The sequence below is a fragment of the Salminus brasiliensis genome, chromosome 1 (assembly GCF_030463535.1).
Source record: "Salminus brasiliensis chromosome 1, fSalBra1.hap2, whole genome shotgun sequence".
In the NCBI taxonomy this organism is placed as follows: domain Eukaryota; kingdom Metazoa; phylum Chordata; class Actinopteri; order Characiformes; family Bryconidae; genus Salminus; species Salminus brasiliensis.
The window spans coordinates 62,251,630-62,364,804 of record NC_132878.1 but is presented as its reverse complement, the minus strand read 5'-3'; the positions used below and the strand labels follow the sequence as shown (position 1 = coordinate 62,364,804).

The following is a 113,175-nucleotide window of genomic DNA, read 5'->3' as shown; positions in this document are numbered from 1 at the left end:
AATGAATTAATTAGAAGGAGTGTCCACATACATTTGGACATATATTACATATCAATCTTAAAGGCGCAGTATCCATTTAGAATGAAGCAGACTGTTTTTGTTAGTTACAGTAGTCCTGTAAAAATGATTCATGACCGTATTTGGTACATGAACCCACACAAATTGCATAAGAGGAATCTGTATCTTGCTGTCTTGCAAAGTTACTGCCCTATCAAGTGATGATAAATGATGTAGCAAAGAAGGACCGTCTGAGTGACCACCAGATTCATTGTGAGGTATTGAGTACTGATGTTTTCAAGTGTCTTGTTCAAAAGGAGCATAAAATCAATTAGCTTTAACAAATTGCAGAGCATTAACAAGAATAATGGCCACTGATCTAAAATCAGCATAAAAGGGCAATCAGCCTGCAGCCGTTATTTTTTTTTCTAACTAGAATAGTATCGCGTATCACTGATGTTTGGGAATATGGAAATATTAGTTACTTTTCAACAGGGGAAATGGGACTGAAATGAGCGCTTATCTACATTTGAGCTAATGGAAGCGGATGTGTGAAGCTTGAGTGCACAGATTGAGACTGAACTGGAATGCTCTCAGCACCTGGACACAGCATGACCATTACACAGTGAGCTGCCAGGCACTCAAAACCACTATGTAGTCCTAGCACTTCAGGAATGGCTGAAGGTCTGCCAGTGGTCCAGTTGAATCCCTAAAGACCAGAAGCAGTTCTGAAATGTGCAGTGGAAAAAAAAGACGGGCTGAGCTAAGACTGTAGAGGCAGCTGAGAGTAGAAGATATAGTTTGTCATATTACTGCAGAAAATAAGTCTAGCTCTAGATATTAGTACAGAAGACCTAACTAACTCCATGACCGCTGCCTACATAGCAGGGCTGTGCAAAATTCAGAATTTAATTTAATTCAGTGAATATATTTGATTGGAATCCACCCTACAGCATGCTGAACTGAATTGGAGTTGGAATTACAGGGAGTGGAATTGAGTTCATTGCAATTTAGAGAAATGCATTCCTCTCACAGATCAGTGAGAATGTAATAGTTTTAACTTACATGTTCTGTGGTTTCCATGTTTTGTGGTAATTGGCTCAACAAAAGGAACGAGAGCACAGATATCTTTTTATGTGTTATCAAATTTGCATATTGCTGCAGTTACAAAAATCAAAAGTACAAACCAGCTCTGGCCCTCGATTAGCTTATTAGAGTGTACTCAAAAATGGTTGTCCAAACACTTTGTGGACATTTTGTTGGAAGACTTGGATAAAGCAAAGTATTTGGGGAGATGAAGTGCTGTCTTATCATTTTCCACAGCTTTGAATGTAATACAATTTAAATGATCTGTTTTACAGTGCATGTGTTCATTTCTGGTAAAAAAAAAAAAAAAAAAAAAAGAAATATATATATATATATATTTTTTAAATAATAATAATATAATAAATAAAAAATATATAAATATATAATAAAAAAGTATTGTGTACATAAAGTTCATACAACAATATATGTATGAAATTGTAATCATATGTAATATATACTGTAAAACTTCATTGTTAAATACAGCTTAATTATGAATTGCATGTATTTTTGTATTTTCTGCACCCTGCTATTTGAATTGGAATTGTAATTCCGCTTCCTGTTTGCGAGCTTACTTTAAATTCAAGAATTGATTTGGAATTTAGAAATCATTCTCATTTCAGTTCTGAATTTTGTTCAAACCTGCAACATAGGGACTTTATAAAACATGCATACTCCCTGAATAGTGTTTTAGAAACAATACTTGCATTAACGTGTGTAGCATGTGTGGCATTTAACACCTATGAAGTGATGAAATGGACAGACGCATCTTTTGTACACATTTCCTCCATACAGTGTATACTTTTAAGATCAGCTACATGAGAATGTTACTACTTATGTTATAAAAAGCACTTCTGGTGTAAACAGATGTCACCTGCCTGAACAAATACAACTGAATATCTACCCTACCTCCTTCGTACCAACTGAATATCTACCCCGCCTCCTTCGTACTAACTGAATATCTACCCCGCCTCCTTCGTACTAACTGAATATCTACCCCGCCTCCTTCGTACTAACTGAATATCTACCCCGCCCCCTTCGTATTTGCTGAATATCTACCCCGCCCCCTTCGTATTTACTGAATATCTACCCCGCCTCCTTCGTATTTGCTGAATATCTACCCCGCCTCCTTCGTTCTTACTGAATATCTACCCCGCCTCCTTCGTATTTGCTGAATATCTACCCCGCCTCCTTCGTATTTGCTGAATATCTACCCCGCCTCCTTCGTACTTACTGAATATCTACCCCACCTCCTTTATGTTAATTGCCCTTATTTTAAGTCTTTGGGGAAAGTTTAATAAAAATTGTTCATCTATGTTGGATCATAAAGTGAAATCAGCTGAAGTTCATTAAAAGTTAATCTGATATGATGAACCCCCTTGAATAACATGTGGCCTACACGTTTGTGTAAGAATTATCAGTTGGCAGGTTTTAGCTTTAGCATGCTGCTCTGCAATATGTCTGTTTTTTCCTTTTTTTTAAGAAATCTTCCTCACTAAAAAGACAGGGTGGGATCACATGGGAGGTGTTGAGACCAAATATAAAGTTCTTTTGAGTTTCTTCAAGCTTTTACTGTTGGATCAGTGGCTGCAAAGCTTGTGAATTCATGAGCTTAACATTTTCAGAGAAGCATCTAATGAGAGTTTAGCTTAAAAGAAGGATTCTGTGACATGAAATATGAATAGAGCTCTCTAAAGGTCATGATCAGTCTTATGAAGATATTAAATTATGTAACAGAAAATGATGCCAATTTTTTATTTTGCTATTTTGAAACTAACCTTTTTGTAAAAGTATGGCTGCAAATGTATAGGGAAGGGACCACAGCTCATCTGCTTTGTCCTTGAATATGTTTGGCTTTGTTTGGATCGCTATGGCAAGCTGGTCGTGTGGGATTCATGCTAGACTACATGTCCAAAAGAATCTACATTTGTAGTTGGTGCATGCAGCTACCTTTTATAATCTCCACAGAAATGCACTGCCAATGAAACAGGGCACACATGAGCCTAATGAGGCGGAGGATGCTTGGTCTGGCACCTTCAGAATGACGTAGGAGTGTTCATCAAACATCAGTACCTGACCTCACTAATGCTTTTGTGGCTAAATGCAATCAAATCCTCCCAGCAATGTGCCAACATCTATTGTCCTACCTTCTCAGCCCAGACTATATTATTTCTGTTGGAGCACTGAGGACATTAGGCTGGTGCGTTACAGCTCTTGGATGAGCTGGAGTATGGTTTCCTGTGTTAAATGGGGTGGTGGTGGTGGTGTGAAGGGGGGGGGGTGATCCATATGTAAGTGCACACATTAGGCGACTGCAGCTGTGGAAGCTTTGTAGATGGACATGGACGTTATGAATTATTAACGCGACCTGGGTTTGGGTTTGGCTTCAGCTACTGTCCATTTGTGCTGAGGGCAGCAGCTGGTCAGGGGTGTGTACGATCCTGTCAGTGTGCAAGAGTGGCTGTCTGTATGAGTCATTTGGAACAGAAATATGATGAGCTATGGCGACAGCATTGTAGTCAATAAACAGAATCCTGTTGAGATCAGCGTCTTAACACTCACCGTCAAACCTGATAACTTCTAAACAGTGCTCCCTGCTGGAGGTATTATCAATGCATCCTGTCTTCATTAATAAAGACAGCATTACAGACTGTTATTCAATTCTCAGCTCTGTGTTGACTTGACAACAGGTACTAAGCTACTGCAGCCCTGGTTTAAGGACGTGGTTGTGTATGTGGTTGTCAACCTAAAATACTGAAGGCACTTTAGGAAGCACTATAGAATTCCCTTGGGGGATGAGTTGGAGAGGTGTCAGACATTGGTGTCAGACATTGTCAGATTGGACTGATATTTTACTAATATTTGATGACATACTGTGGGGTCCAAAAGTCTGAGACCACTAGTGAGAATGCTTATAATTAAATGTAAAAGTAAGTTATGTAAAAGTACACAACTACTAGAAGTACATAATTCATGTAAAAGCAGCCGCAATGACTCCACCATGCTTCATAATTGGTGATGTGCATTCCACTTTTGTTCCATCGGTCCATGCAACCTTCATCCAGAAGCATTGTGGAACATCTAGGAGATGGAATCCAATGTGGTGTTGATGATGATGATGACCTTCCTTATAGGTCTTTCGCTGTTACCCTTGGGTTCTTTCTCACCTCTTTCAGGGTTGCCAGTTGTGCTCCTGAAGTGGTCTTGACACGATGCCCACTCCAAGGGAGATTACCTTTTCTAGACAATTTGTCTAACTGTGGATGACCGTACAGCCAGTGCTCTTGTAGCCTTATCCAGGTTCACTTACTTTTTCTAGCCTGCACTGTGGATGTTTACTTAATGTGCTCAATAACTGTCATGCACAGTATCACTGTTTTTATGTGTGTTTGTCTATAATTTGGACTTTTATACTGTGGTCTGATCATTATCTTGTAACTCCAAAATGAGTGCCTACTTGTTATTGTGGCTAATGCAAAAAACTATTGAACTAGGAACACCCAACATGGCTTATATCTGCATGTGTAAAGTTAAACTCTACATAGATATAGTCTCCATAACTCTGGTAAGTTTGCCATCATCTTTCAAATCATGGCATAGGACCTGTGCTTTCAAATCAAAGCATGGGACCTGTTGAAGCTCTTCTATGGTTAGTTTAGAATCGCAAATACTTCTCTTAATTTGGCTATATTTCCATGTTTGGAATCTAACCCAACTTGTTTCTGTAAAGGTTTATGAATCAGCATTAGCAGATATGTAAAATAGCTTGGTTACAAATAAAACATCATTATCTGATGAGATCTTTTCATATCTTGTTAAATATTTATTTTTATCCAGATGGGCACAACCAGGGCCTAATCTGGAAACCAAGCAAAGAAGTGGATATTAATGCATCCACATTTACTAATGTCCTTGTAGCTGCAATCAGAACAGCACCAAAGAGGGGCCAACCTTCCCATTATTACCCTTGATATCTGGAGAAATGGCTGAGAAAGTGTCTACCAACCTTTTGACACAGTGCATGTAGTTTTGCCAGTGTAATAGCTCATGTTTACGATCAGTCGCCAGAGCGCGGAAAGGACTGAATTTGTTTATGCACTCATAGAAGCTCTATTGCTTTCTGATGATTGACATTCTCTTTAAACAAGCTCTGGGGTTGATGTGGTAAACCCTGTTAATGCAGTGTCTGTAATCTGAACCCCGGTGAAACCAGGTTCGCTTGGGGTGGCTTGGAAACCAGCAACTTCTGCTTGACGAAAGGCAGAATGTTTTTTAGAGATTAGTGCAAAGGCAGCTGCTCTCAGTGTCTGTTCACTCATTAGCTCCAGAAAGAAAATGCAGGATTATAGGTAGACATGCTCTTTCCCCCCCCTCTCTCCCCCTTCCTTCCTCTCTTCTCTCTCTCCCCTCCCTAAAGTGGAGGACTCTCATAACCAAAAAACTAATCTCCATCCTAAAAGGCTCCACCTAGCATTTAATTCACTCCTGAGACATAGCCACCAACTGCTATGTCAGCACACTGATCAGCCATAACATTAATACCACTGACAGGTGAATAACCTTGTTTATCTGGTTCCAATGGCATCTAGCAATGGAGCAGCAAGTGACCAATCAGTTTTTAAAGTTGAAGTGTTGGAAGCAGGAAAACTGGCTAGGTAGAAGGATCTGTGCAAGGCTCATTTAATGCTCAGGGAGGACCAAATTAACAACTTACTAGACTTAAAGGATCTGCTGCTAACGCCTTGGTGCCTGATACCACAGGAGACCTTTTGAGGTCTTGTGAAGTCAAAGCCTTGATGGTTCCAGGCTGTTCTGGTTGGACAAGGGGGTCTTAGACCATATTGGGCTTTTTTATTTTTTATAGTGTTAATGTTGAGCTGGTTTATCGTGTGCACTGGCAGCTTGATTGTGAATCCATGACAGCTTGGTTACAAATAAAACATCATTATCTGGTGAGATCTTTTCATATCTTGTTAAATATTTATCTTTATCCAGATGGGCACATCCAGGGCTTAATCTGGAAACCAAGCCAAGAAGTGGAAAATGTTTTTTTTTCTGTGATGAACCCACTTCACATCTGAGCTGAGCTCCAACAATGCGGCGATAAGAAGCTGTTCTTCAGTCCAAAGCTTATGCAGATTGATTAGGCTTTGTTCAGACAGGCAGCTCAAATCCGATCTGATTTGAGCAGGATGCAGTCTGAACGGCAAGAAGCAACATGAAATCAGCTTTTTTACAATCATATTCAAACCCAGTGTGCTGGACATTTCTGGACATGTCTCAGTTTGACAACTTGGATCAGATTTCATTTTTTTTTTCATTGTGTGTTTATGTGCAACAAATTCGGTGGAGTGTCAATAAGCCTGTGTGTGAATAGCACTGGAAGAGCCTGAAAGCCTATTAGCTAATGTTATCTGCTGTCCAGGTCACTTTTATGAGCCTACATGTTTTTACAGGTTCCTTGTAACCTGAGCTTGTTTACATTTTACGCTGTATGTCTGGATCTTATCTGGATATACATCAGATTCCATTTACACGTTTCGCTAAAATGTGTCCTCAGTGTTACCAGATGAGATCTCATTTTCTGTCCTGAAAAAAAAAAGCAGCCTTGGATCCCTCCATTTCACTTTGTCTGGATCCTTGTTTTTTCCCCCCACAGTATCCAAGTCCTGCTTGGGCTGGGTCCAACAGTTTTCTAACCGAATATGTGGCAAACCAGCTTGTGCAGCAGCTTCAAATATCAGTGTGTTTGTTTGATGAATGAACAGATGCTACAGATAAAAAGCGGGATGAAACGCTCATGCTGTGTTGGAGTTTTATTTATTTAGTTTAGGGGGAAAAAGCAACAACATGAGTTTAAGGGGGGTGGGGTGGGTAAAATGTCATAGACTGTACTATATGTCCAAAAGTATCCAGCCAAAAAGCACTGCCAATAGAGTTGCCTAGCGTCAGTTAGAAGAATATAAAAAAAGCCCCCAGCACTGGTCTCCATCTAATACCTATGGGATGAGTTGGAGTGGCGTTTTGTGATCCAGGACTAACTGACTACAGTGAGGCATTACAGTATACCTGTTTTCGCCTGGTGGAGTGGATGACCAGAATAAAAAAAGAGGAGGAGAAAGGTATGTGAGCACATGCTGTAGAGCTCTAAGACAGCACTGCCTACAGTGTGCGATAAGAAATGCTTTCTGTAGTTGATAAATAGGCCTCTTATGGATGCTCTTCTCTCAGAACCACTCTCCTGAGTATTTGCTTCTTGAGCAAGTGTTGATAACAAAGCACTTCTCCCCAAAGCGGTGGATGTGGAGTGGATCAGGCTCTAAAAACAGCCTGATCTCTTTGTCGCCTGCATTAGGTAATGTAAAGCGCTTACCGCTGCTGCTTCTTCTGAGCAGATGTTGCCTTCCAAAGCCTTTTGCTCAGTAGAATCGAAAGTTGAAATTCTTTCATTTCCTTCAGACTGAGTGAAGAAAAATACAATCACTGAGCACTTCATTAGGAAGACCTGTACCTTTACTTATTCATGCAATTATCTAATCAGGCAATCATGTGGCAGCAGTGCAATGTAAAAAAACATGCAAATACAAGCCATGTTCACATCAACCAGCAAAATTGGGGGGTGGCGGGGAATGTGATCTCTGTGATTTTGTGTGTTTCTAGAACTGCTGGTCTGAGATTTTCAGCACAAGCATTTCTTGAGTTTACCCAGACCATACATTTAGCTTTGAGGAACCTTCATTAAGGAACCTTCATTTGAGGAACCTCCATTAAGGTTCCTCCACAGTTTCAAACTGAAGAACCTCCAAATGTTCCTCAAGGATCTTTTAATACTTTAAACAGGTTTACAGGCTACCAGGCTACCAGGTCAGCCTGTAGCACCAATATAAAGAGAAACCGTTAACTGTGGTCTTTGAATAGCTTCTGCCATTCAGAGCATTCCACTGGTTCAACAAATGGAGTCCGATGGTCTTGAAGCCAGTGTTGTGGTTAAGTAGTGTTATTTGATGTGAATATTCATATAGCACTGTAACCAGCTGTTTGTAGAAAAATGCAGAAGTTAATGAAAATGTTGAGTCAGCAGCTGTATTTCTATTCATAGCGTGTCTTCTGTGGTAAACAGTTTCCATGATTTGAAATATTTCTATAATTGAGTTTTAAAGGTTGAATGACTGACTTGATTGCACTGAGTTTTAGGAATAAATATTATGATATTATTCCATTAACGAAAATGGAATTGCATGGCCTGCCTCCGTAATTGAAGTACTAAGCAATTAAAATGCACATCAGCAACATCATACTAACTCTGCTCTGCAAACCTCTACCGCTTGATTTGAACTCCTCAGTCTCAGAGAAACCGATTACCTCAATGACTTTGAGCTCCTCTAACCAACACCAGTTTACAGTGTGAGTAACGTAAGTACATACCCCAACTTCAGCAAAAGCAATCACCCCAATAGACCAAATGAAGAAACAAGCATATGTGCTCTCATAATACCATGCCATGGTATTATCAGAGCTGAGCAGCTGGTGTGTGAGATGTGAAGTAAGTTTGCTCCTCTAGGTCAAGGGCAGTGTTTTCCAGTCTAGTTCTCAAGGACCCCCAGGCGTTATATAGACATAGTGTGTCTAGCTTCAGTGAGCTCTCATAAACACAGGCTGCAGGAATGATCATTCTGTGTTTGATAGCTTCAAATCTTATTGTTATTGTTTAGATTTCATTGTAGAGGTAGCGGTTTCATACAGAACCATGATGACCCAGAGAACCATCTTAATGCATAAAATACAAGCCAGGTTATATCTAGTGTAGAACAGCGTTGTTTTTACCTGTGTATTACTTTACATTTAGCCTGAAAGATGGACAGATAGTATCTCCATTCTTGCAGTTTTTCACTTTTCCACATAATTAGAATCTGGCAGGTCTTTACAGTGTGTCAGAAATGTATAGGACTTCCAAAGGACTTGGAATAAAGTCTTATTATTTTGACTTGGGAAGATTAAGAAAGTTGTTCCTCTTTCTGTAAAGATGTTGTTTTGGACATACAAGTTTTTTTGTGTGAAGGTGTGTTGTGTAAGGGGTTATTGTTGTGATGAATACATGAATTACACGGGCAAGTATAGTTGACCTTATCTGAGATACTTACTTAGCAGCCCTTATCTACACACTCACACTCAGACTGGCTTGGCCCTTCAGTCTCTGCACTCAGAGCTCGATTACCTGGCCCTCTGATGCTTTACAGCCACGTTTGCATTTATGAGTCACATCAGACTGGGCTGGACTGCTGGGGGGCAGCACAGATGTGGTTTCTCCTCCACAACTCTCCACAGCCCTCTCTCTTTCTCTGCATCCCTTCTTCTTGCATCATTTCCTTTCATCTAGAGTTGAGGAGAGGAAGAAAAAAAAAATGCTCTTAATGCCCAGACACCATGAGGCCTCACTGTGGGTGTGCATGAGCATAGTGGTGCTACTAGCCCTCTCGCAGCTAATTGAGAGAGAGAGAGAGAGATCAGGCTGCCTTTAACATTTGGTTGTGAGAGATGTTATCATCCTTAAACTGCAGGATTATTGGTTGCAATTCTCACAGCTGAGAAAGAGAATCAGTACCAAATGTATCAGTGTCACATATGTCGCACCTGGTCCCAAGCCCGCTTCTATGAATTTTAGGCCATAGCTACCACTATTGATCTATATTGAGGATTATGTCTATGATAACATTGTTTAAATGTGTGTAATGACTGCATTGTAAGCTGGATGTGAGAGATATGGAAAAGCTAGATTGTTTGTTTGTTTTTGTGGTCTTTTCCCATGTGCTGTAATAATATAGGTGAGGGATATGACAATGAAATGTAGCATCAATACTGGGACATTTCCACTGTGTGTGTTTCAGTGGTGTGTATGTGTGTGTTCACTGCATGGATGGGATAAAAACAAAAGCATGTGTCTAACACAAATGGTAAATATGCTTGTCTTGTCTTGTCTTATTTCCAGGCATTTTACCAAACAAAGCTGAGTTACCTGTATTTGCTGGTTTGACTATGAATGGCATAAAGTCAACCAACAGCAATGTGAAAGACTGCCAAGCCTGCCAAGACAGGAAAGCTGTGATTGACCGTTAAGGGTTCAAGAGTTCAAATATTAGTACTGTGTTGTTTAAATCTGATTAATGATTTCTTTGCATTATAATTATTATAGTAATGTATTTGTATTACTTGAGCAGTTGTTTTTGAGCAGTTGTCCTTTCTGTAAATAAATAAATGCCCTAAATAGCAAATATTATTATTTGGAATTTGGGGGAAATATTGTCCATGGTTTTTGAAATACAATGCAAATGTTAATTTCTTGTAACACATACATTTATTGTAACATGCCTATAAATAGTACAACCAGAGAAACAAGCTGATAATTAGCTGTATATGTATGTAAATGTAAATGTATGTCAGAATGGAGAGAACATACCAGCAAAAGAACTAAAACTACAGTGATCGGCTGCTTGTTGTAAAACTGCAATATAAAAAGTAAAGAAATTCCAGTGTTACATGAATTTCTTACCAGCTTCATGTTTTGTTTATATCAGTCTTAAGTAGTATTAGACTCGGGCTACATCTGAAGTCCGCTCTCTGCAGTCTGCATTCAGTTTGAATGATGAAATGCACCCAAATGGCCTATATATTCATGAGGGATTTGTGGAACACATGGCTGAATCTCATGTGGCTCTTTGTTAAACATATGCCCCAGTTGGATGCCAGTATTTTAAGGCCTGACGTACTATGAAGGTGATTTCCTCCATCGGAATTCTGAATTTGTGCTGATTTTAAACATTTAATGACGTTACGTCCTAATGTCAGCTCATCTGTCTGAGCTGAAGCTGAAGCGCAGTTGGGTCATTTAGGTCCAAAAGCACACAAGCAAATCGATGCTTTGTGACATTTTTTGACTGTTCTTGACATCGTATCACAATTTCATGATGAATAGACCAATAGAAATGCTATTTTAATTTTAAAGTTGACATTTTGGAAATACGTTTTTTTTGCTTGACGTTGCTGAAATATATTTTGCCATGGATTAAAAAAATAAGAAATCTAGACTGATATAGTGGTGTAGTCAAAGTCCCTATTAAAATGCTGTGGCTGGACCTGAAACACACAGTTCCCACTTAAAAGCCTACAAATATCACTGACACTGGGTCAAAATCCCCCCTCGCCATTGTAAGACACTTGAAACCAAAGCAGTTTTTGATTTTCAAATAGTTGAACATTTATTTATAACTTTAATATATTATTATATAATAGATATAAGAAGTTATGAATTAATTTAGTTTAGTTTGTGCCATTTATTGTCATATTTTATGTTGTGGACATTTTATAAAAGCAAAAAGCCACGCATGCTGTGCGTTACTGGGTTTTATAACAGGTAAATGTGCAGTAACGCTTGGATCTATGTGACTAATTGCTTTATTTTTAAATTAAATAAATTTCCTTAATAAAATGTTGTTGTTTTGTTGGTTATTGTCTATAATATTCTATGAAGTCTCTTTGATGTCACTTTAACATTGAAAACTAAAAACCTTTTAATCAACACAAGACATTTCTGATTTGTTAGACAAGCTTATAGGATATAAGTAGCAGATATTAGGAAAAATGGGGTCCTTGGCGTTATTGTTACATATTAATGTATTAGCTTCTTTAATACACATCATCCGATACGGTTGTCTATTTGGAAAATATTGTTATGTAAAATTTTATCAGCACCACCTGGAAGTGTGGTTTATTTCTTAGTAATCATTATGAAAGATTCAGTAAGCAACATAAAACTTATATTAGTTCATTCATGTCTTCTTGGTAATAATACTTGCGTCTGGATGGCTATAAAATCACAGAGAAGCTCCTGTGAAAGAGAAAATCAGCCCAGAACCCCATGTATATCTAATTCCCTCTGATCCTGTGCGGGTTTATGTACGTTACGCAGTTAAGAGTGTGTGTTAAGGGGTTACGGGATTAATGTAGAGTTGTGGTTCTGCTTGCTGACTTCATTCCCAAATGTGCAATGACACAAGATGTTGCTTCAAAATCTGTGCTGTTTATTGTTGGGGTTTGTGAAAGCTTTCTTTTCCTGAGGCTTGTTTGGCTTGGTCATTTGTAGTAATAGCTTGCACCAGTGCAATAAGCCTTCTGCTCCTCATCATTTTTCTTACTATACCAGGACCAATCAGCAGATCAGCATACAGTGCATGTTTTGGTGGGTAAGCTGGCTTCTGAGCTTGCGCTAAGGATGAAATATCTAATGCCAGCTTTTCGTACAGTCATAGTCAAAAACATTGGCACATCTGCACATAAGGAAAATGCATCAGTTCTCCCAGAAATGTTGCATTTACAAATGTTTTGGTATTCACAGTTTTTTTTCCTCATTTGTTTTCATGGAAACACAAAACAGACAAAGTCCATTCTGGTCTTATTCCACACAGAACTACAGAAATAGACTGGATTACTGGCATCTTTCCTAAAATGTAAGCACTAATTGGATGAGATAATGGATAATGTGATGAGTCTTTCATTTGTATTTGTGGCAAGTAAAAGGCTGGCAATATAGAAATCGCACCAGTTCAACCAGTTTACATGGAGAAACGCTGACTCTTGGTCTTTTTTCTAAGATGCGATTGCCACAACTGTGGAAGCTTGGGGACAATCTCAAGGCCTAATGTTCCTCTGTGCACTGTACACAACGTCATTAGGATGTTTACAGCCAATGGCATTGTAGCTAATCACCCTGGACGTGGACGGAAGAGAAAAACAGCAGGAGAAGACAATCTGAAAGACATGGAGCAGTTGGCAAAAGAAGAGTGGTCCAAAATTCCAGCAGAGATGGGTAAGAAACTCATTCATGGTTACAGAAAGTGATTGATTTGAGGGTACGCTACCAGAAATGAAGTTGAGGTCCAGTCCATTTCTGGTGTTCAGTGTGGAGTGGTCAGATTTGACTTTTCTCTCATTTTTGTGTGGCGTTCCAGTGCAATCAAAAAAAAAATAAATAAAAAAAATACCCATGTGACTGTGTATGACTGTGTAATCTGTATCGCTATCTGTTATATGCTGTGGTAACCCTGTATGAACTCCACTGTATTTGGGCTTTCATTAAATGCACTTAAATGTAGTACATGCTAATGTACTGTCACACACAGCTGGAACAGTAGTTAACTCTGTACAATGTTTAGGTCAGCGTGCAAATGTTCACCACAATGTGAATGAAGCTTTGGACCCACCTGATATTGTGTTTACACTATATTGAATGAATGTAGCCCACAAGTTTACTTTCAAGTGCAAGTCTGGTTGCTTTCTCTGCAGAGGACCTCTATTGTCTGACATGCATTTATCTGACGAGCATATATCTGATATTTGCTTCTCAACCAAAAGGAAATCGAATTGTCTTCTAAATTAAAACAAGAGCCAGTGCCTGTGTGCCTTTTTGTTTGATGTAGATTTTGTACTTGTGATCATGTGAAGCATGCAGTACTGGAAACTCATTCCACCGGTGCTGATTGTGAACTGCAGAACTTATATATATATACTCAAACATATTTGTGTAAAATCCTGTAAAATCACTCTTCCTTGACAGCATGATCAGCGTGGTTCTATTATGGCCACTTGTCAGCAAATTCACATATACGGCTGTCCATAAAGGGGAGCTTAAAGCATGAATTGTATTTACTACAGTGGAGTAAAAGTTCATTACACTGCTCAACTGTAGGGGGAGCGCAGCAGCAAAAAAATACTTTAAAGCAGTATTACATGAGAATATGCATTTCTGGGCTCCCCCTAGAGTCAGAAAGTGGTACTTGCACTTTGAGACATCCATCAAGAAGGACATGCTTATATGCATTTCTGAGCGATACAGAAGTCATTGAAAGTGAAAGAAGCATATTGTCTGACACAGTAGAGTAGAATTATGGGTTATACACAAATATAATGCGGCATATGTTTACACAGCAACAATATTTACATGTTTACACACATTACGTTATGCAGTTTTTGCGAGTGCAGTTTTTGTCCTACCCGCTTCACCAGAGTTACAGAGTGCAGTAAGCTGTAATTTTAAGGTAAATAATTACCTAGCTCTAGTTCAGTTTAAGACTATAGCTATTCAGACTATATATGCCAGCAAATCGGTAGATCCTCATTTTAAAAGGCTATGAAAAATGGGTGCCATTATTGTAATATTATATATTTAATAGTATTAGTAGTATATAGTTACTAGTATATAAAGAAGACACTGGATATGAGGATGTGTGAGGAGATATGAGGAGATTTTTTCATGTAGAACTCTGTTGATGCTGATATGTAAGCATTTTTAAGTGTATAGAAAAAGGAAATGTTTTTTTTTTTTGAGGTTTGCAGTAAAATATATTATTAATAACATGTTTTAGCACAGATTCCCACTGCAATCTGCTAATAGTGATATAATCATACATCACACACAGCACAGCTACATGTTACTGCACAGCGGTTACTGTACCACAGGTTGCTGTTAATGCAAACGTGGCTTTTTTTTAATGGCACGTGTGGTATAGTCATGAAGACACGTTTAGAAGACAAGTTAATCTAATTTGATCTAATGTAATCTAGTAAAGTTATTTGTGAAATAGAGATAATAAAAATCTAAATAAAAATGATCAAATATAGGCAGGCAACACACTGTTATTGGTAATGTGGCTTATTGTGCTAAACTGTTTAGGTCATATGATGGATAATTGTCAGCACACTGAAGTGTTTCGTCCTGTTTAACTGGATGTAGTGCAGCAGATCGAGTTAACCACCAGTGCATTTTGTCACAATGTGTGTCACAATGTCGTGATGTACAGTACGTCGCATAATATGGTGATTTAACAGTTTTTCCCATATCGACCACCTATCACCTTAAATTTGTGCATCAGATTTTGCCTGAGCTGCTTTTTTTTGCTGTATCTCTGAATGTAACCCACTGCTTGCAGTGCTTAATTTAATGCACTTAGCTAATGCACTGTACTGTGCTCAGATTATGATTAAATATTTGCAAAAGAAAAGCCTGAAATGCTGTAACACCGTGCATTAAGAAGGTCGGAGGACAGAGGAAAAGGCTGTCCTCCCTCTCTTTTTGTCCTCTTTCTCTCTGTCTAATAATAAATATGTTTCCAAATTGCTTGCTGGATAAATACAGTGAGGGAGGCTCCACCCCAACTCTCCCTCTCTCTCTCCCTCTCTCTCTCTCTCTCATATACTCTCACTCTCACATGCGCCCAGCTGCTCACATGCCAGGATCTTCACACTGTACCTGACCACTCCGCAGAGCGCAGTGACCACCCACGCTAAACATCCAGAGAGAGAGAGAGAGAGAGGGAGAGAGAGAGAGAGAGAGAGAGAGAGAGGGAGAGAGAGAGAGAGGGAGAGACGGAGGAAGGAAGAGTGCTGCTGCTCTCCTCTCATCCTCCCGCCTGCTCTTCATCAGCTGAAGCTCTGCTCCTGTCCTCCTGTTCCGCCCTCGACCTCCAGTCCGAGCATGCAGCTGCTGTTAGCCGGTTGCTAAGGCGCTGAAGCCCCGGCGTGGAGGAGAAGTGGAGGAGTGGACGAAGGCAGGACTTTGTTGCTAAGGTAATGAACGCTTCCAGCGGAGCCGAGCGAGCCGAGCGTGCGGGAAATCACAGTGATATGGAGGAGGGGAGGAGGGGAGGGGGTCGTGTATATTGCTACAGTAAAGTTATAGTAAAAAAAAATGATCTGCTCATGCTGCTGATGAGCACTTTTTGCCAGATCTTTATTGATTTTTAGTGTTTCTCTCTCTCTCTCTCTCTCTCTATATATATATATATATATATATATATATATATATATATATATATATCCATCACTCTGCCGCCCACTCCCAGTTCCCCCTTTTTTCATTCTTTCATCCCCCCACCTGTCTCTTTGTCTCTCCTTCTTTACCATCCTCATCCCTCTCTCCCTCTATCACTTTCTCTGTCTTGCTGTCTTGTCCGTCTCCTCTCTCTCTCTCTCTCTCTCTCTCTCTCTCTCTCTCTCTCTCTCTACCTGTGTGTGTGTGTGTGTGTGTAGAGTGACAGGCTGTAGTCTGGCTGCAGTGGTGTGTTGGTTCTGGGGTTCTGAATTGGTGAGTTGTGAATTGAGAGCAGCCCTCCTGTGGGGATAGGGCTGTGAGCACAGCTGCTCTTCCTCTCCCCCTCAATAACTGCACGTCTCCGTAGGTGATCTCCGGCATCAGGCTCTAGTCGAGCTTTCACACCTCACTGATTGCATTACCTTCCTTTTCATTTGGGTTTCATCTTAAAGTTGAGCACGTCCGATGTGTGTGTAATTAGCCTGAGCAGAAGCGACGTGTGCAATGCAAATCAGAAAGTCAATACCCTGTGTTGGATGGAGACTATATGCAGCAGCAGTGAAGCACAGGGATAGCTGATTTACTGTCGTGTCAAGTAGGTGATGACACACACACGCACACACACACACACAGACTCTCGAGCAGACAGCAGATGCTCAGGACCCCAGTGGGGGGAAGAGTCTGATCTGGGAGTTAAAGTGTCGCTACAATCAGCGGTTCTCTATGTGACTCTCTCTTTCTCTATCTCTCTCACACTCTCTCACTCTCTCTCTGTTCCAATTTGAAACAGCTGTTCCTCTTAAAGAAACAGCTTGACTATGACGAACACATAGAAAGCTGTAACTACAATGTGAACAGGTACAATAGGAGACTCTTTCTTAGATCTTTATCTATTTAAATTACAGTGCTCTGTTTATTTACTCACTATTCACTGGTAAAGGTGAGCGGTAGAGCAGTGTGTATATATATATATATACTGTGGCAAGCTACCTGTAGATCCTGTGGTGATCCACCTTGCCATCTGTGAAGCATGGGGGTAAATCTTTCATGCTTTAGGGTTGTTGTTGCTGCTTGTGACAATGTCAATATTGCACAAGTGAAGGAAATAATGAATTACCCGCAAACCCTGGATGCAACTTCAAATCATCTGTGAAAAGGCTGAGTGTGGAAATAAAGATGGCTTCTACAACAGCATAATGATCCAAAACAAACCTCAAAACCACAGTGGACTACCTGAAGAGACACAAACTGAAGCTTTTGGAATGGACCCCATTGTCATCTGGCCTAAACCTCATAGAGAATTTGTGGATAGACTTTAAACAAGTTGTGCGAGATGGCTCTAGGTCATCTCACAACTAGAAATCTTTTGCAACAAAGAGTGGGGAGAAACTGGTGCATTAGGATTTGCTGAAATTGACTGGGGAAAAGTCTTTCCTACACATTCACCTCCACCATTGGTGGATTTACTGCAATGTTTTGGGTCATTGTCATGCCTGATCCAATGTGAGTTCATTGTATTCTTTTTTAATAATGGTGAGCTTGCCAGACCCTGCTGAGCAAAGCAGCCCTAACCCTGCACACCAGTAGGTATGGGTTCTAGTTCTTAAATGCTGATTTTGGTTTGTGCCAAACATGTGCTGTTACTGTGTTCAACTTTGGAATCGTCTGTCCAAAGTACATTTTTTTCAGATGTTCTGGTCTTTTAAAATCCATTCCCAGACTCCTAGATATGCATCTACAGAGAGCTCTTTGGGTCTTACCATGGTGAAACCACTTCCTTCAACAATCAAGAGCAAACCAAACTAAATATCTGAGTCTGAAGTTTATGTAAGACAGGCTCCTCCAAAATCTGCTTTAACCATACCATGTTCTGATCATCTGCTGCTGATGTGCTGTGTCGTCTCGGTTCGTCTTCCTCTGGAGATGGACTTCTTATTTAAAAAGGAGAGTCTGTAACCACCGTCTTTAGTTGTAACAATGAAATATTTTATTCCAATCAAAAGTACAGTGTGGAGAGAGTCTGCCAATTCTGAGTGCCCCTCAATCTCTCTCCCCAACATAGGAATACCTTGAGTTTTTATAACCTACTACACGTCATATTCTGTTGGATTGTTCCCATATGCAGAATGTTTGCATTTCATCCATAAGGAACACTCCTTAGCCCCCACCATTACATACGTACAGGGCCCCCTTTCTTTTCCACATCTACCCCGTGTGGCTTACCATATCATTCCTCAACTCCATACCATTCCTTCAGGCCTATGAACATCTGCATAGCCAATATATACACTACATTTGTACCTGACAATAATAATAAGCATAATTAATAGTAATAAGTGTAATGCTGTCCTAACATCATTGCATCAACAATGAGTGAGGTTGATTGGAGATGAAGAGATGTTAAGTACATAAGGCTACACAAACATCAGAAGTGGACCACAAGGAACCACTACAAAAATGTGTAAGTAAAAATGGCATGCATACCAGCATATGTTCCAGACCACATCTACAACTGACGAGACTTTCACTTTTCTCCTTTTTGTTTGATATGCTCACTTATTCCTCTTTATGAAAGGTTGTATGATGTGACACAGGCTGCGTACGTCTCGTCCATCATGGCCTGTGACAGACCTGTCTCCCACTTGTGTTTGAGGCAGTTGAGCCTTCACAGAGCAATGCTACTGCTGAAGCTGTTCTTCGTAGCTGGGCTACGGTTCAGACTTAATTTCCTAATTACAATTTAATTTCTCTTTTCTTTCCCTACGCTCGGTCTCCAAATGTATCAGATGTTGCAGCGTCTTTGTCTGTATGAACTAATAAAGCTCTGCTCGCTCTCTGCCACATTGTATTGAGCTTATGAAATGTTAATCTGTTGGCATTCACGGGGATCAAACGGGTGTAGACAGTTAATTCATTGTCTTCAAAGCAGTTCATTGTTGGGAGAGTCTCTGGGAGCCGTTCCATGTGATTGATCTCTCCTCTGTCCTTCCCTCTGCTTGCAGCCGGAGTGCGTGGAGGGAAAGCAGGAGGGAGCAATGGCGCAGGCCTCTCAGGAGCAGGGGGCAGTGGGGACCGCCGACCCGGAGGAAGACTCCCCGAACATGATCGTCTACAGGAAGGTAAGGTCGCTTTGGCCCTCTGTTCAGTGTGCGGCCTCGGAGTGTGGCCTTGAGCGTGTGCGGCATGATTTAGGAAATGCTTTTAATGTAACATGAAACCTTGCATTATTCCAAATATTCCAAAATCTGCACTTCAAGATACATCAATGTTATTTTATCTCTCTAGTGTTGGGAATGTGTGCTTTCTGAGTGTGTATAGACTGCCTTCTGAGTAGGGCTGTAACAAATGATTATTTCTGGAACTAATCAATGAATCTGTTTGCTATCAGTGATTTAACTGAACTGTTATACCCTCTGCTATTTTCCCTAACGCTTCCTGTTACATCATTCAAACATTTCCATACAGAAATCTGATGTGTGGCCATATATGCACATTATATCTTACAGGATTGGGTATATATTGAACAAATGTACAAATATATTATTGTATACATTTATGCAAGTTTCATATTAGCATGACAAATGGAACATACATATATTTCTGATTGGTAGATAAATACAATTATGAACATGTATGTGATATTTGTAATATATAAGTAATGTTATTTATAGTACATACATGCATCTTAATCATTGCAGTCTGCCTTCACACACATTTGTAAAATAATGAGTCACTTTAAAGAGCTTACTGAATTCCAGCATGGTACAATAGTAGGATGCCACTATTGCAACAAGTCAGTTGGTGAAATTTATTCCCTCCTAGAAATTTCACCATCAACTTTAAGTCATATTATTGAAATGTGGAAGCGTTTAGGAACCACAGCAACTCGCAGAGGTGCATAGTGTATAAAAGTCCCCAATGCTCTGCTGACTTGATAACCAATTCCAAATCTGTTGTTAGAGCTGCAAAGGGGGACCAATTCTGTATTAATGCCTATGGATTTAGAACGGGATGTCGTAAAAGCTCCTGTAGGGGTCATGTGAAGATGTCCCAATACTTTTGTCCATATCTTGTATGTAATATGTTCAATGTATGTATCATATGTCTTTGCTGTCCCACATTTCACTTTTTTGACATTTTGTGAATCTGGCAGTTGTTCTTTACAAAGTGTCAAAATTCCAAAATGAATGAGTTTTGAATGAGAATTGAAATTCTCCAAAATTACATGGAATAAAAATATTTTTACATTGACGTCCACTGAAGGTTATTTTATCTTCTACTGTAAAGTAAATATTTGAGTGGTTTTTATTATATATTGTTAAAAATTTGTGTTGCACACATTTATTTGTATATGTTCATATATTACTGAAATATATATAATATATTTATAAATGGCCAATTTAAAAAAAAAAAAATATATATATATATATATATATATATATATATATATATACAGTGCCCTCCATAATTATTGGCACCCCTGGTTAAGATGTGTTCTTTAGCTTCTAATAAATTGAGTTTTCTTCTAAATAATATAGGACCACGATGGGACTTTTTTTCAATGTGTCAAATCAATGTAAAAATGTAAAATTTCCATATGGTCAAATGTGTCCATCACTTAAACGTGTTACCTTATTTATCCCTTCTTAACATCCAAAGCTTAACATCCAACCAACATGGCATGCTTTACACTGGGTTACTGAAGCCAAGAACAGGATTTTACTATTTTGGTTTGTTCCCAAGGTTGATTTACAGACATTCTAGATTCTTACACTTGTGGGCAATGTATGACTGCAAGGCTGAACCAAACTCAATTTAAGACCAAACAGGCTTTTATTTACAGCAGATGTAACTGGTTAAAATGTACATGCAGACAAAACAATAAACAATAGATCCCTACCTTCAAATAGAAGAAATTAATTGGTTAGACAATGATGGTCCTGTCTGATGAGCAGGTTTGCCTGGTGTTACAGGTGCTCTCCCATTGGCTGAAATCACCTCACATATTTACCTGCATGGCAACAAAAATATAAAAAGGAGAAACTGACTGAAGAACTATTTTTTTAAACCATTACTAAGAAATGCTTTGCTCAGCAAAAGTGCTGCTATTTATAAAATATTGCGAAACCTACATAAGCTTGCTATTAGACTGCTTTGCAGTGTTGGGCAGGCCACAGTTGGGGTAGATGTTATACATACTTCATACATACTTCAGGTCATTTCAGAAAAGAATTACTTTAATGTGAGAACCATTTGGAAAAGGCATATTTGGTGCAAAGGCACAAAGCTTGAGTCTAAAGTTCCTGTACGCAGTGATATTCCCCATCCCTGCTGACCATTAGGACCATTAAGATGAAAGCCTGAAGGTTTTGCTTTCTAGTGGGAATTATGGGCTTAATGGATACCATTAGCCCATACCACTTCTAAGACAACATTAGATGTCTGTTAAACCATTAGGGTCCTTTACACTGTGATATCAATCCACCGGGGAAAAAAACAAAATACCATTGCTGACCAATGGACAGCACTACAAAAGTTTCAGTGCTTCTTATCGGCAGGGATGCTGCTGCCATCCCTTCTATTAAATACCATGCCAAACCTTAATGTGAAGAGCTGTCATGGAAGTACTTCAGATAAACACAAAAGCTACAGTATGCTAGTTTGTTATTGTACTGCTATTACTCTATACAGAGAGCCACTAGGCTAAGGTGCTCACACTGCAGTTGTGAAACAGTATTTAATGAAAATACTAGATAATGGCACCATTATCTAACCCCTATCTGTGACCACATCCAGATCCTTTTTGGTGAGGAAAATTGACACTTAAAGGCATGTTATCACCAAGTATATTCTCTCCATTTTTTACTCATTCAGAACTGTAAAATATGTAGAACATAAGATCATTATTTTAGATATGGCCAGAGCATGTATAAATTAGTTGCTGTTTGAAAAACAGGGAGTGCCAGAGTCCAAAACTTGACTGTATTTACACTGATCTCCAGTCAGTCTGTATTGCTAATGCACATTGAGAAAGCCAGTCAATGCCCCAAAAACTTAATGCCAAGAAATATGAAATATGGTTGGACAGTGGTGGCTCAGCAGTTAGAGCTCCGGGCTATTGATGACAGGGTTGTGGGTTCGATACCCGGGCTCGGCAAGCTGCCACTGTTGGGCCCTTGAGCAAGGCCCTTCACTTTTACTGCTCCCCAGGCACTGGAGTTGGCTGCTCTGGGTGGGTATTTGCACACTGCCCCTAGTTCACTAGTGTGTGTGTGTGTGTGTGTGTGTGTGTGTGTTCACTACCACAGATGGGTAAAATGCGGAAGACACCTTTTGCTGTACGTAGTACAGTGACAAATATTTGCACCTTTACTTTTTCTTTTTACCATTTAAAAAAGATTTATTACATGCAAATGAGATGACGTGTGTCTTAGAATTAACACTAGCACTGTAAATCTATATAATGCACTATTTCAGTGACAGACTTACTGAATTACTCAACGGATGGAGTAGATCAATCTTTCGCTCAGAGAACTGAATAAAGTAAAGCTTTTGGGTGAAACTCTGTAGTTAACATTAATACTGGCTAACTGCAGCTAATGATTCTACGCCCCTGGGGGGTCATTACAAAGAAATATTGGACAGTAAATACACTTTTTCTAATCTTTACAATATAAGTGTTTATAGGTTTATACTTACTCTGTCGAGAAGCTAAATGTCGTGGTGGGCAGCACCACATATCAGGGTAAAATGCTAACACCATCCCCTCAGACATGGGAGTTTAACGCCACTCTGACTAAATGCTGTCTCTTTACCGTAAAGAATTTATTTTAAGAGTTTGTGGTGAGCATGATTAGATGATGAGTCTCTGTGTGCTGTGTGTTCGTGGACGGGGATAAAAGGTGGAACTAAAGGGGAAAAAATGGCTCGGGTGTTGTTGTGTTCATCGCCTCTTGAGTGCTAAAGTTGTCTTGAATCTTGACTAATGCTCCTTTTATGTCTTACGAGCTGAACAGATGCTAGTGGACGCTCCTGGGAGTCTAAATGAATGGGTTTAAGCTTGTGTAAAATCCAGGTTTGTAAATGTTTAATCATTTTAGACAGAAAGATGCTTCAACCAGGGCTGTCAGCATTTACAAGAGGATTTGTGGAGATTAAGTGTATATTTCTGATTGTTTTTTGAGAGTATTACTACAGTAAAAATACTGCAAACAGTGAAATCCTGAGTCTACGCTTATACATGCTCCCCTCTGTGCGTTTGATTACTAGTGTGTATGTGTGCGTTTCCTACACAGATGGTGGGTGGATGTGGTTGTCTCTGTCTTGTCCAAGAGGTCCTAGTCCTGTTATAGTCCTGTTAATGCACTTCCAGAACCAAGAGAAGATTCTAATCAGGGTTTGGGTGCATCATACAAACGTAATAGACTACTACAGGGGGCTTTACGTAAATGACCTGCTTATCCGTGACCTTTTTCCAGCATTGATGTTGTCTACCTACCTCCAGGCGTGTCCGAGGTTTGCACTCTATGAGCATGCTGATGACCCTCTGTTAGGCCACTGTTTGGTCCTTGGGTCTCATTACAATGGGCATGCAGTCCTCCAGAATCCTTTTTTTTTTTGCTGGTCAGCATCTTTTGGAGCTAAAGCGGGCGACGTGCGTGAATGTTGTCAGCAAATGCACACAGTGCAAGTAAATGCACACACAGTGAAAGCAGAGGCACGACTCCCTGAACCCTGCTTGTTTGATTATGGCTCACGCATTAGAATGGAACCCTCATCTTCCTCTGCCCGCTCATCTACTGTGGGCAAACAGAAAGAATGAGCCGTGGGGAATTTGCTGGGGCTGTGTTAGTCAGTTTGCGTGTCAGCATATTGAGAGCCTTCTGCTGTGCGTGTGTGTTTTTGATGTGAACGGGATACACACTGATGCAGATGCTCACATTTTTTTTTATGTATTTTATCTGTAGGGGAAGCTCATGGTTACCCATTACCGCAATGGTTGCTTGATCGTTGTGGAATTTATTGTGTAGTGTACCTAAATGTAAAGACTGAAGAGAGAGAGAGAGCGCGAGAGAGAGATGGGAAAAGATCAGGAGAGAGAAAGGGACATGTCAGGCGGCTGTCTGTGTGGTTATTTTGGGTGTTGAGATGAGTCCTCTTCTGCGTGCTGTCAGTGAGACACTGGAGGAGAGATTCATTTCCTGGGCAATGAGGCTTGAACACAGAAGAAGAGCAAACAATGCTCCAGTCGAAATCCAGCTTCCCTCTTGGTCCGCACCTCAATAAAGAACCTTCCGTGGGATCTCCTATGTGCTCAGAGCTGTCCCTCAGCTCAGTTAGCCTGTTTAAAACCTGCTTAATCTTCTAAAGAACACCAGAGGAAGCATGCCAAATTAAATGCCGGCATCTGGGTTAAGAGAACAGGCTTAGGTCAGCTCAGAGAAGTTGGCTCAGAACACCTAAGCTGGTGCCACATCACGAGGAGAAGTCGATTGGAGGTGTCTATAGGATGACTCAAACTCAGTGTTGGAAACAGCATGCTGTGTACTGTTTACTGCATACTGCAACAGTGCACACTGTGTACCAGATGCTAGTCCCTGTATGAGTGTGCAGTGTAGTAATCAGAACAGCACAGATACCATCATGTACGGTGTATCATACTACAGGGCAGGGCTATGACTAGACCAACTGAGCAATCAGGGGCCAAGCCGATCAGACGGATCCCAAGACCTGTTGTTTTTCCTAGCCCTTCGATTACTGTTGCAACCATTTCTAGCCACTGCCTTTTGCTGGGTTATTGGAGTACATTGTGAAGATGGCCTCTGCTGCATTGTATTTAGTATAGTGTAGTATAGTGTCATCCAGGTATCTGGAATGACAAAAGGTAATGTACAGGTACATTGCGTGGAGTGCTTGTCTGACCAGGAAATCAAACCGTTGTCTGAAAAACAGTTTCCAAAGGAACCAACAGTACAAATGTACCTTTATTCTGATTCCGAGTCTAATTCTGATTCGATCCAATCTTTGAGTTTGTATAAATAATACAGCCACACAGTTTGGATAAGATGAACTGCTGATTAATGCTGAAGTAAAATCACATTATTTCTATTGCTATACTGAGACATGCTGGACTGACTGATTTAGTTTAGTAGAGACTTTTCTTAGAACTGTTTTATAGTGTGTTTAACATCTTATAATCCAGTCTGACTCTCCTCCCTCACCATTCAAACACTGCAATCACATACACTTATTGTGTATGTGTAGTGGTAGACACTCTGAATTAATCTGTTGCTGTTTGTCGACTACTGATGTAAAGTAACTGGTTTACAGTGGGTGAAGGTGCTATGGTTTTGGTTTCTATAGTGTGGGTCTTAGCATTAACATTAGCCCCCCACTCTGGTTCTGAATGCCCTCTTCAATGCTGGTTCTTTTTTTAAAAACAAAGAAAACAGTGTTTTATTAATGGTCTTATAATGTTTTAGATGTTATGTCATGTTTTCATGTTCTACTGTAAGTTGCTCTCACACTGCAGACTCTAAACTCTTTTATTTACCTTCTGAGTTCTCACTGCTGACGACTGGGCAATGATGTCCGTTAATGGTGAATCTTCAGGACACCAGATGGCACTCTGAACACCATGGTTAAAACAAAGTGTCAGATCTAGATTATCATGTAAAATAGCAGATAGTAATAAGAACTTAGAAACTGAGTACCCCCCCCCCATCTAATGAACATAATAAGTTCATTTTGCAACCTTAAATCCATCTCTCTGACTGGCTATTAGAGTGGAAAATGTATTAGAAGTAATGTAAAAGGGGTATTCAACAGGGGTGTAAAATACTTGAGTAATTGTACTTGATTACAGAAATTTGTATTACTTTAAATTGAATACTTGAATGTATACTTACATTTTACTTCTTACGTTTTCATTTAGAGCTTCAAAACACTCAAATCTCAAAGGCCATGAAATGTTTTTCTTTTTTTTTCCCTCCTTGCTGATCGATTGAGTTCTCATGAATTTATTACTTTTATTAAATCATCCAATTCATATCAGCATAAAATGAAACTGACCACAAGCCCTTGTGTGCAAGGACTAGCAGCACTGAACAGTTGCTGCATTGCATGCCACCATACCACACTGCATCAAAAAAAGAAAGCTTGTTCCTTAAGCACTTTTTCCTGTACCTGGTGGTAGAGCTTTGCGTGGAACATATCTGGAACCTCCAACAGTAAGGCAGTATTATGTATTTATGAAGACCTCATTTAATGCTGTAAGATCTCCTCACCATATTGACTTCAGTCATCCTTCATGTAAAGTTCTGGTGGTGCTCCACAAGCAAAGGAAGAGGTTGATTAATCCATATCTGTCTTCAGTTATATTTATATCTCCATGACCGCCCTGTAGTCATGCTCTTGTGTTTAGAAGGTAAAATCTTTGTTCTGATAAGCACAGTCAGTTCCTTGTACATTATCGTTGATGAATTCAGTGTCCAGATATGAGGCTTATTGGTTATGATAATCCCTGTCCAGAGCCCTGACAATCACATTAAACTGCTTCCATGTTTTGAGATAAGCTGACAGTGTAAGTACCCATGATCCTAATAATCCACAGGACCCAGTTGTGAGCATAGACCATATTCAGCACCTTTCTTTATGTTTATTCCAGTAGACGATTAAAGCTGGAACACAACTACAGCTGTGTACTGTTGTATAGTACACCGCGCCTGTTGTGTTGCGGTGGTCAGGACTCTGAAAGACTAGCACACCTAATTTAACTTAACAAAGCACTGATTAGCCAAACCAGTTATTGAAAGATTGCCACACTCTTCAAATAAGTGCTCTTCAAAGGTTGTATAGTAAATATAATGGTTCTATATAGAATTTTATTATTATTTGATCTCATTTGGAAGCTAGTTAAGGATAATGTGGTGTTGGCTGTTTAGCTGAGCTGTTAAGTAGAGGTGAGCAGGATAGCAAAGTTAACAAATGTTGAGCGCCATTTACCAGGCTGCAGAAGTATTCACAGTCATTACTCAGATAGAAGTGTAGATACTAGGGTTTAGACTTAGACTTTTATAGAAGTTGAAGTATCAACTTTTTACTCAAGTAAATGTGTAAAAGTCCTATTTTCAAAACTACTTTAATTACTCTTACTTTTATACTTTTACACAGAGGCCAAAAGCTTAGGCCACGCCACAGGGGCCTATAGTGCACTACCCCACCTCCCCAAAAAACATATTTCTAAAAGCCATGATTACGATAATGTTCTATTAAAATGTTAATGTTGAAAAATGTTGGGATGCACCTTTGGCTACCTGTTACAGTTGCATATCTGCCCACTGAAAATAAATGTAGTGTAGTAATATCAAATATTTTAAAGGAGCATCTATGTGCACTACTGAGCATTAACATGTGTTTCATGGAGGGACAATATGATGAGTAGTTGCCTGTAAGTATTGTAATGGTGCAAACATGGTCAAACTTCAGAGTCATGTTATCAATAAGCTTTATTGGAATGGAAATGTTGAGCTTAGTTGGGACATTTCACTCAGGTTCTCTTAAGTCTCTGCCATGGACATCTTCATACTAGGCTACATAGGTCTGCTGTGTCCTTGCTGGAGTGTGACGTGACATGTGCAGGTGCGATGGGTTGCTTACAAACCAATAGGGTGTCAATAGAATGGTGTATGTTTATACTCCTTATTCAACCACAATCACAATTTCTTTTAAACAACGACAAGCCGGAATGAAAACAATAAGAAACGAGATAGGAGTAACAAGGCTATTTTTAAAATGTAAGGAGTAGAAAGTTAAAAATCGGCTGAAAAATAATAACTCCAGTAAAGTATAGATTAGAAAATAAAATAGTTCCAATGTGTGTCAGACTCCTGTTATTGCAGCAAACCTAACAGCCAAGGTAGATGTCAGAGAGCTACACTGGCACACCACATCTCTTGGCAGGTGGATGAGCATTTTCTATGCTGGAGGTTCCCCTCTTGCTTTGCATCCCATGACTAAGCAAAAATATATTCGGTGGTGAAGATGTTTTTGCAAAGACCTTGATCAGTCAGATTAGAGCCATGCTGATAGACGGAGGCACAGTCAGTAGAGCAAGTGGGAGAGGGAGAAATGCAAGTGGTTGAAAGGCTTTATAACTTTGACTTCTCTGCAACATGCGGTAGGACAGGATACTGTGTATAAGACTGCATTTATCAAATGAATTAGATTCCCTTATTTTTGTCCTCATTAAATCAATAAGGAAATGCTGTGTCTAATCAGTAATGCATTAGCTATGTGCTAGGTTTGCTGGACAACCAATCAAAATGTTTGAAGGCCAGACCAATTAAACTGAGGTTATGAATTTGAATCAGTTGCTCTGCTGGGCTTTTCAAGGATTTGGAGTTTAAATTGTTGCACACTAATGATACAGGCTTGTTGCATTTCCTGGGGTTAGGTGCAGAAGAAGGGATATCTTGTCTGCTTGAAGTTGGTTCTGTTTTAAATGGATTAAAGTGTGGCCAATAACTACATATAAGTACATGACAACATGTCAATATCAGAAAATATTGTATTATTCATATTTATTAGCATTAATTAAGGTATTAAACCTATGCTGCTACAATAATTAACATTATACAAAATTAACATTATGAGTCTAAATGTTTGTGGACACCCATTCTAATGAATGCACCTAGTGAGTGAGCAAGAAGGAATGAAAGCAATTAATGTCTTCAAGTTGCACCCATTGCTGACACAAATATGCAAATCCACACACACAGCTTGTCTAGTCGCTGTAGAGATGTACTGCCAATAGAATAGGACTCTCTGGAGCATTGTTTTCTAGCACTCTTTTCTACTGATGCTATGCTTATGCTAGGCATGGGCTAGAGGGGTATAAAGCCCCCCCCCCCAGCATAGAGCTGTGCTAATTCATGCATTGCGCTGCAATGTTGTTTGGTTTGGTTGTACTGGGAGGGGTTTTAGTTGTGGAATGTATCTTAGAGAGATAAATGTGTTCACACTGCTATATCTTGTGGCTCAAATGTGTCTCAGACCCCTTTGACTTGGACTGAACAGCATGTTGTCAAATAATATTCATAACAGATATTTGAGAAGTCACCAAAGCAGCTGCATTTATTATTATTTTTTATTATTCATATTCATATATATAATTTTTTATATTATAATGTATTTTTATGTAGTAATGGTGGAAAATATTTGGTGCTATATTTATTCTTTATTCATTTATTCTATAAAATGTTTTCAAAGGTTTCAAAAAGATTTTTTTTGAGATTTTGAGATACATTTTTGAGACACATTTGTTGTCATTTATATTGTTTAGACGGAACGGTGGCCAGACAGCTACTTGTTACTATGCAGATTTAGAGTTGGTTACAGGCTCTCCAGCTGTATCTCTCTCAGTCTTTATGATGCATGCAGTCCTTCAGTGTTTTAGAAAGATTGAGCATGCCTATGATGCTCAGGAAATTATTCAGAGATGTGATTTAACACAATAATGATAACATATCATCATATTGCCCACCCCAACTCCATTATTTACAGCAATATAGTCTGCTTCTGTGCAATTAGTGTCTGTTCACTCCTTATTAGCCGCCTTCTCATCATCCTCTTATTTTGCTTGAACGTTTCTTTAAGCTTCCTGGGGTTGTGTATGGGATGCACCGTTGCAAATCCGTGTCTGTAACGACTATATAGCTGTATCAGTGCTGCTATAGAAGGGGAACTCAGTAGAAAAGAGAATAAGCAGAATAAAGACAGTTGGATCTGTCTTGGTGAGTAATAGTTGGCCGTCCCTGGACTGGTCTTGCCTCTCACTACCGTACAGTGACTGAAGATGGGCACCAGATGGTGTACAATATGCCTGATGCCCTTAGGAGAAACGTGCAGCCTCCTGAGGGCTGGAGAGTGAGCTTTCAAAGCAAATTGTACTATTCTGTGTGACTACACACACCTAGTCAAGAGTGATGGCAAGAGGCTCTGCCCATATTGTACGGCTACACCTATACTGTTCACCCCCCCCTCCAATCTCTCTGACATTCTCTGTCTGTCTGTCTCTCTCTTTCTCGCTGTCTCTCTCTTTTTTTGGCCTGTGGCAAGGGCAAGACCTCACTTCACAGTACACAGTTATAGTGAGTGTACAGTCATTCGCACCCCTGCAGTCTTGGCAGGCCTCTCAAATGTTTGCTTTGTGGGGAGGAAAAATAAGAAAGAGGGAAGGAGGAGGACCATGAGTACATGTGTGAAGAAACACAATTAACCTGAATGAGCAGTGAGACAGGACTGACTTTGATGAATTTGCCCATTAAAAAGAGCATGCAAAGCCCCGAGGAGAGAGAGAGAGAGATAGAAAACGAGAAAGAGCGAGTAAGAGAGAGGGAGAAAGAATACCTGTAAGTGTGCACGGAGCTGTGCAGTCAGGCATCCCCTAGCAATGACAGGATTGATAATGCACATTCAATACGTGCTACTTTGTTAAACCTCAACAGAGGCATTGCTTCCTGTGAGGCATTTAAAGATCTACAGCCAGCAGCTTTCTGCCACAAAGAACATCGAGCAGTGCAAAAGCTATTGTTCTGATTGAGAGCTGAGAGCTCCGCCTGCTAATCAGATACTTTCCCTGATAAATGAACCAGTGAGGTTTGCCCTATTCCTTTGACCACGATCTCCTACCACCAACAGTAAAGACTAAGTCCTTTGTGTCCAAGGCAGCTTCCTCAAGACTTGTTATTTCCCTGTAGCCACCTCCAAGGCTCTCATTTAAGACAAAAAGTTCTTTAATGGTCCTCTGATGTTGTTGTTTACACAGTCCACTCCACCCCCACCCCGTGCAAAAAAAGAGCAATTAGGCTGTGAGGTGGTGGCAGGAGACTGGAGAAGTATCCATTAAGCCCCTGGATGGAGAGAGGAATGCCAGTAGCTGCTGGTTCGGTATGTACGCCTCACATTTCTTGCCTCGAGCACACTAGAACTTGTTGCAGAAGGACAGACGCACAACTCAAAACGCCCACGGCCAATCACAATTCTTATTTTTTTTCATGCTGTCAATTTTCCACTTTGTCCCCCATCCTCTTCCGTGTTTTCTTTCAGTGGCCATGGTACAGCACAAAGCTTCACTCATTAATGGCTGAGATGGTGAAACTGTGAAAGGAGACTAAAAAGCTGGGCTAGATGTAACTTTCAGGTGTGGAAAATATTTAAGCAGTTGTAGTTTTTTTGATTTGAGCCTTTTTAAGGTGCCATTATTTCTGGATGTATGTGACTTTGGTTGAGGCGGAAAAAAGCTTAGAAGCGATTTGACAAGCCTGTTTACCACCCTGTTATTTTTTAGAATGAAACACACTGATTTTTTGTTTCATGGTGGACTTGTTTGGGGAAAAAAACAAAAAACGTAATAATTGAATTATAGTTTGAATGGCTTTTATAGCTATGACTATAGCTAGTCAGATGGTGTAGCTTTTTGCCTAGCGCCTGCTGGCCTCACCAGCTTATTTTATATTTGTTGAGACATTTACTCTTTACGTTCCTATACTTGAGCATGGTCACATGTTGCCACTTCATTACTTTCACTAAAGCATATTTTTGGCTTTTTTTTTTACACAAGTATTTTTTTTGACCCAGGTGTGCTCACTCTGATAGTTCGGTACATTTGGTTAAAGCTGTTTTCGATCCCAGGAGCAATCCAGAGACCTGATCTCTGTACCTTCTGAAATCGGTGGTCTTCAAGTGGTCTTTGGTTTGGTCTGCTGCAGGTGTGGAAGCTAACTGCTCCCGGTGTTTTGGAGTGGTTATATCCAAGGATAATAATTAAAACCAATATATGGATGAACCTAGGTCCTACCGTTTTGCCAAAAATGTGCTCAATAAAGTGATGTTAGCAATCGATCCACCGTTAGCACGCACAGACAGAGACTGAGGGATACTGAGGGACACAGTATAAGAGAAGGCTGAATTAACAAGGCAGGAGGACAGGAAAAGGTGGATGTTTATTTCTCCTGTCACATCCCCTCAAGTGTCACCAGCTCAGCCTTGGCCCGAGATGCCTTTTCCATCACTGTCAACCTCTGTTCTCTCTGTGTGTGTGTGTGTGTGTGTGTGTGTGTGTGTGTGTATTTGTGTGAGTTTGTCTTTGAGCTGATGTGTACAGTAACGTCTCACTGAATCATACCCAGTAGGCTGAATCTGCCTAACTAAAACCATGCTCTGAAGTTTCTAGAGGGTGTCTACCAAGGGCATTCACTCTGCCTTGTATTAATCATACACCATACAGCTACACTGATTTAGATGTCTTCTGTGTTTGGCCTCTTAAACCCTGAGGGTCCTGCATGTGGGCCTACACTTCGGTTAACAATATAACTTAAGTTTTAAATTGATAACTGAATTATAACTGAGTTACTGAATTCTAGGCCTGCAGTGGAACCTGCTTGTGTCAGTGGGATTTGTGATGCACATGTCCCAAAAGCCAGTGATATTGATAGAAAATTGTATGTAACTATGCTAGAAACGTAGAGAATGTATGTGTTAATATACAAGAATACAAGAAGGCTACATTGTTGTAGTTCATAAACTGGATGTTTAGGCTTATGAATCAGTTTTGCACATAACACCTAGAATGTCTGAAAACCTAAGGGGGGGGTGTGGAAACTTGGATGTATCACAGACTCCTGACGTCTGAAGTTATTTGAGATCTTTATTTGAAATCGACCCAGCATTTTAATGTAACTACTGAGCTTCCACTTTATTTCCAAACATGGGTTTTGTTGTGGTACCATTTAAACAAATGTCTGCCACTACATGTTGGTTAGATTGCATGTCAGTCAAAAAACTGTGACTGAGCTGAAATGCTTGCTGTATTTTACACTCTGTAGTTTTCTGATTGTCATTTTTAAGCCTATGGACCAACCAAGAAATGTGGATCTAGCACTAAAGTGATTGATGATTAAAAACTTGAGAGGAACAAAACACAATCATTTTAATTTGAGGTAAAAAATACAATCTTTTACCTCCAGTTGTGTGTTTGATTACGATGCACTGAAAGAGAGCAGTGACTGGTCTAGCTTCTGTTAGCCATAGCTTTCTAGCAGCCTGGCCCACAAGTCATCTATCAGAGCTGGAGTGCTGGGCCAGCTGCAGCACTGTAGGGATTCGTCTGTCTGCCCTGGTCTGGCTCTGCCACAATCAGCCCAGACCTCCGAGAGATGTGGCATAAATTAAGCAGCTGCTGACTGAGTCTGGCATTCTGGGGCACCAGCATTGAGCAGAGATCCCAGAAGATGAGCTCCTGACGTCTGTTTTGCATGTGATTTATGTTTCGCCTCCGCTCGTACCCCCCAAAGGCCCCGGCACCTTCCCTGAATGCTCATCTCGTGTACGCTGAGTGGGCAGAGCTTGGGCTGAACATTATGATTCATTTAGTGCTATGGGAGCAGAGCCAATGGCTTTGAGAAGGAGGAGTGAAGCACTTAAGCGGCCGTTGAACATTTACCTTCAGCTCTTTAATCAAACTTGCAAGGGGCCCAGGACGGAACCTTTCCAGAATCTGTAACATGGTCTGGATTCTGGAAATTATAGGTTCTTTAAAGGCCAAAGATCTGCTGAATAGGAACTGGGTGATTTAATTTGTTCTATGCAGCTCGCTCATGCAGTGATACCTGAAAAGCTGGAGAGATAAAAGTCCCACATATGGCACATATTTGTTCAGCTTCCCCTCTAACTAGCAGATCTACTAGCTAAATGGCTGCTCAATTACACTGTGTTCTGCCTCCGAAGTGTGGCACATCAACACTAATGGATAGGTAACGGCCTGACTGAACTTATCATATAAGGTAGCTGGCGTTAAGATTTTCAGGAAGGGCCAGAGAGACAAAATGAGCTCAGCTAGAACACTGCGGGCATGGTTCCTAACAATAGTGCATGGCTGTACAAGTGTGCAGCAGTGGTCTGTGGTACTGTAGTGCAGCTTGTTTCATTGGTAGCGCTCTGAAGTCACCCAAGCGAATAGTGACTCTGGGTATGTGGGAAAACTGGGCCTTTTGTCCGCTACGCCTTCTCCGGTTAAACCTTTCTCCAATTGCCAGTACAACCAGGCTCATCAGATAATCCATTTGAGAATCCATTTGAATACAGTGTAATTACGTTAACTTACTTACTACTAAACAACTAAGCTATATACTATATAGCTGTATATGTAACAGCAGCACTCTCAAACCACAAGTTACTCCACTGTTGTGGAGTGTGAGTCGGACTCCGTACATGCACAAATGAGTACACATGCAGTGGTGGCAGGGTCATGAGGCAGGTATACCATCCAAACATAGTTTTTGCAGTCCTGTGGCCTCATTAAGAAAAGTAGTTCTCGGGATGGAAAGAATATTTCAAGAAATATAAGAGTAACTGTTTCAGACAAATCACTTACTCCACCTTTAAGAAGGTAAATAGCTATTCTGCCCTATCCCCTGCTAACTGGCAGGTCTTCTATTCTAGCATTTTCATTTGTAGATGCATATCGTTGCTGTCAGAGAAAAAACCCTGTATCTCAAAATGGTAAGTTTCCAGGGGAAGGTAAATAAAATTGCAAAAAATGGCCATACTAGGCTTTTGCCCCACAGCAGTAATATACTAGTGTACTGCCTAGAGTAAAATTAATTAGTTTTAAAGTTAATGGCTGTAATTCAAAAATAATAATACAAATGATATGCCTTGATGAATATACAAAAAATAATACTTTAAAAGACATTAAAACATTCAAACTGGCAATGCAGCAACTATCGGCAAACCTGTTGTTTATCCATTTCCAACACCCTTCCTGCAGTGAAAAACGATCAATACAGAAACATCCGGAGCTGCTTTTCATCTTATAGCTGCAGAGACTTTGTGAGAGCTTATGAGAAAATTCAGGCCTGCACTCCAGCGTTCATTACTGAAGAGCATTGTTATCAAAAAGTCTTTTGTTTAATTATAGGTTTTAATGATGAACCAGGTGGGCAGGAATATACATCAGAGACTCTTGTGCGTAATTATTCCAGCCAGCCCTGTTATCACACCATTTTCAGCTCTAATTAATGACTGACTGCCCACTGTGGCCCGCTGCAGTGGCCATTTTTGGCACAGAGCTCTTAAAGACTAGGCAAGGCGAAGAAAAATTAGTCTCTCCGAACTTTATTTGATATGAAAATGAAATGAGGAGGATAATAGGGAGCACTGCTCTTGCTGGGAGAAGTGGCTGGGTGGAGGAAAAGCTCCGGCACCTCCTGCCAACATTGTCTTGTACTTCAGGCGGATCGATGCGAAGAGAAGAGCTTGTTAGAAAGCTACTCTGCAGTTATGATGGCCTTGTAGGATTGTAATTAACTCCTGATGCAAGCTGACAGAAGGGGCTGGGAGGGCACAGCTTTACTGTGACACCTTAAATGGGTGTGTGCACATGCTTTCTTTGATTTTCAGGGCTTTGTAGGAAAACCAGGTTCTCATTACAGATAGATAATAATAATACATAATATGGGACATTTTCATCAAACAGGTATACACACAGACACACACAGTATGTATAAAGGGCATATATATGTATGTATATGTATATATACATACATGTGTGTGTATGGGATATATTACTATTACTATTATCAAAGGCATTAACTCAAGGACATTAAGAGTTACAGTTGGAGTTGGAGATTCTACTGTCCTGGAAAGGCTTTCTACTAGATTCCGAGCTCTGTGAAAATCTGTAGTGAGGCTGGACATTAGATGTTGGGTGATCACCGCCCACACATGATCCCCAACTCAAAAGTATTGAATCATCCCCAACCGAAAAGTATTGGATGTAGGGCTGTCTTTTCTCAAGAACCTGTGATACAATCCCGATACCAGTTACAATTTAATATATTGTGAATATATTTTGCCTCGTTGTGACCAAGGTAAGATATTGCATTTTTAAAACCAAAATTTTAGGAAGACTGTCATAGTATAAACACGTCACCATGAACATAACATGTTGAGTAAACTAAAACCACCACTGCCTACTAGTGGCTAGGGTTTAAACACAACACAGAATGAACTACTACTATCTGTCACCAATCTTTGCATTAACTATTAATTCAACTTAATCTTAACTATTATTTAAAATCAAGAAACAATACAATATTGCAAAACATGTGATACTTTATTTATTTATGCATTTGAATAATTTCTTACACCCCTATTGAAGAGCACCATTATTCCTTGCCATGCTGCCAGTAGGTTCATGTTTGCCTGATCCATAGCCAATAGCAATGGGTGCGACTTAAAGTAGCTGAATGCATTCGTCATAAGGGGTGTCTACAAACATTTGGACATATTGTGTACTCACATGTATTAATATGTAGAGACGTTATCACATAGACATTTACACACATACATTTCATAAAATATACACGCTCAAACTTGCATGCTTCTCAGTGGGTTTAAGTGTTTACTCTTTGTCTTATTATCATCTCTTTACTGTTGCTTGACACTTACACTGAAAACAAGCTAAAGCACAAGAACATGAGCAGTCGTTTTGGAGTTGAGTGCCCTACTGCTTTTAAACCACTTCAAAAACACCGCCTACCCTGCACTGTTTGGGTATCGAACAAGGGGGTCGCAGTGCTGGGGCTAATTATACAGTCTGATTTGAGGGCAAAGGAAGGCCTCCCTTGGCCAATTAGCGAGCTGTGTTTTATCTGCACTGTTTTTGGAACTGTTTGGTCCTGTCATTATACTGTCCCCCATGGCTGCTGCGTTTTAGTGGACCTGCTGTTCTTCTCTATTTCTGACTTTCTGAGACTGTGCTGACCCTCTTTTGATCCCCTGTGTATGTATAAAAAAGGGATTTACTCGCTGATTAGGTTGGTCTGTGGTGCCGGCTTTGTGGCGTGACAAAAGTGTCCTTGTGATACAGAAGGATTTGACAACAGAGAGACGAGTGAAGAAATCTGCCTGTGGGTGTGTCAGTGATCCACGTCTCCGCTTCACCTCTCTAAGACCCACTCGGAGGACCCCCAAGGACGCCCGGAAATGTCAGCCATTCTGCTTAATTTACCACTGAGAGGACCAGAAATCATGCTGAACCTCTCTAACAAACAAACACTCTAACTGAACTACTAATTTAATGATGCCATGCATAGCTACTTAAATGCTCTTAGAGTACTTAGAGAATATTTAGCCCAAGAGTGAGGTTTCTAGACCCTTTTTGGTCTCCTATAGAGACATTATTAAAAAGTTGTATAACAAACCATCTAAGCTGAAGAACCATTTAACCAGACTAAGAACCACTTAAGCATCCAAATGGTTCTTTGAGATTTGAGGTTCTATATAGAGCTCTTGCCCTTACCAAAGAACTATTAAAGTAAGGGTTGGGAAAAATAGGATATTTGATTGTATCATGCTACATTTTATTACTGCGATACACAGTATGCTTTTCTGAGCATCTCAAGGATGTAATCAGTGCTTGAACACTGATCAACTGCACGTTTCATTGCAAACAGTGTAGTTAGTCTGGTTTAATTGGATGAATCAATACACTATAAATAAGCATGGGGGAGTATTGGAATAGTAGTTTGTAACAATCTGTCCCTACTGGTGCATTTTGGCAGCAATCTTGTGTATCAAAATAAATAATATATAATTAATCTTTAAATATCAAAATATAATATTTTTTGCTTTAATCACCCGACCCTAATTTAAAGTAGCCTTTTTCTAAGACTGTAGATGCTGGTAAATGGTATTTGTTACATGCTATTTAGATGCAGTCTTTGGGTACTTCCTCAGAATGCAATCCATCACAAATAACTCATTTCTAAGGTACCCTCAGAAACCTACACACATCTGTAAAAACCTTTATAATGTAAGAAGAAACTGAACCTAGATTTCCTAGACTGAAAGTAGAAAAATATTGTTTCCCTACTTCATGGTAAACATAATTTAGGCCTGCCACTCCCCCTGCTTTCCAATAAGACACAATTAGCTGTGCTTGATTCAAATTATGAACCTACAAAGTACAAAGTAGAAACTGCTCAAAAACAGAGGCCTCCACATGTAGGGCCTTTATGAATAAATTATGGGTTAAATGTGCAAAAATGTTCCTGAATGAAAATGTAGTGTTTTCTGGTAAGGTGAGATTGCATCTCTCTCTTCTTTAGCACGGGTGTCTTTATCCATCAGTATCATATTAGTATTATTAGATGCTTTGACAGATCACTTACTGAGTGTACCGTGCTTCCTGCTCTCCTGCTGTGCTATACATATTCCTAATTAAGGTCAAGAATTACAAATAATTAATATTCTCTAAGAGACATACGAGTACTGCAAATACCATAAGTCAGTAACTCTTATGTGATTATGAGAATCAACCATGCAGGTTAAGCACTTTATTTGGATAGTGGTCTAAATGAAATGACCACACCATTTAAAAAAAAACTAAGCCAAACTACAGACAGCACACTCTAAATACCCTTTATTGGCAAAAGTACTAGATGGAGCACCATTATTCCAGAGGGTCTTTATACCCCTCTAGCCCATATCTGGCATTAGGCATGGGGCCAATCGCTTCATTTTTATCTGCTCTAGAGAGTCCTATTCAATTGACAATACCATTCTATAGTCATCAATGGCTGCAACTTAAACAGCTGGATGCATTCTGCATTAGAATGGGCATCCACAAACATGTGTACATATAGTGTATAAGCTAGCTTAAACAAACATTTTCTCTCAATTTTAGTCAAATCTAACTCTCGACCATTAGCTAGGACACCCAATCACACATTAATTGCCAGTTCTGCAGACACCTGTGCTAACCTGAGCTATGCTAGCATCATGCTCAGTGGTGGGCACGATGGAGGGTCATCCTGCACACCCAGAGAAAGTGAGTCCAGTTGTGCTCTCTGGGACTTCTAACTACGGATGGATCTGGAATCACCAAGGATCGTTATAGGGTCAGAACTTAGACTGCTGTGCCACTTGGGAGCTTTTAATATCAAGCTTGCATTGGTAATATTCTCTGGAGCAATATTTTGGAGCTACAAAATACAGTATTGATATCTTATACTAGCTGAGCTGTAAGTTATTATTTACAGTAAACATTAGCTGAGCTTAACTGTTAAGGGCTTTAAATGTTATAAGCTATACCATAACAATTTGAAACTTAACAGGACGTAAGTGTAACTTTAATAGGACCTGAGTAAGTATTCTCAAAAATGAGATCACTAATTAATAATTAATTACTGATTAATTTCAATCAAGGTAGGTTTTAACAACATCAGTATCAGAAAATTAGAGGGGGGAATGATATGAAAGATTAACTTGGGTCATGGTAAATTTGATCATCAGTCTGTGGTGTTTTTAAAGGATCTTGTTGATGTAGCTGAGTTACAAATAATCATCTGTGTTATTCATTATTCAGGTGCGCTTGGCCCGTGTTACTGTGCTGCTGTACAAGTGGAACAATGAGACTGTTTGTGCTTAAGGAGCATTAAAGCTCCTCATTTGCCTGCCGTTTTAGTAATGTCTAAGCTTAGAGGTATCTTTTGAATTATTAGTCTATTCTAACTAGCTAAGGTTTTTCTTGGGTAAATAGCAAAGCACTTTGTAAGTCGCTCTGGATAAGAGCGTCTGCTAAATGCCGTAAATGTAAATGTAAAATGTAAATGTTTTGGCAGGCGGTATGACAGCGGCCATTTCAAAGGAGGCCATTTGATGCCATGAATAGACATATTTACACCTCTGACCTGCTGTTCGCCAAGCCCCCTTGTGAATTAGCAATGAGCCAGGCCCTGTGTGTAGGCCGCAAGGATTTGGATTGGAGGCACCTTAGGACAATAGAGCAACACACCTGCAGAATGAGCTTGAGATGATTTCGACAATGCACTTACATAACAAAAGAACTCTGGTCTTTCTCTCTGCAGCAGAATATGAATTATTATTTAAATAATAATCATACATGCTCATTTCATTAGCCATTATAATGGATTGTGCTCTCAGCTAGCTACAGATGACCCAAAATGACATATATCAACAATTTAGATCAAATCATCAGGTGAGTACTGCTGGGACTACCGGCAGGAGAAAATACATGATGGTTGGAACTGGCAAAAACCTGTAAAACAGTAGTGTGTCATACATGCTAAGCTGAATGGTCCAATTCAGATTAGTTTTAAACCTATTTAGTTAATGTCTTTATTGTGAAACACATCAGCATTTCACCCATTAAAGCCTGAACCATCAAATAGTTGACAGAAAATCTGATTTCTTTTTTATACTTATAGTTCAGTTCCCTTGCTCCAGACAAGCCAGAAAATAATGCATTGCTACACTATAGTCAAAATAAGGGAAGGGGGGGTTATGACACATGTCTGACAGAAGGCCACAAGTAAATGTCTGCACAAGGCAAGTGTGTCCACGGGTCTCTGGCTGCTTGTGGAAGCGTGCATTTGTTCATTGCCACAGAACGACATATGTTAAAGCTGTAAAATTTAACCTTACTGTGGCTGCTTCCCAATTCTCACACGTCTTTACTGAGCCACCTACACTAATGAGTGCAATTGTCATGGTGACTAATTTGAATTAACATGTTAATGCCCCTCATTTCTAGATCTATTTTTTTTTCCAAGCAGGCTTTTTAGCTGGTAGGCAGTGGGTATAGTTAGCGGTCGTCCAGCAGAACCGTGCAGTGATGGAACAGGTTTGGTATTTCAGGTCAAGGCAGTGGATTCACACCCACACGAGGTTGAGGTGCTATTTGTGAGGCCATGATTAATGAATGTGAACTTTACCCAGACACACACATACACACACACACAGTGACCAGAAAGCTGCTGCCACCACCACTAACACACACCAGCAGGAGCCCAAAGTCCCCAAAGGGTGAACTCCACTGATGGATACAACAGGAATAAACACTCTCTCTTGATTTCTCATTCACCCAGTGTGGTTTCACCCCGCACACTTTATATGGGCACTCAGTAATGCTCTTATTACTTAATTTATTTGGAATGAGTTGCATTGTTTCAGTCTTATCTTTGGACTGCCAGCTTTGCCTTCATGTCTTTGTGTGTATCAAACGCATTTCTGTTGTAATGCATTAGAGTTCTCAGCTCTTTTCTCAGGCAGATGGTGGGCTGGGTAGTTACTGGAAGTCAGAGCAATTTTTATGTTGCAAATAAGCAAAATGGTCTTCCATTTAGACAATAGCTCAATGACATGAACTTCTTGAGGAGTGTTTTATTACCCAGCACGTCAGATGTAATCCTGTTTTTTATTGTATCTCTATGCAGTTTTACATATTTGAGATGATCTTATTAAGTAAAGTTGTTTTACTCCACTGGCGGAAACTCAAGGAACCCTGTGACAGTTTTCCTAAAATTTGATATATAATACCGTCTTGCTTACAGTATTGCAATATATCACAGTATATTGAATGGCGACTCCTGCATCATATGTATAATATTGCAATATAGTTTTCAAGAAATACCAATTGTTTTTGTAATGGAGTTTTAGAAAAGGAAATAAATAGACATCATGTTGGGAAGTGAGTTTCAAAATTTGGGAGCTTAATGCTAAAAGGTCTGCCAAACTGAGCCGTAGGTCACGGGCAGCCCTTTAGATCTTTAGGGTACTATCAGTGGAGCAGTTCTGGCAAATATTGAGATTGGAGACCCAGGAGTGCTTTATATGTAATAAAATTCTTTAAAAAAAATATTAAATATGAGTCTGGTCTAGTAGTGTGTGTGAGTATCCTGGCAGACACATTGTGGACATGCTGTAATCTGGTGATTTGGCAGGGATTCCATTAAGCAAGGCATTGCAGTAATCTAACTGGGATGTGATAAAGGCATGAATGAGTGCTTTGGCATCCTTTTTTGTGTGTAAGGGTTTTCAGCTTTCTTGGAGGGTTTATTTCTCAGTTTTATCCTCCACTTAGTAGCTGCCAGTTTCCACTGACTAGTTAGGACTTCTGCCCATCACACAGTACCAGAGATGTTCACTAGTCACAAAATCCAAATCCAAGTCAAAATTACATACACAAATACAGTACTCAGTATTAAAAAGGACAACACTAAGTGCCAGGTCTGTTACACCAGCTAACAAACACACCAGCGTTTGCACTGAAGGATCTATGCTTTTTTAAATTCCTCCCCATGGATGGCTTGTGGAATCACCAGGGACTGAACTCACAATCTCCATGTCTCAATGTGAAGTCATGGGTGAAGAGCAGTGAGTTCAGTGTGATGCCTGTTGGACAAATTAAGAATCAAGCTAAGATGCTTTCAGGAAACCCAGCCCTAAATAATACTGAGCAATAATGTTGAAGGAATGAGTGAAATGCAAAACTCCAAATGTATATATTTATATGCAATTAAAGGCTCAGTTGCGTATTGAAAGAGCAGTCGGACAAATGTGCATTGATTTGCCAGAAGTTATGAGTAAACAAAACAGCACATCTTATTTTGCATGGAAAAAAAACAACAACAAACAAACAGAAAATGGTTCTCAGCATGGATTCTCCTTCAGCCATGATCACTCCTCTGCTCTGCTCTGTTCTAGCTATCATGAGCTGCTGCGGTGTGTGGTCGTGGTGCAGTTTCTGTGTGGAACAGAGTGGAGCGAGTGTAATTGGTTGCGCACACCATGTGTGATTGAAGAAGGCTTAACTCACAGCAGTAAGGCTCATCACTTCTCTGCAGTTATTTGATTTGGCAGAAGGATATGACTGACTTGTGTTTGAACTGCGCTAACTCTTGCCTGGCGTAACAGAGCTGATGCCAGTTTGGTAAAATAGCAAATCCAGGAGATACTGTAGCATGTGGATGGAGTGTAGACATCTTTAGAAATGGAACTCAGACGTGAACGTAGCAGTATACTCTTCTGACCAATCAGAAAACATTGTCTTATTGTCTCAATAAATGAAGTCTCAGAATTTCCTGCATGGAATGAAAGCCTTCCTGGGGGACTTTTTGGGGGACTTTTCTTTACGTCATTATAAATTACACTCTTAGAGTTTCTTTCCCTTGCATTTATTAGATCATACTTGACTACAAGAAACCATGTCAAATGTAAAATAAATACATCACATTAATAATGTACATTAATAAAAAAGTGTGTTCAGATTGTAGTAAGTCTCTCAGAAATGCATTGCTTAATTGCAGTTTTCAGAATTTCAGTTTTCTGGCATTTGTACAAATATAGTTCCAAATGTATGGGCCAGAATCTGATCTGATCAAATTTGAACTCTTCTCAATTATTTCCATAACTTGTTTTTAGGAACAGTTTTAAGCACAAGTAGCATTTTTAAAAAGTGTAGCTATTTATTAACCTCATTATAGCCTCACTCTTGTATTAGACTAAAAGAGTAAAATAGTGAGCTTCTAAGACTGTAATGTCTTTAGTTCATTGATATTTCAGAGATCACTCTACCCTCTACTCTCTAGAGCAGCCTCTATACACCTCCTTATCATGTATATAACAGACATTTTAACAATTGCTAGAAAGACAACAAACAAAAATATGTAATTACATTATTCTACTATGATTTTTTGTTATAAAATATATAATATGATTTAAAAATCGTGATAACACTGAGATTTAAGATGTAAGATGTAAGATACCCTACACTGTGAATCCAGATAAACTCAACTAAATGAAAACATAGGAGACATTAGGAAAAGTTAAGTATTGTTAAAAAGTATAAAAGGGAACGTACTTTAAGCTCTAAACAATGCATGTTAGAATAACTGTATTAGGTTGGAAGAACTTTACTTTATATTGTATACTTTCAGTGAAGGTTTGAGCTTGCCAACTAAGCTTCTAATGAAGTAATATTAAACATTGTCAGTATTAAGCATTGCCTCAAGAGAGGTGACTGTACAATCCAGACAACGTAGAACCACACTAGTAGCAAGAAAAATCACTCTTACAGCCTATACAACAGGCCAGGTGGTTAACGCACATAGGTGTACACCCAAGGGAAGGTAAGCTGGAGGACTGAAACACACTGATGGTAAATTAAGAGAGGAAAAGACATCCGATATGCAAACAGATGGTGCCAGGAGCTAAAAGAAAAGATGTCAGTTGTACTTAATGAAGGTGCATTTCCCAAACATTAAGTCAATCCCACAGAGCAATCATTGCATTTCATTGAAACAACATGGCTGATTCAGGTTCCCTCGGGTACATGCACTTGTTGAGAAACATCCGTGAGAGAGATTTATTTATTTAATGCAGCTGGTTTCAAACTCTTATGTGCTTTAGTTGTCGATGGCAAAGTTGATTTCATCTCAAAAATCTAATTTGAATATATAGATTCATTAAACAACATCTCCTAAACTCAAAAGAGTTCAGTGGTGTGTGGAATATGTTCAGTTTAATGTACAATAGGCATTTTTTTTATGTCTATTAGATGTTAATAACTGTAATTAGAACTGTTAATAGTCCCGGTTTTATATAGAACCATCACCTTTACTGAACACTTGAGGATATGTGGCTGAGCTTCCAAGAGAGCATAATTGGCTTTGTTAGGTAGGATGTTCCTGTCTCACCCAATTCTCTACGAGTTGCTAACCAATACAGGTGCCTATTAATTGATACAGAACTGGCCGTCAGGTGTTGTCCTCCATGTGTAGCTTGAAAAGATGTGATTGGATGGCTCTTGAAGAACCCTTTTGCGGAGTGTAAGAAAACAATTAGGAACTTTGAGAGAGAATATCATAAGAGCTTCACAGTATTCTGAAGATTCCTCCAATGTTTTTTAGGAAAGCTTGATGGCTTGATGATTTACACATAATTATTTAAAGCCGAGTGTATCATACATGTATTATTTGATGTATATTTGAGACCTCTTCAACATCAGTGTGAGGATTAAATAATGAATGACCTAAAATAATCATTCAATGCTATCTAAATTATAACAACAATGTTTAATGAATTAAATAAATAATAATGCATTACATAAATAAGTAAATTAAAGCAGATGTGAAATGCACCAGACAAATACATACAGATTTCTAAGTTTGAAATTACCTGAGCAAAATGGCAACTAAATATAATACATAATAAAAGTCATATATGCAAAAGTGTATTTTTGTAATAGTTGGTCAGAAGATAAAATAAACACAAGTTTTAAAGAATTAGAATTATTTGATGTTCCAGGCTTAGAGTTAATATGAGGATGAGATGAAATATTGGTTTGGTTCTCTGAATACTAAAAGGAAATGCCCATGTAGGTGAATTCACTCACTTCAATTTCAAGTTTAACATGGACAGTAAAGCACAAACCATCATCACACCATTAAAATACACCATGATTCATTAAACCATGCCAGTGATAAAAATCTAAATGGCATTTTTTGGGGGCATTTATTTCATCGGAGAAGAAGATGAAAGCAAGTTTAACATGAATGCATCTGCAGAAAAGTAAAGGTGGAGGATATGCAGGCGTGGAGAATTTAATCAGTAGACCAGGTCAGAGATCAGATAATGTGTTTAATTTTGAAATTTCCGTGAGTTTCACTCACCCCTGACCTTAAGCCCCCTGTTCGAGATGAGACATGGTGCTGCATTTGCACTGAGAATTTGTCCATGTTATGCAAATCTCTCACCCAAGACCTCTCTTACTGCTTGTTCAAAAACATAGCAGAAATACTGTGTCGCTAATGAGGCAACATATTTAATGGCAGTCTTTTCCAGCTCTTGCTTTATGTCCTGTGCGCTGTGTTTTTCCCTCAGGCAGCTGGTCACGTTTAGGGCCGTTTTAGCCTGCAGGGTCTAATGGTGTATTTAATCGAGGCAGGTTGAGAAGTAGCAGGGCATGAGTGTCAGAGGCCTCTCTCTCTCTGTCTCTGTCTCTGTCTGTCTCTCTCTCTCTCTCTGAGAGCAGGTCAGGGTACAGTAATCACAGCGAAAGTGCCAGGAAGCCTGGCAGGGTGATGCATGAATAATTGAAGTGCAGATGGAGGGATTAGAGACTGGCGTGAGGGTGTGTGTGTATGTGTGTTTTGATGAGGATGTGGGACAGTTTGAGAGCTCATTAGGAAGGTCCCTTCCAGGAGCGAGACTTGCCCATTGTCAGGAGAGGGCAGGCGAGACAGAAGTGTGGCTGACAGGGGAGTTTGATTAGTCTTTAGTTTCTGAATTCATTCATTTTGAACAGCAGAGCTGGATGTGTGGAGCTTTGCTGCAGTATTAGAGTGTGGCTTAGTACACAGTCAGTAATGGTGTTGTGGGTGTCTTCTTCTCTACAGTGCCCTCCAGAAGTATGGGCACTTTTATCATTGGTTAAAGTGAGCAAAAAAAGCCTATGGAAGAAAATGTCTTTATTGTTTATCCCTTTCCTGATCTAAACCCCACTGAAAGCCTGTATTTCACTGCAGTTTTACTGGATGTGTTTGGTGTAACTAATAGGTTACATTTATTGTGAATACTTTATCATTAATATGTGTATATGGGTGTTTTCATTATATATTTATTACTATGTGTAGTATTACATATTTGTTTATTATTTGTTATAATTGTTCATTATTTTATATTACATTTTATTATTATGATATAATTGATAACAGATTTCCATCATAGAACTCTTAAACTACACAAAATACCCTTTAAAAATATAAAGTGTACTTTAAATTGTCAAGGTCCTTCAGTTTACAGAACTGCTCCCTTTACTAAAGAACCTTTAAAGAACAACGATGTAAGTGTTTATCCCAGTTTGCTAAAAACATCAACATATTTAATACACTGTATAAAATTGGACAGGGCAGATTGTGTGTTGAAAGTACATTTCAGCTCTGTATTGATATACTGAACCAGTTGAGCCTTCTGCCTAGACTACAGTCTTCATAGTGTTTTCGTAATTTGACTTTACTGCAAGGCTTGAGTTCTGTCATATTTACATTGTAGGGCAGGGGTAATCTTTTCCTGTCCTTTAATGCATTAGCCCAGTACAGTTTGTTTTCCCTTCCCGAATAAACCTGATTTAGCTAATCAGCTCATTGGTCAGTTTTGCATTGAGCTGATGAATTGCAGTCATTTCTTTCAGAGCGCTTGTTTCCCAATCTTTAACTGTTTCCAGCAATTCATGAGGGTACTGTAAGTGAGTCTGCTCCAAATCAAATTGTTCTGCGTGGAAAAGCTCTTCTGTTATTTGCCTTGGCTGTGAATGATGTTGCACTGAGACTGCCAGTTGGGTTTAGATGTGGTCTGTAAGAGGAACAGTTGTGTAAACTACAGGGTCCAAAAGCATCCAGGCACATCTTCTATTTAGTCAGTTCAGCTATCAATAAGTGACCACACATCAACCTAAGGCCTTAATGCCCAGTACCTGGTAGCGCTGGCTACTGGGTTATAAAGCCCCCCAGCACTGGGATGTGGAGCTGTAGAACTGCATTCTCTGTGCTTGGGATCTATCCAGCATTCTTGGGATGAACTGAACTGATCATCCAACATGTAGTGAAAAGCCTTTCCAAAGAAAAAAACCCTCACTCTCTATTAATACCCTTAATTTCCATGTATATGACATGTATGTCTTTGCTCTAGGCTATGTGCTGAAGGTCTTCAATGTGTCATCTCCAACCAGAGCGAATGATCTAAAGATGGATTGTTTTTTTTTTTCTTTTTCTTTTTTCCTCCATCTGTAGATGTAGTGGTTCATTAGCTCATCGGACTGAAATAAGCGACAAGTCTGTTCATAGTCTTCTGCTGTTCTCTCTGCTTTTAGCCTTTTTCTCTCTCTCTCTTGCTTTTTCACTTTTGCTCGCTTGCTTGCTTGCTTGCTTGCTTGCATGCATGCATGCGTGCACATGCACACACTCTCCGGCTGCTGCCTGTGTTGTGCTTCCTTAGGGATAAGAAGGGTTCCCTCACTCTTTGCGAACAACCCACAGTCACGGTCACACTTTAAAATTTAAATAGGAGTCACAAACTGCCCATGCGTTTGTCACTGCCACTGCTGCTTAGCTGATGGTGGAAGAGATATGGCTGACCTGCTATATTCCTTCTGTAAGAAAAGGGCTTCTTTTCTCTCCTTAGTGCACAGCAGTGCTAATAAAAGGTAATTTCACAGTGTCTCCATATTATCATAGATATCCCTGTATGATGATATCTAGGTTTGCATTAGTAAAGATAAAGAGCTCGTGTTTCTTGAGCACTTCTATACTAAAAGAAAGCCAGAACCAAAAACAGAGCAGGGCATGCCTTTTTGTTATAGCTAATTAGGTGGCTGCAAAAATAAATAAATAAATAAAACACATAACAGCTTACACTTAAAATTAATGAACCAGTGGGGTTGTTTGACTTAGAAACTGAAAGTAAGCCTATATTAAATAGACAAATTGTGATGTATAAGTAACCGGTACATGTAAACTGGGCAAGAAATAATAATAATAAAAAATATAAATTATTTTAAAATGAGGACAGTATCTCAAAATTCACAGATGTCTGGATTGATCAGACTACTAAATGTGCCTGAAAACAATCGAAAGGACTCCTCAGAGCATGTGTGATTTGAGCCTCAGTTATCTGAAACACTGGTCTGTGCTGTGGTGTTTAGCGTGCTAGCTAACTTCCAAACATAGCAGAACCTTGCGTTATGCCTTTCTGTTACTCTCAACACCATGACTTGACTTTTCGAGTTTTTATCTGTATGTAACTTTGGGTGCGGTGGAAAATGCTCAGATGCAGATTTAGATCTTCTTATTTACCTCAGAATGAAACACACTGATTTCCATTCTAGAACAACTTTTAAATAATGATTTTTTTTAATCCGTTGTCTGTAGGCTGTTTACACCTTGAATCAGCATGTGTTTTCAGTCATTAGATTTCATCTGATCACATTAAAGCACTTTAGTTTAGCTGTCAGTCTATTACATACATACATCCCATCCAGATGTTCTCTCACTCTTCTTTCTCTGTACTGCACTTTATTGATCTGATAGTGTCTCAGAACAATCTGTACTACCGTCTCAACCAGTGACTCCTCTGTTCTCCATATTTATATCTATTTAATCCAGTCTGCACTGTTCTTTACTGCTGCACTTAGCACTTTACTTTAAATATACAACTCTGCACATGTTAAGTTTACAGGTGTGTCTGTGCACATATGTCACTGTGTGTGTGTGTGTGTGTGTGTGTGTGTGTGTGTAGGTTGGGTGTGTTTGTTACTTCTGTAATGTCAGTTATTGTGCACTGTGAGCTGCTGTAACCAAAAACAAATTCCTTGTATGTGTAAGCATACTTGGCCAATAAAGTCAGATTCTGATTCTGATAAACTTACATGCCAGTTTGTTTCCTGTCGGTGTAGTTTTGCTGTTGTGCCATTTTGTCAGTTTTTTGTTTGTTTGATTGTTTTTTTTTTGCTATCGGTCAGTTCCTTCGCATCAAGCTGAAACAACTGTCTGTTTGCATGCAAGTCAAAGGGCCTTTTCCTGGCGAGAAGTAGGAGGTAATGGTAGCAATGGTAACTCTGAACTCTAAAACTGCCACCCCATATATTTCTTCCTCTCTCATCACTGACAATGGACATTAGAAATCAACAGTGTTTTACTAGTCGACTAGGTAGTAACATAATGAGCACCCATGTTGGCTCCACTCATGCAGAGTTCACACCTCGCGTCTTTCTTTTCTTTTTGAACCAGACCTGCAGGTTTCTTTTTCTGCCATAACTACCAATTATTTACTGTTTTGTCCTCCAGCCCATGAATATGTTTGTCTGCCATCTGTGTGCCACCCACACACAAGCTACGCTTCACCCCACTGCCTAAACTGAAATAAAACACCGCGCTGTTACTAATGAAACCAGGACTTCTCCGTGACATTGAGTGAGCTATTGCTGGCCACAGAAAAGGACTGGACTCTTTCTGAATTTTTTATTTTGTAGAAAATGGTTACAAAATTCAATGCCCCAGCTCATTGCATTAGATGACCAATGCAGGGGTATTTTTTTAGCTTCATTACTGAGCAGTGAAGCTTACGTTCACATAAAAAGGAAACAATAACAATAAAAAAACAGTGTGTATGTCAACAATGGGTACAACTTAGTTATGAAAGTAGTTATGAAGTAGATGAAAGCATTCATTAGCGGGGTTGTCCATAAACATTTGGACATATAGTGTATATATGATATATGATTTCTCTTTGTTTCAAATCCTTAATCAGCTCAGAAATTCAGTAGCAGTGGATCCATCCAGTTCACTGATTACTACATTGACAAGTATTGACTCATACTTGTATTAAACTACAGGATGAGTAAAGTACGAACATCAGTGTAACAGTAAAAAAATTCTTTTGAATGCAGTTTTTAATACTCTTGAAATTGAAAAAGTTGAAAGGTTGAAAAAACACTGAGCTCTGGCTCTACTGTATTATGGTGGGACCAGGCGGGGCTGTTGCTGACAGGACTCTGCAGCTCTATTTACATTCTGTTTAGTGTGTGATGTTGGATGTGTCTTTTTGTGGCTCCTCTCCTGGTCCAGAATAATCATCATAATGCCTTCAGCGTCTCAACAGAAAATCTCCACAGAGCCTGACTCAGCTCATTCCTGCAGCTCCTGGATGTGTATGTGTGTAATGTCAAATCAAGCCCTCAGCTGCAAACTTCTGCCTCCCAGCACACACAGGGAAAGGCCTAAACACTCATTTTAACAGTGGAAAAACAGCTTCTCTACCAGTTTCATCATCAATTATGAATAAGCCGCTGATATTTCAGAGTGCTTTGGGTCTGGAAGTACTACCTGGAGGTGCTGAATCTATAAAGAGCTTTTTCCTGTTTGGAGGCTGAAAACATAAAAAAAAATAAAAGGAGACTAGTGATACCCTGCTAGGAGAACAAACAGGAGTGTGTTTGATATGTACATTAAAAAGAGTTCAGCATTACCGGAGTGCTTTGAATGGTAAGTTGTTCGCTGATTGAGGCGACCATGCGCGTGGGAATTTTGATACATGCCTCTTAGAGATCAGAACCACACACTGTTGGACTGAGGGTGGAAGAGATGAAAAAGCCCAGCTCCTGGTTTATCAGTCAGTTACTGCAATACTCCATCATTTTTAACCTAATCTCTATTTACAGAAACTGCAGCATGTGCTTGATTACCATGGATAGTAGCTTCTGCTCATTTCCCTGTACTTCATGAAAGAACAGGACATTTGTTGAAAGGGGTGGGTTCAAGGGGATGGTCTGATATGTTGTTTTTTTCAATTTGAGTTTACTGGTCAAACACAGCTGATATTCTGCCCACATGTACACGGCCTGTCAGAAGTCGTCCTTCAGTAGAAATAGCCAAGGCAGTTAACTGTTCAAACTCACCATGTTGAAGATCCTCATGGTAAGTATTAAAATCAGGTCTAGTTAGCTTGATTATGCTATGTTCTATTTTTCCCCTTTACTTAAATTATTATCTTTAATCAACAGTGCATTGGATTCATATGTTTATAGAATCTGGTGATTCATTTAATAAATGTCCTTTTAACCCTTAATTAGCTATTTATTATTTTTCAAATACCTCATGTTTAAAAAGATAAATGTTGTAGTACATGAAGTAGATATTTTAATTTCAATAACTCCTGCCTTGACAGGAAATAGAAAATGTCTATTATTAAATTGGATTAATGGTTTATTAATGACATTCATTAAGTCTGTCTCTGTCATAGCAAACCCACACTAACTTTGTGCCCCACATTGGCCACCATAGATCTGCCACTGCCTGCTGACTCAAAACACTTGCTAATGGTCAGTCATGTGTATTTACTGTCTGTGACATCAACAAAGCAAATTGAGAGGCTGCCATACCTGAGATACCAAATTGATCCCAACGACCCAAATGTATGCAGTTAAAATGCTACCATTGCTGCCTCCAACTCATATTAGGATATTTCCAATTATCCAATGAAGGTCAAAGACTTTTATTAGATGCAGGATTTGTTGATATTTTGACAGAAGGACTGTGACAACACAGTCCTAAAAGCAAATGTAAGCTGACTGTAAACAAGGACTCTTGAGCTTAGCATAGCAGCCTTTCCTCTTATAAGTAAAGATATCACAAGTGTAGTATACATTAAGGCTGTAACAGTAATGAGATATACAACATTATTCAACCCATATGCATAAATAAACAAGAGCCAGTCATCGTCATGAAACAACCCAACATCTGACATAGTTCTAAAGTAAATCAGAAAGTGGAATGCAGCACAGTTTACAGTTTACAACCAAACATGGGATATAATGTTAACATGAGCTACTTTAGAATGCAGTTAACCAGCACAACACACGACACAGTCATGCCATTTTACCTGAAAGCAAATGAAACTACAGAACAGCCTTGACCACAGCATGCCTCTAAAATGGGAATTAATGTGCATCAGTTTAATGTCACCTGTTTAAAGGCTGATAGAAGCCCCAGTGGGTATGTGCTGAAGTGTTTGCCATGTTTTCCATTAATATAGTTTTTGGTCAATATAGGAAAATTTGTCAATGGTAACAGCACTGGAGTATCCCATTAATATGTAATTCAGACACGAACAGAATATCCCTATAACTGACGAAGAGCAAAGCTGCTAAAGTGAGAAACACAGTGCACTAGCAGTTTACTGCAGCACCTTTGCTTCCAAACAACAAATCCTCATATCAGCGCTGTATTTTCCTCATTCCTGAGAGCCGAGGTACAGCTTAGGTACCTGTGCTGATGGTAAATAGAACTGTCATCTCCTCTTAAGTGCTAGCATGACACTCGGGGGGAGCAGCGGTAATAAGCCTGTCCACCAAGCCGGGCCCAGCAGACCTCTCGGTGAGCCCAAACCTAATGAAAGTGCTTGTTTCATTTTGCCGACTGCACCGAGACCCCCCCACCCCCTTCGAGGAAACTCTTGCTCCAGAGTCATGCCCGTCCAGTCATTCTTAGCCACGGGAAACACCCTGCCATTTTCAACAGCGTTATCTGTGGGGGAAAATGATTAAGAGGGAGTGTCCTAGCCTAATCATCATCAGCCTTAAACTCGGCGTTACTGTAGGCCTGCTAGGATTTCAGCATATCAGTCTTTTTGGCCCTTGAATTCTGGGAGTTGTAGGAAGGGAGTGATCGCCTTCTCATCCACCTCACCAAGCCTGTGATTAATTGGAGTGATAACAGCAGCTGACACAGGATTTTTCTCTTTCTTAATAACCACAATAGAATCGCTGGAGGTGATAAACAATGGCTGGAGTTTCCCTCGCTTTCCTTTGAAAAGCACGGCGATTGCTGCTGCGTCTCAAGTGTCAGTCATTTCCCAGGACGTTTTCGTATCTCCTGTGAAGGGAAGGGAGGGCTGTTTCTAAGGCTTGTTATCAACCAGAACCTTCTGGTATGATTGCATTATTTGAGCACAATGAAATCATGTCAACGGCAATGCACTGAAAGCATCACAAATGCCTCATCTCAACAAACGCACCCATGTTTTGACTTTCTTTATTGAAAGCTGACGGTCACGTTTTATGTCCTGCCTGTATGGCGGCATTTTATAATGCTTTGCCCTCAAAAAAAGAGTTTGTTGAGGGTTTGTGATTGGCTAAAACAACATTAAGTTCCAAAGAGTTTTTTCTTTCTTTCTGCTGAGTTTCAAAAAAGCCTATTTTTTTTGCCAAAAGGACAGTTTTGTTTTTGTGTTATTTATTTATTTAAATATTTATTTACTTATATACTTACTTATTTATTATCCCATCACAGCCTCAACATACTTTCTGTTCTTTCTTTTGTGTAAATCCGCTCTCACAAAGCAGCGCCCGCGTCTTTTGTTTTGCTCTTCTTTTCCTCTGCTCATTGTCTTACTGTAAACAGCGTGATCTTCAGGGGCACTATATTGAATACATTTACAAAAAAGAACAAGATGAACAATGGCTCCTGCTTAAGGGCTGTACTGGGGGCCAGAGGCATACGTACAGTGGATTTTTAGGGACAAAAAGCTTCTTTTTGGTGCTTTTCTCAAATGGAAAGTTCACAGACCATTAAGTTGAATTATCTTGGACTCTAATAATAAGTAAAAAAAATTAGATTTGCAGTGGAGCCGGCCTGTGCCTGCGGAGAATACAGCAGGTTGACCTCTCTCCTGGGGCAGTCTCCTCCCTGGAATAAAGGTCTTAAATTGGATAGTTGAAGTGAAAGGCTTGTGAAAAAATAGAATAGAGAATAGAAGAGTGTGTGTGTAATAGGAAGTCGGTCCGAGGCCCCATCCAAGTCTTGTGAGCGATTTAGATTTATTCACAGATTTATAGGTGGACAGAACAGCTATCAATCATCCTGCTTCAGCCTATCCAGGCTATGCGCAGCCAAACAAGGCAGTGGAGGACTTGAAATGAAATAGAAATGGGAATCAGTGTGCGGTGGAATTGAGTGCTATTGTCCCCATAAGGACCTGCATCTAAAACTCTTGTGTGCTGGCTCGTTGCTTTAACCACTACTTGAAGAAATGGTATTAGACTGAGACTTCTCAACATCTTATAAGGTCTATTTATAAGCTGTTATAAGCATTACTGCTTGGCTAAGCAATAGTTAGCTGCTGGATTGTGGCTCTAGGTTTCAGAATGTATTGTTCACTCCTTTCGGTACAGTCTATATAAAATATAGAAAGTCTAGGCATTGCTTTAGTGATGTCGCAGAAGCTAGCAGTTTTGCCCCGCCCATTCATATTAGCGAAATGCAGTGTAGCTAACATATATTTCAGTCAAGTGAAGTGAAGATACAGTCGTTTGTAAGTTGTTTGTATGCTTTCCAAAGATATGACAGATTAATATAGTAGGCTTAATAACACATTAAGTACCTTTGTTTAAACTTGCTAATTTCTTAAATAAGGTCTAATTGGCATACCTATCAGTAGGATGGTACAATGGCTCACATACAGAGCCATTTCATACCAAAATCATGATTCACTGTTTTAATCCGTGTTTCCTGGCCTATAAAGAATGTCTGTGATTAATTAGTAATGCCAGATTCCACTGTGGTGAATCAATGAATTCATAGAATACGAGCCTAATTGGAGAATTGGCTAATACAGGGTTACCAACTCTCACAGACTGGCCATGAGACTCACAGTTTGGAGTTTGGTCTAATCTTACGCTTACAGTAAACTTTTGTCACATTTTTAACGCATCCCCTTTTACATGATTTTCTCCTTTAAAGGACCTCCTCATGAATTAACTACTGATAAAGTTTCTTACAGCTGCCGCTCCGGCTCTCGCTGATTGAACACTCCCTGGATTTTTTTTATAAGTATTTGCATTTTTCTAGATTTTGAGAAGTTAGTGATTTGTTTGTGGATGAAACTGGACTAGGTGATTTCTGTTGTAATGCGCACAAACCTGGCAATCCACCAGAACATGGTCTTAGACCACAATGTACAAAAGAAGCTTGTATCATGGAAATGGCTCTTCCAAAATGAATGAAGTTTGGAATCAAGAATTATGCTGTCAAAGATAGCAGTAAAAAGAGACCAGGTGGCGTTTCTGCTGTATGATGAACAGTATGCCAGTTTACTAGTTGACTGTGGGAGATTATAGAGGCTCGAAATCAATCTGGAATTCCAGAAATCTGTGCAAGCACTGTCCAAAGCACACTGTTCCGAAAGTACTGGTCCTCGTCTAGATGTTCTTTGATAAGTTTTAGTCTTGCTCTGATGTTGTGTTTCTCTGAGTAAGGGTTTTCTTGTGTTAATTTGTGAAAGGATTTGTTTGGCTGTGCATTTGTGCTGGTTTGACTTTGTGTTAGTGTGAGTATGAAGGTGTACTAATCTGACTAGAGACGTGTGTTAGTATTAGTATGAATGGGATCTGCTTTGAGTATGGAAATATGCTAGTTTGTAGAGATTGGTACTACTAAAGTATGCTAGTTTGATTATAGAGTGGGTGCTAGTGTGAGTATGGCCGGTGTGGCAGTTGAACATGCCTAGCGTAGCAGTTTCTGCTAAAAATGACATGGTGTTGTCATTTTCTCAGCACTCTGTGTCACCCTGCTCCGTCCTTATTCCTCTAATGGGCTTTTAATTGCACTAAATTACAAGACTGATGCTTTACAACATGCCATGGAGCCAGTCATTGGTGGGTGAGAGTGGGTGTGTGTCCAAAGCCGTTTCTTTATGTAATGCACCTTCCTCAGGAGCACATCACTCTGCACTGCTCTCTAGCCTGTTTCCCGCTGAGTGGAGGGCGACAGGGGAACGTTCACAGCTTCTCTCAGACTTGCATGCTGCTCACAAAGAGCCACCCAGCAGGGGAGCCTTAAAATCAGCCTGTCAAAAAACACTCTCTCCCTCCATGCTATTATGCTCTCTATTCACCCTATTGTCATCGAATGCCAAATGCAATTTAGCAATTTAAAACTTGTGGATGTACTGAGGAAACATCCTGCTCATAATTCACATCGTGTTCTGGCAGTTTAGACGGAATTACAGTGTTCATCATGGGTCTCATGACGAGTTCATGCCTTCAACACAAGGCGTCCTATATTATATATAATATGCCCAGCCTCTAACTGAAACAATCTTTTACTCATTGTTTAGCTTCACTGCTGACGTTTGACAGGTGACTATAATTAAGTACCAACAGGCCGTATGTAGGCCGCACCAAAGCACTGTAATGTGTCACATCAGCGGCTACATGTATGGTTAATGGAGCTTCTTTCTCACCAGTGAAGCTGTCTGCGCTGGCCGTGGGAGGAGGTTTTGCATTATTGAGCACTCATATGGGCCCTCGTGATCCAGTATCCTGCCTCTGGAATTCTAACTGGATCATGGAATGTTCCATTTTCACAGTGACCCAGATCTGTAGGAGGTTTATGTGTTTTCTGTATGTGCTAAGAAAGCTGTGTACACATGGCTCTGTGCCGCAGGTTGTTGGCTTCTGTGTGGTTGTGGGTGCAAGCACCGAAATGTCAGTAGGACGGTTGACGGCAGACTACTTCTCTCCTACTTTACTGAAAGTGCCCATGCTCAACATTTTTGTATTATATGTAAAAGATGTAAATGTGTATAATCCCTTTGGCTGGCCTGTTTTGAGTCTCATGCAAGAAGCAAACCAGGCTTAAACATTCCTTATTACTTCAGCGTGGTTGAGCAGGGATGACAGGAATAGGGGGAAATATGCAAATGCTTTGGTTTTTGTGACATCACAAACAATACTTTTTTATAAATTGATTTATACCTTTGCACCTTAGTTGGACATGTTCTGGACTGGGGAGTGAATGTCATGTTTTCAAACTTCAACAGTGTTTACCAAAGAAAAATCTGAAAACTCTGATTTCTGGGATATAGACTCCTGCATAAAGGCCTACTCTGCTGCGTCTTCCAGGCTCAGAGTGTTGGCAGGTAGTGGAAATGGGGATGAAACTATATTAGTAATGGCAGAATACTCAACTGTAACTTCTTTCACTGTTCTGTTGTGTGTTTCGTTCCCTTCTTATAATCCATTCATTATGTTGTCTGCCCTTCCATAGGTAGCAATTCAGTGTGTCATACAAAATTAATTATCACCATTGTTTTATTCAGGTATTTGATTTTAGTACAAATGATAGTAGTAGTAAGGATTTTGCAAAGGCACGTGTCTAAAGGAACTATCAGTAGTTTTAGTAGAATTATAAGTAATGAGTAAGAGTACGAGAGGTGAACTTACTTGTTAAGAATGATTATTTTAAGTCTTAATCAAGTATTATGCCCCCTGATCTAAGCAGAGTACCCTAATGCTGATGGTCAGCCGATTCCGAGCTGTTAATAAAGACTTGCAAAATCATTGTATGTATTGTATGTTGACAATCGAAAACCCATTTATTTAGTTTGGTAGCAACTTCTTTAAAACGACTGTGTTCAACTGTATAGTATGTTTTTATAATCCGACTTCCCTCCCTGACCGTTAGCTCCCAGTTCCTTTAAAACAATGGAATGAAATCACTTAGTGTATAAAGGTAAAGGTGCACATATTTGTCACTGTACACTGTACAGCAAAATGTGTCCTCCGCATTTAACACATCTGTGGTAGTGAACACACACATACTAGTGAACTAGGGCAAGTAACTACACACACACCCAGAGCGGTGGGCAGCCAACTCCAGTGCCCGGTGAGCAGAGAGGGTAAAGGGCCTTGCTCAAGGGCCCAACAGTGGCAGCTTGCCAAGCCCGGGAATCGAACCCACAACCCTGTGTGTGTGTGTGTGTGTGTGTATGTATAGTGGTACACACTTTGAACTTGTTACTGTTTGTCAATTACTGACGTGTAATAACTGTTTTATAGTGTGGTGATTTATTTAACCAGGGTCACACTGAGATTAAAAATCTCACACTGAGATAATGCAATGCCTTGCAAATGAGTCCTGGCCAAGTCTGAATGAGTTGTGATTTGCTTTTTAGTGAGTGTGTGTGCATTAAATGGCAATCACTGCAGAAAAAAGCTAATGTTTTACAGAAAGGTGGTTTAAATCATCCTTTTCTGACATGTTAACTAACAGATGTAACTGCTGTTCTGTGTGCTGTCTGTTATTAATGCATCAAGTTTACAATAATGCTCTGAGCTAAGCCACGCTAAGGGAAGCTGAAGTCTTACCCACACTTTTCTGTTCCATCTTTCCGCCTGCTGTGAGGATTTTTCTTTTCTTCAAATGGGAACTCTGCTACAACAGAACCAAGGATCCAAAGTGGATTGGGCTTCAAAAGCCAATACGTATTTTCTATACTAAGTTTGTTTTTATACATATCTATAGTTCACTCCCCAACATTTCCCTCTTTTTACTTCACTTCTTCTTGCACAAATCTAACAGTACCCATTACCCCATTGTACACTAATCATTGCGCACCTTTCACCTTATCAATCCCATAAAATGCAAGTTACATAGCTATAGGCGTTGTAATTAGGCCCAGGCACCAAACCTGTACATTTGAATACTATAGCATAACATTGCTATGGTATAACTATAGTACTGCAATAGCAAGACTAAATTACCTTGTTTTCTATACTTGGCTACATTTACTTTACATGTCAATTAACTCAAGTTAGGGACAAATAAATAGAAGGCCTCTGCTTTCACTCAAGTAGAGAATTTGAGTATTTAACACCACTGTGTTAAGGTTCGGTGCTGCATGGTTAGCAGTTAACTTGACTGCAGTCAATGAGAGAAATTGTTGCTGTATTTCAAAACTGTGAAAACTCTAAATGCTCTTTTTCAGCTTCAGTAAATTTAGGTTAATTTGAAACTTACTAGCAGCAAAAAAAGAAATGAAAGGCATGTGGCTGCAGAGAAATTATACAGTACGTTTGGAGAGCACTGAGACTTTGCACATGCTAGTGGAATTACAGGTATGATAACCATCTCGTAGCTGGCTCAATGAGGATTGAACAGTGTAATTAATGAGTTCACAGTTGTCTGTTTGACAGAGAACAAGCATTTGCATGTTGTAAAATGGGTAATGCATCACAGGGCGGCAGAAAGATTTGGTGTTAATGAAATGAAAGCAGCGTAGAGGAATATTTGGGCTGGAGTGCCTCTGGGGTAGATGCTGGACTTTTAAATATGTTATTGCAAACAGATTAAATTGTCAAATTGAATGCTCATTTATGTCTGTGGGGCAATCGAGAAGGCTCAGCAGAGAGGGCGCTAACCATGTGCTGCAGCAGAGTTTTTTGCCGGCAAGTTGGATTACAATTTGTGAAATCACAGTGCATGACAACAACTGATTATCCTGGTCACACACTGCTAATACATTAGTCTGAGGCCTCTCTAAAAGCAGTTGCATTCTTCGCATTGTTATTGCTGCTTGTGGTGCCACAGACCAAATGCAAGACTCTTTGCTTAGGAAAGGACCTGACTTATTATTAACCTGTAAGAAATGACCATAGCTTTGTCCTGCTCTTGAGTGTGGACACATTCTGTAAGTGAGCTGTTTGGCATAGGATTTAAGGCTATGCTGAATTATTTTGAGTATATCAGCCAAAATGTCTTACAGTGTTCATGTGGACAATTTATTAAATGTGTTTTGATTTTGTACAACTTAAAAGAATGCTCTTCAGCCTGATTCCTAGGGGTGTAATGATACAGTGGTTGGATACAGTGGAGTTGTGTCTCTACTATATGGCTTATTTTAATTTGAGCTATGTTGCCATTTTCAATTGAGTTAAGCAATCAACATTTCTAAAAGAATATTACTGTATAACAATGCCATAGTCACTAAACTAATACACAGTATAAGGACAAAAGTATTGGGACACCTGCTTATTCATTATTTCTTTTGAAATCAAGGACATAAAAAGAGTTTATCCTGCTTTTGTTGGATTAACTGTCCCTACTGTCCAAAGAAGGCTTTCTACTAGATTTTGGAGCATTGCTGTGAGGATTTGATTGCATCCGGTGACAAGCGTTAGTGAAGTCATAATTCTGGATGATCGCCACCCCACATCATCTTCTTCTTCCCATCCTTTTCCCAAAAGTACTGGATGGAGCACTATCATTACATTGAACACAGTTCTACTCCTATATATATATATATATATATATATATATATATATATATATAGGTAAGGTAAGGGCATAATGTAAGGGCAACATATCATGAGGCTGCTGGCCTGCACCAATGACTCACAGAGATCACTGATCTGTGAGACAGTAAGTCAATCAGTAGAAACATTTCCTGTGCATTTTACAACTCGTTTAGCCCTCTCTGTGGCGTCTTGATGCATAGCTTTCCTAATGACGGCTAAGGTTGGCTCTAATTGGCTTTCTGTCACCTTGGCCCTCGTGCTGGGCACATTAATCTGAGGAGACAGTTTCAGTTAGCCCTAAGTGGCAGTGTGGTGAAGGCAGGACCCAGGGGGTCTTCATTGGAGTAGCCAGGGAGCTGGGCTGTGTTGTGATTAACCCTAACCCCTTCAAACACATACATCACAGAGATGTCACTGAAACGTCAGCCAAACGGCACACTGATGCTCTTTGGGCTATGTCTAATTGGCCTAAACTTAGGATTATTGCCTGGAGTGACTGGCTACAGCTTTAGAAAATAAAGGTTCTCAAATGATTTTTGGACTGCATGTGTAGTTCTGGGAAAACCCTTTATTAGCACAAAATCTTTGCATTATGTGGAGGCTCATGAGGCACTGAAGATGTTCACACTCACAAAATGATTCTTTAAAGAATCATCCCTTTAAAGATCCTTTAGGGAACCAAAAGTAGTTTTTCTATTCTATTCTTTAAAAGAATGTTTTTTTAGCAGCTTCATTTTTTGGAGTGTGGGTAAGTAGAGTGTAAATGCAAAAAAGTCAAATTAAGGAATGATAAGTAAAGAGAAGACTTCTTTGTATCCTCTTTAGACTGTAGATGGGTTGTAGATGCTCAGAAAAGAAAAGAGCCTTCTATGTTTAACAGATGTTTTGAAACATAGTGGTGTTTATTAAAAGTTGCCTAAGGTGTGTGCAGTCTATGTGCACATAGTTTAGGTTGTGTAGGCCTGGATCTTTCTCCCATCCTTGGGTTTTTCATCTTTCACTCCATGAAGTCCTTCAAAACCTAGAAAAAGAAAAGTAGAAACTGCAGTTGCACATTGATGTGTCATATCGGTGCAGGTTTTGACCCTTTGATGCTGCGAACATGATGTTCTGCATAGAGTCTGGGTTCTGTGAGTGCAGACAGGAAGGAACACGCAGCTAATGTGAGATAAATCTGAAACAGATCTGCAGTAGAAGCCACTTTTAATGCTGTTTCAGTGTGGAAGAGCACAAATGGTCAAGCCTGAGTCCAAACCATGGAGTCATGGTGGCCTTGAGTCTGAAGTGACCTGGAGCTCTGCACTGAAGAGAAGTGAGACCCTCAGGTCCAGTGCTGTAAATAAGATAAATAATCCTGGGATTTTCTCTATTGGCTGCTGTGCAGTGGAGAAAAGGCAGAGGTCTTGTGAATACTGCCATGCTGTTATTATTATGCTCTGCATCTGACAGAAAATCCATGTGCTCCTTCGTAGATAACGACGAAAAAAGGCTCAGTGCTTTAGTTCATATCGATTCTTTTATCATGAGAATGAATACAGCCCAGTTGACTTATCCTGTACGGTTTTTACACATGGTTTGGAATGGTGTATGAGTTAAAGTCTAGCATGGCTCTGTACTTTAGTACACTTTAGTTTCAGTTGTGCCAGATTGACCATAAAGATTGCGCTGTCATTTTTTTTATATCTTCCAATAAAGTGCAGGGGAAGCTTTTGTAAAGGGCTGATATCCTTCAGTTTTCTTGTAGTCCACTTATGAAGTTAAGATGGTTTATGTCTCGAACACAGTCATTCTGTTTGCCTTACAGTGAAATTTTTACATTGATTTTTAGTAGAACCAGGGCGTTTTTGGGGCCGATACTGATTGTCAATACTGATCAAGGGCGCATTAATCTTTCCAATTAGTCTTGGTACTTCATCATTGTGCAGGACGTCTGTAATGTTCTTACAGTGTCTCTTGAGATGAAATGTACTTTGCTTTTTGGAATCAGCCACATTAAAAAAGACACTGTGGAACCCAGAAGTGCACGGTGGAGCTCACAACAGTGGAGTGGAAACACAACAGAAAAGGGCCGCTTATCCATCGCTTATAACTCATCAGTTTGGACACAATTCCTTTAGCTTTCCGACTGCTGCTGCTGTACTTTCCATCATGGTTAAATGTGGTCTGCACTGTTTGCTGTTTTGTGTGGTTAGTGATGTTTATTAGCTCTGCTGTGTTCTGATACTCACTGTACTGGGCTAAGTGATGTACTACAGAGGTGTATCTGCACGTTCTACAAATATTTGAGTCAGATGCTGTTAAATAAGAAACACTGAGCCAGAGTACAACACTGTCTGTAATGGGCTTCTGCAGCCGTATTTGAGCACCTTTGTACACCTTTGAACAAAGAACTGCAGCGTCCTTTAATCGAGGAGCCTCACACAGAGCTCCCGTATTCCTTAACTTGCACATATGATCTGATCAGTTTTCAGGATTGTCTAAGTTTTAGAAATATAGGCCAATCACCAATCGCATTTGGGTTGAAAATTGGCTGATATTGAGATGGCCAATCAATTATCAAACAATCAAATCCTACAATCAAATATATCCCATTCAAAAACAGTGCTGAAACTCTCCTTATAAATTCATTGTGTGTGTGGTGCTGAATTGCTGTGGCCTGAATAAGTGGAAATATGTACATGCACTAGTTTTTGTGACATCACAAACTTACTGAACTTTACATAAGCAAATTTTATTTTAAAATAACAAGGAGAATTTTTAGGATTATAAGCCTTTTAAACATCTAGACTTGTTTGCTTTGGGAACTAGCTTTGGCTTTTGCCACAGGGGACCTAGGTAACTTCTACCGTATGTGAGCAAAGATGAATCGCAGTAAAGAGAATATTACCATGAGAAGATATCTTTTACCAGGAAAATGCTTGACTAAATGCTTCTGTCAGATACACCATCTCTATCCTCCCTCTCTCTCTCTCTCTCTCTCTCTCTCTCTCTCTCTCTCTCTCTCTCTCTCATTCTCATTCGTCTTTTTCTTTTGCCCCTTGTCTCTTTCCGTGTCTTTGTCTCTTTCATTTGCTGTCTCATCCTGTAGCACATCAGTGCCAGGCAGTAGCTGTGTTATGGCCTGTCACTATCTCTAGCTGCAGCGCACCGAGGAGAAATTACTTTTTGATGACTCTGCCCTGCAATGGCTGCTCGTCTTAATTCAGTTTTAATGAATATAGACTTGTCCTCTGCGACTCGGAGATGACTTGTCAAAGTTAAGCTTTTCACCTCACCGCTTGACTTTTCCAGGCCTGTACACCTGTTACTGTACGGCTGTTGTTGTCTCTCTCTCTCTCTCTCTCTCTCTCTCTCTCTCTCTCTCTTTCTCTTTCTCTCTACCTCTCTCTCTCTTTTCAGCACCTACTATTAACTGCTCTCTCAGCCTCTGGGGAGAATCACCAATAGAGCTCTATAAAGACAAAGCAAAGGAATGGGAATATGTTTGGATATAGCTGTGACAGCATCTTAACATGAATACTGACAGATCAGCAGACACTTCTGAAAAGTTAGCAGTTCCTCCTGTTATTGGTGTCGCAAGTTCATGACTTCAGTACTTCAGCTCCTTGGTAATGCAGTGCATTTTCTGATCATCCACAAGGCGGTAGAAGAAAATGCTCCAAAGATTTTATCTTAAGGCCTTTTCAGGTCAGAAGAGATGCAAATAAGGAGTTCTGTACTGTGTACACTGAACTGTAAAAAAAAAAAAAAAACATACTTAATGGAAATGCACTGAATTTATGTTCATTCAAATGTTTACACCCCTTCCACATAAAAGAAACATTATGTACACAGTCACTGTCAACAATAAATGAATTCATACAATGAAACTAGTGCGCACATTTCAGACAATGTAAGTTTACTGCATCACTTTTTCTAGTGTAGCAAATAGTAACAAAACCAGTGTCTGATCTTCTTAAACTAGGTCCTTTCACTCTTTGAAACCCAACAGTCAGTGGCTGGCTGGGCAAATCTTGGTTTTTCACTGTAACTTGGTGATTTATTGCTTGTATTATCAAGCTTGTGCAGAAACTTAAACCTCAAAACTCACCTGCAGAGTAGCATCACCTTCGTTGTCACTCTGGACACCTAAGTGTAGAGCATCTGTATCTTTTGTGAAATGTTTTTGTGACAGTATTTGTGAAAACTGCGTAATGCTGCGAAATCCAAGTCATGTTTATGTAAAATCCTGTAATATTACTGTACCACATCAGTCCATATGCTCCGGTCACTTTCAGTGGCGGTTCTGTATGTCCCAGCTTGTCCAGAAATGCATGGTTGTAAAGCATGTCCTTTCAACTGTAGGTGGAGCCCAGGAGCAAGAAATGCCCATTCTCGCTTAATGCTGCTTTAAAGGGGATTAATTGGGCATGAATGGAGGTTACTGTAGAACCTATCAGGGTCAGGTTTAGAGGGCAGTGGACAAGAACATGAGGAACTGCAGGTAAAAACAGAACGTCAATGGAATGACAGAATACTAGGCAGTAGAGTCCAGAGTATTAGGCAGAGAGCATGCTGCATTCTGCTCTGTCAAGATCTGGTTAATTTCAGTTGTTATTTTAATAACACTGGATCATTTTTATAATAGGGACAAATATCAGACAGTTGAGAGTACCTGTGTGTGTGTTCATGTGCATGTGTTTACGTAGGAGTGTATGAACTTTCCTGGATATGTACTCATGTCTAGTGCTTTTCACTCAGCCTGCTGGATGAGATGACCATTGAGCTTTAATGCTCTAGCTCTCTTTTGTCTACCAGCGCTCCCTCTATTTCCCAGCTGTCCTGTTATTTTGACAAGCATTTCCTCCTCCATCCTCTCTCCCAAGTATTCTGCTGGAGATACGAAGGCCCTGACTCTATTTCCTCTTGACTGTACAAATCAATAGACATGTACATTCCAGGAATGAACATGAAGAAAAAGCTGCTGTTGCTTGTAAATGCCCTGAATTAGTAACCACTTCACAGACCAGGTAATGGAAGGCAGGTCAAGGATGAAATGTGGTGACTTTAATAAAATCATTTGTTTTATTCTATAGCATCACTTACACAGATGACCTTAACTCTTCTTCCTGCTGCTGGATGATGGAACAAGCCGGTTTCTTCTTGAACCTGGAAATGGCGAGGATAATGTTCCTCTGTCTATTATTTCATGAGCTTTCAGTCCTGTTTGTTCTGTGCATTTGAAATGCTCTGAAACCTTGGGTCCTGCGGTGAACCAGACGCTCCCTTGGCATTTGTCTAATGGTAGCAATTTCCGCGCGCTCAGTCGGACAAATTTGATCAAATCCAAGTCAAACTAAAACAGAGCCATTAAGATAATGTGGAAAAGCCATGTTGTGTTGGCTAGGAAATCAAAAAGTAGTTGCAAAGAGTCCAAATACGGCAGGCCTCGATTTAATTGTCAGTTATACAGGAAAAACATTTATTTTCATTAAAATCTTTTGTAGCCTGAACGGAACAGTAAAAATGCTTTAATTAGCAATTTTTCAAAGTACGAATTTCACGGAAATGCTTTCTTTTATTATATGCACTAAAGAGAATTGCAGAATGATCTACTTAAGCCTTTCACCAGTGCTTAAATGATGATCCCCTGACTATTTTAGCAACTTCTAGTTCCATGTCCGGCCATTTTTCAGTTGAGTATATGTCAGACCAAATGTGACAAGGGCTATTAAAAGGACCACAGGGACCACATTTAGTTTGCTTGTAAGAAAGCACTTGGAGGGAGGTGATAAATCCAGACAAACACATCCATCACACACAATTGCAGCGATCCATTTCCAACCCACATGCTCCCCTTTCTGCAATGAAGGGAAGCACAGGTTTTGCTGACCCAGCTGTCTTTCAGAGGAGGTGTACATCAATAATACTTCCTCCTTCTCTAATTTACCCACCACCAGGCCCGTCGCCTTCAGCTCTGTATCCCTCTTTGGTGTCTTGTCCTGGACTCATAGTGCAGAAGAATCATCGAGAAGAAGCTAGCTCTTAAAGCAACTGGGTGTCTACAGAGCCAAGCAAAGTCTGGGGGCTGTAATGAGGGACTTCATTAGGAGCATGGCTAACTCTTTCTTCTACAGCATCTGTAGGTGTTGTAGCAGTTAGCAGTACCTGGCTGTTGTGAGATCAGGAGGACGGCTGGCTCGCCAGGTATGTGGGTGAGCAGAGAATGAGTTATAATTGGGTCTCGAAGGAAAGAGGGGTTAGCAAGTGCGTCTTGTAGAAGTATCATGTTTTCACTAGCATCCAAATGTGGCCTTTGACCACTGTAGACATAGGCTTTAAATAAAAACAGCTCAGGATGGTCATCATACATGATGCAAACAGATGTATTTGCTTACACTGCAGGTCGGAGAAATCAGAAACTGCAGCTCTGAAGTCTTTTAAAGAGGCTATTAAAAGTATTATCTCTGAGGGTCATGACTTGACCATCCACCAGCCATTAACATCCATGATTCAAATACAACAGGACTGCTATGGTAACAACAACAACCCCTCAGTACTAAACAGTTATCTTTTCCACTCTTTAGGCACTTTTCTAAATTGTGCCACTTTTTTAACCCTTTAAATCTGTGTTAAATATTAAATTATGGAGGTAGATTGAACAAGCAAACAAGTGTTTGCAGCATGCCGTTATTGCCTTTTTTCTGGAGTACAATATTGTCACAATATTCACAATATTGTTTATGTGGTACTTCACATTAAATATTTGACTATTTATTGAACTAGAGGGCAATAACATAAACATGCTCATGTTAACCTTTTCAAGTTTGTGCGTTCTGGTGTGGAGCACTGTTGGTGTGGACAAAGTTGCATTCGCAAAAGTGGAAAATAAGGTATGCTTTTCAGAAATATCCATATATTTGTGGGTGTGGCCTAAGTGTAGTCATGGTTGCATGTACACTGCACAAAGACTGATATGTATTAGTTAAGAAAAGATTAAATGGATGGCTATGGTAAGTGTATGTTAGAAAGCAATTATTATGTGAGGCAAGTAAGTCCACTGCACTTTAACAGAAAAAAGTCAGTCAAAGATTAAATAAGGGCAAATTCTGATTAGTGAGCAGTGTCCTAAACACAGTATGCCATTTAGGTCATCTTGTTGCAAAACCCACGCTAAGTATATGCTTGGTTTAAAGATCCTCTTGGGGACTCTCAATTGGAGGTAATGAGGGTGAGTGTCATTCTCTGTAGGTGAAATTTCAGCACATGCCACCTACAGCCACCCCTCCAACAGAGGCATGAAGGATGCAAGAGCCACTGCGTCGCCTTCCTTTGCACTGATATGCAGTCCACTAAACGGCTCTGAGCTCCCTTTGAGTGATACGCAGCCAAGTGCTATTGCCTTTGTATCCCCTCTCGTGTCTGACAGAGGTTGATCAATGAGAATGTGGGATCAGATGGCTCTGATTTGAACGCTGTCCAAGTCGAACAGGGAGCAGAAAGAAAGCCATCCCGACTGACAGCTGTTCTCCTCTCCGTTATAAACCAGCTGCCTCATTTCATCCTGCAGCGGTACAGGCCTTCAGAAATCGGGTATGGTGGATATCAAAGGGCTTTTTTTACTCTTTTGCCCCCACTGCCCGTCTTTCTCTTGCTTCTGTTTCTTCGGATCTAGATAAAAGTCGACCGCCTGGTATTGTCTCTTGAAATGAGAGCTATAACTTTGGAGAGGCCTGATGCATCGAGACAAATTCAATTCCAGCCCACGGTGAGCTTTTTTCTACTGATATACTACCCCCTCATAACTCCCACAAGATATATTCCATTCCAAACTATTCTATTCATTTGGCGCATACTTTGTGTAAGGCTTCATATTAGAAACTCTGAGAATATATGAGACACAAAGCCCTAGCATGGGCAGGGTAATTAAGAAATATGAAGGAAGGCAAATGAACAAGCTTTCATTTTGCCATGAACATTCATACAAATTAATGTGCTTGAATGTTTCTTGGCTTGGACGTATGGTTCTAGGAGAAACTTTTCATTGTTTTTAATTAAAGATGGCACTAGAGATGGCATATTCATATTGATGGTTATCAGTATGTCCGCAGAAAATGTTGGATTTGATATCAGAGGTAAAAAAAAGAATGAACTCAACCTCGTCCTGAAACAAATCCAGCCTGAAACAGCACACACTCACACTGCTCTGAGATTTAGGATGTGGGCTAGACTCTTTCACTCAGATGTAAGAAAATCTTAAAAATGGCATTAAAATATTACTAACTGTATTTAACCCTATATGATCTCTTAAAAGTGGCGACCAAGGCTCCCCTTTAATCATTATCAATTTTTGGAGATAGCTCCATCTCCATGGCAACATCTTTACACACTGACACGCTGGCATTAGTCGTGTAATGTCAGATTTAAACCAGCACTGGAGTAAAGCACAAGACGTCAATGTTTTCATCTAATGTTAAACACAACCCATCACCCTGATCCACTGGTTCTGTGGGATCCTAGCTGAGCTGTGCTGGTTCCTAGCATAGGCTCTAGCTATGCTAGGCTAGGCTAAGAAAAGAAAATTAAAAACTGTTGAAAGATAGATAGGCAGTTAGTTACAGTGAAGTAGGCTAGTTGCTTGGTCAACCTTACTATGGTGATGTTTTTGATGAAGAATCTTTTTCTTGCCAGGTTCACACTACATAACTTTCAGAGTTGTCAGATCGTTATACTCCTCTCAGAGTACACGACTTGTTGTCTTGTAATTGGGAATTGCCACCGGCTGCTTTCTCCTTATCCAATGTCTTGCACTCTCATTGGCTGTAGCTAGTCGCTTCACTAACTTCCAGTTGCATCCTTTTTCACGCTACCAGATTTAGAGATGCTGACAGGTTAAGATATTAAACCTGCTAGATGTGTGTGTGTGTGTGTGTATATATATATATATATATATATACATATATATATATATATATATATATATATATATATATATATAGGCCTTCAAGCCCTTAGATTGTGTCTTTCAGCATTCCACACACAGCGACCTAGCCGATTTGCTTTGGACCTGAGGCTTTTATCACCAATCTCCAAAAACCGTAGTGACTCTGACATTAGTTGGGCCCAGACCTGTAATCAGCCAACCCCCAAAAAAATCTACAAGATTTAGTGAAAGAGCCGTGAATCCTAAAGCTGAGTCCATTCCATATTGCATCTTTGGGTTAAAGTCCACGTCTTCCTTTTTTATTTTCTATACAGATATAGCTTTGACAAAGGGAACATGACCTATTCCTCAACATCACTGTGTTCGTCAGTCTGTACATCAGCTAAAATCAATTCAGTTTTAAGTACAATTGTAACTACATCAAGTTTGGTTTTAGTAACAACACTGATAGTGAACCAAAGTGTCTCAGAGTTCTAGCAAACAAGTTAATGAAGCTAGCTAGCTAAGCGGCATCTGGATATACCCGTGAAACCTGGCACTCTGATTATACCAGCAAAACTAGTAGCTGAGTGGATTGTTAAAAGCCAAAGGCCTCTGATGAAGATCTCTTGCTACCGTCAAATAAATATGTTGGAACATACTGTATTTACCGAATGCAGCATCTTTCCTGTTGGACCCCTTTTTTTTTTACCACAGTTCCAGAGAACCCTTTTTATTATTAAGAGAAATAAATGTAATTGGATGCATCAGCTGTGGCATTGTAGACCTGCCCATGTACTGGTGATTTTCCTTCACAATCTGTTACAGTTTGTTAGAAAAGGCAGAGACAAAACACTAGTTGGAGTTTCAGCGTAAGTCAGTGATTTTCAATGGTGTCTGCTCAATAGATCAAGACTGACACTCTAAACAACTCTATGACTTCTCTAATGTGCCTCTCGTCTAATGCAAGACCTCACGTCTGCGTCTCCTCTGCAAACTCTCGAGCGGGATGAATATGACTCGGCCTGTGATCCTGTCTTTTAAAAGAGTTCTGCGTGACATTGTTTTTCAGAGACCTCACACAAGGCAGTAAGCAAAGGCACTTCTTGACTTTAGATAATGCGAAGAAGGGTTTCACCAGCAGCTTAGAAAGTTTTCGCTGTCTCTGTCCATCTGTCAGCACTAGTGCTCCAAAAATAAGACAGTCTTTAATGAACCTACGTTCACACCCTCCCACATGCTCGTCCCTTTGATTCCCACTGCCGTTCGCACAAGGCAGCCTGAAGACTGTTTTTTTCCCACAATGTAAAAGAAAAGACCTGCTTGCAATCCTTTAGGAGTGACGTCCTGTAACCTACGTAGATGTGGTTTTGGAAATGTCAGTGGCTAATCAGGCAGCCACAGCCTTAGAGCACAGTCTAGGGAGGCTAATGCTGACTGCCGTGCACTGCTCATGTATGTTAGCATGAGGTTAAATGTTAAGAATGGAACAAGATTAGACAAGACAAGAGTACAGGAATAGCTTCAACAAAACTTTACCTTTGCTTTACCTAACAATCGGTCACTGACAGATGGCGTAAAAGTAGGGTGACCAAACGACATATCCTCTTTTTTTTAGGATCTTAAAAGTTCGTCTGGCCGGGAATTTGCTTTAATGTTTACGGCAGTGTTTGCTTCTACATCATCAAAATCCTATTACTGTATAAAAAACAACCACCAGATTAAAATGAAATACAAGGACAGCGACAGAATACACAAATCAGTCATGAAAGCAAGTGGAACAAATATTATGCAGTGTCCAAATTAATAATTAGATACATGTCACACACATAGCCTATATGTCACACACAATATAGCCTATTTGCTGACACCAAATATGACTGAAAAGGGTCCAGTGAAATAGTGCTTAGCTGACTTTATTTTATTTTTTGAATAGTGTCATGAAAAAAAAAATGAAAGGAGTTTATTTGACCATATCGGTTTTTAAGCTTATTTACTGGTCTTGGTAAATGAGTATATGTAAATGTAGTAATGTAATTGTGTGATTTAAAGGTATTAAAGTCCTTCCCACCCTCACATATATACATCGCTATGGTCCTACAATTTAGGCCTACTTGAAAACAGTCACTCTGACAAGGCAGCAGAAACGGGTTAATCGGGTCTTGTTAAGACAAAAAATTTCCTTTAGTCCCCATTCTGCTTTACTTTAGAACTATGTCAGACATTGGTTTGTTTTATGATGATGTTCTCTTTTTGGTAATTTATTTGAATTAAACAGTTTATTGATTATTTTCGGACTTAGCACTAGATCAATACATTATTGCAATATCATTACAGCCCAAAGTTGTAATATCTTGCTTCATTAGACATTGAATGCAAACGAAGAATGCTATGCTAAGCACAAATTTCATTGAATACAGTCAGTGTTTGCTGTTAGGTCTATGTTATTGCATACTTTGGTCTGGCCTAGTTTTAGAACTGTTGGAGAAAGGTTGAGAGAGCAATGGTAGCATTTCAACTGTTTGCGGACAGGTCGTTTGGATCTACAGGGAATAGACAAGCTGTGTGTGTGTGTTTATTTGCACATCTGTGTCAGCAATTAGTGCAACTTAAAGTAGCTGAATACATTTATTGGAAGGGGTGTCCACAAACATTTGGACATATGGTCTATACAATGCTAAAAATGTATTTAATGTATGATATACATTAAAAAGTGCATCCTAGTATATAGTTTAGCTTTTAGATTAGATTTAGCTTTTTAGATTTAAATTATTTTGATGTGGTAATTAGCTCTTAAAGAGTTTTATTCTTTTAATTGTGAAACCCAGTAAAGCTGGTTATGTGCTCTAGACAGTCAAAGTGTTATATGACTGACAGTAGAAACTCAAATAAGTCTGCTCCCTGAGCTGCGTTCATGTACTTAAATTGGACACATTGGAAATGGTGTGTTTTAAAAACATCTCATTTAAAAGTTTAAAAGCACAGCCTACGGGTAGAAAACAATAGACTTTTATTGTTTACTCTTAAAAGCAATTTTTTTTGGTTATAGGGAACCCTGACTGTTTGGACTGCTAGTGTTAAGGTCCAATTTCAGGAATTGTTAGCCTTTGATTTTAATACCTTAACCTGTTAGCAACATGAGCATTTTATAGCAATTGTTATTTATACCTTTTAAAAATAACTTTAACATTAACATTTTCAGAAATCTACACCTTTTAAATAACTGTTAGCAACATTAGCTTTCTACATAAATTATTGTTACCTTTTATTAAAAACTTAGCAACATTGGCTTTTTTAATGAATTCTTTTCTGTGCCTTTATAAAATAACTATAACCATTTCCATTTTCATTAAATGACTGAATGATTATTAACTTTTTCAGAAAATAATTGTTGGCAACATTAGCTTTTATCAGATTACATTTATTCTGTTGTCACTGAATGCTTTCATTAAAAGCCCTCTGCCAAGTGAAAGATTGAAGTGTCCTTGTGACAGAACAGAGAGGGCTCGTCTGTTTGAGAATGGAGTTCGATTGATCGGACCTCATCTTCTCACAGCCGTGTACACAGAGCTAATCCTTAGAGGAGGACCATTTTGCCATCCTTTCATGGAAACAATTCAGATAAACTTTTTTTCATTATTTTTATTTGATTTGTTCTCTCGCCCTGGCACGTTGCCATGGAGACATGTGAGCCATGAAAGCTTTTTTCCTCTCCATTGCTAGCTTGCCATGCTCTTAACCATAATCACACATTCAAGATAAAAGCCTGTAGCCTGTAATAATGATCAGATGTTGTGGTGGTAGTTCAGCAGATCATCAGGAAGCCTTTTAAACTGCCTCTTGATCTCTCGAAACAGTAGATATTCTAGCAAGAACGTAGCTTGAAAACATCTCAGACTCCTAATGAAAGACTAATGCATGTTATTTGATCAGTGGTTAATGCACTGTAGAAATGAGAGGCATTATTGTATAATGATATTACTCAACATGTTGAAATCCCAGGTAATGCACAATGTTGTCCATATGTAATTGAGCATTAATTTGTTATTTGTAAATCCTCTGTGCTCATTTTCACTTCCTCCTCTTCAGATGAAAATGCATGTTGCATACAGTTTAGGTGGTGTTGCTGCAGTCAAAAATATTCCACTTTTTTGGCACCGGAAACTTCCTTAAAAGCACACTTTCAAACATATTTGCTCTGCAAGTGAAATCATCTTAAAAACAATGTCTACAATGTCTAATATGTCTTATATTTTACAATAGATGATTGTTTTAATAATCTCTTTTGTGAATGGTCGAATTTACTGTAAAATGTCTTTCTCTAGACATTTTACTTGTTTTAAGTAAAAGTAGCATTGAAAAATGTCAACCAATTAGTGGTGTCAATCGATTAAAAAGTTAATTAAACAATACTATGTGATTAATCATGGTTTATCACAAGTTAAAATACTAGCTAGCATGTTGAATGCTAGCTAGCAGACCAAATAAATGCCTAATTAACTGGCTAGAGGAATCTGTTTTTATTCTCCGCTCAGTATAGTTTTGAGAACTCTAGCCTTGAACATGATGAAGCTCAGACACAGAAGCTTTAGCAGAGGAAATGCTTCAATAATTTAAAAAAAATGGATGATCAGTCATTGGGCTGGATTACGCTTTATTGGATTAAGAGCTAAGAGAAGAGAAGCTGTCAGCAAAGAATCCTTATTTTAGCATAAATATAGTGTAATCTACCCTCTCAGCTCAATTAGCAGTTTTTCTTGTTCACATCAAGTAGAACTGTTAATACGTCACTAGGCTCTGTAAAGAGGGCGACCTACGGGAGAAAGTTGGGGCCTGACTTGGTAAAATAATTCATTTGCATTAAAAAAAGGTGTTAAAGTTTGCAGATGATTCATGTGCTTTTATGTGTTAATGTTGACAGCAATACTACCAATGTATTAAGATCATTTAAACAAATAAAAATACTTCAATAATCTTATGTTCTTATACCAGTCTTATAACCTGAAAATTAAAAAAAAACATTATAGATATTAACTAGATTTCACTTGCTAATATATTCTATTTTTGTCAGGGCACTCTCCAATAGTAGTGTAAGACTTTTTATGTACTTTAAACCCTTTGCTAGGTACTTTAAAGCCTATCCCTGCCGATTTTTAATAGCTGGATTTTAATATAGGGATATGTGAGTATTGTGGATTGAGGTGTGCTAGTTGGCTGCATATTGAGATAAAGCAGTAATTCTTAGTTATTTTATATTGCCGATTTCCCATAGTGGAAAAAGAAACTGTACACTTTGGAGTCATGAGGCAGCCTCTCCAAGGGCTCAGGTGTGTTTATATTTCAAAAGGGATCTACAGACTACCTGTACGATTCATGGCCATCACCGTGATATTAGACCCATCAACAAGTTTTTCAATCATTGGTAACACACACAACTATGTTGCTGGATGACTAGAAGTCTGTTCTGCCATGGGGGAGGTCTGACATGCTAGTTACTTTTGAAATGTACACCAATCTCCACATAGAATTGTTCCAAAGCTCTTAATCAGTGTGTAAAGCATGTTTTGTCCTGTTGCTGGCGGCATGGCTGACGGAGAGTTGACCTTAATGTTTGTTAAAAGGTATCAGTGTCCAGATATATACAGACACCAGTTGACACTGATTTGTTCAGACTTTCATATTCTTGATATCAGACATTACATTAAAACAAATTCAAATCAAGCACTTACTTCACTTTCATATTAAATATTCCTTTTTAAAAACTGGCTCATGGCTTTTCCATTAGAATTTCTAGTTCTTCAGCAGGCATACACACAGTGTGTCCTTGGACAAAGCATTTGCATTTGTAAGAACGTAGCAAAGCCAGGATCTCAAGTCTCAGTTCCTAAGTGTCTTTCTGGATTTGACTCGACCTCTATAAGTGTGTTGCAGTCTAGTCATGAGGTCAATTTAAATGATGTTTCATATGTGATAGACTCTAAACTGCATTTCTTGTCTATTGCATATGAATGAATAACATAAGCAGGCATTATTCGAGTTATTATATTTGATTCAGCAGGCATGAAAATGATGCTCAGCACAATGTCAGATATGAAATATTAAGTTATATGTGATCCATTCACTCACTGCTCTGGAAAAGAGGAATAAATGATGTTTCTCATAGTGGACTTAATGTCTATATTTCATGTTGCTGTTGAAATGAATTTAAGACCTCAATAAAGAAAAGACACTGAGATTCCTTTCACTAATGAACTGTTAATGTCGGCTTTGGCTTTGGGTGAGTGCTTGGCTTCCAGTCTCTCAATTCTGTTGATGTATTTGTGTTGTGTCAGCTCTGGGTGGTAATGCTGTGGGCTTCGCATGTGGATGACCGCTGCTGGCTTTCAGCTCCACTGGACCGAGTCATGAGAAATACCAAGATTAGAGGCCAGACATTTGTTTAAAGGAGTTTCACACATGTTCACAGGAGCCAGCGGGGAGCCGGTTAAGGGCTAGCACTGCCCTTTTCTAGCAGAAGATGTGTGTGACTGCTAGCATTAATAGTGGTAAAAATGATGTATAAGCCTCTGTACTTAAGAAAGACTGCAAAAACTCCTTTCCCACAGATTGTACTGAGATATTTTCCAACATGCCAGTTCACACAGGCTTAATATAACCTGAAGACAGGGTTGTGGGTTCGATACCCGGGCTTGGCAAGCTGCCACTGTTGGGCTCTTGTGCTCAAGTGTTGTGCTTCACCCTCTCTGCTCCCCGGGCGGCCCTGTGTGTATGTCCTTGCACAGATGGGATAAAGGTGGAAGCCAAATTCCATCTGTGTCTGACACAAATGGTGTCTTGTCTCTTCTTGTCTTGTAAAAGGCACCATTATCTTTACTGATGCGAGAGTGTGGAGTCCCTAAAAAAGACAAGACAGATATGGACGGAATTGAAATAACTGACATACACCAGTAATAACCACACCACCCCATCTCTTCTTCATCTTAATGCTGAGTATCAGCTGATACAGAGCCGATCTTTACGTTTTTATGAACTGTTTAGTACCAGTTTCTATAATGAGACATTCTGAACTGGATCAGGATCAGGACATCCCTACCAATAGGGCTTTATACACATAACATTGTAACACATATGATGAACATAGTTATGATGTAACAATGTTTTAACTTGTGTACGCTTGTGCCATGGTGCTCTCTCATGCTATTTTTTGGGCAACTCTGGCAAAGGTTAAGTATACAAACAAATGAATGTGGGTGTTCAGTTTAGGCAACCTAGAAGACCTGCAGCTTTATTGCCATAGTGTGCGTTTGGACGGTAAAAAATCTGCTCTGGACGCTGCACGGTTCTCCAACTCCTCTTCGGCGGCCCTGTCATTACATTTCCATTAAGAAATACATCTCCCAGCTGTCGAATGCCATCAGCGGCGCATGCTAAGACCCTCCACTGAGCAAATCAGATAGCAGCTCAAACATCGTTTCTGACCTTCAGGCATTCTGAAGGCGGCCATCCACCACTGCCTTTCATTTTTTTCCAGCTTTAATCACGAACTACGCCACTAACCCAGAGTGAGAGGCAATTTATTTTGGCTGACGATTAACACGCGTGCTTTGTTATGATTGAATAGATTTGATTATAATGATTTTTTGGAAGACAACCTCAGGGACATGGATTATCCTCTAAGCAGGGCCTGTGTGAAATCTTTTAAGCTAGACTAGAACCCATTTGATTATACACTGTAGCCTGAGCAAAATCAGACTGCTTTTTTACATACACTGGAGTGTGATCAGCCCAGCAAACCTAGATGTAGTAATGGTTCCTGGCTTTGACTGTTAATGAATGGATTTTAGAAAAATAGCTTTTACGTCAATCATGAAACAGTGCTCTATATGCCATCAAGCCCTGGCAACTGATTCAGATCCTTAGTTCTGCTAATGTAACTCCTATACTGTGTTCCCTACGCTGTCTTCTAAACTTTAGCTGCCCGTATCAGATTCAAAATCCTGATGCTGGCTTACAAAGCCAAAAATCCTCCCCACCTGAAGTTCAAAACCTGATTCGTGCCAAGAGCCCGTCAAACTTTGAGTCACCATCCCTTTCAAAATGCATGAAAGAAAAACATCAGCACTTCTCTCTTCTCTCTGTCATGGCACCATGACAGCACACAGGTTGTAGGACGAACCTCCTTTAGGGTGTCCCTAATTGTGCAGTTATTAAAGGCTCATGTTTTACATTGATTCTTTAACATTCAGGCCTAGTGTCGTTTGTAGCTAGCTGTTGTGTAATGTGCTTCTTTTGTATTTAGGTATTCATACTGACTTCTGTATTTGACAGTATCTAAGCTCTAATGTATCTTTGGACTCTAGTCTATTCACACTGGCTACTTTAGATGACTCTAGATATGAGCATCAGCTAAATGCCATAAATGTAAAAGTCTCTGGTGTCAGGAAACATATTTGTAGACATGACATAGAATGACTTCCAGTGATCTCACTTTTAGAAGCATTAAACTCTTCAGACGTCTGTTTTTATAAGTTCTCTTAACGACTTTGTTTACATATTAACTTTTTGTTTAGGAAGATTTTTTTAAATTAGGCAATTAGTGCTTGTATTGAAGCGTGAATAGTGCAAGAGCTTGAGAGCTTGAGAGAGGCCTGAGTGATTTGCAAGGATCAGGAGGTTATGAGGTTTATGTGCAGGGATTGTGGGTAATCTGCCTTCATTCCAACCATCGCACGGAACGCTTCATTTCATTTTCACGCTCTGAAACATTTTTTGAGGTATTTCAAGTTCCGAAGATGAAACTGAATGTGGGAGCTGGTGCCATACCCCAAAGCCAGACATTTGCGTGGAAGTAATCTCATTTCTCTGTGAAAGAGTATGTCTTCCTTGCCTCGCCGTCAGAATGAGGACTATCTGGAATGAAAAGGCGACGTGGCAAAGGCACGGTGCAAGAGCCCATGACTATTGTCCCTGTTTCCAACAATGCAAGTGGAGAATGTGATGAACTACAAAGACTTCCTTTGGCGGCACATTTCCGTTATACAGTACAAAGCCCACAGTTTATTTCTGTGATGCAGTATTGCATGAAATATTTCTACAAAATGGCGGAAATATACATTTTAAAAGAGTGATATTTATTCATCAGTCACATAAAAAGTTTTCATTTTGTCCTCAAATCAAATATTTGCATTCTGTGGTTTAATGAGATTTCATAGCGCAATAATGGCACTGCAAAAAAACTGCATTTTAAAAGGGACCAACTTTCTTTTTTATTTTCCCCCTGAAGGCCTTTAATGATATCTGTGTAGGTTTATATATTATCAACAGTCATAATTCATTGGCTGCCCTGTATTAGCATTAAACTCTTCAGATGTCTGTTTTTTTTTTGTTTTTTTTACCACTGTAAACAGTTGTGACTGGACACACTCCTCAATTTACACCAAATCACTCCAACTACTTTGTTTACATATAAACCATTTAATTATCACAGTAACTTTGTGGTTAACTTGTTAGCCTTGCAGCACTAGGGTAATTCCCTATCTTGGTGGAATCAGAGTACATATATATGCATATTCTATCATGCACATATCAGTCTCAAAAGCCCTGTGACAGAAACAGCCTGTTTAATCGTGAGATATATAGAGAGGTTCTATATTTGGGACAGGGGAAGAGAGTGAGTAATTGAGTGAGAGAGGCAGTTAGAAACTCTCCCTGTCTGTGTGCTGAGAGCTCTCTCGGACGGCTTGCTCTATGCTAGGCTTTGAAATCTGCTGGCCTTGAAGTCTCAGGTGGAGAGTTAGTGCTGGGACAGCTGCTTCTGACATGTACATTAGCAGAGGTGCTCTTTGATGAGGGTTGAGTTCAGTCGAGCTCATCCCTCACCTGCAACCTGACTCATTTTACGTCCCAGCTGCAGTTCCAGGTGTCTGTGAAAAGAGCCCACAGAGGAGGCTTGGACGCCCCTCACAGAAAACCAGCATTCTGCTGCAGGACATTGTTGCTTTATGTTGCTCATATCCTACTTTTGCTTGTATTTTATTTTACTTCCCTGAGGACATTTTATAATATTTGCAGCAGTTTATGTCCAAAAACCAATCAGTATTCACGATACAGACAACACAGTTTGGTGCACACAGTCACATCGAATGTACACAGTATGCTGTAATAGGTGGATGAAGATGATTGAACCTAAGGCAGAACCAAATTTTACAAGCACCAGTTCTACCCAGAAACCTTAACCCCTTAAAAAGCCGGCAGGGCGAAAGTGTCATTACCAACTACTGTTACCAAAGAATAGCCCCAACAGTTTGTACAGAAGACCCTAATTTTAGTGATTAATAGGTCTTAGTGCGTAATATGCCTTGCTGCAGCAAAGGGTAAAACTGTAAGCCATGAATAAGTATCGTTTGGATTTGCATGGTATTGTGGGAAATGTGCAGAACCCGTACCAAACCAAACCCATACTAATTTCTTACCTCTTTTATCTTATTATATTCTTTTATTATCTTTATTATTGGAATGAAACATGTGTTTTTACTGTGTATTTAAGATTGATATATGTAAATTAACTATGCTTTGATTGGCTACTCTGTCTGTACTGTGCCACATTTTAAAAAGCAGCTGAGGCTAAACAGTCCTTACAACTGTAGATTAAATGGATGGGGATAAACGGCTGTAGGTTGAGGTAGTGGACATATGTAAAGGCATTGTTTTTGTGTTGTCACAAAAACAGTTTATTTTGTAAGGGCTGTTTTAGCACATCTTACATGTTTACATGTCTTATCAAGTTTTATGATTTCAGAAAAAGATAGGAACTGAGTTTTGCCTGATGTGGACCCTTTAAACACTGGATATTAGACACTAGATGTAAGGTTTGGAAACAATTTAATTTAATGTAATGCCTGGGTTCACCTTTCTGCCTGAGAACAGTTAATGCAGTATATTCATAGCCGTTTTATTTAATATATTTTAAAATATATACTATAATTTAACTGCTATAAAGTCCAAAATCATTTTTTTGTATCAGTTCTCTCTGTATTAATTGGATTTAGAGTAGAGAATGTAACACTACAGACAATACAAACAAACAGTAATTATCATTTCGTGTAGACTCCTGTTTCATTCCAGCAGCACAGCTTGTTTTTTTTTTTTCGCATTATTGGCTCATTGTTTTCCGGCTGTGGCGATGCTGCTGTCAGATGAAGAAATGCAGGTCACGTCGGTGTATGATTGGGGAGGTGAACTTGAGAGTCATTCATCAGTGGCTGGCTGGGGAAAATCAACAGCATCGATTGGGCCATGGTTCCTGCAAGACCAGAAAAGCCACAAGACAATGAATGACCAGCTATGGAACTGCCATGAGGTTATCAAAACTGGGGGGTCTTTTCATTACATGCACTCACTGTACGTTCCAGTGGGCCATACGGCAAATGACGATTGTGACGTCTCTAGCAACAGTTACTGTTCAATTGATTGTAATTTAGAATGGGCAAAACGAGTGACTTTAGTGACTTTAAACGTGGCATGATTGTTGGAGCTAGACATGCTAGCTTCTGTATCTTTCAAATGGCTGTAGTCTTTAGCTTTTCACATGTGCGAGGATATTAGTGATCTCTAGTGGCTTCAACAACATCAGACCTGAACTGTTGAGGAGTGAGACAAAAAGTGTGCAGACAAATTCAGATTCTGATGGATGAGTCTGAATTTGGTTCCAGCTGTGGAGTAATGGAGCTATCCTGTTCACTGTCAAAAGCAGAGGCCAGGGATTCGTAATGTAATGGTGTGAAACATTGGGGCCCCAATATCCTTTGAAGAACATTTGAAAAGCACAGCTTATCTAAATACTGTCGCAGACCAAGTTCTGCCCTATTCATGGCTTTATATATAGTGGGATAGACACGTTCCACAGGATAATACACCATGTCACAGGGCATCCTAAGGCATGCATTGACAACAAATGAAACTTTAGGATGAAGCTGAAATGGCTGTGACTATGTAACACTCTCTCAGTCATTTGTGAAAGCAGCAGCATTTCTGCACTTAATCCCGTGAGGTGCAAAAACCTATTAGATAGGTGTACTTTACATAATAAACCGGTAACTAGTGCAGTAAATGGTAGCACTAACTCTTCCTGCAGTGACCAGCTTCTTTGTGCTATTTTAACGTTGCTTCACAGAAAGGACTTGGCCCAATAGGCCTCAACTGTGACACGCTTTCATTTCAGAGTTTCATTTGCGGAGTCACTCAGCAATGATGAGCAAGTGTGCTTATTGTTACTTTTTCGTCCCTCTACATTCCTTACAAATGACCTTGCCACTTAACCCCCGCTTAAGTAGCGCTGGAAAGCTCTCTTCACTTTCTTTCTTCCTCTCAGTAAGTGGCAGTTTCAGGCCATTGTGACGTGTTGTAATCAAGTTTGCGAGGGTGGGCTTGATTGAGAAGGAGCTCTTTAGGGTGTATTTGCTGTCTAACCACCCACATCTGCTGCTGTCTCTTCTTCAAAATCCTCCAAGACGGAGAAAGAGAGGACTCATCACGCTCTCATCACTGTATGGCTCAAACTTGTACCTTTAATTGGTCATTTTATGTAACGGAAAACTTACTTACAGCGATATGAGGCATATTTGGCCTGCATGTTCAAATGCACAAATATGAATGATTGTGTAAGCATTCTTCAGAGGAACTGTATGCACACTGCTTAAAGTACAGATGAAGGACAATACTGTCACTCGGAAATACATTGCTGAAGTGCTGAATGCAGAGGTCGTGATTTACAGCGAGGATTAAGATGACAATGAAATGTCAGAGCTGTCTGGGGAGCTATTTTCCACGCCACATTTTCTAGCATCTGATGAGTGTTTCTTAACTTTCAGAGAGGAGAAATCACATGACCTGAATACAGTCCTCCATGTAGTCCTCAGTCAGCATCTGTGAGGTTGATCAAATCCATCTGACTGTTTGAATAGCAGTATTTTGTTCCATAGCAGTGCTTTGGGAATTTTCATGCAGTTTTCAGGCACGTTTCATACAGTTTAAGGAGTCATTTGTATTTGTGTGGCATGTTTTCATTATTTTTTTACATCCAACATCATCACAAACAACAAGGGTGGCTTTGGTTCATGCTCAGATAGGTCATATGCCCACCCAATAAAAATTCCAATAATAGCTTTCATTGATTAAATGAATTGTGTTAACTGGTAGACTGGTAGACAGTATGATGCTTGGTGGTCTGTTTAAGAATCACCTAATATACTTAGAAACCCAGCCCAGGACAGTTAGCGTCAAATCGATAACTGATGTGTTGGAAACAAATTGTCAGGGACATGTTTTTTCTTACCCAGGAGTTTCTGTATTTGTAGTCCACTTTAGTGGTCAGTTTTTAGCTTGCTGGGTTGTGATATACCATCACTAGCCTATTTTCAACAGTTTTGCTTCTGCATTTTGCTCCTCGGGAGACAATGGCTTTACCTGAGATAATCCAAGTAATTAGCATCAGACAGCAAGTTACTATCAACCCCTTTTCATGTGGAATGCAGTCGCACACCCTACATGTCCAAATCCAGACCCAAAGATTGGATCCTGGTAACACCACTGCTCACTACTGCTTTTTTAGAAATTCAGGTCCAGAGCTCTTCAGCAAAACAAATGCCAATGGGCAAAAAATGAACTTTTTAAAAAAGTATTTGTCCTTTTGCTGTTCTTCAGCTCCTTTCCACACTCAGATGTTTCTCTCCTTAAGTGCCTTTTTAAAGCGCAGCCACGTAATGCTTCCACACTAATCATCACGTATGGGGAGAGGTCAACAAATTCCTTGTTCGCAAATTACAGACCATCTTGCCAAGGTTCTTTGCAAGTGACCAAAGTGCTAATTGCTTTAGTTAACATTTGGCCTGGTGTTCTTTGAGTAAGGCCTTCAGATAAGCTCATGGAGACAGGCCTACCACTGGGCTGTGGCCTATCGGGAAGGGTGGAAGTGCTCTGTGGAATGGCGCCAGTGAAATGTCTCATTCTGAAAGGAGACATGTAGCCGTGCAGTGCTGATAATGCTGCTGTAGAGTGACTCTCCGGCACGAGGCTAAGTGGAGCGCTGCTCCTTAAAAGATCTAAAACGATTCTGGATCATGTTCATTAAAAGGCATTCATCCACCAGGTGGAAAGGAGGATATGTAACCCACCGACATTGATGCACAAAAGGAAATTGGTGCCAGGAGTCATAGTTTCAGAGAAGACCCCCTACAAGGGTCTCATCCACGCTTCTTTATCCACTCGCTCCTTCCAATTACAGTTCTCTGAATCATACTTTTTGCTGCCTCCTCTGGCTATAATCAACAATTTGTATGCTTGTGCTTCCAGAAGTCACAGCAGCTATGCCAACTGAGATCGCTTGTAGTGGCTAAAGGCATGAAGACAGCATCAAACAGCACGTGCCGCTTCCCCTCTTGCCTGGTCCCTACTCAGTGGGCTAAGCTGAGGCTTTGAGATAGGAGATGCCATTCATGTCTCTGTCCATCCCCGGTGGCGTTGTGTGCATTTTATCACTATTGATTTGGATGTTAAGCTGCCGGTGGCCGGCTCTGTTTTCCCCCGCAGTCGCCACGAGGCCGGGACCAGGGCATGTAATCAGGCGCTGGATGAAGAGGAACACAGCTTTCTTCAACAGCGCTTGGGGGTGGCAGACACGCTCATCGACCCGTTTGGAGTAGTACGTGTTGTAGTGTTTTCTCCACCGGGCTAGAGAGCAATAACAGGACCTGGAGTGCTTTCATGGTTGGACAGGCAAAATATATACATTACTGTTCCAAAGTCTAAGGTAGTTGCAGCAACTGTTTAAAGTTGCTATAGAAAAGACTTACTGAGGATTTTAGGTTGTTTTCTTTTCTAAATTGTAAGTCATAGTATGTGACTTTGGTTAGGGTGAGAAATGTTCAGATGCAGTTTAACAAACATGTTTACATGTTTATGCAAAATGTTCTGCTTTAATTGTCTGGTTTATGGCACTGGCAGACCATATTATAGCACAGTTTTAACACTGGAATAAAACACTGTAATTATTCCAGAGTCTTACCGAATAATGTTGCTGTCCTCTCCTTGTGTCCTCTCAGTGTTGTTAGCAAGCTGAAGAGATTGTAGATGGTTAGCTTTAAGTGCTGCTTTCACACACTTTCCCAGTTTCATCTTTCTTGAGTCCTAGCAGGTGACAAGTCGCTTACGTCGCCCCAAGTTTGTCTCTTGTGTGTGTGTTCGAGGCCATTCGCATTGTTGCGTGGGGGGGGTGGGGGGTTTTCTTGTCAAGCTCCTGACAAGAAAATGTAGCCAGTATATTTTTTATTTTATAACTGAATTTAGAATTAATAAAATACAATAACAGCGGATATGAGCCTATCTCCCATATCTCCACACAGTTGAGAGTAGAAACGAAATGCCAGTAGGTACAGAACATTCAGCCAGGACCTCGGACATCATTCGTGCCAGCGCTAAATCCACAAAGAATGATGGGTATTTCCACTTGTTTCTGTTGGTAAGTCACTGAGTCAACTGATGCATCCTAGGTTTTTAGGGAGGTGAAAGAACACAGCTGGCAACTTTAACCATTCTTTGAAATTGCGTTCTTGAATAATAGAGTTCAGTTTGGGCAGTGGAAGATGACATCAGGTGAGAACACAAGGATGTAAGAACACAGAAGAATGCATATGGGAAACGGCCCTCAACTCAATTTCGCTTGTCACTCTGTCGCCTTCTGTAGAAAAGGCTGTAACACACTCAAATACATCAGATAACAATGTTCTGTTTATTTATTTATTTGTATTTATTTTTATTTATTATGTGTTTCAGATCAATTAAACACTTTCTGCACAGGTTAGCACATTTCTGTATAATTTCTGCACAGTGCTGTATGTTCAAATAGACCAAGACACTTGATTTGGCAGTAAATTACAGAATGGTGTAGCTTTGTTTTCCCCTGTACTTTTATCCATTTTTATGAACGCAATAGCTGGATTTCCACAGCGCTTATATACACTTTGCAAATGCTTTCGTCCAACAAAGTGTCAGAAGCTGTAGGTACACTGAACATGCGGTCCTGCGGTATTTGTTTGTTGGTGTTTGTTCTGCACCACATGTATGACTGAGTATGTGCATACAGAGAGATGGCCTGAATGAGAGGCACCGTATTCGGCTGTGTTGTTTAACATGCTTGATGGTGTGTGTACTGTTGCTACACTCAGATAACATGAAGAGGCCTCGCTTTGTTCCAGCTCCATTGTGTTTGCCCAGCACCTCGCCCAGGCTTGCGGCGGATAGAGGCTTGCTCTGATTGGGTTTATATATAGATATGCATTAAGCGTCTCCAAAGCGACTGGGGTCTCGCCGCCCACACACACAAACACGCAAAAAGAGCGTCAAGCACCCAAGAGTGGTGATGACAACACGCATTCTCAACAGCAGAAAGTGCTACCTAATCTGATTACTCTCTCTGTCTCTCCTGTCGAGCGCAAGCCATTTTTCACCAGTGCGGAGATTATTTATAGACCGCAGTTAGCTATCAGCCTGTTCTGTATCTCTGCTCTGCACCACAGCTAGAGTTTTTCTTTAATAACTGTATTTTTTGAAGTCATATTATTTATAATGTATTTAGATAATAATATATTTGGATAATGCATTCACATGTCAGTGCTGACCAGTGCCTCTCATATAAAGTTTAAGATAGGATCTGAACAGTTGCATAATACCAGCGAGATGAGGATCAGCAGCTACTTGGGCTGTGTACTGGCAAGAATCTGCAGATAGGATACGTATCACAATACAGGAGTAACGATTCAATATAATTCCATATATTGCGATATTGTAAGATATAAGTAAAATGATATATTGCATTTTCATAGAATAAAAACTGCATTTGCATGAAAGTTTCTTTTTTATGCAGTCAGAACAGTGGAATCTGAGGACAGAATACTGTATAGCCATCTGGTTAAACACTGGCACAACACTAAATGAGCCACTGTCTGAACCACCAATCTTTGCATGTAAACCACACTGTTAAAAGTCCTTGAGGAACTTTTAGGGGTATGAACTTGAAACTGTGGAGGAGTGATCTGAGGAACCTTCAAGGAACCTATTTGTTCTAAAAATGTTTTTTGAAAGTTCATTAAAGCACCTTTAGAGGTTCCTCCACAGTTTCAAATTGAAGAACCTACAACAATTGCAAAAAAAAAAGTATTGCAGAACAACAATACCCCAATATTTTGATATTCTTCTTCCCTGTTGGCAGATTGAGGATATAGTGACCCGAATCCAGGATGAAACTGAAGGAGTGCCCATCAGAACGGTCAAGAGCTTCATGTCTAAGATCCCTAGTGTGGTCACTGGTGAGCAGAATGTATTGTAGTTTTTTTTTTTTTTACTTATTTTTAATCTTCTTAAACACTTTTATCTCACAGCTACATCAACTGGATGTTGGTGGTGGTGGGGTAGTAGAAATTGTCTCATTGGTTTGATTTCTTTGTAGCATGAGCAATTTAGGCCTGTTTGCAGTGCCAGTAGGTATCCCCACTGAGGTACATTGTCTGATATATATTGCTCACTGAAGACTGACACAACGTTTGGATTCTTGTCAACCCCAGCAGTTTAAATTTCTTCATCTATTCAAACTTCCAGTTACACTCTCATTGGCTCTATACACTTCTGTGTATAGGCTCTTCCATCCACCAGTTTTTATCAGTCCTTTGAGAAGCAACCCTTGTTCATGCTAAATGCTGACCAGTCACTATGAGCAAGCTGTTGCCTTTCTTAGGCTTAGGTGGAACATCTAGAATGATTTAACTTAGAGGAACAAGAAGACCCATAACCAGATTTCTACATAAGAGTGAAGGTGCAGGCTGAAACGCATCTCAGTTCTGCCATAATTTGTGCTCACAGTGTTTCCGGAATGAACATTCAGTTTGCTATGGTTTATTATCACAAGCAACCACCTGCTAAAATTAGTGTTCAGTAATGAAAAGATACCAGATTAATAATAATAACTTAAGTACTACCATGAATTTCTGCCTGGAGAACAACAATCTGTGTAAATCCAGCAAGTTGCTTAAACGTTAATAATCCAAGCAGAATTAGCCATAATTCCGATATCTACCCATTTTCTGAGTAATCCTCCCTTGAATCGTTCTCCCTGAGGGTGGGAAGCACTATGTGAACAGCTGTGTAAAACTAGGTAGTTTAAGCAATTAGGCAGGCAAAATCCTCTGGTTTGCACCTAAAACATAACATCAGGCTCTAAGTTCATTTACCTTGGCAACTGGGGGATCCCATAGTTTATTAAATGCAGGTGTTAATTATTATGACGCTCATTCATATTTTCCATTTTTCATCCATTTTCAAGCTGCTACAACAAAGATCAATTTCAGAGTTATGTGCTGTACATTATACTTATTAAAAGCCACAGAAATTAATCTAAAACTTTGCAAACTTTGTGTATGTTGCCACTATGTATGTGAAATGTTGTTTTAGGTGAGAAAAGAATGCCCTATATTAGAAGTAAATCCTGCTGAACTTTGTGATTCTAGGATGAGGAATGATTGCTCATGCTGTCAGATCATATTTTTTCAGTAGTGTTATTAGGTACTTTGACCTCTGAGGTCAGATCTGCTCATATGACTCAGTTTGCATTGTTGTGCCATGTAAATCATGGATATTTTTATTTCTTTGATAAACACCAGGGACTGACATTGTTCAGTGGCTGATGAAGAACCTCTCCATTGAAGATCCAGGTAAGTGAACTTTAGAACAAACCACAGAAGCCTCATGCAGTTCTCTGCCCCAGTCTAAAATTCACGGTCATTAATATGTCTGATACATTTAAAAGCATTTCCATCCATTGCTGACACAGATGTGCAAATTCACATACCCACACATCTTGTCTAGCCCCTATAGAGAAGTATTCCCAGTAAAACAGGACTCACTGGAGCAGATACACAAGAACCTATTGGCACCATGCCAGACATGAGCTGTGGAGCAGTGGAACTGTGTTCTCTGGAATGAAGGATGGTGCCTCCTTAATCCAATACTTTTGGTATGAGGAGTTGGGGATGAGTTGGGGTGGTGAACATCTAACATCCTGACCTCACTAACGCTCTTGTTGCTGAATGCAATCAGATCCTCACAGCAATGCTCCAAAATAGAGTCTTTCAGGGACAACAAAAGCAATGTTGTCCCAGACAATTGTTAATATCCATGAGTTCAGAGAATACAATGAATGAACAAATACTTTTGTCCATACAGTGTAAATCATTGCATATGTTAACTGATGGCTGCTGTTACAGCGGAGGCCTTACACATTGGAAGCCTGATTGCTGCTCAGGGCTACATCTTCCCCATCTCTGACCATGTTCTCACCCTGAAGGATGATGGGACGTTCTACCGCTTTCAGGTGAGCTTCTGTGTCACAGAGCAAATATTATAATGCTGTACTTTCTAATTCCTGCCTTTTAACCTACTCATCACTAAATCACTAAGATACAAATCTTTCTCCATTCCACTGGTTCATATGAACTTAACCTGAAGCTGCTGACCCGTACCTGCATGATTTTATGCATTGCACTGCTGTCACACGATTGGCTGATCAAATAATAGCTTGAATTAGTGGTGGTAAGTGTGAGACGTTTTGATGAAAACAAAACAAAAGGCTCAAAAACAGAAAACTCCTCGAAACAGCCAAACTGGTCAGGACTTAAAAAAACACATAAAGAAAAACAGCTCGGAAGTCGGGCAAAAACAAACACAAAGAAACACAGCTCAGAACTTGAGAAAGAAGATATACAATTGTCTTAACAAACACAAAGACTTTGCAGCTAAAGACAAATAAACCTGCAACTTCAAAGCTGATAATGAGTCCCACTGAGTCCTAAGATGCAGGCTGCAGGTGTGTATGCCTAGGGTGTTAAGGTGCCCAGGAAGAGTTTGGTCACCACATAAAATAGAGCAGTACCGTGTAAGCCCAGGACAAGGACCCTGTGACAGAGCCCCTCCTATAAGGTCTAAGTTCCAAAGTGCAATCACAAAGGAAGACCCTGGGAATAGGATAGGATGGCAAAGGGTGCAGTGGTGGCTCAGCAGTTAGAGCACTAGGTTATTGATGGGTTAAAGGCCAAATTCTATGAGCAAGGGGCCAAATTTCATCTGTGTCCCACACAAATGGTGAATACTGTTGTGTTGTCTTGTCACAGGGGGTTGTGTAGTACTGAAGGCAAAGGGCCAAAGAGAATAACCCCCTGACTCATATTTGGAGAGGTGTTTAACTGCAATAAATGCAATTGTAATACATTTGCAACAAAGAAACAGATGTCCTCAATGCCAGCCTCTCCTGTTTACTGTAACTCTGAGTTTATTGAGTAATTCAAACCAGTATAGCTATTCAGTTTCTGCTTCTTCAGTTTTTCTGAGAGTTAAATCAATAATTTCTCCAGATCATGATTACAGATGAGATGATTTTGGGCAAACTAGTGTAATATTCTTAGGGAACCAAAAGTGATTCTCCTATGATGGAAGAACCAATCCATGTGCAGTGCATGTAATATATTCAGTTCAATTCAGATTAATTTATAAAGCTCTTTTCAGAACAAATGCTGTGAAAACACAAAGCAGCATTACAGAAATTCAGATCTGAGCCTCGTTTGAACAAGCCAGAGGCAACAGTGGCAAGTGAAATCTCCCTTACAATAAGAGGAAGAAACCTTGAGAGAAACAAAGACTCAAAAGGGGAACTCATCCTCATCTGGTCGACACCAGGTAGCAAAAACAAATAACAGAACAAATATCTGAAATAGTTTTTAGTAAAAATATATAAAATCAGATTTTTCATTTTTTAATTGGTCAGATTCATCTTTAGTCAAACTTTCTGAAATTATATAAGTTTTGTATTTGTTATGACTGTGCTGCAGAGGAATGATTGGTATGGTGATCCACTGATCACCAGGTTGATCAAAAACTGACTTGGTGTTTAGTGTTAAAAATATATTTTTATATTAATTTTGCCTATCAGAAATAATTGCACTGGACATCTATGAATAGGCAATAGTTCTTCTACTGCCATGTCATTGGTCACTATCACACTGCACAGGATCAGGAGTACTACACAAAGTCCTCCCAATTTCCTTCATTCATTCGTTAATTAACAAATGGAAATGCCATTTTCTGTTTCTGTCTGGAGAAGAGCTCATCACCACATTGCAAGATGTTCATGTAGAATAATTAGCACCGTACCCACCATGATCTGTGTGCCTGGGGGAGAAGTTGGTTCCACGGAAGAGCAAATGATGAGTTTTGAGGAGTTCTTAATGGGAGGTTTTCAATTCTAGAGAGGGGAACTCTAAATCAAAAGGTTTTGAAGGTACAGTCTGTGATGATGACTGAAAAATGACTCTAGAGAACTTCTTAAAATCCCTTAAACTGCAAGGAACCTTTATGTTAGGCCACTTTTTAATTCCTCACTTTTATAAAACACACAATAATGTTATATTAGTTGTAACTAATTTAAAACCATACTATGTAACCATTGTGGTCTGTCTTATAACTTGCGGTGACAAGTCTGCCTACAGAAAGAAAATTCAGCAGTTGATGTTCTGGTGCAGCAGCAACCACATGTTGTAAAAGGTGACCACCAAAAGATGTAGAGATGACAATGGACTTCAGACACTGTCCCCTCAACATCCATAGCGCTGTGGTTCCCACTGTGGTGTCAAGTTCCCGGGCACCACCTGTATCCTGGGACCAAAAGATAGAGGAGAACATTGAGTCCATCCTTAAATCATCTAAAACAATCTGGTTTAAACTGTCTATGTCACAAGTAAGAGCCGAGCTCAAGTGCATAATAAGGACAGCAGAGAGGACCATTGGGTCTACTCTGCCAGTGCTAGGACATATATAACTGCAGGGTCATGAAGTGCGCTGACCAGATTAGAGTTAACCCCTCTTTCCCTGGATATCACCTCTTTCAGCAACTTTCTTCTGGTAGCTGTCAGAGTGTACCAAATCTTTACAAATCCCCCTGTGGCCCAGAACCCCACTCATTCTGTAACATAGTGTTAACAATTGTAGATTTTATATTTTCTCAGACAGTTTAGAGTAGTCTTAAGATTCAGTTTACAATAGTCTAAAGATTCGGTTTATAGCAGTCAAAGCATTCAATTTATAGTATAATTATTATATATTATTATAATATTCAGTGTATAGCAGTACTAAGATTTAGTTTAGAAACTGTAGCAGTTTATAATACTCTAACGATTCACTTTATAGCGGTCTAAAACTTCAGTTCATTGTAGCCTTCATATACAGTTTATAGCAGTCCTACGATTTAATATAAAGTAGTCTTAAGACTGAATAACACTTCAGTACTTTTAGGGGTTAAAGCTGAAGAAAGGTTTTGTCCTGCCTTCAATTTACCGTAATCTATATAAAAGAACCAGTGATCAGTCGAACAAAATCACACTTTGTGAAGCTCTAATAGCACCTAATAGCTATAATTTTGTAAACACGAAGAAACCCCCATATGGATTGACTCATAGTGCAGCACAAAAGCATTGGAGGCACCTCACAGGAATTGGCTGTAATTTACAATATGAAATTCACACAGGCCTAAACAAGATGCTTTGAAAAAACAGCTTGGATTCAGCAGACATTTTTTGAAACACAGCCATACTCAGACTTTAAATGTCAGCACTGGCACGACTAGTCTGACTGATCATAAAGATGGTTGTACCTGGTTATACCTGTGCACTTCTCTTTTTGAAGCAGTTCTTTCTAAATTCATCAAGGAAATGTAACAAACATATAATGTCTGGAGTTGTCATTAACCATAGCATTAAATAAAGCAGTATCAGCTGAGCTTTTAATAGGGAATTAGTTCCTCTATATATGCACCTGCAGATGAGAGAAATGATGAGCCTTGGGCTCGACAGTGCTGCTGTCACTTCAGGCGTGAGGATGAATGTGCGTGTCTATTTAAGGAGACAAGTAATCAGCATATCTCTCTCTCTCTCTCTCTCTCTCTCTCTCTCTCTCTCTTCCTCTCTCTAGGCTCCATACTTTTGGCCATCTAATTGCTGGGAGCCCGAAAATACAGACTACGGTGAGAGATGAACCTGCTGGCTTTGACATATCTGTACTATTTATGGTGTCAGGCATGATGCAACATTTTAAAGCAAATCTTTTCCATTCACTTTAGAGATTTGGTTCTCTGGATGTACAGAAATGTATTTAAGATTATGATATTTTAGCATGGAAAATGTAGAATTGGGGCTTCGAGTTACTACTGGGGATTGCAAGTTCGAATCCCAAGCCATTCCGCTTTTCCATCAGCGACCGGAGTCTAAGAGAGCACAATTAACAGTACTCCCTCCAGTCCTTACCCTTACCCTAGTGTTGAGAGCATTGCTAGTGCTTGGGAGAGTTACGAACAAGTGGGTTAATTGCCACTACCAACTTGAAAAAAAATTACATTCACCTCTATTCAAAGTCATTGCAGTAAAGTCACCATTTTGGAGATCCATTTTATTGGACAGCAACAATATATAAAATCGATACTTGGAGGGCAAGTTATTAAATCATTAATTATTTAATTATTCCTTTTGATTTGTTGAGCTCATAGTAAGACTAATGGCTTTTTCCTAGAATCTAATTTCTGATCATTTCTTGACATTGAGAACTCTTTTTTTCTGAGACGAAGGCTTCCATCAGTGGTGACATTTAAAAGGAGTAGTTAGATAGCACAGTGACTCCTTACTGCAGTCAATAATAATGAATATCATATCACACTCAATTTTAAGACAGCATCCCTGCTTGTCCTTAAAAATTCATTTATAATGCATAAACCTTAATTTGAGTCTTTTGTAGGACAGGAGCATGCAATAAACATCCCTGCTTTAGAGCTACACAGAGACCTGTTATTGTCTTTGGTATATGATCACTGCATATTTAACTGAAGGATGCGTGCTGAGAACAGCTTGTGGAAAATAGCAATACAATTACTTACTTACAACATTCAAAATATTTTATTGACAATAACAAAATATATTTCACCATCTTTTAGTTATATATATATTGATTGTAAAAAAAAGGAAAGAAAATAATATGGGTTAATGGTCAGGTTAATGGGTACCAGTGATCTTAGGGGTGTATTTAAGGGTTGATTAATGAATCATTAATTATAAATTAAGGAACTGATTTCGGGATTAACTGAAGATCTGGCAAATGGTTCATTGGCTTTTTCCATGTTATAAAACAGCTCAGTATGGACTGTGCACTTTGTGATCCTGGACAGCCATGTGGCTACAGTAGGACTGATTTGTTATTCTGACCCCCAGGCCAGTGGACCTCAGCTACAGTTTGAGCAGCCACTGGGCAGCTGTTCTCCTCTCACCTTAGAGTCACCCCGCACTGTAAATCGGTCTCACCGAGGCTATGGCTAATCAGAGAGATACTGAATCCAATCTGAGGCCTACTCTTCATGTTTGTGTGTGTGTGTGTGTGTGTGTGTGTGTGTGTGTGCGCGCGCATGTGTAACAGATTTATTCGAGCCGGTAGATAAGATTTGGCCTCCCAGGGCTTTTCTGTTCCTTTCTCACTTTCCCTCTGTTCCTCTATCACCCCTCGCAGCCATCTATCTGTGCAAGCGGACCATGCAGAACAAGACGAGGCTGGAGCTAGCAGACTATGAAGCGGTGAGAGAACACACTCTGAGGCAAAAAAGCAAGCTAAATCACTACAGTCCCACGCGAGAGAAAATACGCCCAGCTATTACTGCCAGTAGAGCTGTGTGCTGGTTGTTCTGATGAAAAGGCACTTCTAGACACTGATGAGCTTTAAAACATGAATGCTCATTACCACGAGGAATGAAACACACATGATTAAATCAAATTAAGGGTAGAATTTTATTGATTAAATTGAATTTCTGTTTAATAAAATGATCAAACAGCTTCACTAACTAATCAGTTTAGAATTCCATTTCCCCGTGGTTTTGAATCAGGCGTTTGAACAATAGCAATGATGTACTCAGTCCACTCAACCAAACTCCGATCAAATAATGTTGACCGATTATTTGGCAAGGGTGTTTAATTCAAGCATTTTATATATTCTATTATCGCTTGTGTAGTCCTAACATGCTGTATACTCCCCCTTGTACCCTGGCAGTGTACAGCTTTCATAGAAGTATGAACAAAGGCAGTGTTTCGCTTTCTCTTGTATTAGGGTCACTCTAGGAAAATTCATTCAATTTCAAGTTGAAAGATATTATTTAGGAGGTTTTCTAAGCTGTACAGCAATTCAGTCTTCTTACTTACAGCACACTGGAAATCTTTATGTACAGTAATTAAGTTAGAAGAGAGTTAATACATGCCCTTTAGAGCCAGTTTCTCAGACCCATATTACCAGTAAGCCTAGACTAAAGGGGCGATTCACAACAGACACTGCATTGTAGTGCAAGACTAGGCAGAAACATTGTCCAGGTCCATATCTGTCCTGTACTTACACTGTTCTTTCTTTCTCAGGAAAACCTAGCGAGGTTGCAGAGAGCATTTGCCAGAAAGTGGGAGTTCATCTTCATGCAGGCTGAGGCTCAGGTCAAGTAAGTGCTGTCGTCAGGGAAACGGAGCAAATGCAGCCCATCACTCATACCTGTTGACTTTCCCCATCTAAAACAAGCCCAACCGTCACCTGAAACCCAAACACACACATTCAGTTTCTACAATGACCTGCTCACACACTCACACACACTACGTTGTATTGCTGTCGTTGTGGGGATATTACTTTTTCCTATTTACTCCTTCTGTTATATTTAACCTTAGCATCATTTTAATTTTTTAAAAGGTCCTTAAGGCAAAAATGACCCAAAGACCATCTATGTACCCTGGGATTGTAACTTCGTAAATAAAAGTATGAACAAAGGTGATGTTTCAATTTCTCTAATTTTGGGGTCACTTGAGAAAACGTTATTCCATCTCAAGCTGAAAAAATATAATTTAGTGGGTTTTTTCTGCTGTCAAACATGGTGGCTGATCATTTTTGACCCTTAAGTATGTTTGGAAGTTTGTATGTAGGCTGTTTTGCTGGGAAAGATGCTAGTGCACTTCAGAATGCAGATGACATTATTAAGAAATGTTGTAGAGTCATCTCAAAGCATCAGCCAGAGGCCTGAAACTTGGTTGGAAATGGGTCTTTTAGCCAGAGTTGTAACAGTGTTGTGACAAAATGCATATGGCGAACAAATCCATGACCTGAATCCCATTGAAAACCTTTGAGCTGAACTAAAAAAATGTGTTCAAGCATGGCGGTCAACAAACTTGACTGACTTATACTGGCTGTGTTTGAAGAAATAGGCTGAAAATCCAGAAGAGTGTGGTGGGAAGCGTGAGCAAGATTACTGTAAAATCATTTGATTCAAATTAAGCAAAGCCACCAAATACACCAATAAACAATGTGTATTTAAACTATATATGTAAATATAATATTACAGCACTGTGTTGAGGTTTTTAGGCACCTGAGTGCATTACTTAAAACCATTAATCTCAGCATTAAGAGAGTTTTTGCTTGTAAGAATACCAGATCACATTAGAACAGATGCAGTTAAACATAAATACAGTAAAAAGTTGGGGAAAACAGGGATTTCTCATCAACAGTAGTTGATATTTTGTGAGGTTGCTTGAAGAACAAACCTCGGTTCCAGATTTCTCCTGGAAGCCTCCAGTCAGCGAGTGGATATATTCAATACCATCAGCAGCTCTCCTGATTTAACATAAGGTGTTGATTTGCCAAACCAGGTGTTGGATGATAACTATAAATAATACTAGACTTACACAAGAATAGCTTTGGAGATGATTTAATAAACATAGTGATGTAAAACCACTACTTTATACTTTAACTTATATTAAAGATTTTGGAGATTTCCATTTATCATACAGTTTTAATGTAATGTAAATGGCAGAGGGCATTTTCAAATTGCATGGAACAAAAAAGACTTACACATTTTTGTCCTGACACTGACGATATATAAAGCGAGTGCAGACACGATACGCCTTCTGTTTACGTGTCAATATATCAATATGCCTGTGATTTGTGAGCAGGTGTTTATTGTTGAGTTTTATTGCCACAGAGTCTATGGTTTATTAAACTCTGTGATGTGATTTGGCTCCAGCCTCTTTCATTTCAAACACTGGATCAACAGCCTCATCTGATGGTCAAACGCTGCAAATACAGTTCCAGGCTGTCTGAAGCCATCTGTCATTTCCATCGCGCCATCGATCTTTCCCCAGGATCATTTGTTGTCTGATGTTTCCTGAGAAAAGATGCTGGAGGACGTAGCTCAGAGAGAAGAACGCGAGAGAGACAGAGATGAATGGGGCCGACTCAGGAGAGTAAAACAGGATCAGTGAAGGAAAGAGTGTGTGATGGTGCCGCAAATGTCAGTTACATAAGGGTGAAGTGGCAGGAATGGAAATGAATTAGCTTCACTCACTCGCAGGCCTGTGCTTTTGATGAGGACATGCACTCACAGATTTCCTACAGCAGGGCTTCACTCTACGCTTCGGTGTGTTTCGCTTCTTTGCTGTTATTTTTATTAGGTGCTGTTCACATACTGATAGTGAAAATGTTCGATATCCAGGTTTGCCGTGAACAAGGCCCTTAACCCTCTCTGCTTCCCGGGTGTGTGCAGTCTTGGCTGCCCACTGCTTCGGACATGTGTGCTCACTGAACCACTGTGTGTGTTTGCTCACTTGTGTGTGTGTTTTTTTTCCTGGCACCGAAATGGTGGAATGAACGGATTCACTCGCTGTCTTCAAATGCAGACTGAAGACCCACCTCTTCCGAGAGTACTTGGGCGAAGTATAGTGTCGAGATTATGATCACCATATTGACTTGTGTTTAGTAGTATCCAAGCTTAGAAGTATCTTTGAATATTAGTCTATTCTAACTAGCTGAGGTTATTCTTAAGTAAACATCGAAGCACTTTTGTAAGTCGCTCTGGATAATAGCGTCTGCTAAATACCGTAAATGTATGTGTGTGTTTCCTGCATGGATTGGTTAAAGGTGGAGGCCCAATTCCATCTGTGTCCAAACAAAAATGGTGAATGTAGTTGTCTTTGTCTTTATATTAGAAAAGACTTAACACTCAAACCACACTTGAAAGCAAGTGGGAAAGTGCTAGGTGATTGCTTGGCAGTTGCTTAGATATTTAAGTTAGAGGTGGTTGCTATGGGGTTGCTAGGTGGTTGCCTGGATATCGCAGGTGGTTGCTGTTCCGTTCTTGGCTTTGTAGGCCAGTGTCAGGGTTTTGAATCTGATGCAGGCAGCTACAGGAAGCCAGTGAAGAGAACGCAGCAGTGGAGTGACATGGCTAAATTTAGGAACGTTGAAGACGACCCGTGCCGCTGCATTCTGGATGAGTTGCAGGGGCCTGATGGTATGCAAAGAGAGACCAACCAGAAGAGAGTTGCAAGGTGGAGGTGGTTGCTGTGGTGTAACCAGTGGGCTACAGATACAGCAGGTAGAGATTAAGTTGAACACAGGAGTGTTCCTTTAATGGAGGGAAATTCTACTACAACAAGTCGTTGAAATGTCTCAATATTCCAAAGAGATAGTGTGAAATGCGTTATCCAGTGAGGGAGTGGTTTGTAGAAGAGTTCCCAATCCCCCCCATATTACTGCATGACAACAGTCACCCAATGCAATTCCCATTATATCCCAAAATATACACTGTAAAAAGTGGTCTGTCCATTCAGCCTAAACAAATTACTTCATGTAGTAACAACACTTTAAATGAACCATTTTTTGATTTAAACTATTTCTTAAATCCACAAAACGTCACTTTTCACTGCCATCTCTGGCTCTATTCCCTATTTACATTCATTTGCTGGTTTATGAGATCTTCTTTCTTTTAGGATCGACAGGAAAAAGGACAAGACAGAGAGAAAGATCCTGGACAGCCAAGAAAGAGCCTTCTGGGATGTCCACCGACCAGTGGTGTGTGTAGATATGGATTTCCAAATGGACACACATAATGATTCATATTTACCAAACTGATTGAGTTACTGTGTGACGCTAGGATCCTATAAACACTGTATGCATAGTTGAATGTCTCTAAGTCCATCCACCTATATAGACAAAGGAATAACTGTTTATGTAACCCACAGCCAGGCTGCGTCAACACCACCGAAATGGACATCCGGAAGTGTCGACGCATGAAAAACCCCCAAAGAGTCAAGAAGGTAATGTGTGTGAAAAACAAGTCAACCATGTTGTGCATGTGTGAGTGTGTGTCAGAGAGAGAGAGACGAAGTGTGTGGCTGTAACTGTGTGGCCCAGTTAGACACCACTGTATACAATGTTAACACTTTCACAGGCACGCAAACCTCACATGCCACTGTGTTACTGTGTCAGTGTGAATGTGTGATGGCGATTTTATTTCTTTCTGTCTGTGTGTGTGTGTGTGTGTGTGTGTGTGTGTGTGTGTGTGTATGCGCGTGCAGTCTGTGTATGGTGTATCAGAAGACACACAGACGCAGAGTCCTGTACACACACACTCTCAACAGAGCAGGAAGGACACCAAAGAGGATGTAGAGAAGGAGGTGAGTATGTGTGTGTGTGTGTGCTCGGGGTGTAAAAATGAGGATGGTGATTGATTGCTGGTGAGTGAGTGCTGAAGTTGAAATATTCAGAAAGTGTGTGTTCTTAAGGACGTGCAGAGTAGTTGTGCAACTTCAGTGGATTGCACTACCAAGCAGTTGCTGTTTGATCAATAGGATGAGATTGTTTTTGCTAGGTGGTTCCTGCGGTATTCCAGGTGGTTGATGTGGTTGCTTTGGTGTTGCTAAGTGGCTTCTGTGGAGTTGCAGAATGGCTGGTAGGATGTTGCATAGTGGTCGGTAGGATGTTTCTAAATGGTTGCTAGGTGATTGCTATGGTGTTGCTATTTCTTTGCAATTTGTTAACATAATACTAATCATTCGATTATCTTAATAAAGGATTATCTCATCTTATCTTAATAACATGGTGGCACAGTAGCACAGCAGGGTCTCTATCTGTGTTTGGTGGGTTCTCTGCATTTCCTCTGGGTACTCCCACCTGCCAAAAACATAATAATATTGATGGCTGGATTAATTGTTTTTATTAACCAATATAATGAAATTGATCTGAGATTTCTCTGAGAATGCATTAAATAATTTCTTAAAGAATTGCGAGCCACTGTGAGGTCAGAAATGTATACCCCTAGTTCTTGTTATCCTTGTCATACTTATGTCTTGCATGTATTTTGCTTCTTGTTTTTTTTTTTGCGTGAGTACATCTGGGAGTGGAAACGCTCATGGCAAATTTACTTTTTCACTTCTTACAGATTGTGTTTTTGAACGCTCAGCTGGACAGACACTGTATGAAAATGTCCAAAGTAGCAGAGACGTAAGTGGATTTTTCTACTTTCCAGAACTTTCTGAACTTTCCAGTCTGCTCGACGCTTTTTCCGGCCTGAACGCTGAGAACAAAGCGATTCCTGCAGATACAGAGGAGTGTGCAGAAAATCCTCTCCCAGCAGCGTGTGTGTCCAGACCCTTCCCTCACTCAGGAAACTCTTTAAAGCTCTTTCTGTGCTCTGCAGCTAATCAATACACCCAGCCGAGCTCAGGCTGTGTGAAGAATTCCACTTAGCTGAAGCCTTCTGAGTGTTAGCTTTTCTGCACAAAACCCCACACTGCATGTACCCCTCAGCTGACAGTGTCCTGCGTCCACTCTGATCATGTACTGTGGGCTGCTTTAGTCTCCCCTCTTGCTCTTAACCTCATTCTCTCTCTAGTCTATTCTAGTCTAGGTTTATTCGTCATTTGTGCAGCATGTCAGGCATGGGTAATTACTCACAAAATGTATTAAATATACACTAAAGGCTTCCTGAGGAGAGGTAATGATATAATATTGTATAATGATATTTTATTGTATGGTAATAAATTGTGTTGCACGTTTCAGTACAAAAGGCTTAAATAGTCCATGACAAGCTTAAGCAGGCCAGGCAGTCTTTTCTGTTGAAATTCTAATTCTTCCCGCAACCAAACTAAGTAGTATTTGAATAGAAGTGTTTAATATTTGCCACTAAGGCTTAGCGGTCAGTTTCATTACTACTATGGCCCCAGACATTTCGCTTTGCCATCAGTGGCTGGAGTCAAAGAGAGCACAATTGGCCTTGTTCTCTCTGGGTGGGTAGATGGCGTTCTGTCCCCTGAGCACTCTTAAGGGGATATTGGCCGACACAGGCGTTTGTTAGCTGGTGCAGTGGAGCTGAGGTCTCCGAGCCTGTCGGCAGCCTTGCAATGCTGCTTTGGCGGCGGTTCAAAAGTGGCAGTGGCAAGTCCTTACCCTCCTAGTGTCGTGATTGAGTTTTAAACAAGTGCGTTAATTGTCACTACCAAATTGGGGGGAGAAAGGGAAAAATTACATTTTTGTCTGTGTCATAATACTGTGATGAATATTGTTAAAAGGGCTTAACCCTTTGTCAATCTCTAGTCCTAAATATAGAACTCTATAATATGTACAAAATGTATTAGATAAAAGGCAGAAGTTGGTGTTACTATGGTAGTGTAGGAGAGGGAGGACTCCAACCCAGTTATGTTGATAAAATGATTACAAAAAGTAACACTCTCACTCCTTCACACTGTTGTTCTCTCTCACTCTTACATTATCACTCTTTTTGCTTCATATTCTTTTACTTCCTCTTACTATCTCTCTCCAACCTTCACTCTGTCTTACAGTATGTGTCTGTGATGGGCTGTGATGGGAGTGTTTGTACTGTTCAGTAGAGACTGAGGTACTGTATGAATGTGGGTCTACTATAGATTGAGGTGAGGAAGAAGGCAAATATCTAGACAATAGACTGACAGCATTTCCCTAAACATCTGAATGAACACGTTCTGTCAGCTCATCACTTTTTGGCGAAGAGTGCAGGTCCAAGAGTTTTCAATCTGCAGTCCTCTTTTGTTCGTCAGCATCGCCATCTTGACAGTGCAACACTCTTGTGTTCAGCAGTTTCTTTCAGCAGGGCTCCATGTATGCAGGCTATATGAACAGTTCAGTAGCCGTTTGAGTTCTCTGGTGTGAAAGCTGAAGTCCGCTGATGTTTTCCGTCTTTACACTTAAATTCATTCTTTAGTTCACCATGACCCTGGTCCCTATTTGCCTTGCCCAGTTTATTCATTTTCAATTAATGAGAAACAAATATGGTCTTCTGGCATTATATACTATAGATGTTGAAACATTGCCGTGAGGATCAGTTCTCCAACTCATCCCAAAGGTATTGGACATGGCTCCATCACTCCAGGAAATGCAGCTTCAATGCTCCACAGATCAATGCTGGGGGGGGTCTTTATACCCCTATACGTGGCACTTACTTACATTTACTGAGCAATGCTATGGACATTATACAAGCTGTGTGTGTACAGTTATCAGCAATGGCTGTGCATTAAAGTAGCTAAGATCACTAATTAGGGGGGCTGGATACCTGATTGCTAACAACTACAAACGTGCAGGAACAATTGGAGTAAACATACGTGAGATCTTGGATCTTTCCACTACCATCTATGCCCAGTGGTGACCCTGTGGATGTGGGGTTTGACATGTGCCTTTTTGTTTCAGGCTAATGAGCTACACAGAGCAGTATCTGGAGTACGACCCATTTGTGAGCATCCCTGAGCCATCCAACCCCTGGGTCAGTGACGACTGCACTTTCTGGGAACTGGAAGCCAGGTTTGAGTCTTTCTCTTTCCAATGTGCTTACCTTTACCTTTTATCCTTACATCTCTCCCTTTGGGGTGTTTCCTTCTGACTGTGCTGTTTGTGGATTTGATGAGCTCAGATAAGCCCTGATAAGCTTAAAATGAACTGCAGAACGAAAACTGTTTAAGTTCAAGTAAAGGTTTTTTCAGTATGACTTTTGAAGTGCCCTTAAGTGATTATGTAAGCCCTTGGTAACTTGGTAACAAGGATCAAATGCAGGATCAAACTTCATTGCATGTTGTAATATTGACTTGCACATTCATGGTTATAGTTTTTACATCCCTATTGACCAAACAACCCTGCTGAGAAATCCAACTCAAGTCCAGCTTTTGCTGGTAGCTGGGCCAAGGTCATTGAAAAGGCGAAAACATACTAAGCTAGTAAACCAGCTAAGCTCTGGACCGGCAGATTGCATATCTTCACTTATTGATGGACTAGCTGATCTACTAGCATGACCAACATGACCAAGCTGGTCACACAAATTGACTAGTTTAGTAAAGCTGATTGACCAGCCTGTTCAAATAACTTAGTCATACTGGTTGACTAGCTCCATCATGTTGGTCATGCTGGTAAACTATAAAACTCAAATGAAAACATACCCTTAACCAGCTTTACCAGCTTATGCAGGCCAGACTGTTTTTTTTCCAGAATGGATGTAATGACACACTGTTACTCCCCACAACCATTCCTCCCTCTCCCTCTCTCTCTCTCTCTCTCTCTCTCTCTCTCTCTGTCTGTCTCTCTCTCTGCCTATCTCTTAGTAAAGACCCCAGTCAGCAGAGGGTTAGGAAATGGGGCTTTTCGCTGGATGAGGCTCTGAAGGATCCAGTGGGCCGGGATCAGTTCCTCAAGTTTCTAGAATCAGAGTTCAGCTCAGAGAACTTACGGTGAGGCCCGGAGCGCATCTTTTCTTCTCTGCCCCCATTTGTGTTTCTCTCTTCTTGTCTAGTGTCTAACAAACTTCACTTCCCGTGCTGGCAGATGCTGGAATGCTGGATGTAGACTACTTGGAAATTCTACTTCTTCTATAAGTTACTCTTTTAAAGCAGCATTATGTGAGAGTTAGTATTGTTTTGCTCTTGGGCTCCCCCTATAGTTGGAGAGTGTATTTAATCTTTACTCATATGCGTTTTACAAACTGAGAGATACAGAGCTGGCATCTGAAAATGAAGCACGGCCTGTAAAAATGGTTTTTCAGGGCTGAGGTGGACCAGCGGACTAAGGCGTTGTCACAATGATCAGAGGATCGCTGGTCCGATTCCCAGTCATGTTCCAGCGTGGATAGATGATGCACTCCTTCCTCATTGGTTTGTTGCTCCGAAAAATGAGCAGCTTGACTGCACACGCATGGGTGGAGATTGCGTACGAATTGGGTAATTGGAGAGAAAATGGGGGAAAATCTGATCAAATGTATCAAATAAAAAAAAATCTTCCAATTATCAATGTTGTTAAGACGTCATGCAAAGTTATCTTTTCAATGTCTTTTCAACAAGTTTTGCTTTATTTGCAAATCCAGCAGTGAGTTATCCCGTGTACCAAAGCATTATTGTGTATGCTTGTACACAGAGAAAATGTTTCACTTGCTTTCTTATAACCCAGAGATGCTGTGGTCATGCTCTGGTGCGCTGTGGCCTAATTTTATCCCTGCTTGTCACCACAGCAGCGCTGCACTTTGTGAACTCACATATGAGAAATGCAGCACTTCCAGCGTTCACCGGGACACTGTCCCTACTGCTGCCTGTGACAGAGGATCGTTAGAGGGTCAGAGGGCATCAGCGGATTTCTGTGAGGGTGGCCTGCCGGGGACAGGATGGCCCTGAAGTGAGCTGTAGAGATAACGCTGAGATCAGTGGAGCCTCGGAGCAACTGCAGTGGTGATAAAACGGTGCCTGTCTGCAGCTACCCTTCTGCCTCCACTTTCTACTATCTCCCATATCTCCTAGCCTCAATCTAATAGCTTCTAGGGGAGCTGTCTTATGCAGGCCCTATGCCACTTATGAAACTGTGAGGCGAGTGGATATGATATGTACTCTAGACTGTCTGGCTCTCCCTAGGGCTCCTCAATTGCCTAAAATGCTTCAATATTGCAGGCTGGGCCAGGATCAATAGAGATACAGCAGAGTGTTATGTGAGGACAGAGGGAGAAAGTGAACATTTCACCTCCTGTCTCTCTCCCCCTCTGCTCGTTGGGAGGACGGGATGTTCTCTGAGCAGCTTAGCTTTGTGGTTTATGAGTGCACTAATGGGGAAAAAGTACCACTCCGACAATGTCAAGTAGTTCCAGTCCTCTCCTGTACTGTGCAGCTTGGTCGTGGACGATATGTTTAGGTCATTTTTAATTGTTTGTTTGGGTAACCCCTACCAGGACTTCCATACCGCTGCCATATCATTCGCAATTTTTTCTTGCTATGGTGGATTTTTTCCCTCAACATTAGATTTTTCTTACTCCCTATTTTCAAGGTCTAGACAGGGCTATTTTGTAATCTGTAAAGTAAGGCTGTTTGTCACTATGCAAAGGTTTCCTTAAGTTAAAAGTGGCGCTTCAAGGACACATAAAAGTTGAACCAAGCAGAAACTCTGCAAATACACAAGGAAGAGCCACTGAAAGGGAACCAAGACTCACAAGCAGAAACTCTCCAAGTACACAATGAAGAGCCACTAAGAGGAACCAAGACTTACAAGCAGAAATTCTCCAAGTACACAAAGGCAGAGCCACTGAGAGGAACCAAGACTTACAAGCAGAAATTCTCCAAGTACACAATGAAGAGCCACTAAGAGGAACCAAGACTTACAAGCAGAAACTCTCCAAGTACACGATAAAGAGCCACTGAGAGGAACCAAGACTCAAAAGCAGAAGAGCCACTGAGAGGAACCAAGACTCAAAGTAGAAACTCCAAGTATGCAAAGAAGAGCCACTGAGTGGAACCAAGACTCAAAAGCAGAAGCTTGTCCAGTACACAAAGAAGAGCCACTGAGAGGATCTGAGACTCTAATTCATCCTATTCATCCTTCTCTGGTGGAGATTCTCTACCAAAAATAATGATTAAACATTTCAATAGCAGTGTATAACAAAATTGTATATTTATGTTATGACAGTTTTGGCATCAGTTGGGTTTTATATAGCACGTACATTTATATGAGAATAACACCTTTGAATCAGCTAAATGTAAAAGTAGTATATGGACCATCACTTACACAGTGTGTACACTTTAGCAGTTTTCCACAGTTTTGGGGTAAAGAATGGAACATTAGTTAGATGTTGAGAACATGTATCAGGGCTTTGGTGATCTAACCTAGTGTTTTTGTCTGTCTCCTCAGGTTTTGGTTGGCAGTGCAGGATTTGAAGCGGCGCCCCTTGCAGGATGTGCCAGCCCGTGCTCAGGAGATCTGGCAGGAGTTTCTGGCTGAAGGCGCTCCCAGTTCCATCAATCTGGACTCACATAGTTACGAGCGCACTAGCCAGAACCTCAAAGACCCAGGACGCTACAGCTTTGAGGATGCCCAGGCAAGTTCAAGGGGTTTCCATATTAGTGGCCACATTTACTACAGAGAACAGACTAAGTAGTATCATGTTGAGGACACACTTGATCAGGACTGTTAAACCCCCCTAGTCCTGGAGTGCTGATGTAAAGCTCAGTTTATGGGGTTACCCTATACAATCACATATAGTTTAAATCAGCAGTTACTTAGCAGGTCTAGTGAGCCCCAGGTACCAAGAGTCCTGCCATTGACTGCCCTTTAGGATCAGTATTAACAATGAAGCCTTTTTATACAAGCTCCATAGTTGTCAGCATTCCAGAAAGAAAATACGTAGCAACCACCTGGCAACACCATTAGCATCATCTAGCAGCACTATATAACCCACCAAGCAACCACCTAGCAAGATCATAGCAACAACCTTGGATACCATATCAAGCGCTGAACAAAAACATCAAACTTGCTAAAAATACTGTGGCAACCACATCAGAACACCATTGCAATTATTAAGCAAACACTATATAGAATCCATCTAGCAACCACTTAGCAAGACTATAACAATGGGATGCTATTACAACCACAGTTTCACCCTAGGGACAACTAGCAATAGCAACTAGCACCTGCCTGGACGTAGGAACCACTTAAGCTGCACAACCATTCTGCATTTTCTTCAGGAAAATTACTTAACTAGTTCCCTGCTCTTGAAACAAGATGTTTAACACATATAGATGTTATGTTTGGGCGTCCACATAGTTTTGACCATTTCTTTTCGATTTATATGCTGAGAACTCTTATGGTTGTAGTGATGTCCAGAGCTGGTTTAGAATAGCCTAGGCAAAGCTACACATCTAGACCATTCCTCAGTTGCTTCAGCTAGAACTCTCAGACATATTCTCATCAGGAGAACCTCACCCCGCAGGTTTAGAGTAAAGGAAAGGAGAAAAATCCCAGGATCCTGTAAACACACAACCATCTCTAAAGGTTAATGTTTCTGTCTGCAAGTTCCGAGAGTAGTTTTCTCTTCATAATCAAAATTCAACTCAAACTGCCTGCACAATCTGTAGAGTTGTGCCGAACCACAGGTATTAGAACTAGGCCTTCAGTTCATGTTGCATCTAAGCCAATGATGATACATATGAACATTTGGCTCCAGATAGAACACATTCCATATTCAGGCATTCCATTGTATGTATCAGTTTTACTGTGAGCAATTCAATAAATTCAATTAGTGAAGTATCTGAAACTTCTAGATTTATAAAATATTTATTCTTATAAAATTGGTCCCACCCATTGGAAATCAAGGCCTGATTGCTTGATACCCCTTTCACTTTTTTAATTATGTTATCAGTTATTCTGACTTGGCTATTCTGGCTTTAGGACAGCCTGCTGATTGGACAATTTTCTGTAGGGCATTTTAAACAAACATGTATTTTTTAGTTCTCAGAAGTCATTAGGCCTTCTCTGAAGGCCTAGAATACCCTGAGGGCTGTAGAGAGACTCATCAGCCCAAGGTCAGACTCACTTTATCTTCTTGTCCTCAGGACCACATCTACAAGCTGATGAAGAGCGATAGCTATACCCGTTTCTTGCGCTCCAGTGCATACCAGGACCTCCTGCTGGCCAGAAAAAAGGTGCGTTAAAAGCCTTATTTCATTTCAGCCAGATTCCCGCATGCCCCAGGGGAGCGCTTTGAAGGCAAGCTTTGCAGAATTCTGATGCAAGGCTTTGTGCCTCCAAGCATCATTTTAGAGACACACAATTTTTTTTTTTTGCTCCCTGCTTTGTCTTCTGGAGAGAATGCTGCAGTTTAAGATAGAATTTATGAATTTACAATCCATTTTTGGGCCAGAGCGAAAGCTTTAGAGCCATATCCAAGCATCCCCCTATCCCCAATCCTTTACACACTTGGGTAGTGTCCAGGCTGCTCAAAAACTAGTGGTTAAATTTATGGAGAGTTTTAACATCTTTATAGTTTTATAGTCAGAAGATATTAAATTGATATGTAGCACAGAGCAGATAGAATTAGTCACAGAGGAAATTGAGTACAGATGGATATGAAGGCAAACTGTTAACATATAAACATAGAGATTATACGTATGTAAAGATGTACTGCTCATTTTGTATCTCTTAATTTATGCTGTTTGTGGCATGTGTTTGTTCCTTTCCACAGCCTGAAAGTGAACAAGGCCGTCGCACGTCTCTGGAGAAATTCACCCGCAGCGTGGTGAGTTGGACCCCTAGTCTGAAGCTGATGAGGCAACAGATTTAACAATAGTTGCTAGCTGTAGATTGAACACAGTGAATATGAGCAACTAAACATCATCAGACATCACCTACAATGATCCCTCTCTATTTGTAGTGCCATCTAAAGACTATATTTACAGATATATAGTCTAGTTTTATAGTATATATGAATATTTACATTAGAGATGTTATCAATATAATTTCTAACAAAATTAGTTACATGATAATATTAAAATAAAATTTTTACAGCACAACATTTTACAAAACCCAGATTTAATTGCATGATTATATAATTAGTTAAAAAGTATGACAGTTCAGTGGTTTATGACAGTTACATTTACATGCAGTGTACACTACATAATAGACTTGACCTCTGTTATTACATAATTAAATAAATGGTTAAATGAGTTTACATTCAATTTACATCATAGTTATTAAATTATTTTATACCTGTAGATCTTTACCATGTAACATTTAAGGTGGTAGTACATAATTGATTATTTCAATTACATAATTGTTGTAACCTTATTATGTATCTAATTACAGAATTAGTTACATTTACAAATTACATTTAATTGACATAAATATGAATTATCAACATTATCCTGTCTCCCTTTTTTTCTTCTTATTCTCCTTATTGATGTTTTCTTGGCCTGTTCTAATATTCTGTAAAAATTCACAAATAGTTGCAATGCAATTAATTAATTAATTAATTAATTGATAAAAAACATAATTTTGTTTACATTCAGTTTCCATGATGTAACCCATTTCAATGACACAGTTACAGGTTTGGTCTCTTAATTAGATTTACAGATTGAACATCATTTATATTTGTAAAATGATTGAAAATCTGTTGTGTGAAATTCAGTTCATTGTCAGCAATCTTAGAGTTGGGTTTTGGAATTGAGGTTAGGGTTTAGGATTAGGGCCAAGGTTAGAGTTAAGAAAATATAGATAAATCTAACAGATGTTCAGTTTAATGCATTTAAGGTGATTGCAGAGTGATGAGTTGCATGAGTGCAGATGAGTTGATCTAATGTACATTTTTTATTTATTTCTGAGAGAAAATCTCAAAGATCATTTATATGATGCTAAAATAAGTGTTTAGTTGAAGTATGCAAGTGTGCATTGTTTAATTTGGCAGGCTTACTTGTAACACTGTGTCAAAACTAACTAGCTCTCACTGTGAGTTGGTTATATGCCTCAAACCTGTGAGGTTCTGTGACTTATACACAATTATAAACCGATCAGCCAGTGTATACAGCAGTTTCTACACTCACTGTCCATTATATCAGCCCCACTTCCCATATAGGAGCACTTTGTAGTTCTATAATTACAGACTGTAGTCAGGAGGTCAGGATCTCACAGGACCACCACTGAGCAGCTATTATTTGGCAGCACTGCAGTGACACTGGTGACATGGTGGTGGTGAGTGTGTTAGTGTGTGCTGCTTTGGTATGACTGGATCAGACACAGCAGTGCTGCTGGAGTGTTTAAACACTGTGTCTACTCACTGTCCACTCCTACCTAGTTGTTCCACCTGTGGATGTAAAGTCAGAGACAGAAGCCCATCTGTTGCTACACAGTTTGTGTTGGTCATCCTCTAGACCTTCATCAGTGGTCACAGGACGCTGTTGGCTGGATATTTCTGCCTATGTTACCGTCATTGTACAAATACTCAGATTTTATATATGGCATGACTGTGTAACATGAGAAAGTGACCTGATGCTATTTTACTCAAACCTGTTTAAGTAAACTACCTAAAAGTAAACTTGACCAAGATGGCGCCGCGGAAGTGGCAGCCTGTTGCAGCAGCTCCTGCTCACTTCTGAGCTTTTTCTAACTTTTTTCCAATTTAGAAGTTTTAAGTTAAGTTTCTTTGGTAGTTTAGTGTTGCTTATGACTCTAGGCACAATGGACACCAAAAGCGTGGTGATTTTTCTGGTTTCTACGCTACTTTTTTCCTTCTGGAATTTCCCCACTGCGGGACTAATAAAGGACTATCTTATCTTACTATCTTATCTTAAAAATCAGTTTTTCCGCACAAATCTGTTGTGTTGTGCTGCACTTTCTTCTCTTCGGGAAAAGGCTTCACACTCTTTGTCTATAACCGCCACTTACATTTGGCAACCTAATGTAAGGCATTTGATCCAGTTCAAGCCTTAGGATCAGATTTGAGAATCTTGTGGATATAAAATAATTTGCAATGAAACTCAGCGGGAGAATCACCAGGAGCACACCATGAAGCACCAGTTATTTAGGCATGACCACTGCAGACATTTAGTCCAACAGTTTTGTTCTATGTTAAGACACTGTCCATTATCTCTTGGGGAAAATCATGTTAACATCCAGACTTTTGGCCTGTAGTTAACTAGTTTGTCAATGTCAGAACTGAATTGGCCATCACTTGGATGGACATTCTCATTTTTGGTGTATTGTTTCCTTTGTTAAACTGGAAGTCTATTTGTTCCAGGGTAAATCTCTGACGGGGAAGCGCCTGACAGGCCTCATGCAGTCATCCTGACGAGGCCTGGGCCTGGACTAGCCCGGCCAAACCCAGAGGAGCTGTGGTCTGCTGGCTTGAACATAGTTTGACTGTGGTCATCTACACATCCAACATATGGACCAACTGCTAGCTACCCTGATATCGCGGCTGTGGACTCTAGATGGCATGCAATAAGTCAACAACTTTACAAAAAACTTTACCAACAGGGACAGTGTCGTCTGTATTTAACCAATTATATACAACCATACAACCTTCGAATCAACTACAGTGACTGCACATATGAATGTCAGATTTTTACTTCCAGGATCACCTCGTCTTGATTTAATACTTCTTACCAGCAGTTGAGAAGCGGAAGGAACGCTCGCTGCTTTGCTTGCCATTTCTAATAGCCTCTACCCCAGTTCATCCACTTTTCGAGACTGGAGACATAGAAGCGGCGAAATTGCTAAGGCAGAATTGGGAGTGGACGGTGGTGTGAGCAGAGGAAGGAGAGGGACGCGTGCCTTTTTGGCTGCAGAACATTCCAAAGGGGAGAAAACTAAAGTAGCAAGGGCTTCTTGTACTCGTGGCAAGGTTTGCACAGCTTTTGATATTTCCATAATATGTTAGTGAGAAAAGTTAATGGATGCAGAGCAACCTGAAAATGATTAGGAAAACCTTCTTCTTCTTTATCTTCATCTCTGTTCACGGAAACAATGTGCAATGATGGAACAGGTGCTGTTACACAACACAAATACCTGAGCAGAGAGGTGTCAGAGCAAAGAGCAGAAAGAAGTCAGACGAATGTGACTGGGACTAGGATTGAGCGGTGCAAAAAATGATGTCTTGGCAAGTGAAATCGTCATAAAACTAGTCTACATATCTAATATTCACAGTGTTATGAATGTTATTAGAACATTATAAGACTATTTAACTTGCGTCTAGACAGTTTGAATTGTTTCAAGTCAGTTAATGTTGTGAACATGTCATCCAACTCCCTGATAAGCCTAGAAAACAATCTAAATAATGACAAATATGGCAAAAATCCAATACTTAGCTGGCAACAAAACATTCTTATATGTTACAGAATACAAAATACAGAAGTCCATGCCCAGGACCGATTCTGGGCTTGTTTGAGGGAGGGGCTCATCATTACTGGTATGTTTTTTACACAGAAGAATAACACACAAACTGTAAATGGACACCGATTTCAGAAGGACCAAAGATCGGTCCTCGAAAATAGTTTTCACACTTGATCAAACATATCGAACTATTAGAGCAAGCTCTCCTGGGTCCAGAAAAAACGCTAGTGTGAAAACACTGTGAAACATACAGAACGTCAATACATGAATCAAAGGGCAATTGATTCATTGAACAGTGACTCACTGAGCTGACCCACTCAAAACACAAACACTGGCATTGCCAATAACTTTATTAGGGTTTACGCTACTGGTAATATATAACTGACTGAAAATATATCCATGACTGAAAATAAAGTTTTAACAACCCTCTAACACACATTATTGGAACCCTAGTGTACAACACATGAAATACACAGGTTTCTGCATCCCTCCACCCGAAACACTTCACTGAAAGTGAAAGACACCACAATAGTACTAAAAATGGTTCCTTGAGTTGAACCTGTATTAAAGAACCCTTGAAGAAACATCCCATTGTAAGGATTACTTCCCAAGATATCATTTTTCTTGCATTGAGGATACTGTATATTAAGAATAGCACAAAGAATTTCATTACTGCCATTTACAGATGTCGTCAGTTTTTATACAAAGCATCCTAGCTATGAACCAGAAATCTACCTAATCCTAATGTAGAACTATATATGTGTGTGGAAACAACTGATGTAGCTGGTCCATGTTAAATGTATTCATCTAGCTTGCCTGCCCAAATGACAATGTAAATATAGTCTGAATGTAAAAGATGTATGCTTTAAGAGTAGTGTTATGAAGGTGAGAAAACACACCGTCTATTATATTACACTCCCTCCAAAGATGGTCTGCACAAATAGGGGACCTCAGTGATGGGCTGTGTCCTTCACCCACAGCAGAGACTATCCAAGCCAGTGGTCGTTTAGGATTTTTCAGCGCTGCCTCATACAATCTGCTGGACCTGGACTGGCTTACTATTGCTGCCACTTGAAAGAAGTTGTGTATCACTGCCAGAAATGCATAAAGAGGAGATGCACCGGAAGCCGTCGTTGGTCAGTACTCAGTTCACAAACTGCCAGGCTGTTGGTTGAGAGACGCTGTGGAAGTCGTTTGCTCTCTCTGTTTCCAGCTAGAACTGCTTCGTGGACTTATATCAGTGCATTTAGACTGAAACGGTGGAAACAGTGTTATGTATGTGTGTATACATATTGCAGCAGCTCTGCCTGTAGAGAATGCTGTGTAGATGACATTTGAGAGTGAGTAGAGGCACAAGTGCTGCACAGAAGCACAAAACTATGCATGGGATATTTCTAAAGGATATTTCTTTACAGCTTTTAGTTTTTTCAAAGATTAAAGGAGTATTAGTGGATCACAGTGATGAATAGAAAGGACATTACGTCCAGAGTCAACCAATAAACATTCAGTATCTATTTGGGGTGTTCTGCTTTTCTTCTAGGTTTATCACCGCCTCTAGGGAGTCTATAACAGCGGTCCTCTAGGTTTCTGCAGAGGGTGCAAATGGTCCAAGATGCTTAGTTATATAAAGTGCCCCTGCTTGGTGAACCAGGCAGAAAAATGGTACAGGCCTGAAAAGCTTGGTCCTACAGTGTGGGTGTCCAACGGTTATGTTATGCAGCGGGGGGATTTTTGCTGGAATGGTTTGGGTCCACTTGTTCTCTT

General features: G+C 39.9%; 1 protein-coding gene across 1 annotated transcript; it reads left to right on the top strand.

The window, feature by feature from the left end:
• The first annotated feature begins 15,360 nt into the window (after positions 1 to 15,360).
• Positions 15,361 to 112,925, top strand: rgs6 (regulator of G protein signaling 6). Its single transcript, XM_072685345.1, has 18 exons — positions 15,361 to 15,696; positions 18,943 to 19,059; positions 86,600 to 86,696; positions 88,044 to 88,094; positions 88,647 to 88,753; positions 92,398 to 92,449; positions 93,976 to 94,040; positions 94,866 to 94,942; positions 98,253 to 98,334; positions 98,505 to 98,579; positions 98,841 to 98,939; positions 99,704 to 99,765; positions 101,983 to 102,093; positions 102,885 to 103,010; positions 105,442 to 105,628; positions 107,142 to 107,231; positions 107,771 to 107,824; positions 110,318 to 112,925. Exons 2-18 carry the CDS (start codon positions 18,976 to 18,978, stop codon positions 110,366 to 110,368), a joined length of 1,470 nt encoding a protein of 489 aa, XP_072541446.1. The 5' UTR covers positions 15,361 to 15,696; positions 18,943 to 18,975; the 3' UTR covers positions 110,369 to 112,925.
• The last annotated feature ends 250 nt before the right edge of the window (positions 112,926 to 113,175 follow it).

Coding starts and splice junctions, on each gene's coding strand:
- rgs6 (XM_072685345.1), top strand. CDS start 18,976: ATGGCGCAGGCCTCTCAGGAGCAGGGGGCAGTGGGGACCGCCGACCCG. Junction 19,060..86,599: donor ACATGATCGTCTACAGGAAG/GTAAGGTCGCTT, acceptor CCCTGTTGGCAG/ATTGAGGATATAGTGACCCG. Junction 98,335..98,504: donor GGGATGTCCACCGACCAGTG/GTGTGTGTAGAT, acceptor TGTAACCCACAG/CCAGGCTGCGTCAACACCAC.